The 137,069-nt window shown below is 40.7% G+C and overlaps 3 protein-coding genes across 5 annotated transcripts; 1 reads left to right on the top strand and 2 right to left on the bottom strand.

Moving 5' to 3' along the window:
* Window positions 1–2,777: 2,777 nt before the first annotated feature.
* LOC127380759 (collagen alpha-4(VI) chain-like) lies at window positions 2,778–22,558 on the bottom strand. Its single transcript, XM_051610232.1, has 11 exons — window positions 22,554–22,558; window positions 20,654–20,739; window positions 17,416–18,000; window positions 13,538–13,887; window positions 10,485–10,563; window positions 9,766–9,911; window positions 9,579–9,658; window positions 8,109–8,162; window positions 5,754–5,825; window positions 5,260–5,286; window positions 2,778–2,826 (listed from the first exon to the last, which is right to left on the bottom strand). Exons 1-11 carry the CDS (start codon window positions 22,556–22,558, stop codon window positions 2,778–2,780), a joined length of 1,533 nt encoding a protein of 510 aa, XP_051466192.1.
* A 25,151-nt stretch (window positions 22,559–47,709) lies between these two features.
* CAPN7 (calpain 7) lies at window positions 47,710–84,396 on the top strand. 3 transcript variants are annotated; one of them, XM_051612629.1, is made up of 21 exons: window positions 47,710–47,909; window positions 52,742–52,850; window positions 54,532–54,689; window positions 56,916–56,983; window positions 58,126–58,326; window positions 59,839–59,925; window positions 60,830–60,956; window positions 61,692–61,777; window positions 62,669–62,762; window positions 64,353–64,499; window positions 65,950–66,056; window positions 67,224–67,344; window positions 67,574–67,718; window positions 69,333–69,432; window positions 71,080–71,215; window positions 71,688–71,763; window positions 74,000–74,145; window positions 74,851–74,913; window positions 78,287–78,417; window positions 80,256–80,348; window positions 80,434–84,396. In XM_051612629.1, exons 1-21 carry the CDS (start codon window positions 47,808–47,810, stop codon window positions 80,576–80,578), a joined length of 2,442 nt encoding a protein of 813 aa, XP_051468589.1. In that variant the 5' UTR covers window positions 47,710–47,807; the 3' UTR covers window positions 80,579–84,396. The 3 variants fall into 3 exon arrangements, with proteins under 3 accessions (XP_051468589.1, XP_051468591.1, XP_051468590.1); XM_051612631.1 differs by lacking the exons at window positions 71,080–71,215; window positions 74,000–74,145; XM_051612630.1 differs by lacking the exons at window positions 47,710–47,909; window positions 52,742–52,850 and having other exon boundaries at window positions 54,616–54,730.
* A 2,286-nt stretch (window positions 84,397–86,682) lies between these two features.
* SH3BP5 (SH3 domain binding protein 5) lies at window positions 86,683–135,770 on the bottom strand. Its single transcript, XM_051612632.1, has 9 exons — window positions 135,623–135,770; window positions 133,384–133,446; window positions 122,996–123,124; window positions 103,169–103,333; window positions 94,620–94,750; window positions 91,799–91,841; window positions 91,150–91,369; window positions 87,611–87,871; window positions 86,683–86,972 (listed from the first exon to the last, which is right to left on the bottom strand). The coding sequence occupies exons 1-9, from the start codon at window positions 135,701–135,703 to the stop codon at window positions 86,791–86,793; spliced, it is 1,275 nt and encodes a 424-aa protein (XP_051468592.1). The 5' UTR covers window positions 135,704–135,770; the 3' UTR covers window positions 86,683–86,790.
* Window positions 135,771–137,069: the final 1,299 nt, after the last annotated feature.

The following is a 137,069-nucleotide window of genomic DNA, read 5'->3' as shown; positions in this document are numbered from 1 at the left end:
TTCTTAAATGTTTCTAGTTCTCACCCTCTTGAGCTTTCATCCACCATCCTTTATATATTACTGTCCAACTACTTATCCTTGCTTATTCTTTCCAAAAAAAGTATGATGATAAAATGGGTTGTGCTTCCCTGTTACGTTTCTTTTCTTGCAGTATTGCTCTTAAAAATTTAGACATCACTATATAAGCACATATTCCAGCTCATATATTTTAGATACAGGTCAAATTGGAGCTTATGCACCACCCCGAGGAAATAGAAGTTCCATAGTAAAATGAGTACAGCCTGTTCATGCCCAATGCATTTTTCCCAGTGTGGCTTTTAACATAGAATCATAAAATGGTTAAGGTTGGAGGGAACCTCACAGATCATCAGGTTCCAACCTCCCTGCTATGAGCTGGGACACCTCACACTAGACTAGACTGCACAAAGCCTCATCCAACCTGGCCTTGAACAGCTCCAGGGAGGGAGCTTCCACAACCTCCCTAGGCAACCTATTCCAATGACTTATTAACCTCACGGTGAAGAATTTTTTCCTAATATCTAACCTAAATCTACCTTCTTTCACTGTAAAACCATTACCCCTTGCAGGGTACCCTTCACTACCCTCTCTGGTGAAAAGCTCTTCCCCAGCTTTCCTGTAGGCCCCCTTCAAGTACTGGAAGGACACTATAATGTCTCCCTGAAGCCTTCTCTTCTCCAGGCTGAACAGCCCCAACTCTCTCAGCTTGACTTCACAGCAGAGGTGTTCCAGCCCTCTGATCACTTCGTGGCCCTTCTCTGGACCCTTTCCAACAGATCCATGTATTGTACTGAGGGCTCCGGAGCTGTAAGTAGCATTCCAGGTACAGTCTCACTAGAGCTGAGTAGAGGGACAGTATCTTTACAATACATTACTAGAAGCTTTTCAGGTTGGTGATGTAAATTTGTGGTAGAATAATATATATACACTAAATACATATCTTTGCTTAGCTCGATATTATGAGAATATTTCCATAGCCTTTGTTAACCTTTTAAAAAAATTTTTATAGTATCAAACACTTCTCAGTTTTCTGTGTTGCAGACACATACTGAAGGCAAAACACTAAATAAAAGAGCTCCTTAGTCACTGGACAGCCAATAAAACTTAGCAATTATGCAAACACTCTCTCCATAATCCTTGCTTACCTGCTCTGAGGGGTTTCCCTTTTCACCCTTAGGACCAGGAATATTACTCCTAGTCCCAGGATCTCCCTGGAAAAGTTAAGCAGAAAGCTCAGTATTTTCTGTGACCATATGAGATTTTTCATTGCAGCCAACAAGAAATCCATAGGCTATTTTAAATGAAGATGCTTGTAAAAACACTATATAGGAAGTTGTGCAAAGTCCAAAATTTATTTTTTTTTCCCAAAGAGATGAAAAGAAATATCAAAGATGGACAACAAATTAAACCCTGCAAATGTAAAGCTGTTCTGGTTGTTTGGTTATAGTTAATTGAGTTAAGTTTATAACTAGTTAGTGAGTTTCAGATGGGGTTACACTAGAATTGAGTTCCATTTAGCCACTTAATGCCACAGGTGAAATCCTGATCTTTCAGATGCAAGTTACCATGACATCTGATTTCTTTTATAAGCATTGGAAGACAGGAATCAGCACTGTATTTGACTGTAACAAAAGTCTCTGAAGTATCTGTAAGAAGGCTTACAGCTGTGATACAAGAGGTGTGGTGTCTCCACTGAAGTTTTAGTCCTCAGAAACTGCACATATATATGGCTCTGGAGCATGCAAGGAAATAAATGTCAGCATGAAGAATTAACTTGTCTTTGCATCACTATAAATTGCTACCAATAGTCAGTAGACAAGGTTTTCAAGTGATCGAGAAATTCCACTGCAGGGTGGGAACCACCAGAGAGAACTAAAGTAGCTCCACAAAGAGTTATGTTGCCCATGGTAAAAACAAATAAATAAAGCAAAAATGCTAGGAACAAGCAGGAGACCTGAGGCTTAAACACCTGCTTCCAAGCAACTATCAAAACACATCAGTCCATCTGCAGCTGAAGAGTTCAGGACTCCTGGAATATGCCATACTTCTTGCAGAGTACTGCACCATCTAGGATTATGAAAAAAATCTTCATATCAAATATACATCACACAGCTACAACACAGAATCCAGGTACAAATCGGTGCAACCTAAGAAAAATGAAAGTGAATACTTACATGATCTCCTCTTAGACCAGATTCTCCTCGTTCCCCTGGTTCTCCTCTGGGGCCTTTTCTGCCCTAAATTTATAAAAAGAGCACAAGCAGTTCAGGAACAGGTAAAAACAGAATCTGTGGTAGAGGAGGGCCAGATAAGAGAAGATAGATCTGTTTAAGTCAGTGGAGCTACAGTGATTTGCAGCAGGAGCTGAATCATATTAGAGGAGAGGCAGCTATTTAAAACAACTCACAGGCATTACAGATAGCATTACACTTTGGAAAGCTGTTTCCATAAAATCTAAACATTACTATACAGATGCTTCACCTGGTTTCCTGTGTTGCCTTTCTCTCCAGCAGGTCCAGGAAATCCATGTTCTCCCTAGACTCACAAAAGGGGAAAAAAGAAAAAAAATAAAATGGTTGTTCTTTCTGGCAAAGGTGGTTCCCAAATTTTGTCTGGCAGAATCCAATCAACTTCAGATATGCAGCTCTAAACAACAGAATTTCCGTTCAGGTTTAAAGTCTATTGAAAGGCACAAAAAAATCTCTATTTTTAACTCTGAGGTATGTGTCTTTAATTGCACAGTACCTTTAAAGTAATGATTACCTGCTCTCCATCAGTGCCATCAAATCCACTGTCACCATGTTCACCCTGTAGCAATAAGCACAAAAAAACCCTATTAGCATCAGCCCACTTGCCTCTTTGAGCAAGTGAAGAAGTGTTCACCCTATGTTTGGAAAGCTGAATAAGAATAGTTGTTTTTAATGGCTAGCAAGAATAATAAAGAATAACAATTATAAATAGGAATGAATGAGTCAGACTTTAATGAATTATTAACTTGCATAGGTAAGAACATTTAAGAAGAACAATGGTTAATAAAACTATAGATGTACACCAGAATTTAAATTCTCCTTTTCAATCTGTTAGTCTTCAAATCTTTTTCCCAGCTGTAGCACCTTCAAAATCTAGATATATTCCAAAATACAATTACTAGTATTTGATCTAACATGCTGATATTGTTGTAATTCTGGTGTCAACCATCGTACATGTTTGTATCGTGCTTTTTTTTTTTTTTAATAACTTTATACCATGAATGGTGTATTGAAAAGCTAGAAAGAATAATCAAAATAAAAACAATTTCAAAAGACTGACTTTGGACTTTAGGACTTGTTAAAGAAACTTCATGATGGTTTCAGCAATGTCATGCTCACTACATAAATAGTGGTCACATTTCCATTCAAACACACACTGCACTTCTCTTTCCTCTCTGCAAAAGGAATTACCCTAGCGCAACCATTTATGACAGCCATTTTCTCACCAAATATCCATCCCGACCTCAGGGAGTCTGTAATCTTAACTTATTGTTCAGATGAAGAGTGAGGCTTCTGAACAGTTTTAACTGTGAGAACCTTATCTCATTTCTGTATGTTCCACAATGTTTCAGACCTGGCCAAATAGCACCCTCAATTTTTAAAAGATATTTTGAAGTATTTCTTCCATCTTTCTTTACTAGGATAAAAATGAAGGAATTCATTGTGGTGGTTTTATTTGTAGTAAGAAATTAAATTAGCAGAGACAAATATCCTGAAAGCTGAAAGAACAGTCAACAAATCACTGGAGGTGGCACAAGAGCCTGTTGTAAATGCCAGTTAAGCCAACAGGAGTCTCACTCTGACTGAGACTACAGATACAGTCACTTCACAAGTTTTGATGCTAAATTGACTTCACAAAACCACCCAGTTAAAGTGTCTGAGGAAAACTTGCATCAATTTGTAACAGTTTTGTATATACTACAAGGAAAAATAGCTGACTGTACATTTCAATAAGATTAATATGTCACAAACAAGAATTTATTGAATAAGTTTTCCTGAAAATTTGAGCATCAAGTAAGCAACCATGACTTTTAATCATGTCTTAATTTTTCCCTCATTCATTTCTTATCTCATAAAACCTGAGCCAACCTTCATGTATTAAATATTCAGTATTGCCTTTTTTCTCCAAATAGCTGTACTAAAATGACTTGCAGACTTCAATAAACTGCCTCATCTGCTAACTTACTAAGTTAGCAGTATTGAATCACATTTTTTATTTGCTGAAAGTTTTGTATTTTTAGTTAAACTAAAACTAGTGGATATAATGACACAATATAATAAAGATGCTCACATATTCATTGGATTTCAGTAGGGTTTGTGCTCCTGATAAGTCCTACTTAATCAACTTGGACACATCAAAATCATTGGCAAGCACTCTCTCCCTTCTATAATCAGATGTTTAGAGGAGGAAAAATTACTTCAGGGAACAGAACAGAAAATGGAAAAGGGAAGAAAACCATAAGGGAGGATTTAAAAAGTCAGTGCAGAACACTACTTTAAATAGCGCTGAGGTATCAGAAATACTCTCTGAACTTTCCCACACGTAGAGCTGCTCAGGTTTGGAGTCAAACATTTTCTGAATCTTTGAGGCTCCTAAATATTTTCTAGGAGTTGTTTTGTATCAAAATACAATTTGACTTCCATTTTAATTGCTCTAGCTTGGGAACTAATATTGCCATTATAGATAATTGTCTTCCAGGCTTCACATTTTATTAACAAATTGGTGATAATATCTCTTTGATGAACAGGTATGTTTGAATGATTAAATAAGTAGAGTTGCAAGATCAGTGAATGACAGAGAAGTCTGGATATTGAAAAAGTGTCAATAATGACTCAGTGAAAAAGCTACCCAAATCCTCCATAAATATTAGTTGCAATCATTTTTTTCCCTTTCTGCTCCATTTCCTCAACAATAGAAGATTCAACTTGCCAAAATTACTACCTTGACAGATTACTAAAACAGCTAGAAAATAATTCCTTTCCTGTTAATTAGACTAAATCAACTATGACTGTAACCATCCTAAAAACACAGTACAAGTGAGACTGCTGTTTTTTAAAAATGTGATACCTAAGAGCTCACTTAAATCTATTCTTATACAGCCACAGCAGAAGCACATTAAACACTCTGAAGTTTGTAAAGTGTTTTCCTTCTTTGTTGATATTTTCATTTTACAAGGTAACATGAAAATTGCTTACATATGAAATCACATACCTGACTTCCTCTATAGCCTCTGCCCCCCTGAAATTGAAAATAAACATAGATGAAATTTAGTTAAAGTATTTTGATTGAGCTTGAGAAGCAGGAGATCTTGTGCAGAGGCAAGCTGGGCATGGTATTTGTAGTCCCTACTGTAAAAGCCCCTACTGCCACATATGAGACTGACCCCTTTCCTGTGGGAAGACAGTGCAGCCTTCATTTTAATTCCTGTTCTGTAAAGCTTTATAGTTTTCTCTAAGGCCGGTCTGGAGCTGGTGGTGAAAGTCACTGGCAAGTTTCTGAGTCAGCAAAATCACTAGCCATTTGACCACCTGTGGTTACACAAAGTAACTCTCAAGAGGTCATAGGAAAAAATGTCTACTGTTCTTACAAGCTGGGTCTTGCTGTCCATCCCTGCTTCAGGAAGACAGTACAGTGATTTTTCCTCAGTACAGAAAACAGGTTTTTGGGAAACCAAAATAGGAAGTGCTTCAAAGTGGCACACTTGCCTTTTTGCCTCTGACCCCTGGACATCCCCTATCTCCTTGACTCCCATTGAAACCAGCTGGGCCTCTGTCCCCCTAAGAAACAAAAAAGAATGTTCAAATTCAGCCATATAAAAATGGCTACTTGTTGTCATCATATGAGATTAAAGCAAGAGAGAATTATACCACCATTCACTGCATTAAGGACACAAATGGGAGTCACATGGAAATTTTCATACTAGCTATAAAAGAACAGTGAATTACTAGTTTGGGTTGCACCTGGTTCTCTGCTCTCCCTACCACACCATATTTTACACTGTGCTACAAATCTCTGACTGAAATCTCTAAAATGGAAAGTAGGACTCTTGGTGGGTTGTTTAACTGAATATTGAATGACTTTCCTCTAGTCACTGATCTCTGAAGACTTCTATTCCAGGATTCTTAGGATGGAAGTTCTAAACCCAATTTGAAAGAGAGCAGCAACTCTCAGCAGATTTCCTTAAAATTGCTGTCTAAAAAGGTAAACTATGACACACTAAATGAGAACAAACTTACAGTAAACGTGAGAGCTCCTGTACTACCATGCAAAAGAGAAGAGAAACTTGAAGAGCCTAAGATCAGAAGAACAAAGACCATTCACTTTCTTCATCTTTAAAGAAGTCTCACTCTCTGAACTAGCAAAAAAGCAACATGGATCACATTCTAGATTAAGTTACACAATGGTGTCACAGAACCATGCCACAATATGGAAAATTTAAAAAAAAAAAAAAAAAAAAGGAGAAAGAAAAAAAAAAAAGAGAGAGAGAGAAGTTTAAGCATTTTAGCCTGGCTGCATTGCCTATGTGAAACCTTAAGACTAATTCCTGAGATGAATACTACACCATGATAAATCAAGCTGTCCAGCATTATCTCCACAACCTCCTTCCCTTGTGGCATCTTCTATAGTCTACTATCAGCAGCCTGCTTTCTGCTATGTATTTACTACATTCAACTGTTTTGGGTGCTTCAAATTCTTATCCTATGGCTGGAAAAATTTTTAGCCTTTAGCAAGGAAAATTTACAATATGAAAATCACATGTAGGCTTCACATGCAAGAGATGGAGTAAGTTTTTGAAAGTGTGAACATGACTTCTTTCATCCTTCCACAGTAAAGGAAAGCGAAGGGACCAGAAAATTTAGAAACAAGACTTCTGTAATTTATCTGTTCTAGAAGATGATTCTGGATTCTCAGAAGGCAAACCCCAGAAATTAAATTTCATACAGAAAAACAAATAGAATACTGTTTTCAATCCTTTATCACTTCAAAAAAGACAAAATGTAGAATCTTTCAAACCAAAATGCTGTGGTGAAAAATTCGGGGCAGCCACTTAAGTATGTTCAAGATGTTTATCATATTAAAAAAACCCCAGGGCTTGAATTTTAATTCCTACTTATGCCATGTCACTCGTGTCTGCTCCTGAGAAACATATTTTAAAGTCATTCTGGAAATTGCTTATATTGAATTTTGTTAAAAAAAAGATAAAAATATCTGTGGAAACTGCTCCAGTAGTTACAGCCAATGATTTCCAAAGAAATTATAAAACCACCACCACAATGCACTTTCTTGATAATCCCAGATGACAATAGTTCTTTTCCACTACTGCCTTACTCTGAGTAGACAGCAGGCTTGCTCCAGGCTGCCTCACCAAAGGCAAATTCAGGCTGACCAATCTACTGTGAGAACTTGAACAACTCCAAAGTGAATTTTACAGTTATGTACAAAGACAAATCCTTGGCTGGGTCTTGGTTTGCAGGCTTCTTACCTGTATTTAGGAGTAATATTCATGTCATTGGATGCAGTGTTATAAACCCAGCCCTGTGCTTATGGTGCTAAGGAAATTATGCGTTATTCTTTGCAGGATTTTTGTTTGTTTCTAGATAGCAAAACAGAAAGAAATACTCCTAGTAGGCTGGGCTTTGGCTTATGCACATTATGTCAAAGCTTATGTCAGGAACAGAACACCACAAAGGTCTTAGCTTTGCTATCCATTTAAAAGGTAGTCACTCATGCTAGGAGCAGAAGGGATGGCCTTTTCAGTAAGAACTATCTGCACAGAATCTGGTACAGTCTGTCATGAAAAATGAGTACACAATTTAGCCACAAATATGCCGTATAATATGCTGCTGTGTGGTTCTAATTGATTCTGTTTCTGCATTAGAAGTTAACTAGGAAGTATGGTGAGAAGCAGATGCACAGAGAATCAAGCCTGTATATTTGCCTTTAGAGACACATTGCTTACACACATTTTAGGTTAACATTGAGCACTGCGAAAAGTAAATGCAGACAGGTTCAGGCACCAACCAATATCACATGGGCAGGAAGGAACAGTGTTTACTTACAATCCAACCTTCCTCACCAGGATGGCCAGGAGATCCTCTGTAACCTGTACTTCCCTAAAAAACAGGAACTCAAGAGTTAAGTAATGCTGTTCTCCAAGAACATTGAGTTCATTTCTATCAGATTACTCAGCATCTAGAGATATAAAGCATTTCCTGAAAATCAAATCTGGTTATACTGAAGAGGGTAGGCTCCATCAACTACATTTACACAGACACACTGCACAGTCCTATGTACTTGACATGGCTGTGGAAAAAAAAACAACACAACAATACAAAAATGTTCAATATAAAATGTCAGCATGTTATTTCAGGAAACTGTCTGGTGGTTTAACAAAGCTTATCAGGATATTTGGTCAAACCTCTTCCTTAGTAATTTGGAAAAAAAACTATTATACACTAATGAAATTTTAAGATGAAATGAAAAGTAAGAGGAGCTGAAAACTTGTTAGGACAAAGATACTGCAATAATACCTTACAAAGATTTTTAGGAATATTGCAACTTTGTATTTAAAGTGATACAAACCTCACATCCCCAAGGCAAAAACTTGAATTGAGAGAAACTAGAAAAAAATGGAATGTCTAGGAATGAAAATGCACAAAAATGAGACATGAATTTGTGCTGCAAAAATATGTTTTTACAATTATAGGCTGAACAACCCAAGCATCTTGTCTGTCTGCAAAACAACTATGTCTGCATTCCAGACACTGTTCTGTCAAAGCACATTAATCTAGACATTCTAATAAAGAAGAAAGGTGTAAGAAAATCAACAAGAGTAATGGAAAAAATCAGTAAATTTTTAAAGTCTATACTTTAGCTAAGATATAAAAAAATACACTTAACTGCAAGCACATAACTGAAGCACATGAACTACAGATATAATTTACTTAGTCTGTTACGGGTATACACAGAAATAATGGAATGAATAGTAGTTAAATGGAGACAACATACACTAAAACCTTAATAATGAAGTCTACCAGCATGCTGTAGAAATGGTGATATTTGTAATACTCAAAAGGCTTAAAACAGACAATATAAAATCTTAACTGAAATAATGCAAATTAGTACTGTATTGGATAAGAAGAAACTTATAGAAGAGAGTATTTGGAATAACCAGAGGCACAAAAGGATAAGGTTCACAACTAGTGAAAGAGAATTATTTTCTAGTCTCAGTTTGTTGGCTCAAAGCTTCTCATTCACAATAGTTAATAAGCCTCTTGGTTAATCAGACTTAATTTTTAAATCCCTCTCAATTTTCTGCTCAGCTGGTGAAGGAGAGTGCTTAATGATTTTTATATGTGTGAATTGTTTACATTACAAAAATACTTTTGCAGTAGGAACATACAGAAGAGAAATTATCACATTTCATTTTTCTTCTTCATGCATCCTAACAGCAAAGGCCATGGGCACATGCATGCATGCTCTGAAAATGAAAACACTTTCTTAAGTCATGTCTATCTTAGCGCTCCTACTTTTCTCCCAGGACTTCCCTGGCCACCATGATCACCATTTTCTCCAAGGCATTTACAAAAAACATTGCAGCATTTCCTTTCTGCAACAGTATCCTGAAAAATTACAAGAAACATTTCATTTATGTCTATTAAACATAAAATAAAAACTGATTTTCCCCCCTTTTGTTTATATCACAGAAGGACTTACAAGGTTTCTCTGCAAGACACTGGCAATATCTGCAAAGCCAACACTCAGAGGTTCATTGTAGCCAAACCCTCTGCCAAATTCTATTTCCCGAAGTTCAGTCAAGTTCTGTGCATTGTCCAGGCCAATTAATAGGAGTGCATCAAGACCTTCAACATAAACATCAATTTAAATTAGTGAACACCTGAACTATATTATTTAACCAATAATATCATTGTGAGTAACAGCAGTTATGACTTCAACATAGTATCTTAAAATAGTACCAAGCTCTTGAGAACATTGGATAAAAGAAAAATCCAGATCAGTAATTCCCCAATTAACTTCTTTCCTCAGTTGTCAGACCAGATTGCTACTCAGAGCCAAACAGAAGTGTAAAACTGTTTTCTCCTGCAGCAGTCAGAGTTGGGTCCAACCTCTGGCACCGAACTCATCAGTGAGAGGGGCTGCCCTGAATCACCCCAGCTGCTGGAGCTGGACTGCAGAAACTAGAATGATCCCAGGCCCTCTGCAACCCTAAGCATGTTTCTGGTCCCGTCTGCCAACAAGTGACAAACCATCATGAGCAACAGTTCACACGGAGAAGCAAACACTCTCTCAGTGACTCCTGAGAAATGCCATATGAGCCCAGAGAGGTAATGTTATGTGGAAAAGTTACAGTGAGGGAGTAATACATTGGGCCCTTGGTAGAAAGGGGCTGAAGCGTCAACGAGTTACTACAATACCTTTAAAGCGAAAGGAGTCAGATGCTTTTCTGAGATCTTCCAGTGAATCATCCAGCCCATCTGAAAATACTAACAGAACCTGTCAAGAAAGGGAGTAACAACAAGTCAGTGGAGAAGACAATGAAAGTTGAGTCATTGTAAAAAGTACAGTTTGCACTGAAAACAGGGTACCAGGTGGCCAAATTGCACTACAGTGTGGTAGATCTGAAACATGGGCTGGAAAAAATGCTGAGGAGCAAAAAGAACAGAACACAAAAGCCTCTCTTCCCTGACAGCACTCCCATTTGAGAGATTTGTCTTGCTGACCAGCTCGTAGCATTTAATTAGCATTGCTATTAATTGTATCTTCTCAGTATGCTAGGTGGATGGTCAATTCTGCTGTGATTTATCCACTGAAGATCTTTCTTTGATGTCAGAAAAGTTCTCCTATATGTGAAGGTGGAGAAGAACTCAGAGCAAGCAAAAATTTCCCTCTCTGCAAGAGCAACTCCAGTTGGCTGTCATCTCAGCCACACCAGGAAGAGCATCCTCTGGATCCAATCCTCCCTCCTCACAGATGTTTATGCCCCCTTTTCCTTTCCACATAGGCAGTGCACCACCCTGCTCCACCCCCTGCCATAACTTTCCTTGTTAAGACATAGGCTTAGCTCACATAAGGATGCTAACCCTGACCCTTTGTACAGGCTGCATTCCCACCTTTTCAGACCAAAGAGCTACAGTTAAGCTCCTTTCAGGGCTGAAGAAAGCACAGTTTCTTACAGCTCCCCTCCAAGCTGCTAGTCTCTTCCCATTTCTCTCCTCACCTTCCTTCCAAGAAGTATAAGTCTTCTCAGGCCCCACTCACAGAGTGGATTAGGTTTCCCAGAAAGAGGCTGCACAAGTAAACTGTTGCCTGCACCCAAAAGTAATGGCTTCAAGTCCTTGTAAACTCTATGACCAACAAGTGGCCAACCACAGCTAGAGCTCCTTCCCTCCCACCCTTCTTCTTTTACATCCTCTACACAATGCACAGCTTACTTCTGTTAAGTAAAATTTTTCAACAGGTGATAGAGGCAAATAAAGTGACTGGCACACCAAATATCCCACTTCTGTGCTAAAGGAGCAATGAGACCAGAATTCAAGAGCAGGCAGAATTAACTGGTTTCAGTGGTGAAAAGTTCCCAGAAAAGCAATATGGAGGCACTAGCACTGATTCTACATTTGCTCAAGCAGCGTGTGATACAGTGGAGAGTTGGACCATGGGTGGATAAACACATCACAGGCAGTTAGAAACAACACTGCAAGCCTGAGCTTGGTGGTGTGTGATCTTTTAAGTTTAAAAACATGTGGGAATAGGGGAAATGTGGAGTGCTAGTGTGGGCTTTATCTACATTTACAAAGCTTTCATTTATATGAAGCTCTTGTTGGAACACATCTGAGTCTTGCTTTGTCAAAAATGTTGGAATCAGGTCCAACTCTTTTCCTGTAAAACAGAAAAATAACAAACAACAGAGAATCACTACCCCAATGAGGTTTATAACTAATAAACTTTACAGAACAAGCATGTTTTTGCTCAGGATCCTAGGGAGATTAAATTGGATTTTATGTGCATTCTAAAGTCTTGTATTTTCAATGTGCACATAAGCAGTATCAGAAAGGAAAATTAATCCATTGGTAAAGTGCTGAAATAGGCAGCATATTTATTTCTAGTAATAACGCATAAGCAGAAAGAAGCCTTGCTAAACTATCACCTTCAACAAGGATCTAAAAGAACTGACAATTAGGAGAAAAAACGTGTTGCTTTTACTGCTATGTCACACAAGTTCTCCAAAAGAAGCAAAATCGTGTGTTCATGTTTCCTGTTCAGAATAAAACAAAATTTAAAGAAATCTTGGGGAAAATCACAGTATTAAATATGCACCAAATTGCAACTTAAATTGGTAAGCCATACCTATGCAAATGCTGTAAAAAAAAAAACAACAAACCAATGCCCCAGAATGCCAACTTTCTTCTGAAGCAGGGGAATTCATAACAATATGGCTTTCTCACTCTACATCCGATTAAAATTAACATTTTATAAAGTAAGGCTCACAGAGGAAATCCCTTATGTATTTTGCAAGGGCTACCCTGTCCTTTCTCAGCAGGAAGGTCTTCCTATATGAAAGCCTTAGAAAGTGATTTACTATTAAAAGTGCTAATATTCAAACAGCTCCTACAGGACATGCTGTCGTTTTCTATTAAGAATAAACTGTCAGGGCAATGACCCTGAAAAACTCCAATGAAATCTAAATTTCTTTCACCTAAGTGGAAAGATTCTCCATTCACTTCAGAAGATACCTGATCAGGCTTTATGCTTCTCCCTTCACCTCACTTCAAGTTGGATTAATTTACTGCAGTGTCCATGCAGATTTTCCTGATCATGAGTTATCCCTCAGCAGAACTCTACTTTGTTATTTGAAATTATATGACAAGTTAACTACACAAATAAACTTATGTTAACAAATTTATTGGACTACATTTTCTATGACTTCTGCTTAGAGCTGTCATTATTCTGGACAAAGATTTAGAGTTTCTGAATGAGAACTGTTTCCACTACTCTATGTACAAAGACATTCCTTGGTAAATATAGGAAGGTTTTCTGTATGAGTACTTATGATCATATGCATTAACCCAAATGTTCTGGCTACTGTCTCACTGCAGAAGTGCTCAGGGAATTGGAAATGACATATGCAGCTGTATCAGGAAGAATGAAAAAACAGGAGGTTCTATACAAACATTATAAAACCCTTTTTACTGTGAGGCTGACCAAGCAAGGGCAGAAGTTCTGGAGTCTCCATTCTTACAGGTACTCAAAAGTCATCTAGACATGCTCCTGGGCAGTCTGATCTTGTTGATCTTCCTTGAGCAAGGGTGATTAGACAAAGTTACCTCTAGCAGTTCCTCAGCCATTCTGTAATTCTTTTTATTGGATTCACTAACTACTGAACTACCTTTTTGTCTCCCTGGAGTACTCAGCATCAGTCTGCAAACATCAAACTGTGTAATTTTTCCAGCACAAACATTTATGCCATTACCTTCACTTTAGCAGAGGTCACACTGAAGAACTTATCCTCAAGTGCCTGTAAGAAGTCTGCATTCAGGTAACTGTCCACAGTGGTCTGTGCATCTAAGAACTTCTGGATGACGTCTTCATTATAGTCTTCAAAATCAGAGTCAAAGATTAATTGTTTGGTCTGTGCCGGTACTTGGAACTTGAATCTAATGTTGACTGGAGAGCCAGAATTACAGCTGGTATTTGGCAGCGACTTCATCTGGAGTAAAAGCCTGGGGAGGAATCCTTGCAATTTCTGTTTCAGAAGCACTGTGGATTCTGGCTGCACACGTCTTGAAATATCAATAGCTATAGAAAGACGTATGTTGCAATCTGAAAAAAACAGAAGAAACAGGAAACTATAAATATACACTATTTATGATCTTGTCTTTTGTCTGAGTCATGGGAATGGAACAAAATTCAATGTGGTAAATTTAAAACTGGAAGTCAGAATCAGCAAGATGGTATTTTATATTTATGGAAAATCTAGCAGTCAACCAGTTTCAGTGGGGATATGTTAACTTGCAGATATTAGGTTCTACATCACTGATCACTCTTCTCCTGCCATCAAACGTCCTCAAAGGGCCTAATCTCACAAGTGTTTCTGTGAGCTTGGCTACCAACTTAAAACGTACAACAGATATTCCAATTGCAATGGGAAGCCTGATGGCTGACTGTGCTTTATCACTTTGTCATAGGACCTGATGATACATATAAATGTAGAACAGACCAAAGAAAAAGACATTACAGAAACAGGCAGCATTGTCTACATGCAATGTGAATATCCACTGTGAATAACAGATGTTATGAGGGCTATCTCCGTTATGGAATTGCTTGAATAGCTCCTGATAAGATACTGTGCAAATACTGTGATGTGGTTAATTCCTCCCTCTTTCCCAATCATCTTGCCCTCATCAAGCAGCTAAACCACTTGGCTTATTTCTTCTGTACCTTGATTCTTCATGTGTCATAGTGAATTTTATTCTGTGTCCCTAGATGCATTATCATCCACTGTTGTACCTCTGCAAGGATGTCAGAGGTGGTTTTATCTGTAAAACAGCACTCTGCCTAATTCTGTTACTTCTTCACCAATTGACTCTGAAAAACTTATTAAGTACAAGATTGGTTTCCATGTTTGCTAGTTTGGGCTAGTACCTATAGACCGTTATATCATATAAACTCCATTACAGTTTTCTGGGTTTTCCCTCACCTATGAAAAAGATGAATGTGTTCAGTTATCTAACCAAATAAATATAGAAATAACTTCACCTCAGAGTGGCCATCGTTGCATTTCAGTATTTTCACTTGCGGTACAAACTGCCCCCTAGAGGGTATGATTTGCATGAAAATCTTTAAATGTAAAAGTTCACATTGGATTTACAGTTTTTCTGTTTAGCCCACAACAAAACCTTTCTCTTAAACAGTTCAATATATCTATACACACATATATGTCCACACACACATGCCCCTCAGTCATGCCCCTTAGCCAAGCTGTGAGGCTGTACATCTGACTTCAAGATTCAGAGAACACCTGTGATGCAAAGGCCATAATCAGTTCAGGGAAGAGCATTTTTCTAATAGTGAGGGATGCTTCTGATTAAAAATTTCCATTAATATAAAATCTATTTGATTTTTCTTCCCATACATGTTCATGTCCAGCATGCACAGAGTATGCTTTCATAATGAGATTTTTCTCAGATCTGGGACTTCTTAACCACACAATTTGCAGGGAGGGGGAAGGGCAACCACAGATTCAGCAGAGTAGCCCTGACAATTGGTCAGCCATGTTGCCTAGCTCTTAAAATGTTCACTGCCAACTCTCCAGCATACCAGTAATGATACCAAAACAGTGGTAAAGCATACCTTTTTGTGCTACTGTGCTGTGCATAAGAACGTGCAAAACAGCTTCTGGTAGGTACTCCATACTTTGTTGATAATCTGCATTAATTTGCAGAAGTAAACACCTCTGTGTAGCTAACCTCTTTTTCTAGTCACCTCTTCTCCCACACACATCCACATTGTTAAGCTGCCCTGTCTTACTGCTGTTGACTTACTGTAACTTAAATGCAGCTTTTTTAATTTAAAAAAATGTTGTAGTTTAAGGGAAGGTGACTGGAGAAAGGGGATTTAATAGATTTATTACAGGAAAGGTCAGTAAATATAGGAAAATACACATGACAGTACAAGACAAAACAGGCTTCACAGGAAGCTGATCTTTGTTTTATGAAACAAATTTATGCAGAACTTAAATATGGCATGGGTGAGATCACAGCCAATATGCTCTCCTTAACTTATCTCTCTCTCTAAACAAGTATACCTGTATATGCATTTACTGTTTTATCTCCATTAAATTTCTCTGTACTCTGGCCATGAAACACCAGGAGGTGCTACTGCATCAGCCACACTTACGCTGTTCCACGGCAGCACACTCCACTTCCATGAAGCCCTCCTTCTTTTCAAGATTCCCATCTTTTCAGCAGAAGGTTTGCTCAGCTCCCGATGGGAAATGAGGGGGTGGGAGGTACAGAGCCCATACTGAAATAGGCCCAGCTGTCCTCTCTGAAAACCACCTGAGCGGATACAATGCACACAAAGAGTAGTAGCTTCTGGCTTTAGGAGGGAAGGCTCAGCTCTTAAGTTTGGCCCTCATCACGCTGGCAAGCACCAGTCAGTTTTGCTGTATTAAGGATCTCACAAGCCTAGGGTGCGGGAGAGGCAGTTACCTACTTGTTCAGCTGTTGTTACAAAAAGCCTTAGACAAGCAGTGTGGTCATCCCACTGTTCCTTTTTCATAGTAAGTTTCTAGTCACTGAGGGAATGAAGCCTAGAGAGCTGCGTAGGATCCGTTTTATGGCATAATAAAGAAGACAAAGAGCATGTATCCAACACATGCAAAACATTAGTTACATGATGAAAACACAAGGAAGACAACAAGGAGTTTTACAGGACAGTCACAGTCCTTGTTAAGGATGGGCACAGAGAGAACTGCTCCAACATTGTCCTTCACAAATGAAACTGGACCCGAATGTGTCCTTTAGTGTCAAGAGTTTATGAAGAAGGGGATTAAAGTCAAGTGCCTAATGACAGCATAATCTCTAACCCCTAACATTTTTTCTTCATTGAGAAAAACTAGTGGAGGTATTCACACTGACCTCTGCAAAACTAGAAAAAAAAATCCTTTTAAAATTGTAACTACATAATATTTTAAACAATAATTTCTGTTCTGATTTTAGCTTTGTCACCATGCCTCTTTTATATCCCTCCACCTTTCACCATTCAACAACAAACCTTAAAGAAACAGGGAAAGTACATTTTCTGTGAATTTTGCTGTTTAGCAAGTGTCTTGAAAGGGAAAATATTACTTCCCCTCATTCTTCGTAACTCCTAGAATGTTCTACTTCTGAAGTAGGTTTTTGCAGGAAATAAGAGTTACAACTTAATAAATAATTCTCTCTTCAATTGTTCAGTGACATAAAACCAAAATGTATTCTTAAAAAGGCTCCATCAGCTCTAATGAAATAAAATCGAATGTACTTCATAGAATCTGTTAATCTGACCCGGATTTTCCTTGCATACACTAGATCTCGGCTTCAGAGAGCACTAAGCATAAAATTACTTCCCCATTTTCACAGTTAAACCTCACTGACTTCAACGCAGACACTGAAATGTGTTAAAAAGACCAGGGACATCATCCTGAACCGCAGCCTAACTCAAAATTAGCCCCATTGCTTTCAACCACATTACATGACAGTAACACTGATGTAAATTACATCAAAACCAGGACCTCTTTCCTACATCTCGTTTTCACAATGACACAGTATGAATAACAGAAATAGCACAGGTATAACAACAGCTTCTTACCTTTTAGCTCACTTTCAATTGCAAAGCAGAAGTTTCTCAAAAGTCTTCTGGAGAGATCTTGAAGGTCACCAAAACTACCAGTACTATACAGATATTTCGCAAATGGTTTGCTGGCTATTTGCTGAAGCTCAGTTGCATTCTGGACACCAATTCCCACCACATAGAGGGAGATGCCTCTGTTTCTCAGTTTTCTAGCAGGCAATTCAACTTCATCGTTCGATACTCCACCAGTGATCAAAATAGTTACCTGTGGGACATAGCTCTTAGCTCTGCTACCAGCAGGTTCAGTGAAGTACACTTCATTGACAACATCCAGAGCTCTCCCTATGTAAGGTTCTCCACTCCTATATGGCAAATTCTCAATTTGCTCCAGAACATCACTTTTCAAATACTGGTTCAGCAAGAATTCTTGGTAAGTCTCATTACTGTATTGTGCGAGCCCAATGCGGATCACATCAAGACCAACATCAAGACTCAAAACCAAGGTGGAGAGGAAGTTCTTCACCTTCTGAAAGTTTTCCTGGCCAATACTTGTTGAAGTATCCACTAAAAAAACAACATCTGCCAATGTGCCTTTTCTGCAAGCTGTCCAAGAAAGATCACATAGAAGAATGAATTATTACAGCTTCTCCAGCTTTGTACATCAGCAAAGGAAGAACTGACTCTACATTTTATAATTAATGAAATAAATTGCAACTGTTTTGCATGCTTTTGCCTTTCCCCCTCCCACCATTATTTTCAGTATTTTAAAGGTAGACAGGTACTCAACATTTATTCCAGTTACGAGTTGATTTTATTGAAAGCTAGTTAGTAATACATGGATGATGCAAAAAGTTAAAACTTCTTGTCAGAGTCTAAACCTTTCTGCAACACCATTCTTAGGTAAGAAAAGAGATGCTGAAATTCACAATGACACAACTTCCACACTCAGCCTGGTAATCGCTGTACACACTTCTGTATGTGAACCACAACCATAAGAATGCCTTAACCTCCTGTCAAGTGAGCTCAAAGGAAAAGCTACTCATGCACTTTGAGCTGCATTCTGCAAGCATACATTACTAATAAAGATTTATTATCTGAGGGGAAAAATAAATTCATACCATCTTAAACAGGACTAAGCACACTGACTTGTAGTAAATACTAAACTCATGTGTTTCCACACCTTTCAGAAGCATATGATGCTAGTAGGGCATGGATGAAACAGTTACTATTATTCAAACCAACAGTCATACAGAAAATGTACTGCAACTGGACAAAACATTTTCTGCAGTAGCTCTTCCAGAGGACCTGACTACCAAAATTAAAATGCTAAAGCCTGTGATTTATCTTACTTTTGGCAATCTTACAATTAAGGAGTTCTGGAAATACCAAACTTCAGCATGAATGAACAAAAGCAATTTTTAATGAGCTGCTACATTTAATTTTGCATTTTTTTTAGGATGACTCTCCTACCCTAGTTTAAATATATGTTTCATAAAAATATACATTATCCCTAGTTATACAAAGAATCATAGAATCATAGAATCTTAGGGGTTGGAAGGGACCTCAAAGATCATCTAGTCCAACCCCCCCTGCTAGAGCAGGGTCACCTAGAGCACATCACACAAGAACGCATCCAGGTGGGTTTTGAATGACTCCAGTGAAGGAGACTCCACAACCTCCCTGGGCAGCCTGTTCCAGTGCTCTGTCACTCTCACAGTAAAAAAATTTTTTCGCATATTCACCTTGAACCTCCTATGCTCCAATTTCCACCCATTACCCCTTGTCCTATCACTGGTCATCACTGAGAAAAGCCTAACTCCATCTCCCTGACACTCACCCTTTACGTATTTGTAAACATTGATGAGGTCACCCCTCAGTCTCCTTTTCTCCAAGCTAAAGAGACCCAGCTCCCTCAGCCTCTCCTCATAAGGGAGATGTTCTACTCCCTTAATCATCTTTGTAGCTCTGCGCTGGACTCTCTCAAGCAGATCCCTGTCCTTCTTGAACTGAGGGGCCCAGAACTGGACACAATACTCCAGATGCGGCCTCACCAATGCAGAATAGAGAGGTAGGAGAACCTCTCTTGACCTACTAACCACACCCTTTCTAATGCACCCCAGGATGCCGTTGGCCTTCTTGGCCACAAGGGCACATTGCTGGCTCATGGTCATCCTCCTGTCTACCAGGATTCCCAGGTCCCTTTCTCCTACACTGCTCTCCAGCAGGTCAGCCCCCAACCTGTACTGGTGCATGGTGTTTTTCTTCCCCAAATGCAGAACTCTACACTTGCCCTTGTTGAACTTCATCATGTTTCTCCCCGCCCAACTCTCCAGCCTGTCTAAGTCCCTCTGAATGGCAGCACAGCCTTCTGGTGTGTCAGCCACTCCTCCCAGCTTAGTGTCATCAGCAAACTTGCTGAGGGTACATTCTGTACCCTCATCCAGGTCGTTGATGAAGATGTTGAACAACACCGGTCCCAGTACCGACCCCTGAGGGACTCCACTGGTCACACACCTCCAACCAGATTCTGCCCCATTGACTACAACTCTCTGACTTCTTCCTTTCAACCAGTTCTTGATCCATCTCACTACCTGATCACCAAACCCATACCTGATCAACTTATCTACAAGGATGCTGTGAGAGACGGTGTCAAATGCTTTACTGAAATCAAGGTATACCACATCTACCGCTCTACCATCATCTATCCACCTAGTAATTTCCTCATAGAGGCTATGAGGTTAGTCAAACATTATTTACCCTTGGTAAAACCATGCTGACTGCTCCTGATGACCCCCATATCCTTGATATGCCTGGAGATAGTGACAAGAACAAGTTGTTCCATCACCTTTCCAGGGATGGAGGTGAGGCTGACCGGTCTATAGTTACCCGGGTCCTCCTTCTTGCCCTTCTTGTAGACTGGAGTGACATTTGCTACCCTCCAGTCCTCAGGCACCTCTCCTGTTACCCATGACTTACCGAAGATGATGGAGAGTGGCCTAGCAATGACCTCCGCCAGCTCCCTCAGCACCCTTGGGTGCATTCCATCCGGACCCATCGATTTATGGATGTCCAGATTACTCAACTGATCCCTAACCCAATCCTCATCTACCTGGGCAAACTCCTCCTCTATCTTGACTTCTTCTGGGGCTATATGAATAAACTGTCATCAATTCTTCATCTCTCTGGTGTTGGGTATAAATGGAAAAAAATAATTTTGCTATCAACTTGAAGAAGCATAATTTCTTTAGTGTATTACCAGTCTGCTGTGCATCTATAGAGCAGAAGGTCGAAACTAAGAGAAGAAAAAGAAGTGGCTTCCAGTCATCCATTTTGAAATCTTCCCTAGAAAAAAAAACAAAGACAGTAAGAAATACAGGCAAGTTTCCTCAGGAAGAGATTTTTAATTGTGGAGAAAATGGGTAAGTGCATTTTATTATCATCATGGAGGGTTTCTAGCTATATGCAATCTAAAGCAACACTTAAACTTCATCTTTTCTTCTTTTTTCAGCTTTGAACACAGAGTTGTTAAAGTTTGACAGTGATGTACAGCATATAACCAAAATGAACTGCTCAGTGCTCTGCTCTTACAATCGTGCTTTGTTCTGATGCACACAGCTATATTTACCACATCCAAAATTCAACTAAAAGCAAGCTATTCACAATGTAAGATGAGAGTTAAGTAGCAAAGATTCCCATCTAGCTTTGAAGTTTCCCACCCACATACCTATTTAAAAGAAAAATTGGGTGGTGCTATCTATATACAAGAAATAAATAATAAGCATTCATTTACAAATGAAATACACCAGTTGGCTAGTAATGAAGACACTTGCCATATAAAAGTACCACATGCTGTGGGAAATGGGAACAAAAATGACTTAACAAGACAAGTACAACATCAAGCCACACTGAGCTTAAGCACACTAAGCAAGTGAGAAAAATCAGGTTTGAAGAACTTGCAATTCTAGAGCACACATACACCAAATAGCTTGAAGTATAAACAGAAATAATAAACCAGAGCCTTGGAGGCCAAGCATGCAAAAAGAGGATAATATAAAAACATTTCATAGGTGGTTGTTCTGCTTAAGTTCTCTTTCTTTTCTGACTAGTTCTTGCTGTTTTCCCTCTTAATTCCACCCTCACATTCTGTTCCAGATAAAAACTGAGCTGCATAGCACAATGCTGATGCCAGAAGATGGAAAAAAAAGCTTTTTTGGTAAAATTTATGAATATAAAGGCTTCTGCATTCTGAGTAAGTTGGCTACGTATTTCCAGCAAGGAGGATGAGAAAAACAGGTAATGTGCTCATTTATTCTATAACCTTTGGTTATTCGAGTATCTAAAACAGACAAATAAAAGATGCACTGCTGCTGCCAGCCAAAGTCACTCCTCTCACCAGACCTTTGTGGCTGGTCCTCTTTCAATTGAGAGCAGATGTCTTCAGAACAAAAGTCCATCTTGCCCCATTCCTTATCTTTGACAATGGCCATTAGCTTAAGGAAAGGGCATAAAAGGAAAGTTAAGTAATCTATCTTCTCCCTTCTACAAACTGGTTTAAAGGTTTTCAGGTTGCATTTGGGTGAAGACCACACTTGCATAAATGCTTCTCATCTCTTCAAAGCCAGCTGTATTATTATATTAAAGTCACAAACCAATTAGGATACCATATTATAATTTATATCGTACTGAAAAATTCTTATGGTTGAGTGGACCCAGGATGTTGTTGACACCTATAAGAGGAACTAGAGAGAGAGGGTCTTGAGGACCTGAAGGACCCAGAAAGGTTGGAACAGAGAAGGCTCAGTATTGCCTCTCACTTCCTGCCATACTCTGTAAAAGGCAGGAGAATGAGAAGCTCAGACCCTTTTTCCTTTGCCTTTCTTCCTTGCTGCTGGTGGTTCTTCAACTCACCACATGTTCTCCAGAATCGAGTTCCATCAGGTGCTGTGAGGAGCCATGTTCCCCTCTTCTGAAGCACCCTTGCTGCTAGGGACTGTCACTCAAAAAGAACAGAAGGCAATGCTGGGTTTGTGCACTGTGGAAACCTTCTTCACGCCTCTGCATGTTGCAGTTCTCTTTAATAAGCACTTCGAACATAAGGGAAACTGTGGCACGTCATGTGTGAAACCAGAGTGAATAAAAATGTTTTGCAATCATACGCCATCTTCCCAATCAAATTTTGTCTTGGATTTAACTTTTCTGTATATATTCATGATAGCTACTGAACCTCTTAAGAGCTTGATCACTTTGACAGAGATTTGATTCCCAGTTATTCTGTTTATGCCTCATGACATCAGCCTCTTTTTTAGACATAAGTAAGTAAAAAGTTTATACTGAGACAAATATTTTAATGGTATTCAAAATGAAAACAATCATGATTACTAGCTTACTTTACCATATCATGGAGTACCTACTTCGATGGCACAATTATTGTGCCAGGAAAGCAGCAAGCATCTTGAACTATAGGGTTTTAATAAACTGCACATGGATCTATAGACTCAGACAAAACCATACTAATTCAAGGGCAGGGAAGTAAAACATTGCCAGTATTGCCAAAGCCTCTAGTTAGTGTTTCAGTCTAAAAATTTCTACCACCATGAGTTTGTGAAAAACTCTGGAGCACCAATATGACCATGCTTGCGGGGTGTATGGGGCTGTCCACAGTCAGATGAGCAAAATGTAACTGCTGTTATAGCTAGGGGCTAGGTTTTCCTCAGTAATGTTAACATCTGAATTTTGTACCAAAGTCTAGCTATTACTGTTCATATCATACACAGTTATCAGTGACTGTTGAGCTATGCAACTATTTCCATACCTCCTAACATCTGTAGTCTCTGTTTGCCTCCTTCTGCTTCTTCCAGACTCATGATTCAAGAATGTTTCCTGCTCATGGGGTCAGATACCCTGCACCTGCAAAATCTCTCCCACTCTTCCCTAAACACTGAGTGCAGATGGGAACCTATTTCACACTTGCTCTGTTTTTCCCTTCAGTAGCCTCTGTTGACATTGGGCAGCTTCTTTAAATACACTGCGATTAAAAAATATACATGAACTAATCTTTCCATCTTTTACCATTTGTTTTGCTTTATCTTCACATAGGAAATTCCAATAATGCACTACAAGGTGCATAAACAGTGGTACTTTATGCATTCTATGTGTATTCTTCATTATTTGCTAAAGGAAAATGAAAGTAGTAATTTAATAGAAAACTCATGTCATACAGCTCATAGATATGACAAGCCAAAGCCTAAATAACTCACTCAGAAACACACAGTGTCTCAGAGCATTACCACTTCTGCATATTAAGCTAGCAATATGTTAATTCCAAAATATATTTAAACATAAAACAGTATATACAAGGTCCTAGCATAAGCTACTTAAATATACTTATCTGTAGTAGTTTAATAAATATTTATACACATAATCTGTGTAACATTCTAAGACAGCAATTCTCAAAAATCTAAGACTTGTTTTTACTTTAATGCCATTTTAGGAGACAACAGTATGAAAATTATTAAAAGCCCTTAGAAAACAGTATAAAAGAAAATATATTTTAAAGCTTATTTTACTTTCAGCATTTTTCTTTATTTGTTCCCAGAGATCCACCAATATGTATACAATAAATCCCAAAGAAAATTATCAGCAGCACTCCTGAATTCTTTAAATGGTTCACAAATATTGCTTGGAACTATATTTTGTTTTTCCTTTTTTAATCAACTAATGTTCTAGCTTTATCCTCAGCTGCTTCATTTTTTTTACACAGCTAAAAGAAAGTAATTCTGTAGATGTCTGCTGCCAGAGCAAAATGCATGGTCAAGTGTTAATACACTTCTAAGTACGCTATCAAAAGTATGGAAATTTTGAGGCAACATCTGGTTTTCACCTATAATTTATAGCCACGTCACATGCAGTATCTCCCTCCACAATCCTGGTTTGGGGACATTTTCCCCTTTCCATTTGTTTACACTAAGAGAACAAACACAAACTTTCTTGTGACAACTTCAAATCCCACCTCTACCAATGCAAATGAATGTGATTATGTAGCTTTCTCCTACCTACTGAAGTACACCAGTTAGCTTCTTCACTTTTTATGCAATTATTTCATTCCTTCCATAGTCTTTGGAAAAAGCCTGAGTCCTGGAGTGCAGCAGACAGACAGCTTCAGCTCACATGCCCGTTAGTTATCCCTGTCCTCCACCACCTCCTTTTCTCTCACTAAGGCAAATTTAAAGCCTGGATTCCATCTGTGGAACTTCCTGATCTCATCAAACAGTAAAACCAGGACAAAACCATGTCACCCTCCCAACCTCAGCACTCTCCTTGTGTGTCCAGTTATTGAAATTTCACCAAGACAAACTAATATCAGAAGGATGTTTCCATAAAATCATGTAAAATATTTTCTAAGTGTCAACTCATTCTGTAAATTAAGAAATCTTTTTATCAGTTATCTTCTCTCTACAGGCACTTTTTCCTACAAGTATATTATCTTTTTATTAGCACTGAAAAGTCTCAGGAAGAAAGTTGCAGCTTTACTTGCTGCAGCTTTACTGGTTTCTCAGAGAAGTTTCCTAACAATTGCAGATACAAGCTCATGGTGAGACACGGATTCAAGCAAAGAGATCCTGGGTGACTTACCTGACTTAGTAAGACAGTGGGATCAACATGAGGTTCAAGTTATTCCAAAGAGTGCTGTCATTTAGAAGGACAAACAGCCACAGCTGGAAAGGATGTGACCATAAACATCGGAGCACCCCCACATACAGACACAGGTACATGCAAGCATACAACCAGACCATTAGATGTCTACACCCAGCCCTAAATGGAAAAATTGACTGACATTAAGCTAATTTCTTTTACTGTTAGAATTGATGTCTGCCTGTCTGAGAGCTAGGTGGGATGGATGTTTACTTGCTGAATAGATTTTAAAGAAGGGAGAGAAATAACGATTTTCCATTTCAGTCTTTGGTACATCTTTTATAAACCTATTGTCTGTTTTCTTTTTCTGAGTAAAGCTTAATAATTAGCATGTTATTCTTCTGTAATCCTTAAACATTCATTATTATTCATACCTGTATCTTCCTGCTAGCTTAAACACATTAACAGAAATTTGTAAATGGCCTCTGGTAACCTAGCAGCCTCAAACAGTTTCTTAACCTACCAGGAAATTAAAAATCAAATTATAGTTTCTCTCTTCAGTCAAAAGGATCCCCCAAAACATCTATCAGAACACCCAGCTAATTATGATGTCTCCACACCTTAAATAACCATACCAAGGCAGTGCCTCTTGAAGTCAAATGTGTTGACCGTATTAAGTACGTGTTGAAATTCCCTCAGACCTGAGCTCTGAGCATCCTTAACAAACCTGCTTTGTCTACCCACCTTTCCCTAGCTCCACATGACCTGCCCTTCCCACAATGCACTGTAGCTTCTCCTCCTGCAGGAAGAAATAAGGCAGGTAAACAAGCAGAGCTGTCCTTGCTGCCTGCCAGGTAACAGAACTAAAAATTCTGTAAGAATCAGTCAACAAAATTTGAAACTGCTCTCTGCCTGCCCCAACCCATAATACTTTGCTATTGGGAAATCTTCAGTGAAAAGTGCATTTTTTTCCCCAGAAAGCTAATCTTCATCACAGAATAAAATAAACAGCTGAAAAGCTCATTAGTTGAAAATAAGATCTAGCCACAACACTTACATTAACCAAAAAAATGTGTCTGCCTACTCTTAGTCTTGACAAGCTTTCACTTAATCATTTTGCATGCTTTTAAATAGCTATTAACTAACCACAACCTAATTTAATTGTTATACTTAGTCTGAGTGAATTCATACACTTAAAGACAAACTTTAATTAACCTCAACTATCTCATGTTATCAGAACATTATTGTACATAGGACATTGTACATGGCTTTAGACTTTTGTCCCAGTTAGTTTCCTCAAGAAAGAAGTCAGAGGGAACGTTACTTTTCACCTTCCACCCCAGATGGAGGAAAAAATTTGAAAATAGAACACTGAAAACAGAGTTGTGAAGCTGAGGAGTATCTTAACCTTGTTACATGAGCTCATACCTAGCAATAACTCGTTCTGACCCAGAACGAGTTCACTTTCAAACTCCTAGCCATTTTGTTCTTTGGCCTTAATAAAATAAAAGCAGAAGGGGACCTCCTATGATAATTTGAGATTTTAATCAATAACATGGATACATATAATTATATGAATTTCACAGCAAGGTGGGTTTGCCTCCTCCTAAGGGACTTGTTAAAAGGGAGTAAAGGAGGTTGAAAGATCTCCTTGGTGTGAGAACTACCTTCGCCAAATCAGAAAGTCCTTATGGAGCAAGAGATGCATTTGTTATCATTGCTCTCTCTTTCCCATCAATCCTGGCTTTAGACCTACTTTGCATAAGAGATGTAGTATCATGTGAATAACAAAGAAGTATCATAGCAGTACCAAGAATCAACTTTGTTTGCCTATAGAAAAAATACAAAGGTAACCAATTAAAAAGCATGAAGGAAGGAAATAATAACCATCTGACATATCTTGTAAAATGGGCCAGCTAAACCCGGACGATGATATAAGTAATTTATTATATCCTTGCCAGTTCCTTTGACTGGAAAGTAGACAAATGGGAACAGCATAAAGGTTAAGAATATCAACTTTACCCACATGTGCTTCACTGACTCATTTAATAAAGGATATTAAGTGAACTAAACACAAACATTTCATTCATGAAAGAGCTTCTCAAAGCCAAAAGTGCTTAAGAAAGCTAGCAGATGTGACTCTCCTGCTCCTAGGAATAGTAGGGAGGGAAAGCATCCTATACACAGAAGTACTCAAACCCAGTCTCATCTGGAACAAATTACTGTTATAAAAAGTCTTGCTTTAGAATAGAAATAGTGTAAGTCACCTCATGTTGAACTACCAAAAAACGGGGAATTCAAAATTGAGGACAACAGTTTATATGTAACACTACAGAAGTTTTTGAACCACCAGTACATTATGCGCTAACGCAATCAGAGCTTACTGGTGGTGGCAAGATGCAGATTCTTGTTTTATCAAAGCTTTTTTTAAGAAAACTGTGACCTTGCAATAGTAAGAGATTTAGAACTTCTGCTCACATAACTTGGCTAAAAGAATATGATTGTCTTGTTATTTCTAATGTTGAGAATCATGCACAGTTTTACCAAGATCTTCCACTTTTGATAGCTGGAAAACATGATGCTAGAAAGAATCAAGATTTTTTCTTGTGAACATCTTCACAAGATCTGCCCCAAAAACTACTGGAAAACTGTAATTTTGTAGCTAGAGATATAAGTTATATCTCCTCTTTCTTGCCAGTTCTAAGGATTACTTACAACTAGACTTTTAAAGTAAGTAAACTTTAAACCAAGTTTGCACTAAGATGCAAAAAATATATATCCCGTAATAAGAAAAAAACAAAGAAATATAGAAAGCAGTGTGCTGTTCGTTTTGATGTCTCCTCTGACACTTTCCAGTGCTTTTCTCATTGCCATAAGTCTTAGAAACAGCAACAGCACCATTTCTTGTCTATCTTTGCTTACTGCAAACCACCGAAACTACTTTTGTGCCCTGTAATTAATTCAAAGCTCATCATGTCTTGTCAAATTAAATATCTTTATAATATTCACAAAGCAGACATTCTAGCTAAAGGATGTTACACATACATTTCTGAAGCATCCTAATATTATTATTGGGTGCCTATTTTACTTGGAATCACTTAGAATAAATTTTATTTATCCAGAGGCTCTTTGCTTATTCACTGAAACAAACAAAATTTGTTTGACTGAATGATATTATATTTGGATTTGAACGTGTAGAATTACGTAAATGACTGTATGCAGGCAAATGAGAGCTGAAGAGCTTTATGGCCACCATCTTTAACACTACAGCTGTTTCAGAGGCAATGAAAATTAAGCAGCATATTTTATATGTTGCCACTTGTGAGAACAAACCAAAGTAAATACTAGAAGTGTCAAAAGGTGACAACTTTCTCAGGTGCCTAAAGCACTTTTGCAGGTAACTTATAAAATGCTTTGCATGACACTCACTATTGCATGAGATATAATGTAAGTTAATGCATAGGCAAGCATTTTAAAATAATCCTCAGAAACATTACCACTATATTAAAGCTCTCAGTAGGAAACAATTTGCAAGGAACCAAGGAACTTTAAAAAGTGGCTTCACACTGAACCAACATAGGAGTCCAAAATTCCAGTTTTTGCTTGAAGGGAAATGAATTTAAAAATAATCTGGCATCCCTCAAAGTGCTGCATTTTTTCAAAAAGCAGCGTTCACAGATTTTTTGGAAATACTATAGTATCAAGCTTTTAAACACCAAAATGAGTTATATGCCATATCATGCTTGCAAAATGAGGGTGCTTTTTCCTTCGTTTTTGCAGAGGGAAGGCAAGGAACCAAGCTGTTACAAAGTATCTGCTAATACAGTATAGTCAGCTTCAAACGTGGCATTTCAGAGCACTTTGCACTCAAATCACATCTCTGATCTCAGTTAAAAAAAGCTAGACTGTGGGGGAAAACAAAAAAATTAAAAAATCATGCATGCAGAGTTAAAAAAAAAAAAAAAAGGTAAAACAACGCCCAAACTCCTAGAACACACAATTAGGGACTACCTTTGAAAAGTCTGTCATATATGATTAGTCAGCATTACACAGGATTACCTTGGCAGATGCAGGAACATCATTTGAGTCTCTAGAGTAGCACTGAAAGTGCCGAGTTCTCTACCTTCAAAGCCCTGTCTCTTTTGTTGCAATAAATTCAGTAAGAATTGCACACATAATCCACTTCACTTTTTTTTTTTTTTAAATCCACAATGTCAGTTCTTCGCACACACTGAAAAACCTATGTAGGAAAAATAATTAGATATAACGTGCAATTAAACATGGGTTCATACTGCATAGGCACAGGGAGTCAGCCACAGAATTTGGCCTCTACAGCATCATCTACAAAAATAATCCTCTTTTCTGTTTTTCCCTGAGTACTACTAAATCTTTCTGGCCAATGTTTCAGTTCAAGACTAACATATGCTTTTATTTATTTACTGATTGGAATTCTTACATGAGCAATTATGTTTCTACATTTTAATTTTGCTTCAGAAGGTTGTAGGTTCAATTCAGTTGCAACAGGACTTCTAAATAAATGCTTTTACTTAACCTCATGTCAAGAAAACAAAACAAAAAAAGTGTAATCTTACACACTGTATTGCCCAACACAATAACTTGCAGATAACTAAACTGGAGTCCAGTCCCTTCTTAAAGCATGCTAGTTAATTTCAAATACTGAAAGCAGAGCTCTTGGAGTCCTCTGAAAGTTGAGCATGGAAGTGGATTCCAGTACCACATGGTGATGCTGGCCTCAAAAAATAGTAAATACCCTTCAATTAAAGGGCGATGGCAGCAATTATGTCATCAAATCTATCTGGAGTTGTTCTAGGTGAGAAAAATTATTACGCATGATACAGAAACATTTGAGCTGTCTCAATCTTAAATCGGAAGGAAAATGCTGAAAGCTAACTTGCTCAGATCAGAGATAATGACTGAAGACAAAATTCCCTTACATTAACCAAAAGAGAGGGTGCACAGACCTAAATCTTACAGAGAAAAAAAAAATAATTTAAAAATACTTAGCTTTCTACCATATCAAGAATGTAGTGGTTTGGACGCAGCATGACAACAAAGGAACAGCCACATAGCCACTCACTCAACTGCCCCCTCCTCAAACACACTCTGGGATGAGACAAAAGGACAAGGAGGATTCTTCACTGATTAAGGTCCCGGGCAAAAGAGACTCACCTTGGGGAAAAATAATAATTTAATTTCACACGAATCAAACACACACAGGACACAGAAAACACAGAGCAGGGCTTGCACACGTTACCTCACCCCTCCCTTCTTCCTGGGCCCAAATCACTTTGTTCCCGATTTCTCTCCCTCCTTCCCCCCAGCGGCACAGGGGGACAGGGGATGGGGTTTAGAGTCAGTTCACAGGCTGGTGGTTCCTGCTGCTCCTTCCTCCTCAGGAAGAAGGATTCCTTACAGTCCTCCCATGCTTCCCCACGGGGTCCCTCCCATGCAAGAGAGTCCTCCATGATCCTCTCCTTCATTGAGTCCTTCCCACGAGGTCCAGAGCTGCTCCAGCCTGGACTTCCCACAGAGTCAGGGGCTGCTTTGGGAACAGCCACCTCCCCTGGCATTGGGGTCTTCCACAGCTGCATAATCAGAGTCCACTGGCAGCAAATCAGAGTCCACTGGCCAAGTTCACCCCTCCTGGTGCCTTTGGGACATGTTCCATCATGTTCTTCCATGAGTGCAGGAGGACAGGCTGCCATCTCGCCATAGGTTGCAAGGAAACTTGAACAGATTGAATAGCAGAACCGCAGCACCCAAGACATCCATAACTTCATGTGATTCCATCACTGTTTATTCAATAGGTATTACCTGCATGAATACATGAAAATCCTAAAAGATTCTACTAAAAATGGTTAATTCTGCCCAAAAAATTTCACCTGTTTTTGGCTGGTTATCAACCCTGTATCAATTATTCTTTCAACTACTTAAGCTGATAGCCTCCACAGTTTTAACCCAAAAACTTAAAAGCACAGATGCAACTACTGGCTTGGAGATAAAGGCAGTGAAGTGGAGGAGAATTTTCAGGTCATTTCAATGCTACTTTTAAATAGAACAGGAAGAAAAAGTGGCCCTAATTTCCAACTGCTTGCTCAGGATGTTTGTAGGAAGTTGTCAGAGATTTGCTGCACTAGTAGGGTGATCTCTAGCACACTGTGAGACCACTTGTGCAAAGGTGCTTTTTCCAGCCTCAGGTTTGAGACCACCATTCAAAGGAAGAGCTTTGGGAAAATCTATTCCTTTTGCTCCTGGGACAAAAGGAAGCAGTACTGCATAGACAGCATGAGAAAACCTGTGTCAATACCCTCTGCCAGTAGTAAATGTGCTCAGTACTTTTTCTTCTGAGCACAAGCCTATCTGAGCTAATCCACTGATGAGTAGCCATCTGCAGCCATATAAACTTACCATTTGCATCTGTGTATAGTGAGAGAACCACCAAACCTCATTGCATTCCTCTCCTGCATATTCCCCGACTGCTCTCTCCCATAAAATCTAATAATTAAGCACACTTCAGGCTTTCATATCAGCCAAGAAAGACCCTTGCAAAGAAGATGTTATCTTTAATTCTTTAAGGTTCTCAGATCAACAGCAAGAGCCCTCAGCACAGCTAAGGAATAATCCTCTGTGATATGTATGCTTGTGCCAGTAATTTTCTTGAGCATTCAAGATGCCACTAGCTCAGGATCAGTCATATGTTTGCTTCAGGATCAAAGGAATACAAAGGATGTGTTCTGCATACTCCTAAACCTCATATCACGATGTCCTTATCAGCTGGGAGCCCAGATCAGGCTCAAGACTGGAAATTGTAATCATAAATAGGAAGAGTCAGGAGTGAACTTTCAGTCTCAAATTTGTATTTCCTAACCTGTGAACACTGAGATTAGTCTAGCACTGCCACATATAACCATTTAGAGGACCTAAGGAATAGAGTAAGTCTTCTACTCTACTGACACATACTGGCATGTTTAGTGTATTTGCATAGGTAGTTAATATTTACTCTTAAGTTACCTTTTCAAATGTAATAGATAGTGGTTTAGCCACTTCATCTGCCAGTTCCCTCAGGACCCTCATATGCTTCTCATCAGGTCCCACAGACTTGTGCACATTTAGGTACTTTAGCTGGTCTTGAACCTAATCGTCTCCTAAGGTGGGCAGTACTTCATTCTCCCAGTCCTTGCCTTTTGATTCTGAGAATTGGACAGCACAGCTAGAGCACTTGCTGGTGAAGACCAAGGCAAAAAAAAGTTGTTGAGTACCTCAGTCTTCTTCATGTCACTTGCAGCCTGGTCTCCCACTCCTCTCATCAAGAGAGGTAGTTTCTTTCTTTTCCTTTGCTGTCCTATGTACCTGAAGAAACTCTTGTTATTTTTCACATTCCTAGTCAGGTTCAGCTCCAGCTGTGCCTTGACTTTCCTGATCCCCTCCCTGCACCCTTACTTTTTCTCTTCAGTTTTTCATTTTATTTTCAACTTGCTTTAACCTGCAGCTGTGTCATCTTTTTTTTCAGGAAACATCTTCTATGCATCATACAGTCTCAAAACACATACCCTTTTTGTTCTCTTCTGTTTTATAGCAATCAGCTGTCTCAGGAAAGACAGGCAGAAATTTTGTTTTTCAACTTACTTCCTATCCAACAGATCCTTTGGGATATGAATCAGTAAAGCACCCTTGACTTCAATACCACAGTTCACAGTAGATAAGGATCTGGTGTGCAGATGGGTGTTTCACTCCAACCTCTCTTTCCTTAGAAAGACAAAGAAAAGCTATTGCACTTTAGACTGCATGGCACTGGCAATGACCAACTATTCTAAGAGTGATTCTACTGTCCACACCACTTCGAGGTACCAGAGAGCTCTTTTGGTAGTAGAGTAGTCCACCCCTTCTAGACACAGTAACTAAAAAATTGATAAAAAAATAGAGTGAGATGCAGCCATAATGTGAATGAGTTAGTCATGCCACCATAAGCAAGGCTAATGCTGCAACAGAGGTCATACAGTTCACATTTCTAGTGAATCTATCCCTGCTCCCATCACAAGGAGGTCTACACAGTGTGGACTACAGCACACCAAATACTGGGGCAATTGCACCGTTTGGTTTTTTTAGAGATGTAGTGCATTTAATTTAAAAAAAAAAAAATAATTCCTTCCAGTTTTATGGCAAAAGCATGACAGCCTCTATAAGATCACAAGTGATAGACAGTCATCTAGTTTTGGATTATAGAGATGCAAAAGAAAGCAATTTCTTATGAGCAGCCACAAAAAGCAGTCAAACTATGGTGTCCATTGCTTGTAAGAGATTTCTCTAAAAATCTGATTGTTACATTGATTCCAGATCCCAGTTTTAAGCTGTCCTTCATAGTACTTTTTTTTTCTTCCCACCTACTCAATCCATCAAAACTAGTCAAGCCATTGTTAAGTTAAATTTGGAAATGTATATGCAATGGGCAAAGCTACCATCAAACTTGCAATCCTGAGGACTGCTCTTGAGAAAAACTAGCTAATCCACTTGAAAAATTTAAGAAAGCAGCAAGAAAGGACTAAATGACAGCAAATGCACACTCTCTTATTGAAACATCCTTCTCATAGCTGCACTTTCACAGAGGTGAACTTCTGCGAGGCAGGTGTTTTCATACTCTACTGACACCATCCTGTTTTTTCACGACAGTGCAGCTCTCAGGTGAAAAAAAAACCTTCAAGGTAAAAACAAACACTTTAAGGACATAGATTGAAGGAAGTACATTTAAGCAATTTTTGTGCATTCTTGCTGCAGAGGTTTTTTTGCAATGAAAAATAGGTCACAGCAAATCATTAGAACAACAGAATAACAGGTTTGAAGGGACATCAAGGATCATCTGGTTCAACTTGTCTAGACTGTGCACTTCTGCAAAGCAAGATGGCCCAGTACCCTGTGCAGGTGAATCTTAACAGTGTCCAATGTTAGGGAACCTACTGCTTCCCTGGGGAGATTATTACAATGTCTGACTGTTCTCACAACAGTTTTCTTCTTGTGTCCAGTTGGAATCTCCCCAGGAGTAAATTGTATCCATTGCCTTTGTCTCTCTTGTGCTTCCTTGTAAAAAGGGATTCTCCGTATTCTTGTTTGCTACCCTTTAAGTACTAGAACATGGTGATGAGGTCTCCCCTTTGCCCTCTTTTCTCAAGGCTGAAAAAAACAAATTCTCTCAGCCTTTCCTCATATATGGCAGGTTTTCCAATACTTTGATCATCTTTGTGGTCCTTCTCTGGACCTTCTCCAGCCTGTCCACATCTATTTTTGTACAGCAAGTACCAAAACTGAACAGTTTTCCAGGTGTGACCTGACAAATGCTGAGTAGAGTAGGATTATGACTTTGCTGGTGATGCCCTTGTTGGTGCAACCCAGCATCCTGTTGGCTTGCTTTACCACTGCAGCACACTGTTCACTCCTACTGAACTTGTCCATATGGACCCCCAGATCCCTAGTAGATCCCAGTCTGTGCTGCACTCCTGGATTATGTTCTCCCAGGTGCAAGACCTGACACTTGTCCTTGTCAGCCCACTCCTCCACCTACAGGTCTTTCTACAGAGTGGCTCTCTCTTCCAAAGTGTCTACTTCCCCACTCAGTTTGGTATAATTCAAATTTCATCAGGGTACACTTGGTCCAATCATCCAGATGACTTATGAAGTTATTAAACAGCATTTGGCCTATTATCAATCCCTGTGGGACCCCACTATGACAGGTTTCCAGTTTGAAAAATACCTATTTAACACCACCCTCTGGGTCCAGCCTGTCAGCCAGTTCTCACCCACCCCACAGACCACTTGTCTAGACCATAGACCATGAGTTTTTTGAGAAGGACGCTGTGGGGAACCATATTGAAAGCCTTGGAGAAATTCAGATAGACATCTTTGCCCCACATCAACAGAGCAGGTTACTTTGTCACAGAAGGTGATCTGGCTTGTCAAGCATGACTTGTCCCCTGGTGAATCTGTGTTGGCTTTCCCCAGCCATGTGCTCCATTTTACTTGTAATAGACCTCAGGAAGATTTGTTCCATAACTTTCCCAGGGATTGATGGGCCTATGATTTCCTGGGCCTTCCTTTACCCCTTCTTGTAGATGGGGTTGACATTAGCCTTCTTCCAGTCTTCTGGGATGTCCTCTGATCTCCACAACTTGTCAGGATTATAGAGAGCAGCCTCACAACAAGGTCAGCCATCTCCCTTAGCACTCTTGTGTGGATAATGCCTGGGCCCATGATTTTGCAGGGGTCAAGCTCCTGTAATAGTTCACATACCAGCTTTTCCTTCACTGATGACAGGTCTGTGCTTGCATCAACCTGGATATTTGTTCTGAAAACCTGGAGCCCAACAATACTGGTAAATACAGATGTGAAAAATATGTTGAGAACCTCTGCCTTTTCAGCGCAGTTGGTGACTAATTCACCCATTAACAGCAGGCGAGTATTTTCCTTCTGTTTCTTCCTGGTGTTTACATACCCAAAGAATCCTTCCTTGTAGTTTTTTTTACATCTCTGGCCAATTTCAACTCAAGCTGAGCTTTTGCTTTTCAAAATGTATCTGTGTGCCCTGACAATTTCTCAACAGGTATTGGTCCGTTTTTCATCTCTGGTACGCTTGCCTTTTGATTTTGAGCAGACTTAGCAGCCCACATTTAAGCCAAGGGAGTCTCTTCCTCCACCTACTTCCTTTACCTTTAAAGTGGCCAAACTGTTTTTGTGCTTCTAGGAGAGCGTTCTTGAAAAACTCCCAGCACTTACTAGTTCTCTTATACTCCTTGGAAGCTTCCCACAGAATCCTGAGCTCTGAGTTAACTGAAGTTCACTCTTCTAAAACCAAAAGCCTTTGTCTTTGTACTAATGTTGAGTGTGCTCAACAGGATCCCAAACTCCACAATATTGTGATCACGGCAAGGTTACCACTAAATAAGATACTAACCAAGAAAACCTACTTTGCAGTAAGCATCAAGTCCAGCAGTCTCTCCTTCCTAGTTGGCACAGCTAACATTTGTATGAGGAAGCAGTCTCCAGGGACATGAAGGATGACATGTGAGCTACTATGTTGTTCTTCCAACAAATGTCTGGGTAATTGAAGTCATCCATAAGAACCAGGTTCTGTTGACCCAAAACTTGCTTAAGTGACTCAAGTATTGGAGGTTGGCAGCAGACACCTACTGTAAGATCTCTCTTGGCCTTGACTGCTCTGATCTTGACCCAGAGGCATTTGATAGAGCTTCCATAATTGCTGTCGTTGACTTCTATACATACAAGTTTCTCCTTAATATAGAGCACAATTCCCTCCTCCCTGTCTTTACAAAACAGCCTATAGTCATCCCTTGCAATCCAGTCACGTGAGTTGTCCACTATATTTCAGTTATTCCTATGAACTTTCTAACTGAACCTTTAACCCCAGAGTATATATTTAAATGTATAATACTTCTGTTTTTTCAACGACAGGATCTAGAAGCAATAAATCATGCAAAAATTAAGTTGCATAGCAAGCGTCTCAGCTCACCTGACAATAAAGCACAGATGTGAGCAGACTAAAAATAAAAATGCTGTGATTTACTAATTTTTACATCTGCCTTAAAGGGCAGCTTTTGCCCACATCCATGTACAATGTATAGTGTAAATGCATGAGAAGACGGGGCCTGTCAGTCTGCCACAACTGTTTTGTTTTAGACAGCTCAACTTTAACATGAATTATAAAAATAGCACCAAGAGCATCAGTTTATTAAGTCAGAGTTGCATCATTAAGCTCACCTAATAAACTTCAAGTGCTATAGCTTCTACTTAACAGTGTCAGCTCATTTCATCAACCCTATTTATGGAATAAATAAAATCAAGGGTAAACTTAAGGATAATGGAAAAAACTTTTTTTTTCCCCCCCTGTAAATTACAAGATACTGGTCTTTCAGAGGCTCAGAGGAAGACCTGTACATTTACTAAAAGCCAGTTTCCTACAAAACAATCAAAACATGGGTACAGATTTGACCTGGCACCACTACAGTGAACTACAAAGTTTTCTAAAATAAATCTGACACCAGGCAGCAAAAAAGTTTCTGTAAGGCAAGCTTCTAATCTGAAAGGGTAATGAAGGGATGATGTTTAGTTTCGTCAGCTTGATGGATTGCCATTTACGCTCCATTGTCCAAAAATAAAGGCTTATGTCAGATCTATCACTAGCTGTAGCAGGGTAAGTTATCATTGCAGCAGAGCTTCTGCTTTACTGCACCTTTTATTGAACTTGATACACCAGCAAGGGAAGGTGAAAATTTTTCATAAAAACACATTAAATACAACTGACTTTAACTTCTTAAAATATCACAGGCTCAGTGTTCAATCCTGCAGTGACATCTGCATTATGTTGCAGTTACAGCAGTGGATGCATGTTGCCAAAGAACAGCAACAAAACTGGGGAACAAATATCCACCTGTAGAAAACAGGGTAGCTGACATTGTTAAAATATGGTCTAATCCCATTAGCTGATAACACTGAACTAATTTATTCTCCAAAATAAAGCTAATGCAAAATACTGCCTGTGACAAAGCAGTTAGATTTTTTTGTGCACAGGTTCACATCACACATCGAGAATGCTAGTTTTAAATAAAATTAAAGGATGGGGAGAATAAAATGGGCAGGGCTTAGTGAAGTTAAGGAGCAGGATGAGGGGAGCAACATTAGCTGCTGGAAAAACTGATTCCCACCCTTTCTTACATGGGCAAGCTATCACGCCAAGAGTGATGCCTTAGGTGGCTACCTATTTCAAGTAGAAGAAAAAATACTGTCTCTTAGTTTTTGAGGACTGAAGCCATCACATGAGTATCACTACAGAGAACTTTATATCTGCATTGTAGAAGCCAGCAAGAGGTGACTTAATACTCTGCATTAATAAAGCTAACATTCTTACAAAACACCCTTTCACAATTAAATGCAAGATCAGTCTTTATTCCTTAATTAACTCAAAGCACAAGATCATTTTCTGGGTCAAAAGAAAACTACTGTGCAATTGATCTTCTTGTGATGAATAGCAAAGCTTTTAACTAAACCTCTTGGGAGCCTGGTGTTTTTCTGAAAACACTGCTGGAAATACTGAGCTATTTCACAGATAGAAGCAACTTCATGTGTGGGGGAAGTATTAAGCCAGCTTACTTTGTTGCTGTTGAGGTTAGGTTTTGAGCCAAATACAATTTTTGTATGATTATTTGTAAAGGGATTAAACTCAGGCCTATGGTAAAAACTCAACTGCCCCTACCTGACCACTATCATGCCACCCCTACATCATTATATTTTTCACTTTAGCAAATTAAATCTTCACGTCTTTAGAGTCTTGATATGAATGCATGTTCAGTGTCTAGAACAGCATACATTGAGCTACTAAACGATGTTTCCATTTGATTAGTTTTGTATCCTGATACTGAATAGTCTGAGTATTTCAAACCAGGAATTGTAATAAGTAAAACCTCTACAGCTTTAACAGTGAAAAAAGTATTCTAAAATTCTGCTTTATCTCTAAAATCTTGGCTTTTGACATAGATAATTACTGAAGTAAAAACTTGCTGTGGCAATTTTTGGTATTTAGTGACAATAACAGGCATTTCAACCAGAGGACATGTAAAGAAAATCCTCAAACGCTCCTCCTGTTATGGAAATAACTTTCCCTTCTCTGGCAATCACTGGTTTTCATACAAAAGAAAGGAAATTAGAACACCTGGCAAAATTACCTTTGCAATGTTCCTACAAATGGAGGATTTACTGAGCTCTCTTACATAAACTGGAATATTTCCCACTTAATTGGTACATAAAGATGAGGTTAGATAAAGTCAGTAAGTCAGTCACAACTACACACCCTTATGCCTTTTTTTAATTTCCTTTTAGTGTTTTGTAACCAGTATCATCCTCACCTAAACAGATTTTGCTTGTTTTTTACTTCAATTCTTCTGACATACTGTTCGGTTTTGAATATTTTTATCTATTAAGAGCCTAAGTTTATTGCAGGGTGTCATGAGAGAGAAAGAAGCAGCCATATTTGCCATAGTTACCTCTAATTACAAGAGAGCTTGACTTGACAATTTAGGCCTTTCAAGCCTATATGTTAATTTTTCCTGCTCCTTTTTCTCCCATGTAACCACATCCCCATGTCCCCAGTGGAGTAAAGTAACACTGATTTCAGAGTTCAGCAATAACTCAGCAGATTAATCCAAGCACAGAGCAGGGTAAAAGGGCTAAATCAAAATTACAGAAACACTTCTGAGTGAAAAATGACTATTCAGTCTAGTGGAAAAACAGGCAACTGAGTAAAGATATGAAAGATATTTATAAAGCCATGAGCAGCTTGGAGATAATGTCTCTCCAACAAAAGGACAGCATATCAACTGAAACTAGATGCTGGCAGGTTCACAGCAAGCAAAATGTAGGCTCATGTATTGGGTACTTCAGTTGTGGAATGCTTTGCAACAGGATGTGAAGGCTAGGAGTTCAGATTAAGCACAAAGGAAGAGTGCACAAGTAAAGTATATTGTAGGTCATTAAACAAAGATGCCACCTTTTAGCTATAGGATCCTTCAGTATTCGTACATTTCTGCCATGTTCTTGTACTCTTCTTTATATAAATGCATGCTTGTCAGAGACAAAATAGCAACTCAGAGGGATATATAGTCACAGTAAGTGTTGCCATTCACACTTTTATGGCTAGTTATCCAAATGGTAAAATTGCCATCAAAAGATAAGCGACCTATCCAGCCCTGTGGATCAAGTACAGCCGTGTCATAGCATTCCATTTATTGCCTCTGAAAAGTAAAAGATTACGCCTGTTAAAAAACAACACTAAATTTTACCAAATGGCACTCATACTTGCTTAAGGACAAGACTTCTTTTAGCAGCATGTCTTTCATGTAGACTTTCTGGGAGCAGGACAGGAAATAATTTGAAAACTTTTTGCTAAAACAAGAATCTGACAAATTTATCATCACACAGAACACAGAGATTCCTCTTAAATTCAGGTTAAAGAAGATCATTGCAAGAGGCTCTGAAGTTAAACTCTAACAGTAGAGTCCACTTTGAAAATCATGCTCAAGAGTCACTTGTAAAACAGAGCAGAGAGACAATTTCCTGAAAAGAACACTGGGGATTCTTTCCTAAAGCATTATAACTTCCAGACCGCTTCAGTTCCAGCTCTAAACTGCTCCTGTGTCTGTTTCTAGGTAGCAAAACAAGCAAAGAAGTGTTCATCTGCCAGTACTGCTGGAGGTCCCAGTTCTGGCTTCCAGACCATATTCAGTGCCAACTCCTTGCCTGCAGTACATAAAAAAAATAAAGTGCAGCAATTGTCTTAGTTCTGATGGAGATTTTCTCATCGTCCTCTCTGCTCAGTCTTCTGAGTATATGTTATTTCACTGAACACCAAAGGAATATCCCATTGGCTTTAAACTTTAAAACATTAAATGCGTAAGTAAAAATGCTATAAAACTGAGACAGTCACATGCAAAGTCACCACCAGGTGGAAAAGTTATAGGATATGATAGCCAGATTGGAAGTGACAACAAGGATGATAAAACAACATTCCTGTAACAACAAGGATGATAAAACCTTCTAGATGCTACCCAGTGTTATTTTATCACACATTTAAATACTCAGTTTTTTTCTGTCCTATCCACTCTAGGGACTTTGTTGTGTTACTCCAGTACAGTTTGTTGTGCATATGACATCTGACCTCGTTTGTGTCTTAATTTCACCATTTGGGATCACCTTTAAATCTTTTCACAGGTCCTGCCGGACAACAAAGGGTGGACCTGCTGTGCAGCTTATCCCAGGGGAGGAAAGGCAGAATCCAGCCCCAGCCTCCCATTGTGGTGAGGAGTGTTGGAAAGCAAGGGGGTTCTGCCCCATCTCTTGTAAGAGTGCACACCAGCCCCAGTGCCTATTTGTGCACCCGGTATTGTGTGATCTTTGTTTTGTCCTGGAAAGATCATAAAAAATTGCCACGTATCCGAATACCAGATCATGACACTCTGGATTTAACTGCGTTCAATACAACTGTTTGGGCTCAGCCATCCAGCCAGTTTCTAACCCAGGAAAGAGTGCGCCTGTCTATGCCATGTGCTGCCAGCTTTTCTAGAAGAATGCTGCGGGAGACAGTGTCAAAGGCTTTACTGAAGTCAAGATACACAACATCTACAGCCTTTCCCTCATCCACTAAGAGGGTCACCTGGTCATAGAAGGTAATAACGCTGGTCAAGCAGGACCTGCCTTTACTGAACCCGGGCTGGCTGGGCCTGATCCCCTGACTGTCCTGCACTTGCCATGTGAGGGCACTCAAGATGAACCTCTTCATGATTTTCCCTGTTTACTACTACTTCTTTAACTTTTCTCTTTAAATGTTTTCGATGGAGGTTTTATACTTTTCTCATACATGCAAAACCTGCCAAAGTTGTAGCTAGCTAAGTGAATACTGCTAGTTTAGGCTTCATGTTTTAGGCTGGATTATTTATGTTTCAAACATTCCCTTTTTCCTTTGCATCATATTTCCAGCCCATAGTTCTGCTATTCCTTATCACAAAAATTGACAACTTGGCTCTGACTGCTTCAGGTCAACAGATGCAATTCCCAAAAGAAACACGCTTACTAACTATGAAGGTGAAGAATATTGTTATCAACAGACAGTTCTCACTTTTCTTCCCTCTTTCCAGTTAGGATCACAGTCTTTACCACTGTGATTATTTGCTTCCAAACAAATGCCACAATTTCCACCCTATGAAGCTTAGCAATGGTGTTTTAACTGCAACGAGAAACTCTTTACTTTTAGAGAATCACAGTATTTTTAAATAAGAAATTTAAGAAATATTGGAGCATTTAAATTATCTCTGCTGAAATAGTGCTATTAAAACCAAACAACTACAGAAAATCAGTAACACTATTTTACATTTCATAGTGCTATTTCTCTAGTCTTCAGAGGGCAGGGTGTCCCAAAATTTCTGGCCAGTCTAGATACTGAATGTCTGACTGCAAAAACAAAACCTAAATCTCTGTGACTGAGTCAAGAAAACTTAAAACCAAAATTAACCAAGGCAACTTCAGCCACACTTTTAACTAAACCAGAGCCAAACGAAAGATGTATTTGCCCAACTTCTGTTATTTTAACCATATAAAACATTCTAGATTCAATCTAACAGTAGATGGACATCTAGTGGTGTATTATAACTAAGTTTTTCAAGTAGCTTAATATATTCCAAGTCTTATCAACAGAAGTGCTTTCTAGCACATTAATAGTTAAAATACCATATATGCACTTAAAGGCTTTCTTTTCAGCTGCACGTTACCTGCCTTAATTTCACAAAAGAACCATCAGTAGAAATCGGGGGTCTGGGTTCAGATTCATAAGTCTTCAACTAAGGAAAATTTCATTTTGTAATGAAAAGAGTTTAATATAATTAATAGGTAAGGGTTCAGCCCTGAAAATACAATACTTAGGTAGTCTATGTAACAATAAATTGGTAGCACTTAGCATAAAAACAGGTCAAGATCAGTTAGTTTAAGAAAACATTTTCTGCATTAGAGAATATACACAAACTCCAATCATCTGGTCAAAGAAATTCACTCTGGAACAGCCCCACAATAGCAGGCCCACAAATAGATATAAGGAGTTGCTCCTACATAAGCAATATGAATATAGGCACAATTTCCTCCAAATTATTGCAGAATTCATTAAGAATTACGTGATCAGATTCAACAACTTATTGATGAAACAGGTACTCATTTTCAGTGATGTTTTGAACAAAGTCATTGTTTAGTGAGCCACTTTACCTTCCTTAACTTCTTGTCATGCCTCTAAGTCTACATATACCATCACGTCTAAAATAATTTTACTTGGTGCTTACTGTACTGAATTGAACTGGATAACACAAACCTACAATCTTTTAACAATGAAGAGATTATCCAACATACTTAACTTAACTAAAATAACACAAATTACATGAAGGGGGGGTGTAATACATTGATTTTATTATTTACTTTACAGTAGTGACAACTTCCATCATAGTTTTTATGTATTTAAAACTGTAAAAATAGAAGGAAATTATCTATAGTTTGACTACACATAAAACCGTCCATGGAGGCAACAAGGTAACACTGTCTTGGCTAACCAATAGGGTCAGCATATGAACAGCATCTTGCGTAGAAGATTGTGAAAGCTCCTTGTGAAAGGAGAATGCTAGGGAAAGGGTAGTATCTTATGTCACTCAAAAGAGCAAGAATTTGGAAGATTCAGGAGCAATACAGGAGGAGCACTTAAAGGTTATCACACAGTGCCTTTCTTCAATGAGAAGTTGGAAGGAAATTTAATAATCGGTACAATATATGGCATCCCAGTTCTTAAAATGGCAATGAGGGAAGGTCTCTAAAAACTCAAAAGTTATCTGGAAATGGCAGGAAATAAGATGAGGAAGCATCCTTGTGATAGAAATAACTCTGGTTGGTGAAAGCCTACTACAGAAAGTTGCACAAGGATATCACTGTGTGTGTAATACACAGCCTAAGAAATTATATGCTGTTAAATCACAGGGGAGAAAACACCACATTACGTACATCATGGCAGAGGCTAAACTATCCTTTCTCAGGAAAGTCAAGTCATTCTGGAGAGCTCTCAGAAGTTCAGTCAATGCTCAGCAGTGGTTATAAAGGCCAACGTGGTGCTAGGAGTCATTATGAAGAAAACACAATAAAACAGTACACCAGGATACAAAATTAACGATACAACTCTAATGCTGTACTCCATTTTGGTCACCCCATCTCAAAGAAAACACAGGGGAGACTGAAAAGAGCCTGAAGGATAAATCAAAGGTATTGAGAGAGGATTTTGTTCAAGAAGATAATAAATTTCTTCATAAAGAAATAACTGAAGAGACAGCAAAGAACACCACAAACTTATGGGCAACCTAAAGATGCATAAGTGATAATAATTTCTTACATGCAAGGGAGAGGGGGTAAAAAATTAAACTGAGCAAGCAGGGGGGTTTGGGTTGCTTTTTTTAAAAAAAAAAAACAACAACCAAACAAGGAATGTTATGTCATACAATAAATTTAAACTATAGAGCATATTACCACAAAAATGTACTAAAACAACAATTAAACGAATTAACTGAAAATTATCCCAGCAAGACATATCAGAAGTGAGTTCAACCCAGAGACAGCAGGAAGCAGAGACAAAATACTGCTCTGAATTTCCCCTACTCTTGTACATTGCCTACAAGCATCAACTGCATTCCAGTCAGAGGAATACAGGACTACAGTGGCCTGTGTTCTCACTCCATATTGCTAAATAAAAGTAATAACGGAGGAATTAAAACACAGACACATGATAGCAATATATGTGGAAGAACAAAATATATCAAAGTATTAGGGCTTTGTTTTTTAATGCCTGAGCACATTCAAAGCTATGGCTGTAGTAAAATGAAAATAGAAAAGGCAATATGCAGCAGATTCTGTCTAAATAGCAGCAAAGGAGTATGAAAGAGAAACAGATCTGAATTTCTTCATCTGATAATGACTCTGAAAAAAGACAAGAGCTGGAGGGAGCAAAGACATTATTTATATACAGCTATTATCTGCTCAGAATATACTGAGTGCAAAAAGGCTGGCAGGAAAGAGACAAAAAGCAAGCATTAGTTGAGATTAGGAAGAAAGGCACATAATGAAAGTAGAAGGGATACTCAGGGCAAGTACGACCAAAGGTAAGAAAACTGAGGCAGAGGAGAACTCAGATGTGGAATATGGATTTTTGCCAGTGGTAAGAAGTGTGTAACAGGAAACTATGCTAGGAGACCTATAGGGATGTTAAGAGCAGAAATTGTAACAACAGAGAAGTGGAACAAATTGAGGGGGTGTGGGAGAGTGTAAGACTACAATACAAAAGTGCAGGGTGGGAAAGGACTGGCAAGTTTAAATGCATACAAGCTCACAGAAAGCAGGGTTTCCCAGTACCTGTACAGAAAGCCTTTGTCAGCTAGATGTCATCTGAAACTTGCAGTGAGAAACAGAGGACAGCAATCAGTATCACTGGCAAATACCAGAATTTGCTTCTCCAGAGGGTGCTCTTAGTTATGACTGTGTTCTTATCACAGGTGCATACATTTAACACTTGTTCCAGCCAACTTTTGAGTGAAGCAATGAAGATCCTGTCCATCATCATCAGCCCTAATAATATTTGTCTATTTCCTATTACTGCCTTCTGCAAAAATAACAACATAACATGATATTTAACAGCCTTAGTAACTGAAAGAGATTTTATGCACAGTATCTCAGAAGAAACGAGTTAACCATAATATAAAAATTTAAACTGATGGAAAGAACTGGCACTTCTTCAGCTACAAACAAAAGGAGCAAATTTTTATATCTGCTTCCAAAACTAAAATGCTACTACAGGCAAAAGGTAAAAATTTATACGTGAAGTCTTAGCCAAAGTCAAGACCCTACTGACTTACACTATGTTTTGTACACTTAAAAGCTTAATGTAGAATTTTACAGCAAATCAGTAACATACAGAAACTAAATCTGAAGAGGGCCAATCACCAGTGACCTTTAATTAGTGAAAAATTAATTATCCCAAGTGACATTTCTGCATCCTAAATTACCTAGAGGAGATCTCAGTTTATGCTAGAGAACAAATGTTTTTGAGATTTAGATTTAAATAAGAAATATTTAAAGGGGAAAGCAGATGCTATAATGCAAACAAATCTGTTGCTTTACCCAGTTCACTCTCCCTTTCGTCATGCTGTCACTCTGGATACTTCAAAGTTGCATTTGATTGGCAAACAGTTCAGTCTGAAGACATGATACATAAATTAATTGTAGGCCACGTGAGTCATGCCACTATGTCTGAATATCAAATGGAAGCAAACCTTGACTGAAATTCCTTGCTCATTTTCATGGTATTATTCAGTAAATAATGAACAAAAACATCCTTATTCAGAAAAATCCTTTAGAGTAATCTGGATCTTTCCTGTGCTCAGATAAGTAGCATAAAACATAATTTGAAAGAAAAAACAACAACCACCAACCTTAGCAGAAGCACAACCAAATGCAAAGCTATGAAGATTACAAGAACTGCCCCCTACACAGCAAATCACAAAAGCCAAGTTATATTTTACCCAGAGAACTACTGCATTTTGTATCAATACCACAAAAAAGGGATAAGGAAGAGGATTGGTCTTCTTATGTAACTCTACATACAAAAATCAGAAAACATTTTATTATTTCAGTATCTAGTATTCCTGCACTTAGCTGAACCTCTTATTAAATCTATCATCAGAAAACAGGTTTAAAAATCACACAGCCATAAAAGAGAGCTTCATAATAAGTTGCAAGGCAGTATTTTTACATCTCATGAAGTTGTTTTCAGGCAGAAATAAAACCCCTTGGAATCAAAGAATTGCCCAGGTTAGAAGAAACCTCAAAAGATCACCTGGTTCAACCTTACGTGGGAGAAAGAGAATAGATGAGATAATCTAGCACTCTGTTCGATACCATCTTGAAAACCTCTAGCAGTGGGGACTCTTGCCATGTCCCCAAGAAGGTTGTTCCAATGAATGGTCATTCTTACTATAAAAAATGCCTTAGCTCAAGATGAAACCTCTCCCAGTGGAACTTGTTCCCATTGCTCCTTGTCTTCACGAGGTGGCTCCTCGTGGAGAGACCCCACCCACCAAGGACTGCACCACATATTAGGTGGAAACTCTAAAAGCACAAATGTATAGGCAATACCGTTAAATTTGGCTTGATTTTAAGTACCTCTCCCATAAAAGCACAAACGTATAGCTCAAACTGGTTATCACATGAACTGCAATTCATTAATTCAGACACAAACAACCCTCCTATGGCAACCTGAAGCACGCTGGAAGTGTCAGCTTTTTGGTTTTGTTTTTACGAGGGGGAAGTAAAAACACCTTTTCTCATTTGCTTTCTACTTCACGCTAGTGCAACACATACACTGAAAACCCCTCTCTGTAGGGCTAGGAAAAAAAAAAAAATCACCCTTAAGAGCAAAACACCCGCCACGGCCAAGGGCTCTGGAACACTGACCTCTACAGCTGCAGGCTGTGAAGAAGCAACTAAGCCTTTCGAGCGCCGCCATTAAAAAGCGTGGGAAGGAAAAACAAATAAACAACATTTAAGAAAAAAACAAACAACCGACAGCGCTTCAGAAGACAGCAGGAAGGACCCTCGGGCCTCCCCCTTTACGAAGGCGGGAGAGGCCGGCGGAGGTGAAGGCACCGCCCGGCGCGCGCTCCCGCCTCAACCGCCCCAACCGCCTCAACCGCCACCGGCCGGCACGCGCCACCGCGCGCCGCTCCGCTCCGCTCCGCTCCGCTCCGCTCCGCCCCGCCCGGCCCGGCCCGAGCACGCACGTGCCCCCAAGCTCCCAGCCGAGCATGCGCGGTGCGGCCCTCACGCCCGCCCGCCTCAGTGCGCACGCCCAGCTGCCCGCGCGGCCCAGGCGGGCGGGGCGGGGCAGGGCCTGGCGCGGGGGCCGGGGCCGTCAGGACAGGGGGGCGTGGCCATGCGGAGATGGAGGCGTGGCCAGGCGGGGATGGGGGCGTGGCCAGGCGGGGATGGGGGCGTGGCCAGGCGGGCGCGGCGGGGTCAGGAAGGGCGGGCGGAGCGTCCGGGAAGGCGGCCCGGGAGGACACGGCCCGGCGGGAGGAGCGGCCCGGCGGGCTCGGCCGGGAGCTGCAGCCGCTGGCGGCCCGCGGAAGGAAGAGGCCATGGATGCTACGGCGCTGGAGCTGGACGCAGTGAAGTTCGCGCAGCTGGCAGTGCAGCGGGACCAGAGCGGGCGCTACCGGGAAGCCGTCTTCTACTACAAGGTGCGGGAGGGGCCTGCCCGTGGCAGCCGCGTGCCTCAGGGCGCCGGTGTCTCCTTCTCTGCCGCCGCCCTGAGGGCCTTGAGCTGCCGATGGGTTTGTGCTGGTCCCGTCAGCACCCGCAGAGCCCGGGGGAGGAAGGGGCGGCCGGCCCTGCCCCTGCGGCCCGGCCCGGCCCTGCCGGCGGGGAGGGGCGCTGGGCCGGCGCTGCCGCCCCGCTCCCCCCGCGCTGCGCCCCGGCGAGCGAGCGCTGCTCGGCCTCGGGGGAGACCTGGCTGTTCCAGCTGAGAAGAACTCGGAAGGCCGGGTGTGCGCGTCGGGAGTTTGTCCGGCTTCGGAGGAGCGGCTTCCTTCGGGGCAGGTTGCGAAATGCGTGCTTTATTTGTAGGTGGGGCCAAGTGCTGCCGGCGTGCTGCTGTTTAGTGACGGTCCTAAAGGGTGGCAGTGCAGATACGGTGCTCGAAAAGTGGGCACAGGCACTTCTTCCAGTGGCTGGAGCACAATTCCTTCGGAGCTTCTGGGGAAGCTTCCTCGAAACCCAGCTAAAAATATCTCTGGCCCGGTCGTTCTCCAGTTTCATTCCCGGTCCCTCCCTACCCCTGCCAGACCTGAAAGACTGTTCAGTTTTGTGTTGGAGATGTCAGCACTGAGCATTTCGGAAAGCTGCAAGTGAGCGTGTGCTTTGAGTGTGCAGCTGGAAACAACCCTTGTATAATCAGTCATCAAATAAGAAGAGAAGTATGCGGCTAGATTTTAAGATGCTTGGCAGTAAGCTAGCTTCAGATCACAAACTACCTGTGATATTTTTTTACCTGCATGTGAATAATCTTTCAGTTAGGGATCTGATTTTGTTATTTCAGTATGGCTTCAGGTTGGTATAACCAAGGGGTGGATGAGGCTAATTCAGTGTCTTGCTCAGTATTTCAGATGTTTTGTCTGGCTGGAGAATAGAGAGAGAATAGTAGTCCTGAGGAAAAAGTTGTGGGGATGCTGGTACATGAGAAGCTCAACATGGGCTGGCTGTGTGTGCTTCAAAAGAAGTATGATCAGCAGCTTGAGGGAGGTGATTCTCTCACCTCTGCTCGTCTCTCATGAGACACTACCTGGAGTACTGCATTCAGCTCTTGGGTCCCCAACTAAAGAAGGATATGGATCTGCTTGAGCAGGTCCAGAGGAGAGCCATGAAGATGGTCAGGGTGCTGGGGCACCTCCCATAGAGGACAGGCTGTGAAAGTTGAGGTGGTTCAGCCTGGAGAAGAGAGGGCTCTGGGGGGACTTGGGAGGGGGTGTAGTAATAGGATGAGGGGTAGCAGTTTTAATCTGAAAGAGGGTAGATTTAGGTAAGATGTTAGAAAGGAATACTTTAGTGTGAGGGTGGTGAGACACTGGCACAGGTTGCCCAGGGAAGTTGCGGATGTCCCTTCCCTGGAAGTGTTCGGGGTCAAGCTAGTTGAGGCTTTGAACAACATGGTCTAGTGGAAAGTGTCCCTGCTTATGGCAGGTGCGTTGGAACTATATGGTCTTTAAGGTCCCTTCCAGCCCAAGCCATTCTATGATTCTGTCTGTGGACTTACTGCTGTTATTTAGTAGCTTCTTTGCAACCATTATGCATTTTTCTATCCGTGAAACGTTTCGTTTTCTTGGATTTATGTTTTGCAAAGTTATGTTAAAGTTTCATATCCTACTGGCTTCTCACCTGTGAGAAGGGATTTCTTTGAAGCCTATACTTATCCTCGTTGCATTAATCATTACACATATTCCATTATCCTGCCAAAGTAATTCACTTCCATTAACTTGTCAATTCTATAGTTGGCCTTCTACTTCATGAGTCGTCTTTGAAATGTAAAAAAAGCATAGTGTTATTATCATGCTGGGCTATGCAATTAAGTGTGAAAGGATAAGAAGAGCAGTATCTCATTTTAAGCTGGTTGTTAATGTAGGGTGCACTAAGCTTATGTGCATGCCAAAATTTGTTACCCATAGTAATGCTGATAAGCATTATCAGCATTGAGTGCCTGCAAACAGTCTGATAGCAGTGTCCAACACTACTTTATTACATTATGTTTCTCAGTAGATCTGGAAGAAATTATCAAATAGTCTTCAGAAGAAAACCATCTTTGTTCTAATAATCACTCTTTACACTTTTGTACAGCGTGGGGAAAACCTTTTTCACTTGCTGCATATGGGTGATATTCTTGCTGGGTGCAGTAGTGCATCCCTCGCAGTGTTGGTGCACCTCAAGCTATGCATGATGACGAGTGTGATCCTAGCAGTGTTTTTGTGTTTGCAAAAGCTGGGCCACAGAGCAGCATGATTATGGACACTGCTTTGTGTGAGAAAAACTGAATCAAAACTCTGCAGCTAAGATTTTTGGTGTTCAGACAGGTGACTCTTGCCAGTCAAAGACTAAGTATTGACTTTACTGTCAGGTAGGTTTGAACACAAACACCTTCATATATATTGTGATCAGGAAGAGTGAGAGCAAACTCAGCAGGTATTGCTAAAGCAGATTTCTCTAGGAGTGATTTAGCCTAGATAGGTTTGGCTTTCTAGACTGCCAGCATTAGTTTAAACAAGAGTAGTCACAAAATATCACCTAGTGTTTTTGAAGGACTTTAACACTGTCCCAGAAAAATAATGCTTAATAAGCTCTGGCCCATCACCAACTTTCTTACCAACTGCCCTAAGCAGTTCAAAGCCCGCTGGTGCAATTGCTAAGCATGTGGGACAGCTGGGTGCTGAACTGGATTCTTCAAGAACTTGACCTTAAGGATGAAGCGTGGGAAATGCTGCTGTTTCTTACCAGTAGACAACAAATGGACCTGTCTGAACGGTGTTCCTATGGCTGACAAGTGTTGTTTGCTTCCTGCTATCATGTAAGTTTGATAGATCCCTAGAAGAGGGTTGCATGCGAACCGGCATAGGGTAGCTTGCTAATGGTGCTATGCAGAAAGCTCAGAAAGGTCTTTGGGCACCTGACAACTTCAGCAAAACTCCTGATGACTGTTGCTAAATTTGACTGTTGACCAACAGTTAGCAATTTGCAAACTGATGATCGGTAATTAGCTCAGTGCAACTGTGGCACTGCTCATGCCAAAGAACAGTAGTGGCACTGAAGAGATCATAAATACCAACTCTGAATTGCATGTCCATCTTGTCACTGGAGTCAGTTGGCATGCTGGCTCTGTTGGCAGTTAGTCAATTGCTTCAGTCTTTTAAAGCCTTAATTTATAAAAGGCTGTTTTCACTATGTTTACATCAGGCAGAACAGTTGTGCTTCAAACCACAGAAGCAACATCAATTATGCATTCTTTCTGCAGCACTCGTTTGAAAATCCACATTTGTTCTTTGCATCATATATAGGCAACTTATTGTTTTGATATGTCTGTTTCATCAGTTTGTGCTTGTGATATGTCATAGGCAAGTATATACAGCCCTTGAAGATATATCTGTAGTGCGCTTTTTTTCCCCCCAAAGAAATAGTTGTCTTCTAGATCTTAACAGTAGTTAACTGTAGCTTATAAATGGAACAGTACTTCTCTTTGCTCTTATGTTGCTGTGGACATTTTATATGTTGGAAAATGGTGATGGATGTTAACAGGGAGCATGCAGTACTTGGTTCCGTGATGCTTGACAGTGAAAATTTATCCTGATAACAAAGTGCAGGCTGTATCAGGATCAGTTTTAAGCTTGGGCAAACCAGGCAGATGTGTATGGGAGCAAACTGCTAAGCTTGAGAAAAATCATGGCCATGCAGCATGCAAGAGACTCTCTGGCCATGGCTCTGTGCTTGCCCAGTGCACAGCAGCCTGTCTGAGCGCCCTCTGTGAGGAGCAGCTCTCTCATAGTTACTGTTCTGCTTCCTACATACTCAGCCTCCTACATGGCTGCCTCCTCTCTTCTGCTGCTGGTAGGAAGATGAGCACTGCCACAAAAGTGTGGGATTTTTTCCATGCCATTAATGAGGACAAAATAAGGGTTTTTTAACCTCATTTTTATGAGTGACAAATTTTCATTCTCTATATGCTTCTGAGACTGTCAGGCCTCTGTTTATTACAACCCTGCCAAACCTTACATGTTTTTCATCAATTTAGTGAATGGATAGACAGCTTGTGCAACTGGAGGCATTTTTTCTTAGATTTGTACAATATAGAAAATAAGGATAATGAGGATAATGTACTGTGCTTCTGAGCTGTAGGCCTATGCTTCCTCCTAGAAGCAGACTTTTATCAATATTGGGTATTTTGTGCACATACAAACAATTAAAAAGCGAAGTTTGAGGATCTAGGAAGCTTTAAATTTTGAGACTTTGCAGATTTGACAGCTTTGTTTGAGTAGTACTAAAAGAAGATACTTTCTAAACCAAAATTCTATTAATTTGATTTTTAAAATATTTTTATTGGTTTACTTTCGTTATTATCAGGTTAAAATAGTGTGTAGCGTTATTTTTTCCTAATCTTAAATCTGCAGATTTAAAAGTAAAAGGTGGTTTGTGAGCTTTACTGAATGATTTCAGTGCATGCTTGATAAATTTTACTTAAAAGTCTTCTAAGTCCATGCATTACTGCACAGGCAGAACTAAGATCTGGCCTTATAGACTGTCAGAAGGTTTTTATGTAGTCCTATAGGTTGTCCTATAAATGAAAAGTTGAACATGATCTCATGTATAACTTTAAACCTGCTCCTTCCTGCAGATTTTCTCTGTAGCCACTGAGTCTTTGCAGATGTAGGGGCTTGCTTTCATGCAACTCATGGCTGCTGTAGGCCGTCTGTTTATGGCAAGTAATTCTCTAGGCAGCAAACATTAACTTTGTCTCAAATTCTTCTCCCTGCAGGAAGCTGCACAAGCCTTAATTTATGCAGGGATGGCAGGATCCACCTTGGAAAACATTCAAGAAAAAATAAACGAGTACTTGGAGAGAGTTCAAGCTCTCCATTCAGCAGGTGGGTAAGGAGCTTTCTAATTAAACCTCTGCTTAAATTAGTTGAATGGAAAGCCTTTCAGTGCTGTGAAATAAGTATCAAGGATGTTGGCTCTGTTTTTCATTATTCTGCTTTTCTTGTCCTCTGTGAAGGACCACCAATGCAATGAGCATGTCAGTTTTGAATTCTGAAATATATTAGAACTGAAGCGCAGACTTACTTCCTAAGAATTTGGGTGTGGGCGTGCTTTCCTTTTAAACATTCTTAGGAGCCAGATCTGCAGGGCAAGCCTGAGAAAGTAATTAAATAAAGCAATAAAAATTGATCAGGAACAAATAAAAACTTGCATCTGAGCCTCAGGTGCATGATGGATTTGAAGGACGTGGGTTCTGGTCTTCCTGTAGCATTACTAAATTTGAGAGGCCAAAAGAGCTCTTTGCTCTCATAAGGGTTTCCTTGTTTGATCCAGTTTCAGTGTTTGTGCTTGGACCAAAATCTCAAATTTTCGTACATCTGTAATTCTGTTAGAGTCGTAGAATCACTTGGCCAAAAATGGACCTTGGGAGGTCTATAGACCAATCTTCTGCTCAAAGCAGAATAGATACTGATTTTTGAAACTGGTTTCTCAGGCGCAGTCTGGTTCTAAAAATTCCTAAGGACAGAAAATTCCTAGAGCTTCTGAGCCCCTGTTCCAGGGTGCTGTTATCTTTTATTGTTGTTGGTTTTGTTTGTTGTTTTTTTACATATATGCCTAGTTGGATTCTCCTGTTTCAGTTCATAGCCACTGGCTCTCATTCCCTTTCTTTGCATCACACTGAAGAGCCTGAATCCATTTTCTTGATAACCTCACAGTTAGTAGCAGGTTACTATTGGGTTCCCCCAAAAGCCATCTCTCTTCCTGGCTGGACAAGCCAAGCTCCCTCTTCTTCTTCACAAAAGGCCAAGTCCTTCAGCCCCAGCCATCATCTGGGGAGCCAAGACCAGATGTGGTATTCCACTGTGTCCTGAGTAGAGGATGGTGGTTGCTTCCCCCATCTCTTGGCTGTGCTGACACAGCCTAGGTTGCTGTTCGCCTTCATTGCTGGCAGGGGCCTGCTGGCTTGGGCTCACCCAGCTCTCCCCCAGGCCCTTCTGTGCATAGCTGTACCCTGCAGAGTGTAAGTCTGTCCCAGACACAGGCATTTGTCCTGGTTGAATTTCCAGAGGTTCCTATCAGCCCGTTGCTTGAGCTTCTCTGTATCCTTTTGAATAACAACTATGTCCTTCAATGAATCAGTTTGGTAGGGTCTACTGCCCTCATAAAGGTACACTCTTATTTTGTATGTCAGTTCATTAATAAAGAAATTAAATGAGACAGATGCCTAAGGAACTTGTGTATTACCACAGATGATGTGTTTTCATAAATAATGCAATATTTTACATATTTAATTATCTTTGTCCTTAGCGTAGTAGAAGGGAGATTTCATTTAAATTATTTGACATGTGAGATATCCTGGGAGTGTATATCTGCTTGAAGGGTGTGGGTATTTTCTTGAAATATTGTCCTTGAAAAGATGCTTTTAGTAAAGTTTAGAAAGATTTGTTTTCCAGCCAAAAATATATATATTACCCATCTGATTAGAACTGCAAGTGTTTCGGTATCATGTTAAGGGAGTTCTTACATGTCTTCTGTAGAAAGCTAAATACTTTCTTTTTTGTTTAGTTCAGTCACAGAACACAGATCCTCTGAAGTCAAAGCAACAGTTGGACTTGGAGCGTGCTCACTTCCTAGTTACACAGGCTTTTGATGAAGATGATAAAGGCAATGTAGAAGAAGCTGTAGAGTTGTACACGGAAGCGGTGGAACTCTGTTTGAAAACAGTATGTTAAGCTACAGATTAACTTGGTGGAATTATGTGATGGTAAGAATTTCTTCCATTTACACAAGTGACTTACCCTTAAAGGCTGGCTTTTAAACAGAGTACCTGTATTTCTGAAAACCATTTTTAATTATTTTTTTTCCACTGCTTTTTTAGTGGTTTTATTTTTCCAGTCTTTATGTTCTGTTGCTATTCAACACTAAATTTATGGTGACTTGTGATTCATATATTTTTCCTGACCTGGATTATACTGAAAAACTAGAAATATTCTGAAACTCTTTTGTGTTAGTTTTTGCCCTGGAGTGAATGCAACACTAAAACAGAAATCAAAACCAGTTAAAACTGAAGATAACTTGCTAATGTCTCAGCTACATTACTTTCCAACAACATTAAGGGAAGTAATATGAGGGAAATTTTCATATGTAACACTTCCTGAAAACTAACAATCTACTGATGCCAAAACTAGTAAAAATACTACTTGATTATTCAGTGCTCAACAGTGAAGCTGTTACAAGTGAATTAAATTCACACTGAAAGTAACAGTAAGGATGAACTGGCCTTTATGTAAATGATGGAGAATATAATTACAGGTACTGCTTTTTCTCCCTTAAATCCATTTGCCTTAACTACTCATTATAGGAAGAGCTCACCATCATAATGTAACTCCACCAAGTCTGTTTTGCTTTTTCCCTTCTCTTCCCTTTTTATAATGTAAATATATATGGGCTGTTGGGAGGGAAACGTTACTTTTGCTACACGCTAGAGTAAAATCTTCTTTTCTTGGAAATCTGTAAACTGTTTTTATGTAGGCTAAAAAAACATGGTGATAGGATGTAACCAGATCAAGATTTAATGCTCTAGTTTTTCCACTTGAGCTGTGGAAGCAGAACATCTTCAGCCTGTTACGTAAAACTTTCTGTGGCAGCATGCCATTTTTTCTCTGCTGTGTTCCTCTTTCTGTTGAGTCAGTGCATGTAAATATTCTATATACATAATTTAGTCTGAAGTTATGTCCTATTAACAGCTGCTTTTATCAGGTGTTTCATTAGGTACAGATACTGCTGAAGTTGCTTTTAATCTTGACTAGCATATTATTTTAAGGTGGCTGTCAGCATTATCCCTGAGGGTGATCAAAAAGTACCTTCTTCTTCCCAGGGTGAAAGAAGATTGAAAGAACTCTGCTATCTTGAAGCTTTACTTCTGTCTTTCTCCTCAATATATTCAGGTGGAGAGATTTGTTTCTTCCTTACCCTTGAAGTATTTGTAGAGCAGCCATTCCTCCTTTTCTATGGCTGACTTCTAGATGTGTCTGCTGATGTTCCATCTCCACTGCTTGCCTTCATACATCTTTCCAAGTTTTTTCCAGCCAGAATCTCCAGAGTGTGATTTCTTTGCAAATTTAAATAGTTGCTTGTAGAGTATGTTTCTAGTTTTGTTTCTTGGGGTCAAAGTAGCTTGCATTTTGTTTCCTCGGTTGGCCTAGCTGACCTGGTAGAAGGCACAAAGGTAGAGCCTGAAACCTGCCTGTGGGTGTCACAGGAGAAGCCACACCCTCAGATTGCTTAGCTGCCATAGCCGTGCCTCATCTGTAGAGGAAAACGAAAGCAAAAACTGGTTGTATGAATGAGCTTCCCCAGCTAGGAAGAGAATTAACACTCTTGCTAATCTGTTTTAGTGCCCTATCATAGGTTATTTTATGCCTTAGATGTGGAAGAACAAGATTTTTAACTTGTACGCAATCTTGTTTGTACTTTATTAAAGTAATCATTGTGATTTATTTTTTTTTTTCCTAAGTTACCGTGATTCTTTTTTTACTTATTTGGGAAAAGTACAGGAACACATCTAAACTCAGCAGCATACCTAACATTTGTTTTTGTCTTCTTTCTGCCTATAGTGTTTTAATATGGGTAATTCTTCTGGCAGATTTTTTGTGTATACAGTGTTGCTCATGACGAATTTTAAATACCACTTTTGTTCCGTGAACATTCACTAGAAGAAAAAAATGGGACTTGCTTACTTAATATGCTTTTTATGCTGAGGTGTTGTTTTGTTGTTGTGTTTGTTGTTTTTTTTTTTTTTCAACCTGTTTGTTCGTTTCAAAAGCGAATTGGAAAAAAAATAGCTAGTTACTGTTTGTGTAATCTGTAATAGTGGAATTTAACATAATGAGCCCATAAAACCTGAGGGGTTTTGGATGTGCAGCTTTCTCTTTTATTTTGCACTAAAGGCTACTGAAACTTCAGAAGCAGGCCTCCAGTCAAAACTGAAACAGCTGGCTCGACAAGCCCTGGATAGGTGAGTATTGCCAATAGTAGTAAACATACTGGCTGTCAGGCCTAAGTGCAATCTCTGGGTTGGATTCTCAGCCTAGTGTGTCCATTCTGTACTGCAAAGAGTATTGGTTCTGGGTAGACCTGAAGACTTCTCTGTGGAGACAGGAGAAGTCAGCTGCAAGCTGTGTGACTGCTGAATATAGTAGTAGTTGTGCCAACCCTCTGGTAGTCTTGGGACTTGAAGAATTAGGAAAGGGCTACGTTTGTTAATACCAATGTTCTACTTTGGTCTTCAGAGATACAAATTGGAGTGTTATACTACGGTTTTTGGCTTCTATAAAAATGCTGAATTTGGGCCATCACTAAGTCAGGATGTCTATATCCCTGCATAAGAAAGACAGCGTGGAAACTGAGAAATGCTTATCTTGACAGTATCAGTATGGGTAGATTTAGTGGAGTGGAGTCTGTATCTGAAATAAGTTACATGAGTGTAAGTTCAATGGAACTCCTCTTAAATCAGCTGTATTGTGGCAAATAACAGACTACACTGGGCTGTAAGTTTCAGTATAAGGTGGTTTTCAGCATTTCTCAGTCTGTGTACAAAAAAATCCAAAGTAAAACAACCCATGTTTTGCTAATACTTGACTATCCAGAAGCTTAATGCAACAACAACAAAATAGGGCTCCTGAATATACAGTCTTCAAGCAGTTGAAATGCTGGGCTGTGACGATGCTAGTGAGTTTTCACTGCAGTTGCAGCTGCTATACAAATTAAATCCTGAAGGTATGAAAGGATGCAAATCAGTTTTCTTTCTCTGAGAAAGTTTCAGTGGTCTTGTTCGGAGGTTTCGTACAATGAACACTTGCACACATTCTCCTATTAGCATAATTTAAAGGCAAATACAGTGTCACAAGTTCTGCCAAAAGTAGCTTATATATTAATCGGAAATACTATATCTTAATTTATTCCAGAACAGGAAAATTAAGTAGTACTGGCATCCAACATTGAATTTGCTTAGTAAAAGTGGTATTGGTCAATTTGGGCATCTGTTCACTCCATTTAATATATGCAGGCTCATGAACCAATAAAAGAAATATTTGAGCAATTGCTGTGTTGTTTATTTTTATAATTTTTGTAAACAAAATGCATTTTTATTTGCTTTAGAGCAGAGGCACTGAAGGAATCTGTGTCTAAGTCATCTCAGAAGGAGAAGTCAACTGCAGCCAAACCAAATCAGCCAGTGAGAACATTCTTTCCATTGGGACCTGACTTCTCTTTAAACGATAAGCCACAGACAATCAGAGCAGTACAAGCCAGTGAATCTCAAGGTCAGAGATACACGGCGGAGGAGATTGAAGTACTCAGGTAAGCTGAAGAGACTTTTTCCCCAAATGTTATAATTTGTGCATCTTACACAGTCAATTGTGTGAGAGTGACAGAGCACTGGAACAGGCTGCCCAGAGAGGTTGTGGAGTCTCCTTCGCTGGAGACATTCAAAACTTGCCTGGACATGTTTCTGTGTGATGTGCTCTGGGTGATCCTGCTCTGGCAGGGAGGTTGGACTAGATGATCTTCCCAGGTCCCTTCCAGCCCCTAAGATTCTGTGATTCTGTGAATTGAAGCAGTAGAAGCACAAGGTATATAAACAGAAAACCACTCTTGCAAACCCGATTTCTGGTATTACCCACACGTTAAATTCTCTGCACCAATGCAATTAGTGGCTTTTATTCACAGAGCATACTTTGTACTGTGTAGTTAGTAGTACAAAATAGATGTTTATAGATTATACAACTACTACTTCACTGGAAATTGAGGAAGCATAATATTTTATAGGACTGTAAGTTCTGTTATATTTGGTATCTTTTGTTTTGCTTTTTAGTATGGCTGAAATAAGCTTCAAATAATCCATAAAAGCGTTGTCAGATAAGTGTTTCAACTTTCCTGCTCCTCCCTGTGCAATAAAATAGTTTGTGACAGAGGTGGTGCTCAGCACTGTCCAGGATTTGATCATAAAATATTTAGTCTGCTTGTTGACTTTAGGGGAATTAAATGGACTGAGTATATGGTCATAAAGATAGAAATCTATGTGTGTTGGAAACGTTGCAGAGCATTGAGAGTTGCCTTATTGAAATTTCACTTTTTTTCTTCTTGTAGTGCCTGTCCACCAGAATGTTTCTGGTGTTGTGGATGGTTTGCGTGTTTTGGGGTGTTTTTCAGTGTTTTTTTGTTGCTGTTTTAGTCTTGCAAGAGAGCTTCAAGTTGTTTTCCATCTTTAATCACAATGTGATTTAAAAATATTTCGCAAACCTTTTTCAATTAACTCCTTGTTTGAAACTTAAATTGCATTCACATTTAAATATTATTTTTGTTTTTTTTAGGTAGCTTTCTGTGCGCTTTGGTCAAAACTATATTAATAAGCACGTGGAGTACTTTGTTATTGCTGTTTGACAGAGTTTTCCAAAATGCTGCCCCAGTCAAATGAAATCTAAACGTTGCTAATTGTTAATTGCTGTCCACTTATCCTAAGACTCTCTCCATTGAGAGGCTTTAGGGATTTCAGAAGTTCTATTTAGACAAATGTATTTTAAAATGTGACTTCTAGTACTATAAAGAGGTTTGTTGCTGATAATTGCTTCTATCCTGGCATGGTGATTTGTCTGCAGATACGTACTTGCAGAGTGAGCGACTGAGCCATCAAGTACTCCATGTTTCAAACCCCAATAAATACAGTGGTTCTTTGTTTTCAAGTAGTCTGCTTGTTTTCAGAAGCACTGTCTTTTGTTAGCTTTTAAAAACTAATTTTGTTGCTACCTTCTGGAACTCAGCCTTCGAAAGATGATAGGTAAGTTTTTAATATTGTTTTCTTATGCTTTGTAGGAAGACTTCAAAAATCAATGGCATAGAGTATGTACCTTTCATGAGTGTTGATCTGAGAGAGCGTTTTGCCTTCCCCATGCCATTTTCGTAAGTGTGATTCCATTGCTGAAATTCACTTCTGCTTTTATTTTCAAAGCCTTCCCATGTCTGGCATTTCTGTGTTTTCTTTTTCAGAGTTTAAAATTATTTAAATAGGCTTTTAAGCATAGTTCAGGAAGAGATCTCTTATTAGTGCCGCTTCCTTTTTGCAGTCTGATCTTAACACTGTTTAATGTAAGCTGATCCTGCTATGCAGTGGTTTTGCTTTTATGTTTTCAGGCCTAGAAGGACAACACTGTATTTGGTTCTTTGGAGTATTGGGCTGGGCTGGCAACTTGTGTCCATTTCCAGGTGCTGCTGCATGCTAATGAGTTTAGCTCTCTCTGCCTCAATTATCAGTAAAATGAAGGTGATAGCTCTTTCTTCTGTAAAGGGCTATTCCAAGGAAGGGTGATATGGAACTGCTAGACCTTCTTTCATAAGCAACAATAATACATTAAGACTACATCACTGTAATAGACAAAGAGACTTGGGTTGGTTGTCTGAGTTTTTTTTTTTCAATTTCTGCTAAAGGATTGTCAGTCAAAAGCCTCAATATTTTCAGAACTGAAGAAGCTTTTGATTATTAGTTCATCAGATTGAAATAAAGGGAAGAATTTTAATTTCTCTTGATGTAAATGGCTTTTTGGAATTTCTTCCCCCTGCTCAGTGCTGCATGAAGGAAGCTCTTGGATTTTATTTATTTTGTTAATATTTTTGCTTTTTCCCTCCCCTAAGATTCCCAAACTTAGTGTTCTCTGAAACAGTTTTACAGCTCTGTATGCAAAGCTGTGTAGTTGTTCTATGTGTATTTTGCGCCATCTGTCAGACACATATAAGACTGGAGATACCACGAAAAGCTTTTCTAAACTGCTGTTGATTTATTTCTACGTTTTATCTCTCTTAAATCTAGTGATAAATGTGGAAAGTTACCATTATCCCCCAAACAGAAAGCGATGTTTGCCAGATGGGTGCGACCAGATGACATAACAAATAACCCTACGATGATTTATACTGTGTCGAGTTTCAGCATAAAGCAGGTAAATTGTTCCTAAAGAGAAATGTGTGTTGCTAGCAGTTTATTGCCATAGATACAAAACCTTCTTGTTCAAAAAGGAATCCCCAAATCTGAGAGTGCTTTCCTTGGTTCTCGTTAGAATAAATAAATAGGTAAATAGTATCACTTCAGATCCCATGCAGAATAAACAAATGTGTTAGCAGGGGAAATAAAAATTAGAATTTTAATTTAAGATGGGAGTCGTGTTTCCCAGAAATAGCAATAAGGTCAGTATGAAAAAAGGCAAGGTGTACTCTGCAGCAAATGGTTCACGTAACTTGCTGCATGGAAAAAGTCGTGGGCAAGATTTCTAAATTTTATTTGACAGGAAGCAGAGAGGCCCATTGAGAATAGTGGAAGTCTCTCACTTAGTGTTACGTTGCAGGTGACCCGAGCTGTTCTGAAATCAGCAATAGTATAATGCCATTAGATATTATATGGTTTGTATTACAGTGTATTTTGGGAAGGAAGAAATAAGTGTGACTGAATGATGAGGTATCTGCACTTGCCTCTGATTGCTATTAATAATAGTGGCCTCATGTTGAGCAGGAGTATGTTTCCTGCCTTTTTAGTAGTAACTTTGTTTGTCTTGGTTCAAATCCTTTCCCTTTTGAAGAAAATTACTAGATAACAATTTTCCTTCCCTCCACACATTCCATTTGTCTTTCAGTATCTAATTTAGTAGTAAAGGTCCTCACTGTTTTTCTTTTCTTTATAGACAATAGTGTCAGATTGTTCTTTCGTGGCATCACTGGCTATCAGTGCAGCATATGAAAGAAGATATAACAAAAAATTGATCACAAGGTAAGTAGCTGTTGCTTTCTAAGATCTTTTCAGACTTAATGCTGTCAAGCTTTTGCAATATGTCCTATGACAATTGGACACGGTGTAAATTAGCACTTGTTTCACCTGCATCTCCCTGGGACTCATGTCAGCCAGCTTTTTTCACATGTATATACAGACTCTGGAGTCTAACTTCAGGTGTGCTCTGAGGAGTAATAACTATTTTGGAAGGTTTTGTTTGGTTTTTAATAGAAATTTTACTTACTTTTGCTACACCAACTGCTGTGCAACATGTTTGTTGCTCCAGCGTGTTTTTTTTTCATCTTATTGTAAAATTAATGCTAACAACACTATCTCAGTTCTACTCAGCTGGCATCCTGTGATAAATTTGGTGTGGGTTTGGCAGACTGCTGGGAGCTTGTTGCCAGACCTGTGTGGGAACACTGCTCCTGTTTTGTTGTTTTTTGTTTTAACCTATACTCATTAGAACTGACTATGTATGCTTTTTGAGCATTGAGTTCTATATTGTCTTCTCCCTCTTCAAATGTTTTTGTCATTCAGGTGAATACTGTGTTTATACTACAGATATGTAAATACCACTTGTTGAATACAAAGATAAATTTGTTTGCTGGGCTTCTGTTGGAGAAACAATTAGGTTACTTATGTTCTTTTTGTTAATATATTAAGCAGAGGACTGCAGCAAGAGCCATGCCTGGAAAAGAATACCTATTCAAACATCGTTGTCATTTTTACTAAATTTTAGTTGCTCTTTCATTAAAAATTCCATATTTCTGTTCAGTGTAAATTCCCAAAACTGACTGTTAATTCCACTTCTATTGTTATCAATGTATGCACAGCCAAGTAATTTGTCATAATTTCTCCCTCCTTTTTTTTTTTTTTTTTCTTTAACAGTATAATTTACCCTCAGAATAAAAAGGGAGAACCAGAATATAATCCATGTGGCAAATACATGGTGAAGCTTCATATCAATGGTGTACCTAGAAAGGTAAATGATTTTGGGAAGACTAAATACTGTTAATGTTTAAGTTGTATATTTTAAAGGCTTAATCTGCTTCACTCTGAAGCTATGCTTGCATAGCAAAAAATTCGGATACATTTAGTTGGAAAGTGTTTTCTAATTATTCAAACTTTTGAGATTTTTTTTTGGTAGTGAAGTATATAACAGAATGTCAAGATCTCTTCTGCATGCATTCATGAAAATACTCATATCAAATGGATTTTATATTGCTTAAAAGAATTATGAAAAGCATACAGGAACAAAATTGTACATGCAATATTTATGAATAGGGTGTGCAAGTAATTAATTTTTCCACTCTGTCTTAGAAGGGAAGTTAGAGAACTAAAAATTGCAGAGAGGGACATCAAGGAAGAGCATAGACATGGGATGACCATAGAGGACTAATTCAAATCGCCACAGATTTTCAGTGAGGAGAGGAGATGCCTGAAGATACATGATAGAACTTTGTATACTCACAAACAACTTCATTTTCTTTTCAGTGCAATGAATAGGGACATGAAATAATGTACTTCTTCATATAATACTGAAATGTAGCTCTGATTATTGCAGATCACAGTGACTGATGAATGTTTCATTGTAGTGAGTGATGAATGAGTTCAAAAGTGTGTAGTCATGTTCATGGGATGGGAGAGTAAGGGGAAAGTCCTCAAAGGATATTGCTTAGATACAACCTTTGGGTCAGGATCCTTGAGTTGCAAAATTCCAAAATCTGAATGAGTGTTTCAGGGAAGTAGCATTTGTGGTTTTGCCTTGCTCTTAATACGCTTTCCAAAATATCTCCTAATGGCTTCCTTTAGTTAGGATGAATGGCTGGTTGCTCTCCTGTGAAAAGGATTATTCCTTCTGGCACAGACAGGATTTGACCAGAACATGTACAGTGTTGGCAGTCTGTGTTGGGAGCACACTAATGTCAATGTGAAACTGACACATCTGTTCTGGGAAGCTGTTTCAGATCACTACAAATACTGCAGTAACAATCTATAATAGTGCTGAATATATTCTACCTAATTTAAAAAATAAATGTTAATGTCTTTTTCCCTTTTCAGGAAAAAAGAAATTGAAGTAGAGACTATGAAAGTGATAGCACACACAGTTTGTTTTCTTTCAGATAAATAACTTTTATTTTTCTGCTAGCTACCAAGCACATTCCATGCTCTGTATCCTAGTTAGGCGAGGGGTATTGTTAGGCTTTTATTTCCTTTTTCTAATACTGGTAATTATACTGAACTTTTCTGTGGTTACCTTTTTTCAATAGATATTAGACACTTTACAAAAGCACACTGCATTCGTCCTCATCTTACACAGGGGAAAGCAAGGTAGGTGACCACAGGTCACCCAGTGGACTAGTGCAAGTAAGAGCTGGCAATAGAGTTTCTTACTTGAGCAAACCACTGTAGGATTGACAGAAGTGTCCATGTTTAAGAGCAATGGGCAGATCTGGCTGTCTGAGAAGCCGTATATTAATGAGAGTTGAGGTTTGTTGTTTTGTTTTTTTTAAATACTTCCAAAAAACTTTATTAGTTTCATGATGATTTTTGTTTTGTTTATTTCACACAGGTAATCATAGATGACCAGTTACCTGTTGATCATAGTGGGGAGCTTCTCTGCTCGTATTCTAACAATAAGAATGAATTATGGGTATCACTAATAGAAAAAGCTTACATGAAGGTCATGGGAGGATATGATTTTCCTGGATCAAATTCTGTAAGTATTAGATTATTTCTAAGAGGCAAAATTCTATGTAGATTATCTTGGATCAATTAACTTTCCTTCTAGTGAAATAAATTCCTTGGGAGGCAAGTGTTGGATTTGATGTTTTCTTAATTTTTTTTTTCCTGTTTCTTTCTTTGACAAATATGCTTAGCTGTACTTGATGAGATTTGTTCCATCAAAATAGCAAGACCAAGACATCTTGATGGGCAGGGTACTTTGATCTGTGAAAGTTTGTTTATCAGATCATTCCCCTCATTTACATAAATATGTAATGGGTTCCTATAATGTGGTTACTAAAGAAACAGTCATTGTACTGCAGCTTGGCTGACATGCAAATGATTCTTCTAAAGAGGGCCTGTTTACTGAAATCAGTAGCCCATGTAACCTTCGTTTGTTACTTAGGAAGCATTTCTGATTTTAATTTAAAATTCTTTAAAATTTCAACAGCATATTTTTAATTCCATGGTGCTGTTCACATTTTAGTTGGTATCTTGATAATCAGTACTTGGAGGTTATGCTGGGTAATCGTTACCTTTTGAAAAATAATTAGGGAGACAAATGTGGCTTTGTATAATGGGTAAATGTAACATATGTTTCTCTGTATGTTTACATCAGTGTCGGGTTGCTTTGTTTTGGAGAACAGAAGCTGGTGAGAGCAGCTGTGGTTTATTCCCGTTGTCATGCCCTTAACTCGCTGTCTGCAAAAACAGCCTGACTTGTGACATTTAATCTCTACCATTCCAGCCCCTCTTTGCTTTCAGCTGTATTATAGCTTCCTTCTATGATCAGGGTTACTTAGTGGCTGTGTTGTACTTGTAATTCCTCAAGTTCCCACCCACCAGTGCTGGTTATTGACACTTCATGCATTTATAGTCTCAGCTTTGCTCTGAGGAGTACAAAGTAAAAGGGAATAAGCAGTGTTTCAAGGAGATGAATGAAACAGGTAGATTAAAACATCTTTTTATGGAAATACATGTCAGTGTCAGAATAATAAACCCAAATTCTGAGCCCTAGAAGTAAAACTTAAATTATTTAAAATGCATATATAATAGCAAGGTTCCAAATAGACTTTTAAAGCACAGCCTCAGAAGCACTGTGAATGAATGAAATAAATATAACACATCAAAGAATTAAGAATGACTGATCATTCTCTTAGGCTTCCATTGCTCTGAAATTCCAGTTTTTTTCATTAGTTAATTTTCTAGCTTTTTTTGTTTGTTTGTTTTAAAAAAGGTTGTTCAGAGTTGTTGTCTTAAATTCATTTGATTAGGCGTTGGTTGGATTTTTAATAAAATCTTTAGCCTTTTATATGTAGAGCGATATTTTAACTGGTGCATACTTTGATTTCTTTAAAGGTGCTTTTATAATTTGTATGCAGATATCATATGCTTATAGATGGATGATCTATTCTGATTTTTTTTTTTGGATGCTTGTATTTCAGAATATTGATCTCCATGCACTGACTGGCTGGATACCTGAAAGAATTGCTATGCACTCTGACAATCAAGCTTTCAATAAAGACAGTACTTTCAGAATGCTTTATCAGAGGTACATGTTTATTCTTTCCTAAGTAACTAAAATGTTTGCTGTGTGGTAGCTATGTTACCACTGTGAAAGCAGTACAGTCAGCACAGATTCTTCAATAGCATTTTGATACTACTGCAAATGTTGCTTTGTAAAACCTCCATATGCTTTCTGGAGGAATTAAAATTGAGGAATTGGTGGCTTTGACAGACGAGAAGAGTAAAATACTGTGGAATATTGTTTGAAGTGATTTTTCTTCTTTACAAATGAAGAAAAAAAAAATAGCCCATTTCTTGTTGAAGAAAAGAGATTGTAGAGTCAGAGAAGAGCATCTTGGAACAAATATACAAGTGTTTAAAGTAGAAGGAAATGTGTTCTGTGTTCCCACACGGTTCCCAGAACTCTGGCATTGATCTGTGTCAAACCAGAACTATCTGCTGTCCTTAGTGAGCAGATACAGTATTTCTAATCATATCACAAGATCTTGGTTATTATGTCCCATTAGTAAATCTCCTGGAGAGACAGCAAAGTCTCAAAGCTGCAGTGCTGATCTTCAGACCTACCCTAACACGTCTATTTATAGTGAAAGATATAGCTCTAATGTATAAATGTCAGCTAGCAAGTACTTTGATTTCTTTCAAGACAGGTTTATGCAACCAGTTTCTTAGGCATTTCAGTGCAGTAGAAGGGGGTGTTCTGCTGTCTGAAACATCTGCATTCATGATAAAAAAGCGTGACTCTGTAGAGTACTTTTGCAGTAGGTCAGGAGCTCTCAGTTGGTTGTCAATGACTTTTCAGATATACCAGCACTGCTATTTGCTGGTGTGACTGAAATTAGGATGGGATCTAGCCATTATAGCATCACTGTTGTTTACCTGTGCTAGAGTGAAAATGTGTTGATCTGTAGTCCAGTGACTGTAAGCTGTCTAGGGATGCTGACCACATACTTGGATTTTAGTGTGGGCTGGGAAATATGCTAGTATGTCTTCACAACAATAATTCTTGCAAAATTAATAGTTTCAATTCAGAACAATTGCAGAACTCTGTTGTGAGTTGGCAATTCCAGACCCTTTGAGGCCTGTGCTGGGGACACAAAACTGTGGGCAGTGTAAAAACATACTGTTACAGTGTCTGGCAAATGTTAGTTTGCAACTTGAAAATTTAAGCTGTTTTTCACCTCTTTTTGAACAGATTTCACAAGGGAGATGTCCTTATCACAACTGCAACAGGGGTGATGTCTGAAGAGGAAGGAGAAAAATGGGGTTTAGTTCCAACTCATGCATATGCAGTCTTGGATATAAGGGAATATAAGGTATCAAGTAAAACAGATGATGTTTTCAGATGCCTGTTTGAAACCTGTCTGCAATGGAGAGCTTCTGATTTTTCATTCCAATGGCTTTTTTGTTTAGAGCTCCATTGGGAAATTCCAGAAAGCTTGATGCTGTATTTTCTTGAGCTATTAGTCCATATTCTGTGTTCATATAAACATAAAAATTACATGGACAAGATGAATCCAGCCATTTCATTTTGTATTTCTTTAGGGACTTCGATTTCTTCAGTTGAAAAATCCCTGGAGCCACTTACGTTGGAAGGGACGATACAGTGAAAATGACACAAGAAATTGGACCCCAGAATTGCAAAAGTACTTGAACTTTGATCCCAGAACAGCTCAGAAAATAGACAATGGTAACAAGGCTTTAAAAGTCACTATCTTTTCAGATAATGTAGATCTTTGTCGTGTATCCCTGCAGAAAAGTGAAAGTAAATGCTTCAGCATTTCAGGATGGGGAGTAAAACATGCTAGAAATGAAATAATCCAAAAGTTTAGGACATAATCATGTATTTAAAACTGTCATTTCGGGTTTGTCTGGGATTTAAGTAATCCAGACTGTTTAAAATTTTAATCTCAAATTCATCGACAAGAAGTTAGTGTTGCTGTGTCAACATGCTTACTGTAAGCAGTATTTAAATTTGCCTTGCCTGTATTTGAGGTTGCACAATGGTGGTAAGTGGGTTTTATTCCCTTGCATTACATTGATGTATCTGTAAACAAGTCTTTACATACATTCTATTTCCAGCTGTAGGAGCAGATTGAGATCTGTCTTTGAGACAGAGGCACTGTCCAGAGAAACCACTTGGAATGATACTTCTCAGTGTTGTCCTGCCCTGTCTTCCCTAGGGAGCAGCTGAGTGTAGCATCTGCAAAGTCAATGTAGGTTTGCTGGTGGAAGGGCAGAATGCTGACTGTTCAGAAATTTTGCAGGAGCTGCATTTTACATTCAGAAAGAGATGTATGCTCTTTTTATGGTATCCTAGTTGCTGTTTGTTTGTATCTGTGATGGAGCCCTTTTGTTCAGTGCCACTTTATCTTGGTAACAGTATGGATCCAAAACCATTAAATAATAGCATTTAATGATGAGCCTCCTGCAAATGTGTAAAAAAAGCTTTTGATATACCAATATAAGAATTGTAGCCCTCGCTTTCTCACAGCCATGAGAGATCAGTTAATTATGTATTTATTGATTCATTCAGTAAGGAATTCATATCTGTAACATCTAGTAGTTAAAATTGATGTAAAATTACATTAATTATTTTAAGGGCATTGTTTCTTCTGACTTGATTTACATTCTGGTCTTGTCTAAATGTGTAGCTATTCTGACTGCAATTTTTTTAGTGCTCCAAGGTCTGCAACTGCCTATGTCAGAGACTTGAATTATAAGACTGTTAACTGTTTGAGAGTTTGTTTCATCAGGAGTGTGTCAGCTTGCAAGCATTGCTGTTGGCTGGAGTAGCAACACAGGGAGCTATGGAGAGTTAGAATAATGTTCTAATTAGAAAGAATTTTGTAAAGATGAAGCAAATTCAGGGTGCCAAAGCAAGTCATGTAGATATTGGATGAAGTACCTAAGAAATACATTTAAACATACTTGTTGATTGAGTTCTTGGTTGTGCTGGATGACTCCTGAAGCCTAGGAAAGGGGAAGGCAGGTCAGAATCACCTCATGATGTCTCCCTCAATACAAAGATCCTCTGGTAGGTTCTACTTAGTGCCTGAGAATGAAGGAGAGTTCTGACAGCTTCAGAAAGTCCCTGATTATAAGCAAAGACTAACTTGGTTTTCTTGGTTTAATTTGTTTGGTTTGGGGTGAAGTTTGACTTTACAAATTTGGACAATGCAGATGTTACTATTAAGTTTTACAGAAATGTTGGTTTATATTAGTTATATAATTTGCCTGGAAAGAGACTTTTGCCATACAAGTAAAATGAAGTTGTCTTGATTTCACAACATTCCCATTTTAGGCATTTTCTGGATTTCCTGGGAGGACCTGTGCCAGTACTATGATGTTATTTATTTGAGTTGGAACCCAAGTCTTTTTAAAGAATCTACGTGTATTCACAGGTTGGTCGAAGAGATAAAACTTTTGTCAGTACCTCTCTAAATGTTCTGAGGTGGTGTTTCCTTCCTTCCGTTCTTTCTAGTTACAGCTGAGAGAGCTGAACTCAAACCATACTCTTTTGAGTCTGACTTTACACTTAAATTCTCCGTCCAGGCTTTGGTTTTGATTACTTCTGTAACATTCTTGAAACTCCAGTGACCTTTGATGTTGCTGTGGACCTAAGCTTGTGTAACCAGATTCTGACCTCAGTCCCACATCTCTCTTTCAGAATAGTAATCAGATTTTTGTACAGTCCATCTTTAAGCAGTGACCCGACAGTGCTTGAGTGATGTGGTTTTTATTTGGAATTAATTTTCCTGGCCAGTTGAAAGTCATTTGTGCAGTGCCTGTTGTCTTTACAGGGTGTATTCACTGGTGTCAGAGTAGTTTAACTAACTCCATTTTTTTACCAGTCATAGTTACCATAAGTAATCTTCCTTGCTTGCTGTTTTTTTTTTTTCTGAACATACCTTTCTCCTACCTAGTATCCATCACGTTCAATCTTTTTGTCACCCAGTTTGAGGATAAGTGTGTCTCGGTTTTTGAAAGCAAGGGTTTCTCTATTTTTTTTCTACTCTGCTCTGCTGCACTTTGCCACTGCTTCCACACTGTTTCTGTGTCTGTTAGCTCTGCACAAGCTCTTTCACCCATAATGCAACTTTCGAGCTTATCTGCAAAGACTCCTTCCATCTTTGTGTTCAAATTCATTCTAAAATACACTGTGGTGACATAACAAGATGAGGTAATGTGTATGCTAATCTCAAAGCCCATCTACTAGTCTGCCTTCCCTTGTATTATTAGCAATTGTCGTTCCTCTGTGTGAGGAAATGCCTAACAAAGTAGCAACTGCTATCAGAAGTGGAGTAATTATGGTGAGAATTTGAAGCTTAGTTGATAACAGTCTTCCGCAGATGTTCCATTTTAAAAACTGTGGGAGGGTCAGTGGGACTTAAGAACAGCTTTATGCACTTTTGCTCCCAGTATGGCACACTTTGCATTCAGTCATCAGCATTCTTTATTTTTCACTATGCATTTTCCTTTTCTAGACAGTTCCTGAAGCAGCAGGCAGGTTTTGCAATAGGGTGCCTCTAATACTTCATGCAGATACCCTTCCAAACATGAAACAGATCAAATTTTAAAATAAAAATTGCCTCAATAAAAAACTGGAGGGGAAAAAAAATTGGCAAGCTTTTGAAACTAATAATATCTTATATATGGATTTCTACAGTTAAAAAAGCATAGGTCTTTTTAACTTAATACTGGTGTATGTGATCATTACTACAGTTGGGTAGCCTGGGCTTCCTGAATGGTTCATCTTTTTCTGTGCTTTGTGTGGTTGCAGTCATCATACCAAACAGCCAGGCTGTTGGTATTTAGCATTTTTTAATTATCACACATGTATTGTAGTGAAGTCATTCATAAAATAAAGTTGTAAGATAATGCTTCTGATGTGATTGTATTATCTGACCACAGACTCCAGTAGAAAATTACCCTTCAGTAACTTTGCTATAGATAATAGCCAGCTCTGTATATATGTAGGATTTGGAATTAGGTTTCAAAGCAAGAATTAGTATCTTCCTCATCTAATAAGATCTCTGTATTACTTTTAGTACTTGGGATGCAAAGCAGGGTCCGGTGAAGGATGCCTACAGCCTGGCCAATAATCCTCAGTACAAGCTGGAGGTCCAGTGCCCACAAGGTGGTGCTGCCGTCTGGGTTCTGCTCAGCAGGCACATAACAGATAAGGTGCTGGGTTCTTTTTTTTACATTTTCTGTATTATGAGTCCTATAATATCGCTGTAAATATTTTTATATAGCTCTCTATGTTATTAGTATATTGTAATATTAGTATATTGCTTATATTTTCATGTTCAACTATGTACAGCTATGTATATGTATAAATTTATAAATCAGCATTTACACGTTTGCATACAAGATTGTCGAAACGGACCCAGAGTAAAAATCTGAGTGAAGGGATGACACTCTCCACCACAAAGGCAATGAAATAACTCTGAACCGTTGTAAGTGAAATTACTGACAGTTTATTTATTTCAGGTGGTTGTTGTTTTTTTAAATAATTGAATCAGGTATTTTAGTAAATACAAATATCAGTGATGTGGTGATCGAAGGGAAGGAGAGAATACATACTTGATTCTTCTTAAGCATTAGTTCCACTTCTGTGGAATGTACAACTCTGCTTGAATTGTGTTTTTTATAGGACGACTTTGCACACAATCGGGAATTCATTACAATGGTTGTATACAAGACTGATGGCAAAAAAGTTTACTACCCAGGTTAGTGTGCTCTAATTTTCAAGAAGATGATGTTAAAAATAAATGCAGACTTGTGAAGGATTTTACAAAGAGGAAAGGTGCTTTTTGCTTTAAAAGTAGATGCCTGGCTCTAAGAGGTCAATCTTCTGAAATGGCTGTTTAGCCTTGTTAGACAACCTTCCAACAGCCTACACTGAAGGAATAAACCAGGCTGTACATGTTGGAAGCATGTCAGGAGGTCTGCATATTCTTGCTCATTGTGGCTCAGCATTTTCTTTATTGTTCTGTTGATTGTGCAGTGGTGGGAACAGGTGTTGTGCTGCTGTTTATCTGATAGCATAATGATTTCCCAGATTTGTGGAATTATTTAAGGCTTTAAGGCTTCCACTAAATGAAAATAATCAAGGTTAATTGTTCTATGAACTTGACTTAGTCAAGTACAAAAGCAAGATCATGACATACAACTGAACACTTCAACATATTTCAAAGTACCAGGTACAGAATGTTTAAGAAAAATACTTAGATGTTCAAATTTTATCAAAGTATTACTTTTGGTCATTATAGGTCAGATTATACTCACCTTAAGAGGAAGGGGCTTGGCTTTTGGATCTTTGTTGTAGCTGCAAAAAAGTCATGTATGTTTTATTTCAAGATAGATAGCAGATCTGAAACACAGGTCAAGACACAGAAAGTAAAGGTAATGTCCAGGTTGAATGGATAGGGTAGACTGCAACTTTAAGGTAAAGTTAGTATGATCTTTATATTTATTCTTTACACATAGGGAACCTCTTTAGAAATAGGACAGAATTCAGGTAGCTGCTAATGCAACAGGTAATAACAACAGTTTAATTAGAGAGTAGCTTTCAAAGCTTTTTTTCCCCCAAAGAGTGGAGTTTGTTTTGTTTTTTTCCCTATTGGAAGGGCTGGTAGGGGTTGCGTTGTTCATCTCTGGTCTTAGTGAACTCTGCCAACCAGTTTCCCTAGAATCCATGCTGTCTTTCTGTGGAAAGCATCTGTTGAGACCTGACCAAATAATCACCTGTTTTTGCAAGACCTGGTCTTGTTAAAGCACCTGCCTCTCCTGACAGCCCAAGACATGCTTCTGATGTTGTACTACTTGTAGCAGTGCTTATTTTACATGCTGTCTTACTGAAAACATTCTTAATGGGCAAACCAAACACATTTGTATAGTGGAGGGAATTATTCAGCTGTGCTTGAAAGACAGTCTTCCAAGCATGACCTCTAGCAAGAACTGGATGATTCCTATGTTTTGTCTCACTACCCAAACTCTTTTATGAACTTTTAATCTCACAAGCTGAAACTTGTTTAAAAACCTTTTTCCATGGAAATAGATTGGTCAAGCTGCAGTATTATTTTTACCATCTGTTAAAATGAGATCAGAACAAAGCAGGTTAATCCTTTGGCAGTGAGGCCAAGATTTCCTGTTCTTAAGCTTCTCATTGTCTTACATTAATCCTTTCCACTCTTCCATGTTGCTTTGTGGAAGAAAATAAAAGGACCTGATTCTGGGCCTATAGAAGTAATTGGCTAGACTTGTTCCTGCTTCACTGAAATTAAAAAGTCTGGAGAGAACCAATTAGAGGCCAAGTTTACATTGTCTAATAGTAAAAGCAAATATTTGTATAACTACATGTGCATTGGTACTGGAATACATCTACATCTGTGTAATGATCACACAGATTTGGAGAGAGAGAGGGAAGCTGTATGTCAGTTATTTAAAGAAATTAACGTGTTTTAAAGTCTGGTTTACCCAGTGTCCAAAGTTTTTTGGCAGCTTGCCTTCTGGAACTCTCCAGCCAATGGAGAAGGAACAGCCCCCTCAGATTTTTAAAGAGTGTTCAAACATTCCTTATCTTTGTATTGAAATTTCAATATAATCATAGTAGGTCATTGTTTAGTAGTGACACAGGTAGGAGATGGATAAGCAGTTCTTGCAAGTCATGGGTTTAAGCTGTACTTTCAAGAATTTGTGGCCTGTCATCTGGGATGTACCTCTCCTGAAAATAATCGTTGCTCTTAAGATGAAGTGTCCTTTCTATGAGCAAATCTTGAGGCTCTGTTCTTTTGAGAACACTCCGAACACTCAGGACTGCTTACAGTATAACCTTAGTACCAACAGTCTGACTTGCCTGGCAAAATTGTCTGATACAAAATGCCTAATAAGTTTGTCCAGCTGGGGGATTTTTTTATTTTTTTTTTAAATTCAGGAAGAAGTGCTAATCTTTTTCTTTTTCAGCTGATCCTCCTCCATACATTGATGGAATTCGGATCAACAGCCCTCATTACCTGACCAAGATAAAGCTGACCTCTCCAGGGCCCCATACGTTTACCTTAGTGGTGTCCCAGTATGAGAAACAAAACACTATCCATTATACCATCAGGGTATGTAGTGTTGATTTCATAACCAATACAAACAATTAAACTATAAAGTGCCCTTTCTTTCAAAGTCTGACCCAAAAAAAGTGTGCTACTGTTATTTTCAGGAAGGGAGGTGATGACTGATGGGGCAGAACCACTGAATGAAGTGCTTGATAATGTTTTCCATTAGTTAAGGCAATATAGTGTGTGTGGTTTTAGTAATTAAATTTTAGTAATGAAATCAGCTGAAAAGCACTTTTCTTTCCTAGAACAAAAAAAATCCATATCTGTGTACAGGCAGAGCACTTGGCTCTCTAGGTATCCAAAAAAAAAAAAAAAAGCCTATTTTAGATCCCAATTTAGAGTTTAAGTTTTTTGACTTCTTTAAGTCCTTGGACTCAGTCAGTACTTGGGTTTTTCTGAAATTGCTCATGTGATGGTCGATGCTAGATGTCTGTCTTTGTCACTGAAAAAAGTAAAATGCAGGTTGTTTCCATTTTGCTTTTTTAAGTAAAAATGTGAGTAGAACTAAGGCTTGTCAGTACCAGTGCTATTCTGGATTTTGAGTTTCAGACAGGGTCATCTGAAGAGAAAGACAGGCATGTAATGAACAAGTATCTAAAAAATGATGTGTAGGCAATGCTGAATTATTTTTTTTTTTAACATGTCATGGTTTCATGTGAAAAGTGAAAGATGAATGTGTGACTAGATTCTTCTTTTACAACACAGGTGTATTCCTTGTGCAAGTTCACCTTTTCCAAGATTCCTACGCCTTACACCATTTCCAAACGGGTAAAGATGTATTTTCCTTTTTGGGTCTCTGGATAATAATTCTAGTTCAACTTCTCTGTGTTTGACATGTGCAAGGTTTGCTGATGACACCAAGCTGTGTGGTGGGGTTGACACCCTAGAGGGAAGGGATGCCATCCAGAGGGTCCTTGGCAGGCTGGAGAGGTGGGCCAGTGCCAACCTCGTGAAGTTCAACAAGGCCAAGTGCAAGGTCCTGCACCTGGGTCGGCACAACCCCAGGCACAAATACAGGCTGGGGGGAGTATGGCTGGAGAGCAGTCCTGAGGAGAAGGGCCTGGGGGTGGTAGTTGATGAGAAGCTCAACATGAGCTGCCAGTGTGTGCTGGAGCCCAGAGAGCCAAACACATCCTGGGCTACATCAAAAGAAGTGTGACCAGCAGGGCCAGGGAGGTGATTCTGCCCCTCTCCTCTGCGCTGGTGAGGCCCCACTTGGAATACTGTGTACAGTTCCGGGGCCCTCAGCACAGGGAAGACATGGAGCTGTTGGAGGGGGTCCAGAGAAGGGCCACCAAGATGATCAAAGGGCTGGAGCACCTCTGCTATGAAGACAGGCTGAGAGAGTTGGGGCTGTTCAGCCTAGAGAAGGCTTTGGGGAGACCTTATAGCATCTTCCAGTATCTGAAGGGGCTACAGGAAAGCTGGGGAAGAGCTTTTCACCAGAGAGGCTAGTGATTGGACAAGGGGTAATGGTTTTAAATTGAAAGAAAGTAGATTTAGGTTCAACATCAGGAAGAAGTTCTTCACCATGAGGTTAGTAAGGTGCTGGAATATGTTGCCCAGGGAGGTTGTGGAAGCTCCTTCCCTGGAGGTGTTTAATGCCAGGTTGGATGAGGCTCTGAGCAGCCCGGTCTAGTGTGAGGTGTCCCTGCTCACAGCAGGGAGGCTGGAACCTGATGGTCTTTAAGGTCCCTTCCAACCTTAACCATTCTATGACTTGAAGGTTTTTAAATATATTTTTGTACTACTGCCCCCAAGTGCCACCTTAGGCTTTCTTGTAACATGAAACTTCTTAACCAATGCTTAATTTAAGCATCATTAGCACAAGACCAATTCTGTACTCAAGTTACGTATAATTTGCCAAGCAATTAGCTGCAGTGTTAGCATAACTCATACCAACACAGAAGTCCTTGGGCTGGCTCCCTCTGGTCACACCACTCTGTATGGACAGTGGCTTAGCTGTCACTGGCATTTGGTGTATGAGCCCCTCCTTCATTGCAGAGGGTGCTGATATAGCTCTACCATTGTAGCTACACTGTAAAGCCTTTCTCAGGCTGGACCTTAGAATAAGAAACTGTACCCCAATATGAAATTCTCTGCAGAAATCAGGTTGTGCTAGTACTTCTGCAGAGCAGAAAGCCTGCATTTTGATGGGACAAAATCAGCAATGACAAATCAAAGGCACCAGTAGCAAGACTGTGACAAACAGACTTAGGATGGCAATATCACAATACATTACTGTTCCTAAATTTTGCAAGACACCTCAAAGGTGTGTAACCATTGGGATAAGCACTTGTGTTGCCAAACAGGACCAAGGCAATGTATCCATGGTACACTTCTTGTAGAAGTGCTCCTTGAGAGTACAGTGTCAGCTGCAAGAGCAAAAAACCTGAGTGAAATTAAGTCAGAAGCCCAGGAAGTTTTGGGGCCAGCTGCTGTTCATATGTCAGCTGTCAGTGTGAGCTGCAGTTATACCTTCAAGCTGAAGTATAAATATAGCCAAGAGCTCATAGGATAAAGTAACTTGCATGTATTTTCATGTATTAGCAATTTTATCCTCAAGCAAGAGTAAGCCAGCAGCTGCCAACTTTAATCTCTGTACCTACAATGCATACCCTGGGGAATCCAACTATAGGCATAAGTCTTCTGTCCAAACAGTAACTTCTTCAGGAAGAGAGAAATGAGGCTACTTTGAGCCACAGTGGAATAGTATATTTTCCATTTCTTCATGCCTGAAACCAAGGATTACATTACTTTCTGTGATCAGGGGGACATTGACTTGTTCATACAGTGTTTTGTACCAGCTGTTATTTCTGGAACAGCCCCTTGAAGCTAGCCTCTTCTGGAGGATTCTAAGTGGCTACAGAGATTCCTGGGAACAGTGAAATTATTTGCTTGGTTCTTCCAGGAGCCATTGTCCATTTTAGCTCTTAAAATTTTGGCTTAGTTTGGGGGAATGCTTTAAGAAGTTAAACCCATTGAAGGTGACCAGCATGTTTTGAGGCAGGACATCTGTTTTATGTTACGTTTGAAAAGAAAATTAAGTATGTTGAAACCTCCTGTTAATTATTTGAAGATGTCTGTCTGGTATTCAAATTAAAGGCAAGTTCTATCTGTCCAGCTCTGTCTTTGTGATTAAATACACAAAGTTAGTTGCTTATTTGGTGCTTGCTTAGTAGTCATCGCACTTAAAAAAAGCAGGTAACTAGTTCACAGTTTACCAGTAAAAGCAAGTTCTGTTAGATGTCTTACATGTAAGTTGACCAGTCACCTCTGGAGCTCACCAAGTCCTAGGAAGAATCCTGGAACTAAGTGCAGTGGAGGTGGAAAAGGCCTGGAAAGCTAACAGCACAGCAGCGTTAGGTAACCTGGGTAGTAGCATGGTGGGGGGAGAGATCCCCCTTGCTTACAAACTTGCCACAGTTGAGGCTTTTGGACACTGGGTGAAGAAATTAAATGACAAGAAAAAAGTGTTGCTCCTTGCTGGTTTGACAGAAAAGGGGGGAAGTAACACAAGAGAATCAAGCTCAGCTGTAAATTTGTGTGAATGCCTGGCTTGTCCTACAAGTCTAGGCTTTCAGTTTAATGACTAGCGGGAGGAACTTGCAAACAGATGGGCTGTTTCTCAAAGTCTGAGCAGCACTTGTCCTCTTGTTATGTCCTTGTGGAATTTGTTCTTATGGATCTCTTGTCCCTGTAATGCTGGTTCTCAGAAGTGCATGGACAGGGTCAGAGGCAGCAATTGCAAAAGCAAAGGTTACAACACAGGTAGTGTGTACTTCCTGCACTGCTCTTGGTTCTCAGCTAGTGCCAGAGAAGAGTGTCTGAGTAAAGTAACATGCATAGTTCAGTAGCCATGGAAGAGATGGGAATATAGATATTTTATTTGATGCAGTTTGTCACTCATTACTTACTTAATAGAAGCTGAAAAAAATACAGTGTACTTGTAAGGGATCTAAGGCTTTGACAGAGGTGGTTGGAGGACTGCAGTGAAACTTTCTGAATATTTAACAGTCTTTCATTTTCACCTTAAAAAATTTGTCAATGACCTTTAAAGTGAGAGGAGCCTCTAGTCTTGTGTATATAACTAAGCGACATAGATCTTCAGGATATAAAGCATTTTCTGTACTTCTTTCAGGTTAATGGACAGTGGAAAGGTCACAGTGCTGGAGGATGTGGAAATTTCAGAGACACCTACAAAAACAACCCCATCTATCAATTCCAGCTGGACAAGAACGGGCCATTACTAATTGAACTACGAGGACCAAGGTTTGTACAGAATAACTATGCATCAACACAGAGTATTACATGCTAAAGATAAAGCTTTGTCAGTATCTTCCACGGGCAGGGCAGGAAGCTCCCCAAGAATCCAGAAGACAAGGTATGGGAAGTGGCTCAGATTTCATACTATGTATGCTTCTAACTTCACTATCAGTAGCGATTTAAACCTCAGTTTGCTGATGAGGAAATTCTTGACCTACAATGAAAGCAGGAGTCTGCTTCTCTGTTTTTTGAGTCTGAGCAGAGCTAGGCCTTACGCAAAAGGGAAGAAAGTACAAATGACTTTTTCGTCCTCTTAAAAGTGATTATGATTTCAGTTCCTTTTATTCTGTAGTCAAGCTAATATGCACAATACTAAATCCTACAGGCTCTCAAGCAATGGCCTAGGCACTGGTTTAAGTTCTGAAAGTGCATCTACTCTGCCACTAGCGGGCCAGAAGTAGTGGATGTCAGTGTCCTACAGAGTAGACCTATGCAGGTCAAATTCCTTTGGCAAAATTAATTATCTACCTCAAAATACAAGTGTACAGCACTTCTAACTAGCAACATCTCTTGACATGCAGTCGAGTGTTCATCTTTTGCAAGGCTGTACCGCGGGCCCCACTAAATGGCAGCACCTCTCTCTCTGTCCTCCCCTCTTTGAGGAAACTCCTTCTCATTAAATGAAGATGAATGCAGAGGTGTGGCTGTCCTGTTCCACTAATTGAGCAGGTTTTTTGTGTGCATTTTTTTCATGTTAGAATAGTACAAATGACAGGGGCGGGGGTGCCTGTCACGTGTTAACACAGAATCACAGAATGTTTGGAGTTGGAAGGGACCTTAAAGATCATAGAGTTCCAACTCCCTTGCATGGGCAGGGACACCTTCCACTAGACCAGGCTGCTCAGGGCCCCATCCAACCTGTCCTTGAACACCTCCAGGGATGGAGCCCCCACAACATCTCTGGGCAGCCTGTTCCAGCATCTCACCACCTTTACACTGAAGAATTTCTGCCTGATCTCTAACCTAAATCTCTCTTCTTTCAGTTTAAAACCATTAACACTTGTCCTCTCACTGCAAGCCCCTGTAAAAAGACCCTCCCCAGCTTTCCTGTAGGCCCCCTTCAGGTACTGGAAGGCCACTATGAGGTCCCACCAGAGCCTTCTCTTTTTCAGACTGAACAACCCCAACTCTCTCAGCCTGTCCTCATAAGAGAGGTGCTCATTTTCGTGGCCCTTCTCCGGACACGTTCCAACAGGTCCACATCTTTCTTGTGCTGGGGGCACCAGAGCTGGATGCAGTATTCTAGGTGAGGTCTCACCAGGGCAGAGCAGAGGGGCAGAATCACCTCTCTCAAGCTGCTGGCCACACTTCTTTTGATACAGCCCAGGGTGTTGTTGGCCTTCTGGGCTGCAACTTCACATTGGTGGCTCATGTCCAGCTTTTGATCCACTAGTATCCCCAGGTCTTTATTCCACAGGGAAGACAAACTGTCCCAAGTTATAGTGCAACATGAGAAATTCTGCTGAGCTCACAGATGTTGATTCTTCTGACAACAATCAGTTCACACCATGTGGCACAGCATTGTCACCACAAGTTTAACTACTTGAAGTCTGCTTAAATGCAAAGGTGGGCTTCTAGCAGGCATTTTCCACATAGTCATGTTCTGTTTTCCTCCAGAGTCTACAATCACGTTGTGATAAGTTTAACATTTCTGCCACAAATGTCATAAAAACTTTTAGATGTCTCCCAGTTATACTGGGCAGTCTTTAATAAAACAGCCCACTTCATGGTAGCCTTGCTATGACACAAATAACTAAAGTCACAGTCTGTCACATCCCTTTCAGGCAATACAGCGTTGGTTTTGAGCTCATCACAGTCTCAACAGTAGGAGAACCTGGTTCCCATGGCTTTCAGAAAAAGAGCAGTGGTGACTACAGGTAATAAATAATCACTTAATAAAGTCTTAGAGGCTTGAAACATACTCCAGATCTTAGTTCTAACAGGTGGTTTCTTGTATCATAGGTGTGGATTTTGCTACTTGGAAGTGGAGAACATATTTGCTGGAGTTTACAACATCATCCCTACCACATTCCTGCCTCAACAAGAGGGTCCTTTTTTCTTAGATTTTAACAGTACTACTACTCTTAAGGTATCACAGCTGCAGTGAGGAGACAGACCTGTGCACTCCCACCTAAAGAGGTGGTTTTGATCTATCCTACAGTCTGAGAACAGGTACCTCTTCCTACACAGATGTGTAGAAGAAAATGACATTTAAAGTTACAGCCAAAAGCATGGAATCACTGATGGGCCAGTTAATTGTAGCAGACAGTTAGCTATGGGTTTTGCTGCTGTGGCACTGGCATGAGCACTGTTCCACGGGCTGGGGAAGGGGCTAAAATGCTTATATTCAAACAAACTGGCAGAACTCAAATTTACTGCAATTTTTCCACACTTCAAATCAAAGTCTTAGTTAGTTAAGAGAAAAACTAACTTGGAAATTCTCTTCTTCCAAAATACGAGGTATATGGGTTTAAGATTTTTATTCTTAAAAGTAAATATGTAAGAAAAAATACTCCTGTGTATTCTGCTTATTCAGTCTCAGGACCAAATAGCTTTTACTACATATTTGTGCTGCTATCTTGAATGTTTTCAGCACTGAACTAGTTCTCAAGTCTAAATGTAAACTTAAGATTGGTGGACAGGTACTATTCCAGACTGATGTGCTCAGCTTGTCTAGAATGTATATATAGGAGTGAAGGAGAAGGAAGATTCCCCTTTTACCTATTCCTAACAGCAAAGCAATGCTTCGCTCATGTTACCTGTACTTTGAGAGCTGTTATTTCATATTGGTATTTCTTTATACATAATATTTCAGCACAAGGTTCTCCATGGCTTTCTTCCTACTAGCTGTAAGACCTAGCTTGATCCAGATCAGCAGTAAAATCAGGAGGGTTTGCCAGCAATAGTGTGCAGACAGCACAGCACACCCTTCATTTAGCAGGTGTGAAGGGCTTTCATCTCAAACTGCCCTGTAAGATTCCCTGCCTCTACTGAAGTATTCTCATTTGCTGGTGTGAGGAGGTTGGGAACTGCCCACCATCATCATCCCAGCAAAGAAATGTCTTCTCCACATTTTTATAAGGAGTCAGCTTGTAGGGGAAGGATCATTTAAACCTATCCCCCTAGTAAACCACAGCTGCAAGAAATGCACTTGCATCTCTTCAAAGGTACCTTTTTCTTGTAAGTTGAAACCAGTGAATTAATTCAGCACTAGGCCAATGTCATCAAGAGGAGTAGGGTCAGAGTTTGTAAGAGTCCATGTGGGATTAGTGCAGGACAAGGTTATTTTAGAAGCCTACTATCTGTGCTCTTCCTCTAGAAGATCTGTATATACTTGTATTTGAAGAGGATTAAGGATAACCAGATTTTTAATTTAAATACTGTCTCACTGATCCTAACATGCATTGGCTTTCATCTTTTGTAAAAAGGCAGACTTAAAATTCCACTATCTTTGACAGCTGGGGGAGAGGGTGTTTCTGAAACAGCTATAGGAAGGTCTTCACCGTTCAGGTTGGTTTGGCAATTTTCCAAGCAGAAAGTAGCATTTAAACTTTGTTTTGGAGCACAGGTGCCATTTGGTCATTGGGAAACTGAGCACACGTGCTACAGGAAATACTATCTGTGGGCTGAAATTGTTCCTGTACAAGTTTGCCATTAGCTCTCTCTAGAAAATCCTAAGATCTCTTTTGTTTCATTTCCTTCATCAGGCAGCTGCTTAACATATGTTGGGCTTTAAAAGGGCATTGAAAACAGGCCTTTCTGACTGCAGCCATCTCAAAGACCATCTGGGATAGGAAATCTGTGACAAGTTGGTCACAGTGTGACTTACCTTCTTTTGCAGGGAAGTTTCTGATGATTATTGCAACAAATCAACACAGGGAACAGCATGGGCACAAGCTGAGCAAAAAAAAGAGATTAGGTTCTTTGTGGTTACCCTTGGCTTTTGCGAATACACACCAAGGTCTGCTTCATCCCTACAAAATTATTCTTCAACTTACATTTTCCCTATGAAGTTGTATTTTCAGCTCAGGCTAAACCAGAGTCCTGCATATATTTTTATCCCCTATGAAGTGAGAGGTAGTTAGGAAGTCTCAACTGAGTGTATTGTTGTTCTGTGTATGGTTGCTACTCTTGCAGGAAGGGGCTTTTCTCCCTCCCCCGCCCCCTGCCCCCAATCCGTGAGCACAAGTTAGTGCCAAATCTTATGCTGGAGGAAACAAGCACAAGGCTCAGCTTCCTCACTGTGCTCAACTAAAAGCAAGGAATGTATTCACCTGGTTAATGCCAAATAAAGACATTAAGGACAAAAGGATCCTGTCCCCTCCGGGATACACCAACATCTCTTACACATGCAATACAGTCAGGGGATTAGGCTCATCCCTGTAACTGCACAGGTGTTTAGCTTAGTATCTGTGTCTTTTGTAAGGCAACTCCTATTCAAACATTGCACCTACATAGGCTACTACATCTCCATCACCCTACATTTCCTTTCACATATAGAACACTCAGGTGAAGTATTAAAAAGGAAAGATAAGGTATACTTTAAAATAAGTGCAGATTCTGGCCCTGGCAAATAATTTTAAAATTTTCTTGCCCTTTCTTCTTAAAAAAGAAATTTATTCATATAAGCACTTAAGATTTGCTTTGGTATTCTTCTCTCAAATGCATACTCTTGTATTTTTTCCATGACTCTGGAAAAATTACTGGAGCATTAACTGATCCTTAGATTATAACACAGCCTCAGCCCAATATATTGATCAGGCTTTTTTTCCCCTGCACCATTCAGCATTTTTGATCCACATGCTAGAATATTAGAGGCTGATGTAAGCGTGGAAGTGTTACACAGCCAGACTGAGTGTTACCTTACTTCCAGTTACAGTCATACACTTCTCAACCCTTAGGTCTTCCCTCCCTGTAAACATGCAATTCAAGTTTGAAACATTACAATTCAAAGCCTCAATAAAATATCCCACCAAGCATCCTGCCCTCCTCAGTTGCTTGTCAACAAACCACACAGCTCTAAACAGCTACAAAACAAGGGGCAGAGCTGACAAAATGAGAGCCAGTTGCTGCAAGGGGCTTTAAGAGGATCTGCACTTTACTTGATTCACCAAGAAAAGACTACTACAAAGAAATTATGTTTAACTCTATCAGTGGTGCAGAGGGGTAACTGGAGATAGCCTCTTTGGAAGTCTTGACATTCTCCTTATTCACTGCAAAGCCTTTTCTGTGTATCTTTTTTTTATTACATTCTACTTTAAAGCTCTGTACAAGACTCCATAATGCTGCTGTTCATACCAGAGGGTGAGACACCCCGTCAGACACACACATCCTCCATTTTGTTGTTAGGAAGACTGCAGGCTACTCCTTGGGTAATCCATCAGTTCTCAGACTCAGTGAGTACATGGATGACTTTTATCAACAGCTTCAATCCCATCTGCCCCAGGAGTGTGAGATTCACTCTAAGCTTCCTGATGTAAGTTTCATCTAACTATTCTGTACAGTAATTATGCACCTGACCACACAATCCATCTGGGGTTTGAACTGCCAGCTATTCAGAATTAAGTTTGTGTACATGTAGTAGAGGTTTTCATTGGTTTGTTGTTTTTTTTTTTGGTAAAGGACAGTTACATTGTTTGATAATACCAAAGAGAAGTAGAATTACTAGGTTAACACTTGCTTTATACATCCTCACTTCAGGGGACCTGAAGTGATCACATACACTTTGATACACCAGAAGCTTATTTTTATACCCATGAAGGCAGCTACCATCATGTTACACTTCAGAATGCAGAAGGAGCTCCAACTGGAGAAAGCTTGTTCATTTGCCTGTACTCCATAGTCATGTATGTTCATTAAAGGTTGTCATATTTATAATTATGGCTTTTATGAAGTTTAAAATAAAATTAGTTTTCCATTAATTTATTTGACATGTAGTTCTGCCTCTTTGTTCACATGTTTTAAGGGTGACTTACCTGCCAGTTCCAGGAGGTGCCAAAGGAAGAAGGCTGCAGCAAGATCTTTGCAGAAGAAAAAGTATGGTGGGTTCCCCACCCTTTCACACTACCTGATAATGGTTTTACCCTGTTGGGAGCTGAACACAATCGGGACAAATGCAAGGCAGTGCACACAACTGTTTTTATATCCTGCTGAACACAAAAGTAATTCATTGCCCAAGTGCAGGGAGTTTGGGTTTCTAGCCAGAACTGGAAAGATGAGAGGAAATTTGATAGCAAGAGATGCTTCAACAAACAAAACAAAACACAAACTCCCAAATAATCCAGGAAAGTCTTATTAGGAGTTGACTGACAAGTTGCAAAAATAAGATACTCAACTACACATACCTCTGCTTCTGCTTTTTTTTTTTTTTACATGTATGCTGCACAGAAAATAGTTTAGCTATGAAAGTTGAAGTAGAAAACATTTAATACAATGTAGCACTTCTGTAGTGCTTTTCATTTAGTATTTAATACTGTCAATCCCAGCTTTTCCTCAAGTCATGGTCCCATCAGAAGTTAGAACCACAAACCTCTTTCCTAAGCATTTACTGGGGCTGGGAAATGCTAACGATGGCAAAGCTGAGCCTTCATGTGTTCAGGAGGTGTCTATATATAAATATTCAGAGCTGTTCCTGCTTAACAGCTAGAATGTTGAATCTAATTTTTATGAAAACAGGTTCCTTTGCCTCCAGTTCTGCAGGGCCTTACAGCAAATTTCAGCAGCATCAACTACACAGGTGTTAGGTAACAGAATACCTTCCTCTTTTCTGTATATTAAGGGACTTTGGAAAACTTGACTAAAGCTCTGATCTCATGCAGTTCAGAATAAAGAGTGAATAATGGATGCAAGGATTCAGGAAGCTAGAAGGAGGTGACAGTTGTCCACATACTGCAAAGGATTCTAAAACCAGAGTGACACTGGGGTGCAATCTTGAACTGGAAGTGGGTGTTTAAAGACTAAGCTTTTTGCAGCAGCAGAAGATTCTGTCCTTAGCATATGAGATACGACTTAGCTTGCACAGACTCAAAATATGGAAAACAAAAATGTTTACTGTAGTGTGAAGAATTTTACATTAACTTTGAGAAGAGATACACAAGCTGTGGCAGGGATGAAATACAACAGGACTCCAAAAACATAGAAAATACTTTGGGGGCAATACTAAAATTCCCATCAAATTAACAGTATAAACCGACATCTTCAATAAAATGGTGCTTTCAGAAATGCTTAGCAACCAAAACTGAAAAGTCCTAGGATTTTTACTACCACTTATTAGCATAATTACCAGACACTACTACTGCCTAACAGCTGCTGGCAAAACATGCCCGTGCCCTTTTCTAAGTTTCATTGAACACTTTTTCTCTAGGGCATACTAAAATCCCAAGTCCCTTTAACAATTACAAAAACCCACACAGTACAACCTACAGAGAAGTTTAAGAACACAGCACCAATCTACACTGGCAATTCCTTTTCTTCATGCATATTTCAAGGACGAATCTCTTATCAGAGCTGTCCTGAACACATCTATGACTCCCATTTTCGGGCAAAAAAAACAAACCCAAAACAAAACCCAAAACACTTAAAGTGCTGAAAAATAATACTTCACTTTTTTGGGGGGGGAAGGGCAAGGGGCCAATCAACTCTTTTTGGTCACTGGAATCACCCTCAGAGTCCAAGCCAGACTTGGGAAGGTGGCTAGAAAGGGCCTACCACTCCTGAAAGTGTTACCATCCCCTTTCTGTCTGTCTCTTAACGCCAGTTTTTACAGGCGTGACTCATCTTGATCCTTTCTGTGAGCACCAAGGGAAGAGTGAAGGCTTTTAGACCCCACACATGCAACAGCTTTCCTGTATACAAAGTATTTCTACAGTTTCAGCATAAAACAGACAAATACAGATGTTTAAAGAATATGCCACTTGTACTCAAGAGATCCACTGTATCTAAAGAGCATCTCATTCTACAAAACTGAAGCCAAACTGCTCTCTGCAAATGTCTGGCTTGAATTTCAGACCCCCCCCGCTGGCATAAATTTACACGGGAACATTACTTGTTATTGCTTCAGCCAGGCTGCTACAAAACAATTGACAGTCTGTGAAATATGAGCACAGCTTAAACATTTGATAACTTGTCTGGCCTACAAAGGATTTACTGAATAAAAACTTCAGCCCTCCCCATCAATTACACTTCTTAGTGCAGTTTTAAATTCTTAGAGTAAACGCTTAAGATTTGGCATATATTATTGGCACAATGTTCTTCAGACACTTAGAAGTTCATGTATAAATATTTATACTCCCATGAACCAGGACAGGGCACCAGAACCCCTCAGCCAATCTGGGCAGCTTTTCTGCCTGCGCATATTCCCTCTTTGATTTTCATGCACTGAAGGGAGAGCTGCTTCATTCGGGTATCCAAAGCCAGCCCCTCAGTGGAGCTGCTCCTGTTGCTGTTCCTATTCTTGTTCACTCTGTCGCTTGTCTTGTTCTCAGCCCCTTCTGCCCTATCCCCTGCAAAGAAAGGATTAAACTAGATGTTAAATCCGGATTTCATTCTGCAACTTAAGCTTCCCGCAGGTGCCTCTGCAGCTTCCTTTGCCAAAGCATGCAAAAAAACACAGGAGCAGGAGCAAGATGCTTTAAGGAAACTGAAGTTGGCCTTTCAAGCTGCGCTTGTCTTTAGCTAGTTACAGCGTAAACAGCCTGAGGTTAGAGTACTCAAGAGCACTGGTAATCCTCTAGTCTGAATTTGTCAGCAAGGGCTGGCAGAGCCTGCAAGAGGTTCCTTTTGGCATGTTATTGCATTATTTTTTTTTTTCTGGGAAGTAGCATTTTCAGCAAGCAGGACAGCAGTGAAAAAAAAAACAAACACCAAAAGAGCCTACGATCAGATTTTCATATACCACCCATATCCCACCAATTAATGATAAACCTCAAACCCCTCCACAGGAAAAGAGTAACTAAACCATTTTAGATGTCACTGTGAACAGCGGGACGCAGAGTCTGCACATAACTGCCTTCCCCAAGGAAGTGGCCAGCGGGCCAGAGCTCAGTGAGCTGGCAACATGCCTAGGGCAGCTGGGAAGGTTTTCCTGCTCCTTTCATAAAGGTGAAACCCACCGGCCTCGGGTGTATCCAGCTGCACGTACCTCTTTCAGCTTCGCACTCGGGGGAGGATGCCCCGCTGCATTCACTTCGGGGGCCAAGGACAGGGAAGATCATCCCAAACTCGGAGAGGGATACAGGGCTGGGCAGATCCAGCCTTCCTGGTCGTGTCGCGGGAGGAAACTGAGTGGGCACTTCACAGGGGCTTGTAGGACCAGAGCTGAAGCTGGACACCGACTGAGTTTCTGAATCTTCCTCAGATACAAAGCTGCTGGCGTTTTCATCCTCAAACACTTCTGAAGCCACTGCAATGTTCCAAGAATATTCCAATTAGCAAACCTACCCCCCTCCTGCACCTTCGCAAGCAACAGCAGCTTTCATCTTCTGAACACACACGCACTGCCAACCCACATGCTGCCCCTTCTCATACTGCATCCCCTTTGCAAAGCCTTAACCCAGCATTTCACACATGGATCAGGAAGGCCTGATTCTGCTTTGAGGGACAGTACACCTGCCAGCCATGCCATGCAAGACTAGCTCTACCCTAGTTACTGCTCCTCAGACCAAGGTGCTCTTGGATTTCTGCTGTCCCTGCTGCCCCCTGCTCAGCTTTGTTCACTTTTGATCTTTGGAACGTAACTTAGGCCAGGGCCTAGTCCTCTGTGCCCACCTCAGCCAGCACCCTATTGATCCCAGCAGATTCCTGAGGCAGATGGTTTCCACCTTCCCACTTTTGCAGTGAAAATCCAGCATGAACTCTTTTTGGATGAGGATCACCAAGTAACACCAAACTTTAAAAAGCCCTGCCCACATATATAATTTTCCCTGTTCATGTTTGTCTAGATCTGAATTCTAATTAAAGCAAACCAACTCCAAGCTGTCTGGCTAGATTAAGCAGCAGGCTCTTTGTTAGCAACAGGAGGAGGAATCCATTAAAGAAGGTTCCATTTTGTGCAACACAGGGGTGTAGATTTTGCTAAAATTCAACATTTTTTCAGTCTTGGCTCACTGTGGGATGGGGATCTAAGAACAAAAGACTTCTGCACACAAGTAGGCCCACTGGGATCTGAAGGTGTTTTATGTTCATCAGCCTCTGCACAATAGAAGCATGTGCTGGAATCACGCTGGTCTGAAGAAGTCCCATGAACAACAAGATATTTACAGTGACCTGAGGTTATCTTCAATTACGCCTCCTTGCAATTCCTGCCACTGTTAAGAGAGGCTCAGAGCTGCCTTGAAAGAGCAGCAGGAGCAAAGCAACAGTGTTAAGGAGACGACTCAGAAGTTTCAAAGGAGTTTTTCTGCAACCCCAGCAGCCTGGGGCTCACTTGCAGCCCCTGGACATGAAGGGTGGCAACGGAGGCAGCTGCCATCACCGTTTCTGCAGAGGCTGTTCAGCCTCTTTCTGAAGTATTTGCAGACTGCAGAGCTGTTCTTACACATGGCAGAATTGACCTAAAAGGCTTCAAACATAAAATGCATAACAGCACAATCCACCTTTCCTGAGCCCCCTCTAGGGCACTGTGAGCTCAGAAACAGTTTGTTGTGGTTTGGGTTTTGTTGGTTTGTTTTTAACGATGTCAAATCAAAGCCTGCAGGGTGGCCTTTCTTCCCACATGCTGTGTTTTATCAATATATGGTGAGCAATACAGATAACTTTGCAGGGGGTGAAAGCAAAAAAAGGTTGGGCAAAAAAAGATGTTTCCAATTACAGGAGTCCTCTACTTGACCAGAAGCACTAACACTAGCCTGTCTACAAGAAGCACAACTGAAGTGTAGCTCACTTATTGCCATCTAAACTTACCGTAACACTCAGGGACATCTGCTAGGGCCAAGAAACTCTTGCTGATGACAAGGTGTTTTATTCAACTCCAGCAGATAGAAATCGAGATATAGAAGGGCCTTGGGGGAAATCCCCCACACATTACAGCACATGAGAGCTTAACCTGTCAATGCTATTTCGGTTGTTCTGTCTACTAGGCTGCTAGTCCTGCCCTGTTGTAACCCAGTTCTGCATTGGTACGAGATGCAACCTGGAGACCTCCCACCTACACCACACTGTGCAATTCAAAGAGAGGGATGAGCCTGTGCTGCCAGTCCTTGCCTGCAGCCTCAGCAGGGGCCAGGAGGGCCAGCAGCTTGTTGCTCTGAACTGACTTCTTAGAGCCAATAAGGGCTCCTTCTCCCCATACATATCAGGCTGCTGACCTCGTTCAGCACAAGAAAACCCACATCTCAATTATAACTAAGGCTCTTGGAAGGCCTTTGCACAAGGAGGGGGTTACTCATAGGTATCTAAAGAGGCAATCCCTGCCTAACTCAGAAAGGCTCAGCCTCTGGACTTCAGGGTGGCAGCAGATACACAGCCATACCAAAACCCCATTACAGCAGCTGGCCCAGATACTGCCCTTGCTTGCTTTGGTAACTCAGGTCCCAGCTGCACAGTGCTGAGTGAGAGACCTCCAGCATATCATGTGAAAACTCCTGCTACTGAAGAGGGCAAAGGCCAGCCTAGTGCTGCCTCCTAGCTCCCAGGGCACAGATGGGCTGTACTGCACACCTACAAGGCCTTGGCACCACCAGCATCTACGAGGGAACTGCACGTTCAGCCTTTGGGCACTGGGGCTGTGTAATGGTGAACTCCTGGAATCCTGACCTAGACTTTTCCCTGCAGAAATGGAGCTGAAATACAAATTAAACTAAGATTTGTGGAACTGGACAAAAAAAGACTTTTTTGCAACAAGAAAGGGAGAAAGCGTCCAGGAGGGAGGAAAGAGTGGGCCACAAAAATGTCCATCTAGCCACTTTCACTCAGAGGCAGGACAAAAGCAAGGTCACAATTCAACAGACTGTTCTAGTCTTTGCAACACAAGGTCCCCATGTGCCACCAGAAAGCAGAGGTTACCTAGGCTTAGAGCTTGCTTAGTGGTTGCTTCTGTCACCCAAGAGAAATGTCCCTCATACACTGCACAAGAACATTGCTGCTTCTTGGCTCCCCTTGTTTGCAGCACACGTGCTCTGCTGAAATCACATCACTGGCAAAAGATTTTGCAGCACAAAGGAGCTTATCCTTACACCCCTCCTGTGCAAGCATCACGCCTTTCTGTACTCCCGTAGCTGCAACTTCAGTCCCTCTGCCACAGCCCCGGCGCTGCGAGATGAGCACTTGATCCAGAAGGTCTCTTTCCAAACAGCACTGCCAGCTCAGCAACCTGGCTGAATGATCTGCCACGGCCTGCAGCCACCCCAGGCAAAACACCAGCAGCAGCATCACTGGTTTAAAAACGAGAAGCATGCTTTGAAGGGCATTAATTTTGTTTCTTTCACGCAGCGCTGTACAAAAAAAACCCAACAGTGATGCCAAGGGAACAGCTGGCGCACTGCAACTTGTATCCCTCCCCCTCGAACACCGGCTGTTGAAGAATCCCAGCAACTCCTGTATAAGGAGGAGCATAACAGGTCAGCCACAGTCCCACAACAGCCAGCATACGTCAAACTGCAGAATGCCCTGAGCAACCTTCATCTCAGCATTTCTCACAATGCCTGTGGGATATCCCCAGGCACGGGAGAGCTCTGTACTCACTGGAGACGGTGTCCGACTCCGGTTTACTTGCTGACAGGTCTTCCACAGAGGTGTTACTCCCTTCAGCACCCACACCACAGCCTCGGGGCCCCATGGCAATGGACCGTCTCCGCTCGTGAATCTCATCTGAGATCATCTCCAGGTTTTTCAAGGCAGTCTTATACTCTCCCTTTGCCAGGGCTAGTTTTGCCTGCAGGTCATCCACGGTTTTCTTCAGTTGCTAACAAGGAAGACCAGTGTTAGATGCGCTTTCATCATCTGTGTGATGCTTGAATACGACAAGCAGGTAACTTGTTCTGTTAATTGACTCAGCCAGTGAACAGAAAAGAGCACCCCAAGGACAGTTAAACAGTTGGGAAACAGAGGGGAAAAAACCAAACAAGTCCCAGAGACTTCAAACTACAAGGACTAAAGACAGTTAAATGGTATTGGTTCAGTTCTGGCAGTAAGCAGCAGGGTTTGAACACTTATTTCACACAAGGAAACAAAGACTCTCAGTCTTTTATCTTAAAAACACGCTTAGCAAATGGCTCAAGAGGTTTTGGTTTTGTGCGGAAACACGACACAGTTGTCAAAGCACTTCAGATATAATTTCAGGATTTACCGTAAGCAGTAAAGAGTTTCAGATGGATCTGAATCACATACATACCTCTAGTTGGACATAGTACTTTGCCTTGAGTTCAAAATAAGGTCTGTGGAAAAACAAAGAACAATTGTTTACAATCACTGGGACTGAATGCAGAGTCCTGGAGTGGGAGTTGCTCTCTTTGTAGCACTAACTGAGCAATTTTGTGTTTCATTGTAATCCCAAGAGGCTACTGTCTAGATGACAGAACACCCACATGTGCTCTCAATGCCTCTCTCTTCCCCTCTAATTTATCTACTTCTCATGGGTCTTTTGACCCAAATAAAAAATGAAAATTTTCAAGCTTTGGAGTTGACAGCATAATTCCTTCAGGCCTAGATTCTGCAAGACATTTAAATGCAACATCCAGCTTCAGGCATAGGCATCCTCTCTGTATCCATCTAATTTCTGAGCCCACAACACAGGTAAATTCCCCATAGAAGGGGAACCTCAGACTCCCCTATGGTTCAGATGTGGGGGTGAAGGGGCAGTTATTTGGTTTTCCAGTGAAGGAGAGGGGATGAAGGGAGGTCAGAGCACCACATACAAGGACAGAGCACTCTTCCTCACTCCTTGCTAACACCCAGCTGGGCACCTGACGCCAGCAGACAGCAATGCACTGGCAGGGTCAGGACTTGCACCTCCTTGGGTCACTTCCTTCTCTTACACCAACAACCCTGTAACTATTGAAACTGCTCCATGACACAGCAGGGCTGGAGAATCCTTCACTGATGCAATCGATGTCCTTCATAATCAGCTAAGTCCATGACACTGCATAGTCAAACAAAGTGCTTTTTAAGTAGATGACAAAAAGAGTGAAAGGCACTTCGCCCAAGACACTGGAGCAGAAAGTGACTTCCAAAAACCAGCTAACACAGATGAGTTCATTACTCTACAGCTCAGAGGCACTGAGCCAGAAGATCTGGCGACTGTTAAGAACATGCAGCCGTATGCACATTCATAGCTTACAAGCAAGTAAGCACCCAGAAACAAAATTAAAAGCAAAACCAAGCCAAAACAATCCAGTAATCATCCACTCATCAACTTTAGAAAGCAAATAATCTAAATTACTTTCCTCCAGGCTGTCTCAGTCTTACTTGCAAATAGCAATGCTTTAAGCATCTTAATCCAGTCTGAAGCAAGGAGCAAATGCACGTAATTTTTTTGCATGGAAAAGGGGAACTCATCCAGCATGTCTACCCATGAGTTTTTATACAGAAAGGATGGAAAACATGGGCCTGAAAAACCCATGCATTGCAGCCAACCCTCCCACACCACCCACAGAGAAGGGCAGTTAGATCCTTCCTGAAAAGGAGCTAGTAGCCAGTTACACCCTGCAATGCATGCAAATTCAGCAGCCTCACTTCTCAGTTTTATGCAGCCACCTGACAGCACTGATGCTTTCAGCTCAGTTTCCACTTTCCTTTACATGAAAACTGCAATGCTGAGAGACAACTGACCTTTCCAACATCCCTAAGAAGCATGACTTCAAATATATCCACGATAAGCCTGTTTGTGCCATCAGGCACCTTTCACTTTAATACTAGGTTAGAATTGGTATTTCTGAACAATCCTTATTAAAGGATCTCCAAAACATCCTACCTAGGTGGTTTATGCTGCAGTTAGCCCTGCTGTGGGACAAAAAGGAATATGTTGGGATGCTTCCACACGAAAGTGAAAACCAGCTTTTCCTGGGGAGAGTGACACAAGGCAACATCCCCATGAGGGTAGTTTCAGCAAGGAAATGAAGACTCGGATGACAAATCACACATGAGGCAGATGGGGCATCAGGTTCAGCATCATCGTTGCTACTAAAAGGTACATAGGACCCCACTGGCAATTGATCAGGGTCTTTATTGTAAGTCTTATTGTAAGGAGGGAACTCCTAACAGCCAAACCACTTCTCAGAGATTGCTCTTCTCCAGAGGAATCTGTCATTTAGTGATCTGATGAGGTTTTTCACAGTCCTGTGCAGTGCTAGACAGACAGCATGCAGCTCATTCTATGAAGCCACGCTGCTACACTGTTTTAGCAAACATGCTTCCTTAAGAAGGGCTAATCCCTTCTTGAATTGAGCAAACACCAATCAAAATATATTTTTAGTTGACCAATTTCACCAAAAAGTCATTTTCAGATGGAGGGATTAAAAGCTAAATACAGCAAGCAGATTGTTTAGACAAGCTACAGTCTGGAAATATAAAGGCAATGACTGTGAAATATAAAGAGGATTAAGAATTGGCTGTAAACAAGGCCAAAATTTTAAACAGGTCCTGAGCAAAAACCAGCTTAATTTCTCTGCAGCAGAGCAAAACTGCGTATCAAAAGCAGCCACATCTATTCATGACACTTGCTGCTTAGCTATGCTCTCTGAAGTGTGTTTCCTTCCCCAAGAACAGGTCTTGCACAGTTTTGCTATGGCAACATTAGGAAGTAAACAAGCCTGATGTACAGCATGCTGCTCTGATGCAGCCTCACACCTTTCAGGCTTACTTCACTCTTGTTGCTCTCCTAACTAAAAATAAGAACTGCAAACAAGTCTGTTTCTCAAATCCCACACCACCAGAGAATCCAGTGCTGTAGAAAAAGATTAAGAACAGGCACAGAGAATGTTTCTTAGCCTGTTTAGTTCACCAGTCTGTCAAGTCAGGGGCACTTAGAAGGACAACAAATGCAAAGACAAATATTGCAGTACCAGTTGTGCTGTGAGGCTGTCACGTGCAGAAAGGAGCCCAAAAAGAAAGCCACAAAGGGCAACACACTTTCACGAGTCTGAAAAACCCCACAGAATTAGTCTCTCCTACAAACAGGCTTCATCACTAAACTCATCTCCAAACATAAAACCTACTTTGATTTATTGATGGCTCTTTTCAGCTTCTTCTCCAGCTGTTTCATCCTTCCCATGGCAGCATTGTATTTGGCTGCAGTCTCCTTGTGAACCAGCTCACTTCTCGTTTTGGTCTGTTCCGCCTCCATGACCTTCAAGAGGGAAAATCCAGGTTGAGTGGTAAAATACAATGATCCACTTCTTATTATTTTAATTAACAGCATCTTCGTAAGCTCTCCAATCAGCTCATGTCAGGAAAGTGAGGGTACAGGAAAAATTACTTTCAACGAACCCACTTAACAGTCTTTCCTGAAAGGAGCAGCAATATGTCAGATTTGCAAACACTGTGTTAGTCATGATAGAGGTGTTGCAGCTTCTTGCATAATTTCTATTATGATAACTTCAGAAGAGCCTTAAATTCTGGGATCAACCATTTTTTAACTCAGCTAGATATTCAGCAGTGGAACAGCGCCAGCAGAAGTCACTCAGTTACATTAAAAAGCATTTTTTTCTGTTCCCTCCTGCTTCTTTCAGGGGAGCCTGCCTTTCCCAGCAGGAAGCCAGCATGCTGCTCAGCCCCACACTGCAATCCCACCACTCGGGAAAGGGCTAAAAATCAACCACAGTGGGGGGAAGACCATCACCAGTCACCAGAAAAGTGTCCGATGACAGCCTGTTTGCAGAAGGCCAGAAAGCCAGCTTTTCTCTTAAAGCAGCTGACCATCCTCAAATCACCCTTTCAACACCAAATATGCACTGAGGTTCAGGCCCTGAGCTGACACCCTGACCATGCAGTCGGGGGAAGCTATGCTGATGACCAGCCTGCTACCCAGGCAGACAGATGCTTAACACACAGCAGTCCCAGCACATCAGCTGCTCTCCAAGGCCAGCCCAGGCCATCCCCAGCCAGCCAGGCTCCTGGCCTGCACACAAGCTACAAATCACTTTCTAAAAGCTTTATAAAACAACACGCAATGTCGTGGCTTTCTGCAGCAATTAGGAGCCTACAGAAGCAACAGGAAAAGTCAACGTTTCCTCCATTAGCTGCTCTGCTGCCATCCATAGTCACACTTTGCCTGTAATTCTATCCAGGGCACTTATATTTTGCAAATTGGAGATGTCAGAGCTGCAAATCAGAAAATTTGTTTTATTTAATGGTTTAGCAGTCAAGATTCAGACAGGGAGGTAATTAATTTGTTTAAAGAAACTAGTGACACCTCTCCATTGATCTGGCAATGGGGAGAAAGCAGGTGGTTTTCGGTCTCCCTCTCTTGAAGCCATGAAGGTATCCACACAAAAAATGGCAGGACTTGATTTTCTCCAGTACTCAATTTCCAAATGTCTGTGACACCAACTACTCCATAGCTCCACGGAAATTTGCTCCAGCTGGCTGCCAGCAGCAGAATGTGCATCTGTGCCCTCAGATCCAGAGAGAGAGAGAGAATATTCAGGGTATCTTGATTTTAAATAGCCTCATTGACAGAGCTCTACATTCTTGAAAAGGTCCCAGTCCTCAGGCTAAACTGAGAAAGAAGAGAGGACAGTCAACTTTCACTTGCTTGGAGTTACAGTCTGCTGAGGAAAACTGGCATGTTGTCCCTTCTGATGCCTTAAATCGAATAACCTGCTACACACCAAAGCTGAACTGCATCACCATCAACTGCAAGCTCTTGCTGCCACAACTGGAGGCCACGTTTTGCTCATCTGCATATACCATATACCTGCATTAAACAAAGAAGTTGCTACAGAACTGTAAGAAAGAAAGGTTTCCAAAGGCTCTTTTCATTAGACATAAAATACTATCCTCAACTCCAACACCTTTCAACTCTTTTATATACAAATAAGGCATCCAATTTGAAGAAAGGTCAAGGAAAAAATATCTATCCAATTCACAGCAGACTCTTTCCTGCATCCTGAAAACAAGCTGCAGTTTATCTTGAACATCTGTTCAAAAGTTAGGTTGATTTAATGACTTCCCCTAGTGAAATATGTCAGATAAGGGTGGTTTCAGCATGGAACTGTCTCAAAATGCAGTCTCCAAAGACTGTACAGAAGCTGGCTTGTCTTCTTTGTAGTGTGGCAAGGAAACTACAACTAAAAAATGCTGCAAGCTACAAAACAATGGAGTTGCTGGTATTTGCCAATGCTCAATTAAATGTCAATCCCTCACATCCATGGTGGAGGCAAAATCAGCATCAATTTTGATATCTGGGATCAAGCACATAATAAGTACTACCAGCACCAGGGTCATGAAGCAGATTAGGTGCCTGGTATCATGTTGATTTTTCACATCTTTGATATCAAACATCATAGAAATGCTGATCCTTGCAGAACTAGGATTTGACAGATCATAAACATCTCAAAGTATCTGAGAAAATATGGAATTTGTTGCCAGCCATATATACTCATGTTCATTACCCTTTCCAGAAAGAAACAAAACAAAAATCTTCTATATTTCATCCTTTGAGAAATCAACGATGCAAGGAAAACCATATCCTGCCCCTCCCTTGTTTTCCTGTGGGCATTATGTCATCATGCTCACATTACCTGCTGGAGTTTGCAGAGAGGCCAGAGACAGCCTATCCCCTTTCCCAGGGATAGTGGCTCAAGGTGCCCATCCTAGGTTGAGAACTGTGTTTTGAAAATTGTAAGGTATTTCTACAGAGATCCATGACCTGCTGAGATGCATTTCAGTGATTCGTTCAGAGAAAGCAACAAAAAGATCACCAACTCCCCTACAAAAGCCAAACAGCTCCCTGTACTCGGCCCTGGTGAGGCCACAGCTTGAGTACTGTGTTCAGTTCTGGGCATCACAGAATAAGAAAGACATTGAGATCCTGGAGCATGTCCAGAGAAGAGCAATGAGACTGGTAAGGGGTTTGGAGGGCATGTCATATGAGGAACAGCTGAGGGAACTGGGGTTGTTTAATCCAAAGAAGAAAAGGCTCAGGGGAGATCTTATAGCTCTCTACAACTACCTGAAGGAATGTTGTGGAGAGGCCAGTGTTGGTGTCTTCTCCCATGTAACTAGTGGTAGAACAAGAGGAAATGGGTTTAAGTTGTGCCAGGGGAGGTTCAGACTGGATATTAGGAAAAAATTCTTTACTGAAAGAGTGGTGAAGCATTGGAACAGGCTGCCCAGGGAGGTGGTGGAGTCACCATCCCTGAAGGTGTTCAAGAAGTGTTTAGATGTGGCGCTTCAGGATATAGTTTAGTGGTTATGGTAGCTGGATTACAGTTAGACTCAATGATCCTGAAGGTCTTTTCCAACATTATTGATTCTGTGATAAATAGAGAAGCATCAGGGCAGGTACACAGAAACAAGATGGGAAACCATGCTGTCACCTCTACAGCTGGGAGGTTCAATGCAAGACCAGCTAGGGAAACCCCCCCACTGCTTAAAAAGGCCTTAACAAGCTTTTGGTCACACTTGTGGAACAAGCTGTTTTGCATAATAGAAGTCACTGTGCTTTCTAGCAATAAATCTTGCCTGTTGATGCTCCCAGGTCATCACAGATGCAACAGCATCACTTAGAAAAAGGCAAAGATAAAAGTGAGGATGATACATCTTCAAATTAAGACTGCTCAAGACACCTCCCTCCCCCTTGCACTGTACCTGCCATTCATACCCTCGGGGCAGGGAACATATTCTTGTACAAAAACATCCAGAGTGGGTGAACTTCTAGAATGCCCACATGTTCACTGGACATTTCTGTAGCCCACATCTGTCCTTCATTAGTAAATCACCTATTCCAGGCTGAACTCATTCTCCCAGGTAGCACAGGCTACAAGATACAACTACTCAAAATCAAATTAAAAAAAAAAAAAAGGCCACATGGGTATCAATCAATTCCTTTTCTCTCCTTCCCCACCCCATATTTCCAACTCAAATGTCTGGGAAAGTAATGTTGGTGTAGAATAAATATTTTTAGTGAGTAAGTCTGTACGAGTAGCTTTGTGCCCCTAAAAAAGATTTGCATTATCTGAAGTCAAAGACAGACTCCAGGCAAGATTTCAGTAATAACAACTGAAGCAAAAGAAAAATGTATCAGTGAAATTAAGCAAAGCTGACCACCTAAGCCAGACAGTTACTCTGGACAACTCTTTCTTTCTCTAAAAATTAAACTGATGGCTCTTCTAGGGGAAGAATTAGATAGAAATAAGAGACAATGCAAGATCAATAAACCAGGAGAACAGGATCAAGAATACAAGGGAGTGCACTGAACCCCTGCATTTTCAGGGTGAAGTGACAGAGAGAATAGGGCAGAGAAAGACATGGATATTTTTGTTGTTTCTTTCACAGACTTTTCTTCTACCCCCTTCCTCTACAACTATTTCTATCTGCAGGAAGCATCTCTCCTCTCTACATCACGAAAGCACCCACACATTTTATACTGACAGATGGTACTTCACGGTGTAACATCAAAGGGAGCTTCACAAGCCAAATTAAACCAAGAGGGAGCATGCCTCCTCCCTCTTCACTCTCCCTTCATCCCTTCCTTTTTAAAATGTCTCATGATCAAGAGCCAAAACATTTCTTCTCCCTGCCAGAATTTATGAACTGAACATATCTCAGGAAAGACTGTAAAAGCAGAACCTTTTTAAAGACTGCAGATTGCACTGGCAATTAGAAATCAGCAATTTCTCATGCATATCATGAATTCTGCTCCAACTTGACTTAAACTTGAGGTAACACATCTGTCATTTATGAATGCTTTTCAACTAGAGTATGAGAGTCACGATCTTTATCCCTCCTCCCTCCAAAATTCCCCATCCTTTGGTCCTTTTACAGCCCTGCTCTCTGCACCCCAACCCGCAGCAGTATAATTCAACGTACTAACAGACAGGCAACACAGTTCCACTTCCCAAAAACCTTTTCTCCAAATTTTAAAGACAAACTGTAGTTACCAAAAGCCTGATAAGCCAGTGGCTAAAAGTGAGCAGTACTTTTCTTCTTCAAGCAACTTAAGAGCTCATCAGACCTCTCTACTTGCAAGCTAGGTGACTACATTTCCTTTATAATCAACAGATAATTTATTTTACAATGAACTTGCCTTTCTGGTCACATGAATTGTTCTCCAGACACCATCAATTTCTTGATCAGACCTACTTGTGACTATAATGGAAATTTAGGCAAGTAAAAAGGATGTACAAAGTAATGTTCTAGACAACTGAAACTGATGAACGAAATCCCAGCCTAAGCATCATCACAGATCTGTGGAGAAATGGACATCTAGAAAAAACCCACAGGAATTTACCCCAAAAATACACATCAACTTAAGAGGAGAAGCAGGTAAAGCAGCTGCCTGACTCACAGGATCACATCAGAGCCCTGTGATTCACTGTGGTCAAGCACATAGCTCAAGCACAGACATTTACATGGATTAATTGCTTCTTCACAGACAGGCAAACATTCAGCTCCTTAAAGCACCCAGCTCAAACTGCAAGGAGAAAAAAAATTGCTGAGTGACAGCCTGTACCTATTCATGCTGGTCCCGTCTGCTCTGCGAATAAAAATATGTTCCACATGTTATGCTTCCAGCCCACCCAGGATATGCAAAATTCCAATAACTCTCCCATTTCTCATCAGTTTAATGGTATGATTTTCTGTATCAGCAGCTCCAAAAGTCTTGTTTACAGAAACCCACCAGACTGTCACATTAAAAAGAGTGTCGATGGCTTTTCAGTCTGTGAAGAAATCCAAAAGCAATTATAACATGCAACCCTTATCTCCATTTCCTCCCAGTGAGGGTCTGCAAACAGCATTTCCTTGTTGGTAATCTGGAACCCAAATCTTTGTCCACATCCCTTGGGTCAAGTGTAAAAGCAACCTGGCAGCATTTCCATACCTGCCTGTATTTAAAAAAAAAAAGTCTCTCATTTGTTCACTTGCCTACGCTTTTCCTTTATGGTCTCTGCATTGTTTGTCAGCTACCAAGCTGCTACAGGCCTCAGGTTTTCTTCCAAATTTCAGATTAATTCAATAGAGCCTGCTACCTCTGCTAAGAATAGCAAATAAAACCACTTTACTCTTGCCTGACATTTCTATCAATAGAGAAACAAATTAATTAGTAGCCTACCTCTAACATTTGGTACAGAGGTGCTTTTCTGCACTTGGCTCATTGTGGTACAAGGCCCAGTGCAAGATCATTCTCTGCCCAATACAACCATCAGTTACAAGTGCATGCAAAAAAGCTAGGAAATCCAAACAACTAGAGTGCAAAAATTTTCTCCAAGAGTGATTGTATATGGGGAAGCAGAGGAATTCTATTTCTTAACCCTCAGCAACAGGATTTTTCCATTAGTAATTTCTAATGTAATTAATAATTATCCGAATTAACTGCAAGACCGTGGCAGTCAAGGAGAACTTTTATTCTAGTAAATCTCATCCTCCAGCCTTTTTTAATTCATAACTTGGTAAGGAATGATGATGTTTTCTGCTCCTTGAGACCCCAAGTTATTCTGTTTACCTCACTGAACACCAGGCACATCACTAATTGCATGCACTGAAATCAAGGAAGTACTCATTCTGCTCCTACAGGAGTTATAAAACTCAGTCAAGCACTCCAAACAAACTAATGCTGGATCTGTTCAGTCAGGACTTCCAAGAGCATTTGTCACCCTTCCTGGCTCTGGCCCAAGCTGTAAGACCTCCAGCACGGCCAATGAAATTCACAACACAAACTCCACATAACTCTTTCAAGACCTGCTGTCCTCTGGAGAGGAGCAGGTAGGTGCTTTCTGGGAAGTTAGCTTATCCAAACTATTTTAAGCACCAGAAGGAGCTGGGTAACACATTTTCCATTTAAGAAGCCATCAGCTACTCTATATAATTCATTCCATGCTTAGGAGATTTTATAACTGCTGTAAATAAACCTAAGTTTCCTATTTACTGTTCAGCTGAAACCATCAGAGACATTATGGCTTGACTCAGCCCTCCAACAAGCAGATACTCTGCAGTAAGTGATGGTACATACAAACACCACCAGCATGACTCCACCAAACGTTGCTAGCAGCCATTTCGTGCTCTACATCACTGGGTTTGCCCATCCTAGGTATGCCCCTCTCTCAGACTGTCAGGGAAGGATTAAGGGTTGTAGGAGGATACAGGGATCCCCTCAATATATCCAGGGAAAAGAAGAATCCATTTCAACTCTCAAAATTGCTAGCATTTCTTTCCTCACACATCCCACCACAAATTTTCATTATGCCAGCTGGAAAGAGGTGGCTGACACATGGTTGCTACCACTCTCCACCAGATCTCAGTTTAGCAGTCAGGAGCTCTAAGCAACTCCTTAGATGCTTCCAGTTTTCTCACCCATTTATTCTGAGAATCAAAAATTGTGTGTGCATTCCTGCTGGACTTTGCTCCTATTGAACAGAGATAACAACCAGAGAAAATGGCAGCTGCTGGTATCCTGGTGCACATGCACTGCAAAGGGGCTCCCCTGGGAAACACACAGGCATTACCAAATCTGCCTCATGTTACCTCACGATAACACAGACAGTAACAAAAACAATACCCTGGAGTGTGTCTTCTCTTTTTTAATATATACCGTGTTTTCCATCTCACCCCTACACACAGCCAACATCCTTTTTGTTCACTGTTTCTTCATCAGGCAGCTGGATTTTACAAGTCACCCTGAAATAAAGGCTTTCTTGTAACTGAGAAGCTTCTGCAACAGAGCAGAGCTACTGCATTAAGGATTGCAAGACAATGTGAACTTTGTATGGCATGCTAGACTATTTGGAATAAAAAGTTCAGCTTCGCTAGCATATTAAGGGAACTCTGACAGAACAAAGGTTTTTAACTTTGATTTTTGGTTCTTTCATGTTAAAAAAAATACCTTCCTGTTTGGGTTTTTTTTTATTATTATTAATAGACAGGAAAAAAAGAGACATGGTAAACAACAGGAAAACTCTTCTTGACAGCTATGAATACTGCCTTTCATTGTTAGATGGTGCATCTCCTCTGCAGATGTAGAAAGACTTGACAAAGGAGGTAAGACCTTGTCTAAATTTGAAAGTTAATTCAGGATAGAGCAGTGTGCAAACTTAAAATGCCACACGTTTTTTGAGTAATTCTCTTCAGAAATGTATGTGTGAATACACAAGTGCCTTGTTCAACTTACTTCATACTGAGAACAGGTTATACTGAAATTGGAACATGTCCCCGTTTTTCCGGACTAAGAGTTTCCATAACACGTGTATACAGGAATAGCCATCCCTATGCAATTATTCTGGCATAACTCCAAATGCAAACATGCCTTAAGACACTGTTTATCCTTATTATATAGATGTGTTGTGGTTTATTTTTTTCTTTAGAGAGCTACGCCACTAGCTACTAGCACAGCCAGACAGAGAATTATAGTTGTCCCAGTAGCAGCCCAAGGCTCAAACTATGCCTTTGTGCATTTAACCTTGTGCTTCATCATTTTCTATAGCTTCATTTCCTACAAGTCATGTATCTGGACCAACACAAAAATTAGGTATTTCAGAAACTAAGCCTCCTACACCACAAGCGAACACAAAACATGGACAAGACATGTGGTGGGTCAAGTTTGTATTACCCTCTGAGTAGCATGGTTGAGCATCTCTTGCCAGGCGGAGTCAAACTGACGTTTGTCATCTTCTAGTAGCCTCTGCTCAGCAAGAGAAATGGTCTCTTTTGCAGCACGCAGCACTTCAGTCGCCCTCTGAAAATCCTGAGTTGCCCTCTGAGCTTCCAGCTGTGCCTAAAAAAAAAAAAAAAGAGTTGGAATCAGAGACAAAGGAACCCTCACAGTCAATGATTAGAAGATCTACCATGCTAATCCTGGAACTTTAAAAACACCACGCCAGCGTGACTGTTTCCCAGCCTTTCACTTGGAAATGAAAGATATTTCCTCACTGGATTAAGTACTGCTAAAACAGCAGTTCCCACCCAACAGGTAACTTGGAAAGAACTGCCTTATGGTGTTCACAGTCAAAGAATGCACAGCTGATGGCCTACAAATAAGCACCTGGATGAGATTTAAATAGCTTATGATGTAGGTTTAATCATTGAGAACAAAATAAAAAGTAAACACAATAGCAAGTTTGTGGCAGGTTAAGAATCCACTGAGAATGGCACTCCCTGAGTTTAGTCAGGGTGGATTTTTACCTGGTGCACCATTAATCACACTGAAGAAATGTTTTGGAAGTACTCCATTGCTATAAAGCACAAACAAGTTTTCTGAGAAGGTGACTGCTAATTCTCTGGATGTTCTTTTATTTTTTTATATTGCTAGGGCACAACTGGTGCAGGAAGTCCCCAGCACACAGACATGAAAGTAACCAAGGAAATTTGCAATGCCCTTAAAACACAGATAAAACCCTGCTGTGTTCTTTGGAAATGGCTGCTTCTTTTCAGCAAAACACAAAGTTTGAGCCTGAAGGAAGCACTTGCAAAAGTGTCTGGCTGGAAGCAGGGGAGAACCAAGACTTCTGGTGAAATACACCGTTCTTGCTGTGAGAGCAAAGTTTTCTCCAAAACAACGTATAACATTTCCAAGGAAGCAAGCACAGCTTAGAAGCTATCTAACCAGTAAGATGTGATCACTTTCATTCTGGACCCCAAAAAATTCTCTGAGACATTGCATTTACAGATCACCTTCAACTCTCCTGAAAGTTTTAACAAGAAGATCCAAATCCCACTCCGAACAGTCCTCAAGTTAAATGTTCACATCCCATCTCACAGGCTGGAGCCACCTCTGTTTTTCACAGCTGAGCATAAACTCCTCGGGGTCCCTAACGCAGCAGCAAGCCCTTGCCTCTTCAGCGCAAAGAAGGAGAGCAGCCAGAAAAGCAGAAATACCAGTCATACTGCAGGTTTCAGTAGTACAATGGTGACAAAAGTCATCACAGAGTTCAGCAGTCTGCAGTGCTGCACTTTAGAACCAGTAACGAGTCTTAAATGTTAAAAATAAGTGACAAATAGACAAAGAATAGCCATAAACATAAAATAACTGGTGCTGGTTGGGTTTTGGTTGGTTGTTTTTTGTCATAAGATAGAGATGTCCTCTCTTTTTATAGTTTTCACTGAATGACTAGCAATTTTAACATTCAAGCTTTCAAACATGCAGCCTTCACGTTACTTTCCTTCATCAGAAATATTTTATTTCCGAAGCTTTCGCGTTCGTTTGCTGCCTCTGAACGATATCAGCACTTGACTGCACTTGAGCTCTTTTAGGGTTGACGCACAAATACCCTGTTTAGCTCAAAAGTGAAATCTTTACCTGAACTTTTATAGATTATATGTATTTCATACATTTCTATTTAAAGTAGTATTTTTGAGCTGTTCTACACGGAAACACCACCCTTCAAACGCAAGCTTCACATTTAATTAATTGAACGTCCAGCACCGTGAAGACAGTTTTCATTTACACTTCAATGATTTTTTAAAAATAAACTGTAATTACCCAGTTTATAGCTAAGGGAAATGGCTTTGACCAGACATGACTGCCAGAACAAAATAATGAATAAAACTTGACATGTCATGATATACAGAGGAGGAGTCTGAAATAGGGGAAAGGACTTTGGCATGCAAAATACTAAACTGAGGAAGATTAAGTCTTATGAATAAAGGAAGAGCTTTTTATTGTGAAGAAATGGTGGTCATGTGGAAAGTGGTTAAAAAGCCCTGATACAAAACAGGAAATAAGTAGAACAACAGTGCATTTCTCCAGCAACCAGTTGGCTACACCCCCTCGACACCAGCTGCATCAGATATCTTCACACTCCAGACACCACATTTATTTGTAAAGGCAACGGAAAAAACCCTTCCCTCTCTGCCCTGGGGCAGGGGAGATGTACACCTAATTTAAACACAAGTCTCAAAAGGAAATAAAGCATACTAAGTTTCCCTCACAATGTCTTGAAATAGCAGCAAGCTCTTCTTACTTCCTTCCCCCTATCACACAGAGAGGTATTTCACCTCAAAGTGACCGTGGAAAAAGAGGAGTTATGTGTCAGAGGTCCTTCAGCTGGGGAGGGAAATCAAAGTCCTCACAATCAAAGCAGTAATTTCCTTCCAACCAAGGTCCGTGATGCAATTCCTTCTGAAGTGGCTGATGGTGTTTTCCACAGAAGACAAATTAATCTAACCATGCTCTTTGCTGCTTTCAGGCAGCTTACACAACACCAATCCTGCCTGAAGCCTTTGTGGAGAGCCAGGCTATGAAAGTGTTAATTTCCATGCAGGGCTGCACATCCCAAAGCAGCAGAGAGCTTTGAGCCAATATCAGTGGATGATCAGCATCCTGCTATAAATTCATCATTAATATGGTCTATGAGAAAGTCTAAGAAAAAAAAAACCAACACACACTACATCTCCTCACCATCTCTGTCACCTCCTGTTTCCAATGTATTAACACATTTTATAATTCAGAATAAGCCTGATTAAAGAATATTTTAATTTAGCCACTAACTAAACTGTGGTACCCACCGAGCACAGGAAAGCCCCCTGGGAATCTTTAAACAAGGCTCAACCTAAGTTTCCAACAAAGGGCACAGCAAGAAGTCTGAATTTCAGTCCCCAAAATATCCTCTACTGAATTCTCCAAACATTCACAATTTTTTTTATTTTTTTTTTACTTCCAGTAAGTTTGATCTATGCTTGTGAAGGGATCAAATGCAAATAAAAGCCACAGCTTTCCATAAAAAGAGCCTGAGATGGAATTTTTAAAAGTGAAATGCAAGATTTTAGTAAGAGCCTGCACCAAGCACTTGCAGAACAGTGCTGGGGAACCTGGGAGGACTGATTTTCATGGAATACCCTACGAGAGGGAGTCAGGTCCCAGTAACTTCTAGGCAACAAGGCCATCAAAGCCTAGCCCCAGTGAAGGCTGCAGCTCCACGGCTGCCCCGCTGCAGGAGCGGGCCTGCCCACGCAAGAAACAACTGACAAATCCAGGGAAACAGACTGGCAACCCATTCCTAGCACAGGGAGAACTGCACCAGCAAGTAACTGCTTTCGAAACTCTAGCAAAACCAGATCCCAGGGGCAATATGAGCACAGGAGAAGCACAGTTTTCTCACTGTAACTGCATCAGCACTTGAAAGTTTCTGTTGGCACAGATACCCGGGTCAGGGATCAACACATCTAAGCCAGCAAAAAGTCTGCAGAGCATTAGGAGCAGAGTTGCTAAATCCCCACAGAAAACAACATTTAGTGGTAGCTTGCAGTACTAGTATCTCTTCTGAAGACTCTAAAGCACAACTGACTGCATAGCAGGAACATGTTCTTTATGATAAGAAAACAGAAGGTAAATTTACAGTTCCACTAGATTTCTGCTTGCACCTGGACTTGCAGGACACTGAGAGCTGAAGGTGTAAACAGGCAGGCCCTTAACTCTGGCCACATTCAACTTCATGTCTTGTAACTCTGTGGGCAAATCAGAAAACCGAAACAAAACCATACTTAAATATTCTCTCCCAGCTGTATTTGTTGAATACTACTTTGCAATGGCAATTTGGAAACGCTGTTTGGGAACACAAAATGCCTTTTGGTTTAAGCAGAAGAGCTAGTCCAAATAGCAATGTAGCTTCAACAGTTATCTGAAGTCAGTCTACAGTCTTTTATTGTAAGCAACTTACTGAAAGCCTGGGAAAGAACAAAATCCAAACAGGTTTGTGGTTTTGCCAATGAGTAAAAGTGTACTCAAACACTTTTTAGTTAGCACAGTTACTCAGTAATCAGTCTTCACTTAGAACTCCCTCCAACACCTACAAGCCGTTCCACATAATCACCAAGAGACTGCTCCCATTCTCACAGTCTCAAACCTGCAGGTCACTCGGTTTGATGGATGAGAAAGTCACCATGTTCTTCCTGTGCTTTTCAAACCACAGAACAGGAGCTCACATCTCTATCCAACCTCCTGATGTTGTGTATGAACTTCACTGTTTTAGACACTGGCTGTTTCTTGTAAAAGATCAGAATTCAAAATTCAAATGAATGGCTGAAAACTATATTATTTTGCTTTCAAGCACAACTGGTGCTTGAGTTGAGAGAGGTTTAGCCCTGTGTTAGCATGACAGACAATGTCTCAGGGGTGAAAATTTCTGAGGGAGGTTGGAGACAAGTGGGATGTCAACTTTCTGCCTGTCACCCATATTGCTGGTGCATGCTGGAGCCTACCAGATATAAAAGTGAACATCTCTTTCAAAAAAGTCAGGAGCTAGGCCAGTGAAACCCTTTATCGAAAACAAGAAAGCCTTGACACTATGTGAACGGGGGGAACCTGTACCCCAGTTCCCACTGCCACAGTGACCGGAATCAATTAAGAAATGCAATTAAGCAGCCACACAGATCTCAGCTAAGCAGAGTCCCACCATCACAGCAGTATCCATCACACGCTGTCTGCACAGGGCACCAACTCCTCCTGCCACTCCATTCATCCCTCCGCTGCACCTCAGTACTCTACAAGCAACCTGCTATTCACAAGCCTCCCACAACAGTAAATCTCCTCCCTGCAATGAAGAGTCCTGCTCTGCCCACTCAGCCCCCTCCTCTCTACCTCTCCTCATGGCTGGGAGCTTCCTCTTTGCCACTATCCAACCTGTGCTCTTCCACACAGGTGTTGTTCTCTCACCAGCTCATCCACTGCTGATCTCCATCATGCACAGCCCCAGACTTCCCAGGCGGCTCCCAAAAACTCAGAGATAACATGCAGGAGCAGCACTTGCAGCAGCAAATGCACCACAGTGATATAAAATACGTCGAGTGTTAAAATACACAATGATGTAAAATTGAAGGGACAGGGTTCATAACTTCAAGCTATTAATGTATTGCTGAAAGGAGCTCAATCCTGACAAATCCGTTCGGGGGGGATAAAAGCTGCACCCTCATGGTGCACTCCTCCTCATTTAATCTCGTCTCCAATTTTTGGTTCTCCCTACCTCGCTATACAGGACTGCACAATGTCACTGACACCAAAGCACAGTACAACACAGCTACAGCATTCTTCAGAGGTTACCTGACATCTAATACAGTCTGGTCTACATACTGCCTAGCCTTTGCTCTGTGAGCACATGTGCACACAGCTAACAGACAAGCCAGGCTGCCAGAAATAGATGCAGAGGGCACATTTTGCAGGCTCAAGCCTGCTACAGAATTTCTCCCTGTGGCCATAAGCACTGGTAAACTAATGAAAAGGGTATCAAGAACACAACCAGCAAACTTATCATTGGAAACGGCCGTCAGAAAAGATCAGTTATTTTCAAGTATTTACAAAATTGGCTTCTCATTTATCCAGGTGAATCTCTCATCCCATGCTGCCAAGGTCTTAACACACACTTTATTTCAGCCTCTCTCCATTACTGCCAATAGAATGCCTGAACCACTTTTGTTTGTAAAATCACTGTAAGCTGGAGCATGAAGAGAACACACAGCTGCTGCTGCTCAGAACAAGGCACCAGCACATCATGTGCTAGCACAGGGCCTTTGCTCTAAAAGGCACTTGTTACTCTGAAACCAATGTCTGTCCCACTCATTAATCTTTAAAACAATAGTTTAGCTGCTACTAGAAAACACGTACTTGCTTACTATGAAATAGGTAACAATTAACAGTGCCCCAGTCACACTCTTCCAAATGAAGCAAGTTTCAGATGTTTCCATTCTGGCCTACTCTCATTATTTTAACCACATCCAGTGGTTAATTTGCTGTGCAAAATACAGCAGGGAACATGTTTTAAAACAACAGGAACTTTCATCCACCAGTTGCCCACCAGAGCTGCTGTAGCACTGCCTGCCTTCAAGGATCACTCTGATCAGAGTGACCGCACCACAGCATCTTGCAGAAGCTTCTGATAGGGATGAGGGTATCAGGATCACCATTCCTTGACCACTGCATACCCGTCTTGCCCACCACTGCAGTAGGTTCAAGGTAGCAGAAGGCTACAAGATGAAGGCAGTTAGTAAGTGCTCACTTCAGTAATCACAGTAACTAGCTGCAGAGTGCTGCTCCTTCAGCTCGTTTTCCTCAGCCTGTTTCAGTACAGCTGGCAGCCAGCAAGAAGAGCTGTAGCACAGATGTCAACACAAGGGCCCATAAGCTACAACATCCTAACAACCACCTTGATAAGGGCACAGCTGCACCCCCAGCAAGCCTGCCGATGATACTAAGTTAGAGGAGGCAGTTGAAAAGGCAAATGGCAGAATCTCAACCCAGATGGACTGTGTGATGAACTCTGTGGGTCCAGGAGAAACCTCCCAGGGCTCAACAAGGAAAAGCATGGAGTTCTACACCTGGGGTGGAGTAATCCCATGACCAGCACAGATGGGAAGGTCAGCCCTGCCAAAGAGGACCCACACGTTACAATGGGTGTCAGGCTGGAAAAGTTGAGAAGGTGCACACCTTTTGCAAGTAAGGCAAACCATGTCCTAGGATACAATAAGAGGGCCACAGCTGGCCAGTCATGGGAAGATATCATTCCTCCCAAGTCAGTGCTGCTGAGGCTGAGCAATGAATTCCAGACCTGCAGTTCAAGAGGGATGTCAAGACAGGGTCCAGAGGCCTACAGTGACTCCTACAAGGAGAGCTGAGGCATGTGACCTTTTTCAATCTAGCAAGGAGGAGACTAAGGAGTAACCTAATTAGCTGCCAGCAAAAATTTGAAGGGGAGCTGCAAAGATGACAGAGACAAATAAATGCTTCTCATCAGTATTGGATGATATAACACGGAGCCACAGACAGCAGTTATGAGGTCAGAAAAAAAATAAATCTTTCTTACCAGAACAGTAGTGTGACCCACAGACAGGCTACCCAGAGTGGTTACAAATCTCCGTCTCTGGGGGTGTTCAAGACTTGGCAAAGCCATGGGTGATGCAATCCAGCCATGATGATAGTTCTGCTTTGAGCAGGAGGTTGGGATCAGATGACCTTCAGAGGTCCTGTACAACCAGCATTCTATCAAATACCACCATTTTTTCTTACAGTTTCTTGAAAAACAAAGATCATAGTTGCGAAACATTTGCAGTGATACTGAATGTTCTCCTAGATCCTCAGACCTACGCATTTATTGACTTGAATAATAGTGATGCAGTTGGGGGATGGGTGTTTTGTTTGCTTTTTTTAAGGTCCATGACCTTCCTTTCCCCTCTCCCTACAGACTAAAAACTCCAAACCAAACCAGATCTGAGAGGTAGTAAAAAAAGAGAAACCCCTTCTTGCTATAGGCCACATACAGATGCTTAGAAATAACCTATAAAATCCAAAGCCTCAAGAGTGACCTCATTTTGGCAGATCTATGAGGCTTTGTGAGCTATATATTAATCTGTGATGATTGGTTGCATTCCTGACAGAAAATAATCTCTCCAGTCTGAAATATCCTTGTATTATTTAAGCTGTTCATTGAAAAGCTACAAAATTGTACATAAGTTAAAATTTGATTTTTCAAAAGCAGATTTGAAGATTTTTATTTGCATGGAGAAGGTGAAAATAAGCCCTGGTAGAGATTTTAGGAGAACAAACCATTTCCTTGCTGCTGCATAACTAATGAAATGCCTGTGGAATACAATAACCAGATGTCCCTTAGTCTCTGCTTTTGAGAGGTGTCTTGTTTTTGTGCTGGACTTTTTGGTCCCAAACATGCATCCACCAACAGGTTAGTAGTTATAGAACTGACCTGTCTCCTGGCTGTTTTATTTTCCCAGTAAACCCGTAGTCTATTAAAAGGCCCAGGAAATAAGAGCAGATGTACAAAGCTTGTTCTGAGAAACATCTAGCTCTGTGCTAAAGTTAGGTGGTATGTGTAACTCCTTTAGCACAGGATCACAAGCCATATTCCAAGAGGCAAAAAGTTAATGGCACAACCAGCAGCTCACTTCATCAGCTACTTCTGTTACCAGCATACCTACAGTTGGTCTCCTCAAAGACAGAATCCCACCTCCCTTCTTTGGGAGCTATGGATGGAAATGAGAAAGACAATATCTAAACATACAATTTCCTTAAATGCTGTTAAGAACAATCCTGGAGCAGATCAAACAATCAGCTGCCAGCCAGCTCTCCTCTCTGGTGGCTCCCATCAAGGCTGGACACTAGGATCTTGTGAAATGAGTGCAAGAATATCATCTCTGAGCCCATCAGCACCACTGTGCACTCAGTCATTTGAAACCTACTGGACTCACCACTGTTTTGAATCGATCTAGCTCCTTGCCTTACAGTAGGAGGGATGCAATACTCATTTGGGCACAGAGATTGTATGGGATATACTATAGCAAGCCTTTCCTTGAAGTTACTCACACTAATTAATGAGTCTATGGCACCAGAATATTACAAATTGTTCATCCTAATACCATCTAGACACAGCCTTCTTCGGGACTCACTGCCATCTGCTTGTTAGTTGTGCACTTGTTTGTGGCCAAAATTATAAAGCTGTTGCCTTCTGGAAGAGGGGATAACAGAATATGTCCAGGCTTTCCTCTCCAAGGTAAAACTATCTTATTAAGGGAGACAAATATTAGGGTAATCCTTCCCCCAATATGCACCCGCATTCCAAGAGCTTAGGCAGTGACTCAGCAAGTCTAGGGTTTACAGCTGGTTTCTAGGTTTACAGAGGCTCCTCATGCTCCTCTGCACCTGGCAGCAGCCTCCTTTGCTGAAATCAAATCTAGAAGCAAGGAATAAACTCTCACAAACACACGCTGCAAGATGTACACCGCCTGCTTTAGTGGATTTTGCTCATTATCCAAGAAAATAAATGTTCAGCACGTACAGATGTAACAGATATTGTTGTCTCACATAACTGCCACCAAATGTTTGTAAGCAGAAGTTTCCAGAAGGCTGGCAAGGGACTGGCAGCCTGTTATAGAAAGAACATCCTGTGCATGCACGGATACTGACATGGCAAAGCAAAAAAAGCAAAGACAAGGCATGTGGGTAAGAGTTTCACCTAGGTAATGGGCTGCCCTGGACATGTTCTCCCAGTACCCAGAAAGCCACCAGCAACTGCCCATCCTCCATAACAGAGACATACTCTGGAGGAAAGACCCAGGCTGACCTTGTACAGTCCTTGAGTGCATGCTCACAGCCACTTCTCAGACAATAATTTTCCTAAGGGATCTGTTGATGATAATTAATCCATTGACCCTTCAAAGATTTTCCTAGGGGAATTATACAGTTCTGTAGCACTTGTAACAGATTTTTTCCACTTAAAGGAGAAAGTTGTGAGTGGTGTCCTGGACAAATGAAGGGCTAAGTCCATTCCTCAAAGGAAAAAGTCTAGGCAGCAGCAGGAATCAACAAAATTTCTATTCCACTTCACAGCAATAAAATCCTCATTATCCACAAACCATTAGCAGCCTTTACTAAGTGAAAAAAAAAAATCCACCAAAATAAAACAAAAAACCACAAACAAAACCAAACAAGAAAAAACCCCCTAAATATCAGCTAAATACAGACATCTTCTTCTATATCCTGGCAGCAAAATTTATTTTCTAATGACAGAACTGCAAGCTTGCTGCAATTAAGACAGACTTTTCTTACAGAAACGGAGTCAATCCAGAGCCATTCCCCCACATGCTATAAAGGAATTACTCTTCAGATACTCTTCTCCAGCAAGAACAGACAAGAGCTTATAAATTTGTACTGTTTTACTAGAAGTCATAACAAAACACACCCAGAAGTAAGTAATCAACATCCATATCGGATTTGTTTTGGCAGCAGCTCTTAGCATGAGCATTTACCATTTCATAATAAACTCCCACCTATTGAGACCACTGTATACAATAAAAACTGGGTTGGCTGAACAACCACCAAAGTTGCAAGACTAGTGCTGCCTTCAGCAGCCATCCCTGAACAATTGCAATGCAAAACAGGTACAGGAGATATCACCCTGCCCTCCAGTCACCCGGGCTCAAATGCTAGCTACTATTTTTAACAGATTGTAAACCACAAATGGGATAATCTCTTGAAATAGCTTTCACTAGTGGCCAGAAGGGACTGGGAGGGGAAATGGAAAGAGGGAACAAAGGAAGGCAATCTTGCCTTTACATTGTGTTCTTCTCCAGATGTTGTAGATTCCCTTTTTGGCAATAGCTATGCAAAGTGCTACAGCTATTCAAAAGAACCCAAAGTCTCAATCTCTTGGGTTTTTCCACATTGAAGAGGACACAAAATTATGTCAGTCAAATCCTCAGACAACAGCAGAGGAAAAGGGAATTAATCTATTTTCACAACCCAGCACCCTTTAAGAATTGCTTACATCTTCCCATCAGTTCCAGCATCTGTGGCTAAACACAATAGCCAGATCACCTGTATCACTTCTTGCTGACTATATCAGCTGACATCTAACAAAAAGAACCCCAAGCTTTCCTGCCCAAGCCCTGTCCTTGTTAATCCAGAGGGCATTTCTACACCAACTTACCCCAGTGTTTCAGTATTTCAGTCCTACTTGCACAACTCTCCTATTTTGCAAGAGAAAAAGAAAAAAAAAGAAAGAAAAAAAACCACATTCTTGCAGTGAAAATAATTAGGTCATTGCATTCTTGACAATTAATGGAGAGGAGGCTGAGCAGCTATAGCTGGTTTTGTATTGCTGCCATCCAGAATAGCTAACAACCGATGGATACTTTGTGTGGTTGGAGAAAGCAGAAGAAAGAGACACCAAAAAATGCAAGTCATTTTTTTCATCTTTTCTTGATACAATTTTCAAAATACTTAGATGAAAACAGTATTTTCTTCTACTTCTGGAAAGAAAAGCAGAAGAGGGAAGAACCTCTTTATAGTGCAGAGCTAACAAATTTAAATAATGGAGCCTTCCAAGGCACATCTTCTACTAATGATGAGAAGACCAATTATAGTTTTTGCATCAATAGCTTATACAAACTAATCCTCCATCAACAGAATAATGCTCACATAAAATAAAATTGTAGGATGTATAAATACCAACCCAAAATAACTAGGCCCATTAATTGGGGCATAGAATCATGGATAGACACACAGGAGGTCTCGCTTTTAGAGGGAGCACATATACGCACAAAATTTATTGACACAGGTATTTCCACAACCGTAGTTCCTACTATCCAAAAGCACCAAGAATACAATATTTGCAAATGGTTTTGCTACAGATGCCACTTAAGCTGCAGGAAATATAAATAAGAGCACTACATATTAATCAGGTAAGGATTTTTTTCAGTCCATATGTGAAGTAGCAGCTGTTAAGTCTTCCCAAACATGGGGCAGACTTCCAGCTGCTCAGGGTTAAGAGGATAGAAATGTGCTAGTCACACTGACCTACTATCCTGCATTAGCAGGGCTGATGGGAAGACAAACGCATTCAGGAGCTTTCCTTCACAGATCAGATCTCGGGTGTAACTTTCCAAATCCAACCAGGCAACATCTGCTACCTTCTCAGCACTTTAAGGACAGCTAGTTGGAGACACTGGAGTATCACACTGCTCAACCAGATGACAGAGCAGGAACATAAATGTAAAATTAAGGTCTTAAAAGTTTAAATAATTAAGTAATACCACTAATAAGTCAGCCAGGCAAAAGACTAGGTAAGTTTCCCTGAGCTCCCTGCTTCCGAGTCTTCCTCATGACTTTGACCTGAAGAAAAGTGCAACAGAACAATAATGAAAAACTTAAAATACAGTTTTCAGGCTTCAAGCATTCAGGTGGAGCAAACTGAACACTAAGCACAAGCTCCATCTGGAAGCAGCAAGGCACTAAGCCATACGTACCTGAACACAGAGCAGTGACTCCTACACACCACTCCCAGGGTTTCAATCTCAACTGTGCAAACATGACAAGAGAGCACAAGAAGCACTCCATCAAATTTTGAGTGTGACAAAATATTTTTCTTTACTTAAGCCAAAGTGCATCCTGCTTTAGAAGCAGTTACAAAACTCAGTGGATTCCCTTGTGGAAGCCCAGGAAGTGACTCCTCACCCTCAATAATAAAATCACTGATGTCAGATTCCCTTGCTTGGCTGATTTCCTCTTCAGAAGGGTGCCTGGCCCCACAGCCAGCCATGCACCCTGTGGAAAGGAAGACAAATATACTGAAAACACCCCTTGGGATCACAGCAGTGGGAACTCCACATTTCACAAGAGGACTGACGTCACATTGACATGGCTTCCCCCAAGACTTAATGATGTGTTTCGTAACCAAAAATGAAAGAGTTGCTGGGAAGAAGGGGTTCAGGTCTAGAGCAGGTCTACAGGCAGCAGAAAGGGTAAAAGGACACAAAAATTCTTAGGCCATCAGGTACAACCCGCAGCCTCCAACACTTCATCCTTTCAGGCACCACTTCTTGCGCAGCTCACCTACATTCCATATCCTTACCATTTTGTTACAGTGCTGGGCTCCCCAGTTGCTCATGTGGCAAATTCTATGTCTCCTTTCCCTTCAGAGCACACCTGCCATGTCTTCCCAGGCAAGTTTTGTGCTACCTGCCTCCCTCCCTCCTGTGCATGGCCTGCCCCAGAACTAACTGAGGCCGTCACATCAGCCCCCACCCCATGGACAAGTTTCTTGACCACCAACAGGTAAGTCCCAGTACTGGAAAGGACCTGCTCTCCTGTCTCTGTGTGGCCTTTCCACCCCACCAGCCTAATTAATCCAAAACCAAATCAGTCATTTCTGTATGGTCGATTTATGCACCTGGGGAGCAAGCTGGTTCTCATACCATTCACCCCACCTGCCTAAACCAGAAATCATTACCTCCTCTGTCCTCACACTCTGGTGAGGCTCCCAAGGCTCCTGCAAGTCAGCATCTTCAATTAAAAGGACAAACCATCAGTATAGGCAGACCACAAATAACCTAATACTACCAGCCTAGACTGATTATTGAAAATGGCCAGAGAAGCAATATCCATACAAAATACCTTCTGCTGGCTCCACCACCACAAACATGGGTAGAAATACTCTTAGAAGCCTATGACAGCTACTGACCCCACGTTGACAGTTGTTCTTGTTTACTAAGAGGGACACTTCTGCACACACAGTTTTCTACTGCTTTCTCCATATGCAAGATGAACACACTGTAAGAGTCCAGAAGTAACAGTCTCTTAGCAGCAGTGCTGCGCAGATGATCCTTACTTACCAGTGAAAACACACCACTGAACTATAGCTATGGGAAGCAGTCAAGTGTTCTGGGTGTTTGGGTTTTTTCTTAAATAGTTGGAAGGATTGTAGAAGGCTTGTCAAAGTCAATTTTCAAGTTTTCATATCCTTGCTTTGAAAACATGAATCCACTAGATAGTTTTTTGGCTTCTAAACAGTTAACCAAAAATGCTCCTTCAGCCAGGCAAGGTCAGTTGGATGTTTTACTGTAATGGTGCCAACAATTTTGCTTTTTACTAGCTCCATGGCACGTTGCCAAACAGGAACGCAAGTCTGTCACAGTTTTGCTGACATTTAATTTTTGCTTCTCAAGTTCCCTTTCCCCCCACCTTTTTTTGCCAAGATAAGCTTACCAGATAATACAAATCAGTCTTAACTCTTTGTTGGCTTAAACATGAACACAAAGACTTCAGCTCATAAAAGCAGGATTGAAAAGGAGATTCCTTATGACATAGCTACCTCTGATATAACAAAGGATAATACATCTAGTTCCTAGGAACCAGAGGGGAATACCTAGATATCCACCACTGCTGGATCTGGACCCAGGAGCTGTCACCCACACTCAGTGCTGCCCTCCTGTCCACCACAGAGCCAGCTGGTGCTATGATCTGATTAGCTCTCACTCACTGAGCCAATCTGGATGGGAAATTTGGATGCTGCAGGAAGCAACACTGGCAAGACCATAGTTTCCAGTTCAGAATTAATTTTTCAGGGTGATTGGGAATTTTGAACCTCCAAGTTATGTGATTTTTAAAAGCTTTTCTCTCCTAAGCCAAGAAAGTAACCATTTTTTACTTTCCACATTTACCACACTACTTTCAGGCATCTCAAGCTGCACACCTAGAAACTGAGATGCAACAGCCACCACTTTAGAAAGTTTTGTTCATTTATAGGCACTGTAATCCTGACTTCTGCAAAAAAAGTTATCAGTCTCATCTGCTGAGGAAAAGTATTCCAACTAGGTAACTGTGCTTTTATCTGCTTACACCCCTCCCACCTTCACCATGAAGTGGCTCAGTTCCTCCTCAGTTCCTGTTCTGCAAGATTACAGCAACTACTTTTCATCCTGATTCACTCTGGCTTTAAGATTAATTGAAACACTTGATGCAGGAGTCACCCAAGATCTTTTAAATGGCTCAACAACTCGAGATGTCTTAACTTCTTCTGCATTTCAGGAAGACATACACACCTCAGAAGGCATTTCAGGTGCACCACCTCTCACCATTGACTACAGTCAGTGATTAAGGGCCCTAAGTTTTGTGAAGACCTGCAGAATGGAGACCTAGGGTCTGATTATCTGAAAGCTTATCTCTAATAATTCTTTACCATCAGATGACTTCTTGAAACAATATAAAATATTACATGAGAGAAAGATTATTAGTGAGGTGAGAGGAAGGAGTTCTACCACATAAAAGTTGCAGTGAACAGGACAGGTTAGCTGTCCTGGCTGAACACCACCTGCTTGGCTGTCAGCTGCATTTCCTCCCAGGTATACCTGGACTTCAGCAGGAATATCCATTCCAGCCTGTTTTCCACGTGTTTTGAGACAAAAGGGTGCTGCTTAAGAAAGTATGCCAACAACATGAGAAGAATTAGTTGTAAAGCTGAACTAAGGAAGAGTGACCCAAGAGGAAGCAGAACATGCACACCCTTCAACATGCTGTGCTCTGAACACTTGCTACAAGGGTTAGTGAGAGACATATATACGTATGAACTAGTCTACATCTTTCCTTTATTTTCATCTGAAGCAAGTTCTCTGACACTCTTTTGTAAAAGCTAAATGAGGCACAGGGTGAGGGGAACATCACAAAGCAAAACAACGTCCCTCCCAAATAAGCTCAGTACTAAAGCTGAGCAAAGCATCCACATCTACTCCCAATCTGAGCCAGTACTGGGGACTAAAACATGACTTCACTCTCCAAAAAAAATGTTCAGTAATAGGAGCTAAAGCTTAATTAGAAGCAATGTTCCCAGGGCTCTTGTTCAGGCTGGGGTCACTGCAAATGCATGGATTGTTCTGTTTGTGGGAGTGGGTGGGAAGACATTTTTATCAGATTTTTTTCTGCCAGCAGAAGCAAAGCAGAAAGGCAAGTCCTTCTGTTCCATTTGTCCCTGGGTTCACAAGTGATGACATACGGGTAACAGTGTTTTAATGGCACCTCTCACCCTGTGACCCCAAAGTGCTTTCACTTCCCTTAATGAACTCTGCTTCACAGCAGCTTGACAGCTCCATTATACATGGGAACTAAGAGAGAGACAAAATAATTCATCTATGCCATGCAACAGCACAAAGTCAGCTCCTACCAGCCCAATGATTTATGTAATAGACCACACTTGGTTTTGCACAGCATCCTGCCCCAGAGCACACTGTCACTGGGGAGGTGACACACTTCTCTGACCCCATCACCTGCACAGACACTGCTGCAGACTCCATCTCATAGGCGCTTTCTATCCCCAGCCCTGCAAAATGCCAAGTCAACAGTGGCTCAAGGCACTCCTCACCTCAGAGCCTCGAGACCCACACTGTTGTTTACAACTTCACCCTTCTTACCCATTGCCTTTGGGCAAGAAAGTCTAATTCTCTGACAAGTGAACCTGAGAAGCAGATTACTAACAAACCAAAAAAAACCATCAGACATGGGAACATCAGCCTTCCCAACACTTAGAACCTGGATTACCTTCTGGATTATAGGACTTCCATATTGCTGCAACGTGGTTATTGCTTGTGTACATACACAATCCTCTGCTATATGACAAGGTTCTTCCAGGGAACATGTGCATTATGGACTAAGTTGAAGAACAACATGAAAAGACAATATGCCAGATGCAAAAAAAAAAAAAGGGAAAAAAAAAAAAGCTGAATAATACTGCCTTGGTGACAACAGACACCATGCTGATTCCCTGTGCCACCACTTCAGAGGACAAAGCACTCAAATCCTAACAGTAAGGGACCATTGTTCTGTTAAAGCAAAGTTTCACCCCAAGATAGGCCAAGCTGAAATTCTCTTGGCACACATTACGCAAACGAGATGCTACAGGACTCTTGCATGGGAGAATTATTTTGTTTTGAATTCTCTGTTTTCTGGCAACAGAGGATTGTGCAAGATGGGGATAAGGGTGAGGAGACAAAAGGGCTTAAGGTCCTAAAGCTTCTCCAGGGAATTACTTGACTTAGTGACTTGCATTTTGCTGAACCCAGATCAGTGCCCTCGTAACTTTTTAATGACTTTTCTCTTAAAAAAATTAAACATGTATTTCCAGAAGAGAATCATGCTGTTGCCAAGTGAAAACAAGCTTCTCAGTATTACTAAATACATCTTGCATCAATCAGCTCACCCTACCAACTGGCATCTTATGTACAAGTGACTCCGGACAACTCTTGCACTTCAATCAAACTACCTGTCATTAATTCTGCAGTTCTTTGTTCCCAGAAGACTTCAATTTATATGTCATATTTTTACTTCCCTTTAATGAGAACAAACAAGAATTTACACTTCCCTTTCTCTTACAAGCACAGTCATGCATTTTCCCCTTATTGTTTAATTAAAGCAGTTTCAACCACTAAGAACCTTGTGCCTATGTTTTCTGAGGCAGCCTAATGACTAAAATAACTGTAAAGGCAGAAGGTGGAAGAGAACCTTCAGAGGCTAGATGCTTCAATAAACTTGAACAGAAAAATATCAAGCTATTCCCATGCTTTCTCTGCAATTTTACAAGTCAAAGTATAAAATAAAGATGTGGGCTGGCACCTAGACAGAGGCTCAAGGCACTCCTCACCTCAGAGGATTCATGGAATGGTTTGGGTTGGAAGGGACCCTAAAGATCACCTAGTTCCAACCCCCCTGCATGGGCAGAGACACCTCCCACTAGACCAGGTTGCTCAAAGCCTCATATTAACATGTTAATATTCTGGTTCATTCCTCCAGTTTCGTATTTCCCTACCCACTCCTTCCCCTGCTTTAATACAGCAAATTTGTTCAAAGTTAAACAGAACTTTCCTAGTCTAAATTCAGACTAGAAAAACTCCTTAGGCAGATGCTCTACTGATGATTTGTACTAACCTTTCCAGTCTCCTGCTTTCTAGGTAGATTTGCTGTCCTCCGATGCCAATATTCATCTTGGCCCTCACATTTTCTATTTCAATATTTTATTAGACAAGGAGTCAATGGGAAAACAGAGACTATCTTCAAGCTCTGTCCGCTGAGCAGATAAAAAGAGGGAGCTCTGGTCCATGACCAGCTCCATGACACAAAATGGAAAAAAGTTGAATGAACAGCTAGAAGGGGAATCCCTGTTTTAAAAAGATAAAATTCTATCAAGGAGTGAAGAGAAAACTGAGTGTGTTGCAAATTAGGAGATCTTGGATAAACAGCATTTAAAACTAGCTAATGATAGAATGAACTAAGAGGAAAACTTGGTTCTCTCTAACAAGTAAATACTAGAGCAGTTACTCTACAAACCTAAGGACCTTTCGTGGTCTTGCAAAGCACCTTTGAACCAGCATGACTATTCAGTCATGACTATTGCAGTCAGTATTTCAGGGATAGCAAAGATGCAGCAATAAAAACCTCCACTTTCAGGACAAAATCTGCTGCCAACCTCAGGACAAAGTTTACTGCTCTCAGTGCCTGATGTTACAGATCTCAAATTCATCTGCATTTTTTGTACTGCAGAGTATGCATCTCTACCATTGACTTTTCCAAGTATAAATCTTGAAATCCTATGCACACTGTGCCTATTTAGAGTAAAAAAAGTATATGACCATATTTAAAAGAAGGGTTTGGGGATTTATTTATTTTTAATTGCCCATACTAATTAACAGAATATAAACAATTCCTTGCTCTTCTTTTGTCACTAACTTCCTTTCTTTCTGTAGGATGCTACTAGTTTATCTCTAACACACACCATAGACTCCATGAGCAATCTCAAAGCAGAGCTTACCTATTTGCTATGCTGCTTCCACAGCCTAGAGGATTAAGCCTAATTACCCCTACACCTCATCCCCACTGCCTGAGACAACAGCTCCAAGACAATGCCAATTTAAGGGATCAAAATGGTCCTATATTATCTTGTGTGTCACATCCCATGAACCCAATTCCTGCTTTATCAGCTTTCAAAGCCATGAAGTTTGCATCCATGCCTCCCTTTCCTGCTCCTTGTTCTGAGGATGTATTTATTCTCTCTTCTCTCTCCTTCTCTCACCCTGCAAGTTTACTTTCTGCCTTCTAGCACACACCTACACTACTTTTCTCATCCCTCAACCTCATCCCCTACCTATTTTTACAAACAAAATCCTTTTGTAATTTCCATGTGTTTCACACATGCGACCCCATCTCTCGCTCTCCCCTTGAACACAATCACATCCTGGCTACCCAGCCACAGATGCCACCCTGGACATCCTTCCAGCCAAGCACAGAAGCAGCAGCTCTAGGCAATTCTTCTTCTACTTCTGCTTCTCCTTGACTCAAGGAAAAAAAGAAATAGCACCCAGGAACCACCTGCCCCTTGGGGAAAATACAAAAGAGCCTGAAACCATCAAGCCCCATTACAGACAGAAAGCAGATGCACTGCCTAAGCCACCACATGCTCAACTCCCAGCTACTTTTTCCCTGAAGTAGGGAAGCTGCCTGGCACTTCACAAGCTTGCTTGCTTTCTATGCAGCCAGTAGATCAGACCTTTACCTCCATACCTCACCCTTCCCTGCCTCAGCCATACAAGCCTCAATAGTCAAGTAGTAGTTAGGGAAAGGGAGGAAAGCTCCTGATGACAGTACAGAAAGAAGAGTTCCGTTTCTCCCCAGACCAACACACGTTGGAGCCACATTTAGCACGTTCCTGCTTCAGCCCAATATAATCAGCACCAATCCCTGCAGGTTTCCCCAAGTCTGTCCCACTCCAGTGTCTTTCCCAGCAGCTTCCAACTGCAGCCATTTAGCTGCTAAGCATTTTGCTTGAAGGAGAAAACGCAGATTCAGGAAGCCCCCACTGTAGTTTGAAATAATTACAGCTACTGACAGGAAAGAGCAGGGCTCTGAATGGCCATTTGTAACAGGAGGAGAACAGAACTAGGGTTTTGCTATCCATCATTTTTGTATGCTCTACTGCTTTTCCTGGATTGAAGAACACGTGCAGCTGTGGCTGTGAAGAAACACACTTTTGCCATCGATTCACATGGCTGACACGCAACTCAAGACATAGACCAGTGTCAGCCAAGTGCTTATGCTTAAGTTGTTATTAATAGCAAGAAAGCAATGCAATCAGTATGTGCTCTCCAACGGCCAGCACGAGCTTATAAGGCAGAAAGTTCTCACCTGCCTGGCCACCCTTCGAGCTTCCCAGTAAGGTTTAGAGTCTTCTACAGCTTTTCCAATCTTCTTTACCAGTTCATCCAGTTTTACTGTTGCTTCAACCAGCACAGAGCGGAACTTCTGGCGTGCATCCTTCAAAACGTTGCAGAAAGGAAAGAAAGGACAAAAAAGGGTTAGAGCTTTGAAATTTATTTCTACCTATTTGTTCTTACCCTCAGGTTGCTCTTTAGATTCACACATGAGCTTACACATTCAAAACAGTTACTGGCATTTGGACTAAGCCAGAATTCTTCAGTAGAGATAATAATAGGAACTCAGAACCATATCAGAAAGCTAGCATCCTGGACACCAACTTTTTGTTTTTCAGAGACAGCTTTTATACAAAGCCTGCAACGGCCTGTGCTAGATGTCACCTCTGGCAGGATTTCTCAGAGAGGAATAGCTTGTAAATTGCTCACTCAGTGAGAAAGCAAGCAGCAGCGTAACAAGTTCTGAGAGGCAGTTCAATGGCAAAAACATCTCATCTAGACAATGCTAGAACGGGGTGAGCAGGCAGGCCAAATCCCCAGAGCAGGCTGGCAAATCAGCTGGAGTCAGCAACTTCGAAAACTTAGCATATCACACCCCTAGTACTATTCCCCCAGGAGACACCATCTCACAACGCAGACAAGGATGGACAGCATCTGCTTTCTGCAGGAAGAAATGGACAGTTCCCACATGGCATATTTTCAAGTCAGCTGCTCCTTCCTTTTGTAAACACACCTACTTACTTTAACAGCTTCCAGGTCCTTGTGGCAAGACTTCCTGCCATAAAAGCCCATCTTTTCAGCTATGGTTTGTATCAACGGGTAAGGACGCCTACTTTTCATTTGATTGTTACTATTTACAACATTTAAGAAAAGTAAATTCCAGCCACTTCAAAACTGGATGAGTTGTCCTCTTTACATGATTAGCTGAAGCATTTGAAATATTTTCTCTGCTGCATTGAAACTTCCACATCTCTAAGCAAAGTGATTCCGATTTTGATCTCAGCATCCAACACCGACTCTATATCAATGGAATTATTGCAGAGTGATGCAAATTCAGGCTGGGACCTGGCCCAGGATTTAAGGAGATGAAGAAGGGCCATGTGAGCTCTTGACAAGCCTTGTAGTTCTAATTAGAGAGTGGGATTTATGCAGACTGCTGGAGTGACATGTTGATTATCAGGAAGCAGCTGGCTTGAAGAAGTGCTCCTAATTCAGGACATTTTTGTCATTAGTGTTGAGGATTTCTAGAATGCACAACTGCTTATTCACTGGAAGAACTAAACATTGGAACTAATGGTCCACTATGGTCTCAGAAGTAGAAAAAACTGCAATAACACATCCATTCTTTATAGAAAAAGCAACACACTTCACTAAACGCTTCTTTGCTTCCTATTTAGTGTTATCTCAAACGGTAACAGTAATACTCTAGTCCAATGCAAAGAGCTTCAGACTCTTAAGATACTCCAATTTATTCTAAGGAAGTATTCAAATGGGTAACAAGGTAAAAAATTGGTAATTAAATGCACATTAACTTAATATTTTATTAACTCCAACTCAGTCAATAATCTCATTTCTTAGTGAAAGCCTGAAATGTATCATTCAAACAATATGTATTGAGGTAATGATTTTCTCAGTGAGAAGAGTCTAAATATTTTCACTTGAAGAACTGGGAGATATATGGTTCACTGCTCAAAATGAGTTTCACAAGTAACTTAAATCAGATTGCAAGCACAATGACTAAATTGCAAGAAAACCATTAAGTACTGAAGTATATTTAACAAAAACATTTTTCCTACAAGTGCAGGAAGAAAATTAAAAACTGATTTCTAAATGAGTAGGCCTGAAGGTTTGCTTTTCACTTTCTTTGTGAAAGCTGCATATTAGGGTATCATTGTGGAAAGTTAAAGACAAACAAAAATGTATATGCATTAAATAAAAAAGTCCTATGCAATAATTCATAAAAAAATTCCATTCCCACGTAAGATAAGCACTTGGAACAAGGAAACCATCACTACCAAATCTTTACTTAGAGGGCTACCTCAAATTTTTTCATGTAATACATACGTACACTCTTACCCAATAGGAAAATGAGGACTACTCTCCACATGCAGTTTAAAAAAGAAAAAAACAAAACACACCAAGGATAAAACAGTCAAACTAAGAGCAACTTCTGTACTCATTAACCTCCCACCAACTCAGAAGAAGGACATACAAATTACTGAACTGTAACTAATCCTGTAACTGACACCTGAGGCACAGGCCTTGCCAAATGGCTGAGCACATTTTTACCCAAGAGTACAGCCTCACTTGACCCAGTAGCTAGTTACACAGAACGTGGAGCTTCAGCTGAAGACTGTACTGGTGTGAAATTCCAGTTTATCATTTTCCCCAAAAGAGTCCTGCTTCCTGTTTTGAGGCTGTATTTGGGTCTGACCATCTTAATTTTTTCCAGTGAAAATGAAAGTGGAACTCAAAACACCCCAGAACTCTATACCATGTCATCTATGACATGACTTATTTTAAACAACAATTATTCTCAGGCTCCTCTGACTGACAGGAACACAAGCCTGTGGGCTCCACCACCTTCTGCATGAGAGAACAAGCAGATGCTCACACTCTGCTGGGATCAGACCCCTTACCAAAGGTTTCCCTTTGGACACAGCAACAAGATGCTGTGGTCTCTGAGAAGGTGTCATGTCAAACCCATGTCCTCTCCTGCACTACACACACCACTTCTACTCTCCACTAGCCCCAACTACACTACAAAAGCAAACGATTCCACGTTGTGTATCTACACTGTGTGTGCTCCTGTGGCAACCCAAAGCATTGACACCTCCCAGGCTCGTCCATCCAGACCGATGCAGCTCTCACGGTCTCGGTGATTACTGGGAACTGTGGCAACATCTACCAAGAACAAGGGCATGGATCTCTCCAGCAAACAGATAGCCGCACTCAGCGTCTTGGCCCTGCCACATGCTGTCAGAACATCTGTAAAAGTCATCACCCTTAGGACAGCACAAAATTCCACTGACAGGTGACCCCGGGGATGTTTAAATAAGAAATACAGATGTAGTAGCTATTTTTACTCTTCACGTGAAACTGGGGAGGTCAGAAGCACCAAGACAACTGCACCAGAAGCCTTGATGCGTTTACTACCTATATGACGTGAAAAGTGCATTGGTGGTTCATGGAAAGGATGGGCTTATGGTCGGGGCAGTACCTTAGGAATCAGTTTAATTCCCTGTTCTATGTCCAGCTTTCTGTGTTACTGTCAGTGAGGCACTCTGACACATGCGTGAAGTGGTTCAAAGCTATAAATACTCTTAATGGTGTTTTCTGCAAGAACAGTCAAGTCAAAAACTTAAGAGTCTCCAGAACAGCACAGCAGTCCAGTTCATCAATGGTCCCCAGCAGGAGCAAAGCTTCACATCTATTAGGAAGACAATCACACCACCTTCAACTTATAAAATCCTCCGGTGTGATGTACCTACCTACAAGTGCTACTACTGACCTGTCAAAACTCTCACTTCGCTGAGATCTTTATCTAGCACACACAGATAACAGAGAACGCGAAAGATGGCAATTCCTGCAATTTGCTGCTGTGAGCAAAACCAACACAGTGCAGCATATGCCATGCAATTTTTCTAGCTCAGTCTTCAGTTCCTGGTTTCTGCATTTCAGTTACTTGAAGGACGATGCATTCCCCGCAGAAATGCTAGTTTTTGATAAAAGCATCAACAGAGCCTTAGGTACAAACTCTGTGAGTCACACTCAGGTTTTTTAGGGATTTTTTTTCTTTTTCAGAAAAAAAACCCCACACGGGTTTATTTTTCTCATCACTGCACTGAATACATACACAGACCAGATAAACTATAACAGAAGCAACACAACTGACAAGACATCTCAAACACTCAAACAACATTTCAAAAGCACATTTTCCCCTCTTACTTGCTCATAAACTTCTGTGACTGCTTCTAAGAACACCTTGGTACTGATTTAGCAAACAGGATGACAATACTGAAAGCTGACTTGCTAACATTTCCAATGTTTTCTCCCTCCTATTTGCTCAAATGAGATGATGATAAACCTTTTTATAGCTGGACAAAATTCAGTTAGGGCACTTTACCCTCAATGTGTATAGCAAGGTGAAAAAAAAATAATAAGGAACACTTGAAACTTCTCACTTAAGTTCCAGTCTTAGTAACTAGACTCTCACTAGCTAGGGGGGGTTGTCATACACGTCTTCTAGCAGACATAGCATTTGGTGCACCACTTCAACAGCAGCAGTTTACTTCTCAACATCTTGTTCTATGCCCACAAGAGCACCACTCTCATCAGCTTTCTTCCTGGAAATCCTTAGCACATTGCTCCCAAATGACATCTTTCACAAGAACAGTTTTAGGGAGCATGCCAGACTTCTACTCTATATATGCTTTTGCTGCAATAGCTCATTATTAAAAGCCAACTTTGTTTCCAGTAACTTGCTGCTGGGCAGCTATTTGCTACTGTATCAAGAGGGACCACACTTAACGCCAGGCCATTCACACAGCAACTTTTTGAAGATCCATCCTTAAATGTAGAAAAAACTCAAATACAATTTTACAGGTACACTGCACCTGTTGGAGAATAAAGAAAGCTTGCTTCTCTTTTTCATAAGTAATTGTGATGAGCTCGTGTTAGATGCCAGATGACAGGCAAATAACTATTTCATATCAAATGAAGAGTACATTTTCAAACAATTTTCTTTCTTAAATGAACTTAACACATCAACTAGCTATGAAGCATCTTAGTACCAAGCACATCTAGGTTTCATTTACAAAGGTTGTCCTACGACCTTGCTGATAATTTGGTGTGCAGAACCTCTAACAACCCATTAAACCAGCCTGGGAAGGGCATGGAAAATGAAATTGCTGACTGAGCGACAGGCTTCATCTATTTCCAAGTGGCAGGTGGTATCCATACCTGCCACCTCCTCCTGCAGAGACCTATCAGCTGCAAAATCTCATTCCCAAGTTAAGATCACATCAGTAGCAATAATGTCCAAGTATGAAAGTAGATAGGCTTCCTAGTTACATCCACACAAGACACATGCACATGCATGTACTTAGAAATCTACATCAGAGGATCGAACAGGTTCATGACATTTTTAACATCTATTTGGTTCCTGAGCAGTTCAAGTAAACCAGACTACCAAACCTTAAACCAAAACACAAGGAGGGGGTTAAGTAACATTTCAATTTTTAAGCGTGGGGGAAAGTAGTTGGGGTTTTTTTTGCCACGCAGCTACTAATTTGCCATCTAAGAACAATAAAAATTGGTATTTGGAAGTTGCTTGCAGGCATTTACAGACTGAGACTACAAATATACTGGTATTTTTAGTCCTCTTAGAAGACAGGAAAGTAGGCAGGGGAAGGCACAAGATTTCTCTGCCTAACCCTTCCTCACTCCCTTTGTCTAGAAACCCATCTCTGCTTCAAGAACGCGAATCAAGTAAAGCCCTTTGACTCACTCAGGTGACAAAATCTTTCCAGAGCCATAGCAAAGGAAGGAGCCTTTCCTTACTCATCCATGGATAGAAAGCAGAAGGCAAAACAACACGCAATACCCACACGGGAGTCATTTCCTTAGAAAACAAGTAGATTATAAAGAGACAATGGGAAGATACGTCAAATCCATCATGCGTGTGTATCGCACTCGAAAAACCACCAGGAACACCAGCCAGTGAGCTGCTTCTCCCTTATCTGTGTACTCTTTTATGGACACTGGAAAAATGCTGCAAAGGGATGCTGATAAGGTGGCGGATGTTTCTACAGACAGACGTTTCCCCAAGCCAAGCAGGCATCCTCAGAATGCTGTTCCTGCCACAGACAGGCCATTTCTCCAAAACTTGAAAGATTGAGCCATTTTGTTTTTTAAAAAGTCTAACTGACATTCTTGTGTGACAGCATCAAAATCTTGAGCTTTACTCCAAACCCAAGTATTTTAGTGAGGAAGTAAGAAGAGCAGTTCTAAATAAAACAGCCCTTCTCCTACTGAGAGGGATTCAAATGCTGACAAGGCACACATGTGAAAGAGCAGCACAGCTGATACATCCCTTTGCTTTGGCTCTACCCAACACCAACCCAGGATGACCCTTAGGATAAATCCAGGACTAAAAGTATCACAAAGACCTGCAGATCAGTACTACAGGACCTAGGAAAACATACCAAAAAAGGATCCTAACAAGGTCCTACTTAAAACAAGCATAGCTGAAAGCAGCACTGTTTAGCTCTAGTTTTCATGTGCATTCGTCTCCCCTTAACAAACTTCGGCAAGCTCATAGCTCCAGCAACACAAAACCTCTCTCTAATAAAAACCACATTTGGGATAGCTGGGATTCCAGTGGTAATTTTAATGGTATGTGTTATATTTCCTCTCCCCACAATGCTGCCAGAGGGTCCCTGGGTGAATTTGCTGCATCTGACTTGTACTTTCAGGAGCCAGTCAAAGATGCCTGTTAGTTAGCTGGACAGGCAAGACATGCACATTTGTTAAGTACATTTGCAACTCCGGCTGTGAGTTCAGCTGGAGATACATTTCCAACAAACAGGAAAAAAAGCTGAAATGGCAAGGCGCCGCTCTAACTTGGATTTGGCCAAAACATACTCATATCTCCATTCCAAGATGTTTTCCCCCACCCTTTCACCGACACTTCAAACATAAACAGGGACGTTAGCAAAGCCAGGTGTTAAATCCCTCGGAGGACCCTTCCCATCCTTTTGCTGTGTCAGTAATGCTCAGTGTTGCACTTAGTACGAGCAGCATTATGGATTTTAAATCAAGCCTAATCAAAGATTCATTAACAGGCAATACATTAACGCAACAGATAACCACCAGCCACTCAGTGCCCTTTAGCAGCTCCACAAGTCCTGAACAGGCTGTGAGCATCAGCAGGGTCAGGGTATTTCTCCAGGGCTTAATAGCATAGGTCAAAAGGGCAAAAAAAAAAAAAGAGTAACTAGATCAAGTAAAAGAAAAGATGCAGCCAACTTCAATATATCTGTTCAGGTCCCACCCCACATGTAAATTCACCCCTCCCACAGGTGGCTAAGGGTGGAGAATTAACTTTAAAAGCTTAAAAAAAGGCAGGCTGATGAACTTAAAACAGATCACATGGCAGTCTGGGTGCAGAACTTTAAAAAAGAAACAAAATTTAAAATGGTAGGCTGCTCAACTTAAAACAGAATTCTCCATTTTATCACCTCTGTCAGCAGCAAATGCCAATATTATCTACCTCATTCAAACATGGACCTATCTGTGGCCACACCAAGAGAACACGGTCTCAAAATCCTAGAAGCCTCTACTGATTTTAGCCCCATAACATTTCCATTTTGCTGATGTAGACCTGAGGCACACCAAGAACAAAAGCATAGGGTTTAGAAGCATTTACTACATACAGCCTTTTTTTTTTTTTTCCAGAGAATGGGAACGGAACACAGTCAGCAGCCCCATTAAGAGCAACCTGTGCAAAACTACAGGAAGACCAAAACAGACTCGCAGCAGTTGGATGCCACAGGGTTACTCTTCCTGCTCATCAGAGAGTACATCAAGTCAAAAAAACATGGGTGTCCTCTTCAGAATTTCCTTCAAAGAAATATACCTTCAACTCAAATGCTCCTGTCACTTTTCCAGATTGTTCCAGGGAAAAATTCAACAATGGGAATATATGGACCACACAGTAACGCTACAGAAGCTGGCAATCAGCATCTTGTGCTGTAAATAGCCTAATGATAGTGTCTATGTTCCAACTAAAGTCAACTATGATCAGATATTGAGAAGAAGAAAATAATAATAGGGTAAATATAACTCCATTGGCTGGTTAAAACAAACAAACAAACAAGAAAAACAAAACAAAAAAAACCACCTGATCTTTCTTCTAACGAAATATCTTGCAATAGCAGCAGCACCACAAACTAGGAAGAGGTAGCAAGAGGGACTCAAAGCAGCTAGTAACAACCAAAATGGCAAGACTTCAAAGGCAAACTCAGCACGGCTTTCCCAGAAGCCCAAGTTTTCAACAGCATTCAAGGATTTTGGAAGCCTTTGAAGCAGAATTATGCCAGTTCTAAATTCCTCCTTCCAAACTCTGGATTTATCCTATGAGGCTGCTTGGCGAAGCCTTCTTTTCTTCTCCAGAGTATGAATACAGGGATTTTCTTCTAACCATAAGTGTTCTTTTAAAAATATATTTCTTCTAGAAAGGTCTTAAGTCCACTTAAAATGTATTTATCAACATGTATATAAATTAAGCCTTGCTTACATCATCGAACTACATTTTGTCCTCAAAATTTAAGCAGATCAAAATTAAAATCTTTCTGGATTAAAAATTATGCAGTTGTATGATACCATAAACTGGCTTCAATTCAGTAAGATTTCTGGATGAAAAGCAAAGAGGAAGCATTTCATGAAAGCATAGTACTGAAGATATTTCAACTTAATTCCATCAAACAGTCCTTACAGTAAGTACTACAGACAGACCTGTGGTAAACATTTAATGGCACAGAGGTAGAAAGCATACAATCATTCTCTGCACTGACACCTAGTATTTCTTTGGCTAATCAAAATAAGCCACAATAAGATCAAGCTAACATGGAAACACTACTCTTTTATTTACAATGATATATCCAGGAGCCTTTCAGCCTTTAGAGCTCAGCATGGGTCACACACAGAGTAGCTACAAATTTCCAGGCTCTGCAAACACTTGAACACATGAATAATTTTAATCAAGCAGTAAAATCCCATCTTAAGTCATTGGGACTTATTTAATGAGTATGCATTTGCATTACTATTACTATTCTATCTGCTTCATAATACATCCTCAGTGCAAGGTTATGACAAGATTAATGAAATCCAGGCAACTATCCATAGCACCATCTTTCAATTTCAGTACCTCAGCATGAAATAAGGAGACTGAAAAGATAAATATTTTTTTTTTCAGTATATGTATATAAAGAGTCTTGAAGTCAAATTAATTGCTACTGCTGCAGACTAGCATACTGATTTTTAAAGTTCACTCATAAAATTAAAATCAAGCTAGTGACACTGAACAGTTTTCACAGTTGAAATATAGTTTAATTTTGCATAACAAGTAGTCCACCATTCCACTAAGTTTATTTGCCAATAAATGCATGATCTACACGGCACAAAGCACAAAAACTGCAAACAAGCAGTGAGAAGAGAATACCCACGTGACAAGGCTGCTTTGTTTCCAAAGAAGTTCATAACCCTGTATTCTGTTTGGTGCACACAGTGGATAACCTGATATTTTAAAGTACTACCAGGAACCACCCCATGTTTCAGGTACCCATAATTCATGCAAACACACATGCAAAAAAAAAATAAAAAAATCAGTGCAGACCTTGAGCAGAACAGAAATCTATAGATACACTTTCAGACTATGCTCATCACTGCAATCTCAGCATGTTCTGATACAGTAGTCAATATTGTAGTGTTGCTGAAATTATTTAGGATGTAAAGCATCGTTTTATGCCAGTTTTCTCCTAGCAGCATACTCATCTAACATTTCCACTGGCCTTATCTTCTTTGTTTTGCAGTTAACAAAGGAAAATTTAGACACACAGGTAGGACAGTTTGATTTGTTGTTAGATCAATAATGCTGAGCCTTCCCAATGCTCTCAGGCACATGGTGTGATTCTTGGGGTGCCCTACACAGGGACAGAATTTGGACACAATGATTCTGATGGGTTCCTTCCAACTCAGCATATTCTACAATTTCTACAATTCTATGAATAACTACCAAGTAGCTAAAGCTCAAATTTGGAGAACTTTCAATTATATTTTTAAGTGTTCAAGAAACCCTCTTTGTCCATCTAGGAAGTCTTTCCCTTCAACTCCTTCAACATTCCTTCATTACTTTCCTTACTCAGAAAGTAATGACAAAAAAGGCAAAACTAACAAGCTAAAAAAAAAAAAAATGGCCACCAGGGAGGAGACCCTGGCAGGTAATTGTACAGCAAAGACCTCTTAACTGAACAAACTTTCACCGTCTATAATCACAAGAACACAAACCCCGAACAGTGACTCATTAAAGCAGAACTCGTCTAAGTTTAGTTTCAAAACCTAAAAATAAGGTTTGGCAGTGGTGGAGTGGGGCTCTCCACAGAACATTTTTATACTCTGTCTTCTCTCTTTCTGTTCCAGCTGTTAGCTCAATTTACACCTTTAAAAATCATCACCACACTCTTGCTACCAAATTACCATTCAGGGTGGCACAATTCAGGGGGCAACCTGATCAGAAATACTGTTCTTGGTCCTCACAAAATCCAACATGCACAAAAGGAAATGCAAGAATGATTTCTGTACCTCCAGCTCCGTCTCTCTGCGATTGATATCATCAGTAGATTGATTTAGTTTTTCCAGCTCACCCTAAAAAAGAAAGAAAAGTCAAATGCATATTAAGGAATCAGAGGAAAACAGGTTTCTGAGAAGGCTCATTCAGCATCCTCACTGAAAGCTCAGAAGGGCTGTGGCTTACAAATTCAGAGAAAAGAGGAAACCCTGACACATTTAGAACAACTTTACCAGTTTTTCTACTTTGCTACTTACAAGAAAAATAATCAGAGAAGCTCTATAGTTTTATTTTAAGGCAGAACATTTCCTGTTCTGTCTTATTCCTCGCTATTACAAATAAACATAAGATACAAGAAGTTCTGTCTTCTTCATCAATATAGTCAGTACCTGCTGGTTTCCAGTAAGATACACAGACACACCTCCCAAAAGGATTAGCATAAAGATAGTACTATCAAGAAGGCATACAGTGAAAGCACAGCATTGATAAGAAACATGTCTTGCAACATGAGAGGCACTTGATTGTGGATTTTGGCAAACCATTTTATAACACAACCAGTCAATGGGACATACGATTATGTTTACTCAGTCTGCCTTCATGCCAGCATTCTGATCTCTTAACAGCAAAAACAAAGGTGTTAAATCCCTTGAATAAATATTTACTAGGGGTGGTGTTGGCATGAATGAAGTTACTGTAATAACAAAGTTCATTCTTAATGACTTTCTTACCACAAAAAGCAACCCTCAGAAGCAGGCTCCAACAGCCTTCTTTATTCGAGCAACATGTTACACCATGTGAGATCCAATGATTTCAACAGGAGTGTTCTCTAACTCCAACATTATTTAATTTTCACCCAGTGTAACAGAATCCGCCTTGAAATGTTCAGCTGAATAAACCAAACACTGTAAATTGATTGTCACTTGAGCCATTTCCCTCTAGGTTACATGACTCTGGTTACAAAAAGGAATTAATCTCAACAGTTTAGTTCTCCCAGGAAAACCTCAGAGGTCAGACTTCATTTCCAGCTCCCAGGATTTGGAAAACACGTATTTGCACATCCACGTTTTCAGAAACAGACACGTACTACGAAATTGCTTAATTGCCTTTTACTGTAAGGCTAAGAACACTAAGGCTCTCCAGGAGGAAGACACAGCAGCCTGTTTTGTCAACCAAACAGAAAACTCCACAAGAAATACTGTTTTGCCAACGAAGTGCAAATCAGGTATGGGGAAAACATGCTGCAAGCTGAGTAACCTAAGGCCAAAATCAGATCAATAGCCACTAGCAGAGCTCAGCTTCTTGAACTCAGGAGAGTTACAGGCCAGCTTTTGGCTGAGGGCCTCGCTCTGTGTAACCATGTTTTATGAATTTTGCAATCACTCTGCTCAGCCCTGGAAAAGAAATGCTCACTCTGGAGAAAAGAATGACATTACAGCAAGGAGGGCCCTATGCCAGGGATCCATCCTCTCAGCAACGTACACACATGCTTATATTCACTCATGACAAATGGTCCCAGCAACACTGGAGGCAAAAAACCATAAATCTGCAGAGACCTAAAAATGCATTTTATTTCGGGGACCCCAGCGTGCTCAAGTTTTCACCAGGCAATGGTCAAGAAGACACGACTGTGGGGAGAAAAGCTTTGTTCAGAAACCATGCAAGAATAAAAAAGCATTTTAGAAGGCGTTCATACAGAGAAAACGCCATCCAGCACTGAAGATAATTTAAAAAAATAGTAATAATAATGATAATAAAAATCTGTCTTCCCCCATTTACGAATTTCTGAGCACCAGCCCTGCTGCTCCACGACCAAGGTCACGCTGCCGTGGTCAAAAATACAAGGGGAGGGGGAGCCGAGCAGGAGGAGAAGGAAGGAAGGAAGGAAGGAAGGGGACCCAGGGGAGCCCGGCGCGGGGGGCAAGGGGTAACAAAGGGCTGGGGCGCCCCGGGGCCCCTTTCCCCCCGCACCCCCGGCCCCGAGGCAGCGGGGCTGCCCTGCCCCGCCGCCCGGCACAGGCCAACAGACACGTACACATAAATATAGAGAGAAAATATCTCTATGGGAGGAGGGGGGTGGGGGCATACGTGTGTGTGTATGTACATATGGATTAGAAAGCAAAAATAAGAAAAAAAAGGCAGTCCCTATAAAACCATTATGATCTAGAAAATCAATCTAAAAATTAACAGCACCACCCCCGCCCCCTTCCCCGGGCCGGGGGGGGGGGAAGTCCGGCAAGGCTCCCTGTCCCTCACCTGGATGCGGGGATCCACCTCCTCCTCCTCCGGCCGCGGGCCCTCCTCGGCGGTGCGGCCGCGCCTGCCGCCCGCATCCATGGCCCGGCTGCCGCTGCCGCTGCCGCTGCCTCCCGCTCGCCCGCCGCTGCCGCCGGCTCCGGCTCCGGCTCCGGCTCCTGCTCCTGCTCCGGCTCCGGGGCCGCCCCGGCCCGGCCCCGCCTCCCGGGGGAAACCCCTCCCTCCCTCTTTCCCTCAGTCTCTTTGTGCGTTTGCACCGCAAGGAGGAAAGGAGCGCAAAATTGCGGGGTTTCCTTTATTAACTCTCCTTCTCTGCTGCTGCAGTGCGTGGAACCAGAAGGAGCAGTTTCAGGTGGAGGGAAATGCTAAGCATACCTTGCGTGGCCTTTTCTTTTTTTCTCCTCTTCTTTCCTCTTTTTCCAGCACTGCTGGAGGCTGGCATGTCTATGCAGAAGAAAAGGGGAAAGGGAGGAGATAAAAATAATAAAGGCACTTCCAACAACCTTGAAAATTCAAGTGAAACCTGAGTGTCTATTGTGTGGCAGCTAAGCAAGCCACTGTTGTACCTACTGGGTGCAGCAGAAAAAGACATGCTGAAGACATGTCCTTTTGTTGTCAGTAAAAAGGAACTTGTTGCAAGAAGCTCTTGATCCTACACATACACATGGCCCCTGGCCAGCAGGGTCTCCTTAGCCACGGGGGCAGTGCCCAAACTGGCACTAATGGGCAAAGAGCAGGTGAGCCTTCTGGCCAGCAGTGCACCAGCAGGAGTGGGCACCAGCAGCTCGTCATCTCACTGGCCTCAGCGTGGCTGGAACCCCATCTGTGGGCTGCAGTGAGGAAATAAAACTCAAAACAATTGCTTTCTCTTCCCTTCTCACAGCAAGCCCAGAGAGAGACTGACAGCAGGTTCCTTCATCACGGAAGAGGGAAAGCAGGATGCTTTGTCTTTTGCCTCCTAAAGACACAGAGAAGTCCCACCAGAGCCCGTGGGCCAGCCTACCCATGCAGAAAAAACAAGGCAAGAAGTGGCCACTAAGCCAAGGCCCTTCCCTAAATCCTGCCAACCACACTGAGCTGCTTCCTCTCTCCCTCTGGCAGGGTAACAAGTCATTCAAACAGATAAGGAATATATCTCCACCTTAAAAGTATCATTTTCGATTTAACCGCATTTCTGTTAGCAAACCCCTCAAAAGATAACAACAGAATTTAAACCAACAAGCTGTTGGACATGGTGAAGAAGCTCCCTTTGAGAGACTGAAGATGAAAAAAATTCTCAGCAAAGCACAAAAAGATAAAAACTCATGTTCCTAACGTGAAAAAAGGAGGTAAAAGAAAAGCATTCAAGCTCTTCCAAATACTGTAAAGCAAACAGGGGGGGCAGGGAGGAGATGGAAGAGAAGAGTGGCACAAACCAGAAACACTTGAAAATATAACAAACATACAA

This window comes from Apus apus, chromosome 2 (assembly GCF_020740795.1).
Source record: "Apus apus isolate bApuApu2 chromosome 2, bApuApu2.pri.cur, whole genome shotgun sequence".
NCBI classification, from domain to species: Eukaryota; Metazoa; Chordata; class Aves; order Apodiformes; family Apodidae; genus Apus; species Apus apus.
Note: the sequence above shows the minus strand (reverse complement) of the source record. Positions and strands in the feature narration are given on the sequence as shown.

Coding starts and splice junctions, on each gene's coding strand:
- SH3BP5 (XM_051612632.1), bottom strand. CDS start 135,703: ATGGATGCGGGCGGCAGGCGCGGCCGCACCGCCGAGGAGGGCCCGCGG. Junction 94,751..103,168: donor TCAACCATGCTACTCAGAGG/GTAATACAAACT, acceptor TCCCTCTTGAAG/GTCATGGAGGCGGAACAGAC. Junction 87,872..91,149: donor GGAGTCGGACACCGTCTCCA/GTGAGTACAGAG, acceptor GGAACATTGCAG/TGGCTTCAGAAGTGTTTGAG.
- LOC127380759 (XM_051610232.1), bottom strand. Junction 13,888..17,415: donor AATTGAAAGTGAGCTAAAAG/GTAAGAAGCTGT, acceptor TGTTTTTTTCAG/ATTGCAACATACGTCTTTCT. Junction 5,287..5,753: donor CAGGGGTCAGAGGCAAAAAG/GCAAGTGTGCCA, acceptor TTTCAATTTCAG/GGGGGCAGAGGCTATAGAGG.
- CAPN7 (XM_051612629.1), top strand. CDS start 47,808: ATGGATGCTACGGCGCTGGAGCTGGACGCAGTGAAGTTCGCGCAGCTG. Junction 64,500..65,949: donor ATTTTCCTGGATCAAATTCT/GTAAGTATTAGA, acceptor CTTGTATTTCAG/AATATTGATCTCCATGCACT. Junction 74,146..74,850: donor CTATCCATTATACCATCAGG/GTATGTAGTGTT, acceptor TTTACAACACAG/GTGTATTCCTTGTGCAAGTT.